The 144,179-nt window shown below is 26.7% G+C and overlaps 34 protein-coding genes and 1 non-coding gene across 35 annotated transcripts; 19 read left to right on the top strand and 16 right to left on the bottom strand.

Annotated features, from left to right (window-relative positions):
* Positions 1-38,495: 38,495 nt before the first annotated feature.
* VNE69_09200 (uncharacterized protein) lies at positions 38,496-40,666 on the bottom strand (the record flags this gene model as incomplete). The annotated part of the gene is made up of 3 exons (XM_065474721.1): positions 38,496-38,869; positions 38,922-39,688; positions 40,479-40,666. 3 exons carry the CDS (start codon positions 40,664-40,666, stop codon positions 38,496-38,498), a joined length of 1,329 nt encoding a protein of 442 aa, XP_065330793.1.
* A 2,146-nt stretch (positions 40,667-42,812) lies between these two features.
* On the bottom strand, positions 42,813-43,610 carry VNE69_09199 (uncharacterized protein; the record flags this gene model as incomplete). The annotated part of the gene is made up of 1 exon (XM_065474720.1): positions 42,813-43,610. One exon carries the CDS (start codon positions 43,608-43,610, stop codon positions 42,813-42,815), a length of 798 nt encoding a protein of 265 aa, XP_065330792.1.
* Positions 43,611-55,342: 11,732 nt separating this feature from the next.
* On the bottom strand, positions 55,343-57,377 carry VNE69_09198 (uncharacterized protein; the record flags this gene model as incomplete). The annotated part of the gene is made up of 3 exons (XM_065474719.1): positions 55,343-55,609; positions 55,654-56,997; positions 57,108-57,377. 3 exons carry the CDS (start codon positions 57,375-57,377, stop codon positions 55,343-55,345), a joined length of 1,881 nt encoding a protein of 626 aa, XP_065330791.1.
* Positions 57,378-60,420: 3,043 nt separating this feature from the next.
* VNE69_09197 (MULE domain-containing protein) lies at positions 60,421-61,815 on the top strand (the record flags this gene model as incomplete). The annotated part of the gene is made up of 1 exon (XM_065474718.1): positions 60,421-61,815. One exon carries the CDS (start codon positions 60,421-60,423, stop codon positions 61,813-61,815), a length of 1,395 nt encoding a protein of 464 aa, XP_065330790.1.
* A 5,369-nt stretch (positions 61,816-67,184) lies between these two features.
* VNE69_09196 (uncharacterized protein) lies at positions 67,185-68,318 on the bottom strand (the record flags this gene model as incomplete). The annotated part of the gene is made up of 1 exon (XM_065474717.1): positions 67,185-68,318. One exon carries the CDS (start codon positions 68,316-68,318, stop codon positions 67,185-67,187), a length of 1,134 nt encoding a protein of 377 aa, XP_065330789.1.
* A 2,169-nt stretch (positions 68,319-70,487) lies between these two features.
* On the top strand, positions 70,488-71,771 carry VNE69_09195 (putative E3 ubiquitin-protein ligase; the record flags this gene model as incomplete). Its single annotated transcript, XM_065474716.1, has 1 exon — positions 70,488-71,771. The coding sequence occupies one exon, from the start codon at positions 70,488-70,490 to the stop codon at positions 71,769-71,771; it is 1,284 nt and encodes a 427-aa protein (XP_065330788.1).
* Positions 71,772-72,005: 234 nt separating this feature from the next.
* VNE69_09194 (uncharacterized protein) lies at positions 72,006-73,890 on the bottom strand (the record flags this gene model as incomplete). Its single annotated transcript, XM_065474715.1, has 2 exons — positions 72,006-72,883; positions 72,942-73,890. The coding sequence occupies 2 exons, from the start codon at positions 73,888-73,890 to the stop codon at positions 72,006-72,008; spliced, it is 1,827 nt and encodes a 608-aa protein (XP_065330787.1).
* A 3,267-nt stretch (positions 73,891-77,157) lies between these two features.
* Positions 77,158-77,859, top strand: VNE69_09193 (microtubule-associated protein RP/EB family member/BIM1-like; the record flags this gene model as incomplete). Its single annotated transcript, XM_065474714.1, has 1 exon — positions 77,158-77,859. One exon carries the CDS (start codon positions 77,158-77,160, stop codon positions 77,857-77,859), a length of 702 nt encoding a protein of 233 aa, XP_065330786.1.
* Positions 77,860-78,139: 280 nt separating this feature from the next.
* VNE69_09192 (GDP-mannose transporter) lies at positions 78,140-79,649 on the bottom strand (the record flags this gene model as incomplete). Its single annotated transcript, XM_065474713.1, has 2 exons — positions 78,140-78,993; positions 79,499-79,649. The coding sequence occupies 2 exons, from the start codon at positions 79,647-79,649 to the stop codon at positions 78,140-78,142; spliced, it is 1,005 nt and encodes a 334-aa protein (XP_065330785.1).
* A 69-nt stretch (positions 79,650-79,718) lies between these two features.
* Positions 79,719-82,235, top strand: VNE69_09191 (M1 family aminopeptidase; the record flags this gene model as incomplete). Its single annotated transcript, XM_065474712.1, has 1 exon — positions 79,719-82,235. The coding sequence occupies one exon, from the start codon at positions 79,719-79,721 to the stop codon at positions 82,233-82,235; it is 2,517 nt and encodes an 838-aa protein (XP_065330784.1).
* A 683-nt stretch (positions 82,236-82,918) lies between these two features.
* On the top strand, positions 82,919-84,076 carry VNE69_09190 (TPR repeat protein; the record flags this gene model as incomplete). Its single annotated transcript, XM_065474711.1, has 1 exon — positions 82,919-84,076. The coding sequence occupies one exon, from the start codon at positions 82,919-82,921 to the stop codon at positions 84,074-84,076; it is 1,158 nt and encodes a 385-aa protein (XP_065330783.1).
* Positions 84,077-84,194: 118 nt separating this feature from the next.
* Positions 84,195-84,566, bottom strand: VNE69_09189 (uncharacterized protein; the record flags this gene model as incomplete). Its single annotated transcript, XM_065474710.1, has 1 exon — positions 84,195-84,566. The coding sequence occupies one exon, from the start codon at positions 84,564-84,566 to the stop codon at positions 84,195-84,197; it is 372 nt and encodes a 123-aa protein (XP_065330782.1).
* Positions 84,567-84,874: 308 nt separating this feature from the next.
* VNE69_09188 (uncharacterized protein) lies at positions 84,875-85,111 on the bottom strand (the record flags this gene model as incomplete). Its single annotated transcript, XM_065474709.1, has 1 exon — positions 84,875-85,111. The coding sequence occupies one exon, from the start codon at positions 85,109-85,111 to the stop codon at positions 84,875-84,877; it is 237 nt and encodes a 78-aa protein (XP_065330781.1).
* Positions 85,112-85,333: 222 nt separating this feature from the next.
* On the top strand, positions 85,334-86,257 carry VNE69_09187 (putative SP-containing protein; the record flags this gene model as incomplete). The annotated part of the gene is made up of 1 exon (XM_065474708.1): positions 85,334-86,257. The coding sequence occupies one exon, from the start codon at positions 85,334-85,336 to the stop codon at positions 86,255-86,257; it is 924 nt and encodes a 307-aa protein (XP_065330780.1).
* A 516-nt stretch (positions 86,258-86,773) lies between these two features.
* VNE69_09186 (ABC transporter) lies at positions 86,774-88,492 on the top strand (the record flags this gene model as incomplete). Its single annotated transcript, XM_065474707.1, has 1 exon — positions 86,774-88,492. One exon carries the CDS (start codon positions 86,774-86,776, stop codon positions 88,490-88,492), a length of 1,719 nt encoding a protein of 572 aa, XP_065330779.1.
* Positions 88,493-88,864: 372 nt separating this feature from the next.
* Positions 88,865-91,369, top strand: VNE69_09185 (lysophospholipase (NTE1); the record flags this gene model as incomplete). Its single annotated transcript, XM_065474706.1, has 1 exon — positions 88,865-91,369. One exon carries the CDS (start codon positions 88,865-88,867, stop codon positions 91,367-91,369), a length of 2,505 nt encoding a protein of 834 aa, XP_065330778.1.
* A 286-nt stretch (positions 91,370-91,655) lies between these two features.
* VNE69_09184 (double-strand-break repair RAD21-like protein) lies at positions 91,656-92,639 on the bottom strand (the record flags this gene model as incomplete). The annotated part of the gene is made up of 1 exon (XM_065474705.1): positions 91,656-92,639. The coding sequence occupies one exon, from the start codon at positions 92,637-92,639 to the stop codon at positions 91,656-91,658; it is 984 nt and encodes a 327-aa protein (XP_065330777.1).
* A 621-nt stretch (positions 92,640-93,260) lies between these two features.
* Positions 93,261-95,138, top strand: VNE69_09183 (armadillo repeat-containing protein; the record flags this gene model as incomplete). Its single annotated transcript, XM_065474704.1, has 1 exon — positions 93,261-95,138. One exon carries the CDS (start codon positions 93,261-93,263, stop codon positions 95,136-95,138), a length of 1,878 nt encoding a protein of 625 aa, XP_065330776.1.
* A 2,491-nt stretch (positions 95,139-97,629) lies between these two features.
* VNE69_09182 (uncharacterized protein) lies at positions 97,630-98,106 on the top strand (the record flags this gene model as incomplete). Its single annotated transcript, XM_065474703.1, has 1 exon — positions 97,630-98,106. The coding sequence occupies one exon, from the start codon at positions 97,630-97,632 to the stop codon at positions 98,104-98,106; it is 477 nt and encodes a 158-aa protein (XP_065330775.1).
* Positions 98,107-98,319: 213 nt separating this feature from the next.
* On the top strand, positions 98,320-98,961 carry VNE69_09181 (small coPII coat GTPase (SAR1); the record flags this gene model as incomplete). The annotated part of the gene is made up of 1 exon (XM_065474702.1): positions 98,320-98,961. One exon carries the CDS (start codon positions 98,320-98,322, stop codon positions 98,959-98,961), a length of 642 nt encoding a protein of 213 aa, XP_065330774.1.
* Positions 98,962-99,158: 197 nt separating this feature from the next.
* On the bottom strand, positions 99,159-99,404 carry VNE69_09180 (putative SP-containing protein; the record flags this gene model as incomplete). Its single annotated transcript, XM_065474701.1, has 1 exon — positions 99,159-99,404. One exon carries the CDS (start codon positions 99,402-99,404, stop codon positions 99,159-99,161), a length of 246 nt encoding a protein of 81 aa, XP_065330773.1.
* Positions 99,405-100,159: 755 nt separating this feature from the next.
* Positions 100,160-102,721, top strand: VNE69_09179 (kinesin-like protein KIF21B; the record flags this gene model as incomplete). The annotated part of the gene is made up of 1 exon (XM_065474700.1): positions 100,160-102,721. The coding sequence occupies one exon, from the start codon at positions 100,160-100,162 to the stop codon at positions 102,719-102,721; it is 2,562 nt and encodes an 853-aa protein (XP_065330772.1).
* Positions 102,722-102,918: 197 nt separating this feature from the next.
* Positions 102,919-103,269, top strand: VNE69_09178 (uncharacterized protein; the record flags this gene model as incomplete). The annotated part of the gene is made up of 1 exon (XM_065474699.1): positions 102,919-103,269. The coding sequence occupies one exon, from the start codon at positions 102,919-102,921 to the stop codon at positions 103,267-103,269; it is 351 nt and encodes a 116-aa protein (XP_065330771.1).
* Positions 103,270-104,396: 1,127 nt separating this feature from the next.
* VNE69_09177 (uncharacterized protein) lies at positions 104,397-104,711 on the top strand (the record flags this gene model as incomplete). The annotated part of the gene is made up of 1 exon (XM_065474698.1): positions 104,397-104,711. The coding sequence occupies one exon, from the start codon at positions 104,397-104,399 to the stop codon at positions 104,709-104,711; it is 315 nt and encodes a 104-aa protein (XP_065330770.1).
* A 290-nt stretch (positions 104,712-105,001) lies between these two features.
* On the bottom strand, positions 105,002-105,238 carry VNE69_09176 (uncharacterized protein; the record flags this gene model as incomplete). Its single annotated transcript, XM_065474697.1, has 1 exon — positions 105,002-105,238. One exon carries the CDS (start codon positions 105,236-105,238, stop codon positions 105,002-105,004), a length of 237 nt encoding a protein of 78 aa, XP_065330769.1.
* Positions 105,239-105,379: 141 nt separating this feature from the next.
* Positions 105,380-106,174, bottom strand: VNE69_09175 (mortality factor 4/mrg-like protein; the record flags this gene model as incomplete). The annotated part of the gene is made up of 1 exon (XM_065474696.1): positions 105,380-106,174. The coding sequence occupies one exon, from the start codon at positions 106,172-106,174 to the stop codon at positions 105,380-105,382; it is 795 nt and encodes a 264-aa protein (XP_065330768.1).
* A 1,052-nt stretch (positions 106,175-107,226) lies between these two features.
* VNE69_09174 (uncharacterized protein) lies at positions 107,227-107,698 on the top strand (the record flags this gene model as incomplete). Its single annotated transcript, XM_065474695.1, has 2 exons — positions 107,227-107,302; positions 107,349-107,698. 2 exons carry the CDS (start codon positions 107,227-107,229, stop codon positions 107,696-107,698), a joined length of 426 nt encoding a protein of 141 aa, XP_065330767.1.
* Positions 107,699-108,574: 876 nt separating this feature from the next.
* VNE69_09903 lies at positions 108,575-108,657 on the top strand. Its single transcript has one exon. It is a non-coding gene; the product is annotated as a tRNA-Leu (tRNA).
* A 143-nt stretch (positions 108,658-108,800) lies between these two features.
* Positions 108,801-109,418, top strand: VNE69_09173 (putative SP-containing protein; the record flags this gene model as incomplete). The annotated part of the gene is made up of 1 exon (XM_065474694.1): positions 108,801-109,418. One exon carries the CDS (start codon positions 108,801-108,803, stop codon positions 109,416-109,418), a length of 618 nt encoding a protein of 205 aa, XP_065330766.1.
* A 263-nt stretch (positions 109,419-109,681) lies between these two features.
* On the top strand, positions 109,682-110,203 carry VNE69_09172 (putative glucose-induced degradation protein 8; the record flags this gene model as incomplete). The annotated part of the gene is made up of 1 exon (XM_065474693.1): positions 109,682-110,203. One exon carries the CDS (start codon positions 109,682-109,684, stop codon positions 110,201-110,203), a length of 522 nt encoding a protein of 173 aa, XP_065330765.1.
* A 3,765-nt stretch (positions 110,204-113,968) lies between these two features.
* On the bottom strand, positions 113,969-114,640 carry VNE69_09171 (putative SP-containing protein; the record flags this gene model as incomplete). Its single annotated transcript, XM_065474692.1, has 1 exon — positions 113,969-114,640. One exon carries the CDS (start codon positions 114,638-114,640, stop codon positions 113,969-113,971), a length of 672 nt encoding a protein of 223 aa, XP_065330764.1.
* Positions 114,641-117,215: 2,575 nt separating this feature from the next.
* On the bottom strand, positions 117,216-117,908 carry VNE69_09170 (putative SP-containing protein; the record flags this gene model as incomplete). The annotated part of the gene is made up of 1 exon (XM_065474691.1): positions 117,216-117,908. The coding sequence occupies one exon, from the start codon at positions 117,906-117,908 to the stop codon at positions 117,216-117,218; it is 693 nt and encodes a 230-aa protein (XP_065330763.1).
* Positions 117,909-127,622: 9,714 nt separating this feature from the next.
* VNE69_09169 (uncharacterized protein) lies at positions 127,623-128,540 on the top strand (the record flags this gene model as incomplete). Its single annotated transcript, XM_065474690.1, has 1 exon — positions 127,623-128,540. The coding sequence occupies one exon, from the start codon at positions 127,623-127,625 to the stop codon at positions 128,538-128,540; it is 918 nt and encodes a 305-aa protein (XP_065330762.1).
* A 2,679-nt stretch (positions 128,541-131,219) lies between these two features.
* On the bottom strand, positions 131,220-132,110 carry VNE69_09168 (uncharacterized protein; the record flags this gene model as incomplete). The annotated part of the gene is made up of 1 exon (XM_065474689.1): positions 131,220-132,110. One exon carries the CDS (start codon positions 132,108-132,110, stop codon positions 131,220-131,222), a length of 891 nt encoding a protein of 296 aa, XP_065330761.1.
* A 9,157-nt stretch (positions 132,111-141,267) lies between these two features.
* On the bottom strand, positions 141,268-142,173 carry VNE69_09167 (uncharacterized protein; the record flags this gene model as incomplete). The annotated part of the gene is made up of 1 exon (XM_065474688.1): positions 141,268-142,173. One exon carries the CDS (start codon positions 142,171-142,173, stop codon positions 141,268-141,270), a length of 906 nt encoding a protein of 301 aa, XP_065330760.1.
* Positions 142,174-144,179: the final 2,006 nt, after the last annotated feature.

Below are 144,179 nucleotides of genomic sequence, written 5' to 3'. Positions count from 1 at the left end.
ATTTTAGATAAATTTATAATCTTATTTTTTGTATATAATATATCCTAATTTATTCTTCAAATATATTTTTATACTAAATTATATGTCTTAAATGATTAATATATAGTGTCAGGCATTTTTGTAATTTAATTACGCAATGATTGTGTTTTAATTTCTTGTTGAAATAATCTAATTTACTTGTTTTGAAAAATATGTTTTTATCTTGAAAAAAGAAATAAATATAGTTTAATTAACGTATTTGTCCAAAGCCGAATTAATATGTTTAACTTTACTTCAATTTTTTATTTTTATGTCGATTCTGCACATAATGCGTTTCATAATTATTTTATATACAGCAAATTATATACTTACGTACTCATATGAAAAGACAAAAAAATCTAAATTTCTTAAAATATTAATTATACAGATACATACGTTGGCAACCTCTAAAAAAATGTACTAAATTGTGCAAAAAAAATTTCGAAATAACAATTATAATATTTATTCAGATGTGTGAGGCTGCAGACCTGCACAAACGAGACTTGCTTATAATTAAACAATTTTTGTTGGTGCTGTCAAACATCTCAGAGTATTGTAAATAAACATTAGACATGTTTGACATTCACAAACTAAAAGTAAGACAAGTGCATGTCACATGAAGTACTACTAATTCAGTAGAACTTCGGTTTCATGTTTGTTTGTTTACATCTCAAAGAGTTTGACAGTTAATCTAAGTGACTATTTAAACGGAATTTACCCTTGACCTACAATTACGATGAGCAGCAAAACAAACAAATAATATAAATCATATGTAAGTTTGAACTCACCACTTCAACTTCGGATCAGGTTTCATGCCGGATATAAGATGTGTAGATACTCCATAAAGAAAAAAAAATTATTAATTTGTTCTATATTTATTTCTTGTTTTTATGTTTAATTCTGAGGTATTACCCGGGAGTTGGGCGTTCCTCAGATAGCATTCTATAATGCTTCTTCCGGGTATTAAAGTTTTATTATAATTAAAGTTGTATTATTAAATCTGCCTCCTTGGGCTTTATCTTACCTCTTCTGGGGATGCAGTGATTGATACTGCTGATTTCTAGACTCCTCTGTTCTTCTTGACATATTTTGGTGGGGGTAAAAATAAAAAGAAAATATTTATATAAAAATAAATTCTAGAAAATTCATTTGGAGGAAAATATAATAATGTGGTAAATAATACCACAAATTCATATTTAATATAAGAAAAAAATATAGTTTTTTTCAGAAAATAACATAATAAATACCATTGTTATAATATATATAAACAATCTTTACAAATATATACAACATAATTACTATTATTTTTCTAATTAAAATGAATTATAACGGGATATGCTAATGGTGTTTTACTTTCTAGTATATTCTGAATAGGTTCTGCGTTGGCGTCTCCTGTTTGTGGGCAGCTTCTCGACTCTTAGTCCTTTTCAAATCGGAACCTTCATATCTCTTCGGTAGTCTTTGGAATGATTTTGTTTGTCTTCTCTGTTAATCATCTTGATGTATGCTTCTACTTTCTTGAGCATTTGATAGTTAAACCTATTTTTTATTTTATATAACACAACAATATTAATATTATATTATATTTTAATTTAAATATATATGTATCTTCTTTATTATACTCTATAAACTATCTTATTTACTTTTTTATATATTATTTTTGTTTAATCATAATATATTTAAAATTTTTTCCTTAAATGAAGATAATTTCAGATCCCAAAATATATAAATTAAATATTACAAAAAGATTAGTTTTATTAAATATAATTGACAAGATTAATATGAACCTGGCATCGATAAAAAATATTAGAATTCTACAAGGCTTGATCTGATGATTTATCCTTCATTTAGTATTTATTGTAATATAATCCGTTGTTTTAATTATCTTTATCATTAAAAAAAAGCAAAATTCATTACGGACTACCAAATTACTACACACCTTCTTTTACATGGCCAACATTTTTTTCTGAATATATTTTTATTTGTACTAAATTCTAAATTTTACTGATATATATATATATATAAAATAATCATTCTTATTTATTTTTAAAAATTTATATCATATATACGTTTTTATGATATTTTTATTTATTAAACTCATTAAAATTATTTATTATAATAGAATGACAGTCTTTAATTAGGTATTAATATAATGTTCTAATTTTTTATAACTTTACATTTGAAATATTTTGTTTAACTGATCATCTTTAATCTATTAAACAGTTTATATTATAATTTGGTACCTATTTATTACTAATATATTATCTAAAGTTAAATGTAAACTAATAAAGACTTTCAAAGCTGATATTAAACTTTGTCTGTATCAGTGTCAATATATACTTTAATTGACAGATATGTAATTGCATTTAATTACCGTATGCACAAACTTTCAAATTTTATTATATGCTAAATTTCTTATATTATAAATTCGCTTTTCGATTGTTATAAAATTTTCGTACACGTATATGATCCTTCATTAGATATTATTTCTAGACATTCTCTTCTTTTCTCATAATATTACTCTCTTCTTGATTTTTATTTTTTTTCCATGCAAGATAAGAGAGAACCATTACATAGAATTTTGTTAGCAATGAATTTAACCTCATACGTTTAGTATAGGTAGTTTATTGATAAATACCGATTTGAATTCTCATACAAACTATAGAAAGTACATATTGTAAATTTTTTTCGTTTCAGAACATATGTTTTTATCTATCTTTATATTACATCGTCAAGATTCAATGCTTATAAGAAACTAAGATTTAAATAAATTCTAAATTGCAAAACCATGTACATAATTTACTAACACAAATAACACTTATCATTACACGAATCTTTTACGCGACTTCTAACATTACTATAATTCGATCCTGCTTTCTACAAACTTCTTTGACCACCAGTTATTCGAATTTTGGAAATTGGGGATATAGAATCGTATAAAAGAAATGAAGATGCTCCTATATAAAATTCTTTAGACGTTAATTCACCATTAACAAATTTCATTAAACACTGCATCGAGATTGTTTTTTTAAAAAACTGGCCTCTTTTTGAAAACACGGTCGATTTAAACATCAATTTTATTTCTAGTTGTAAGTGAAGTTGTTCATTAATAGTAAAGTTCTATTTTTGTATTTTTTGAAGCTCATTGTTACATAAAATTTTTTAATGATTTCAAAAATAAACTTCGTCGTGCGGGGAACAAAAAAGTTTTTTCAAAAAACCTGAAATTAGAAAGTCATTGTTTTAAAGGCTTGGTTACCATGTTTTTTTTATTAGTTTCGTTAATCTTCAAGATAAAGGACTGGATATCATTTTATATCTCATAAATATTTACAAAATGTTCTACATATTCATTGTCTACTACAAAAAATATAATTTTAAAATTTAATATTAAAAGCTACTTTATACAGAATTACTTATTATTTTTTATATAATATATCTCTAATTTATATAGAACATTAGTTTTTAGTTTATTAATACTCTATATGTAAACTTTCCTTATATTACACTCTTGATTATGTTTCTGTTCGAAAAAGTGTTTGTTATTTTGTTTTGAACATAATATTTTTTTATCCACTCTATATATATATTGCTATGCAAAATTTATATTCAAATTCATTAACTTAAAAATTTCTACATAGATAGTTTTATGCCTATAATGCAAGTTGTTTTTGATTTTTACGAGTGTGTTAGTTTTGCATCATTTTGATCCTTGTATTATATTTTTATTGTAGATCCGTTTTTGTCATTTACAAATAATAATTGAAAAATATAAATACTTCAAATTATTATATTTTAACATAATGTATTTTTAACTAAGAATTATTCTTATTTTTAATTTTACACAGATACCTTGAATTAAGCGTTTTTACTAATATTCTAACCTTAAAACAAGTTGATTATATTAATTCGACATGTATTATACGTATTAAGCGTATTTCATCTAGGTTTTATAAGGTAACTTCAATATTACTTAAGATCTAGACTTTATCTACAACTGATATTTATTAAAACAATACATCTCTATTATAGAAACAGTACAATATTCAAACTAACAATTCATAAAGATTATCAAATGTGTAACCTTATGTTTTGTTATACAATAGAAGATAGGTTAGAATTTACGGAACAAAAAAACAATGACAGTATTACTAATTTAGTAATGATACAATAGAACCTTGTCCTTTAAACGAGGAAATAAGCTATGATTCTTTTTTATAAATATTGGACTGTTTTTCAAAGAAATTGTTTCTTTTATTTTGTAAAAATTAATTTCTCGCCTTTAATATTATAAATGGCTTAACCATATTATCCAATTGTTTTTGTAAAAAACAACATTTCGATAATCTTTCACCTAGGGATTTGTTTTTCTGCCAAAAAAAAATTAGTGTACGGAATTTGCTTTTAGAGATTAGAAATAAGGGCGAAACAAGTTAATTGGTTTTTTCTGCATAATTTTTTGTCAAAATATTTTTAAAGTAACTTATAATGTGAATATAATGTCAATTTACTTTTTTTTTATAGAACATAAATAAAATATGTGCATTTTTTATAAAAATTAAATTTGCAACCAAATCAATCCCATAAAGGTTCAGTCAAAATTTATGTCTGCAATTATTAAATCCATTGTATAATATCTAATGTAAACGAATAAATTTGATTTAGCGTACAGTTTTATAACTATTTTTTGATCTGTAATCTTTTTATTTGTTTTCTTTTCTATTATATTTATCGTACTCTTCTCTATTTGAAATATAAATGATTTAGATATTCTAATTATTTGCAAACAGAAAGTATATCTATTAGGGGGTGTGATTCAAAAATATATCTATTCAATTGTTTTTTAGAAAGGTTATATTTAAATGAGCATTCATCCCATCTTATGAAAAATATTTTCATCACTGGAATATTCAAAAAATATAGTATCCCAAAATGAAATTTTTTCACTGTAAAGATTATATAATCTCACAATAAAATGTTGACGTAATTAAATCTAAACATATCAAATATTAAATTGCGGAATTATATTACTCTATTGTATATATGTTGTAAAAAAATGATTTATTTTTAATCAAAATCACAAATAATTATAATTTCGTTATTTCAACTGTTTTTTTTTTTATTTCTTAACTTTTGTTTATTTTATAATCATTTATAACTGAAAATTTCTCTTATTTTTTTTTATTGTAGATCAAAATTACTTTAATCCACCCTATAAAATATTAATAATTATATCTTTTACTGACATTATATTTATAGAATATATAAGATACGTAAATTCTATTTTTTAATTTGTCATTTATTTTTTTTAGGTTTTTAGCATTATCTTGACAAAGAGAACAAAAGTTTGATTGTTTACAATACTTACTTTTTATTGATTTGGTTCTTTACTATAATTTGTTTATTCTTTTTGCATACGAAATATTTTTTATTTATTAATTAATCGATATTGTTCATAACTGAGAAACAAATATATTTTCTTATTATATATCATTTAAAACGTTATCGTTAATTTTAGTAAGTCTGTAAGAATAAAATTTATTTGACTTGATTCTGGGGTATTCATTCTTTTATACATAGATACATCTGATTGTTGCAATAAATATGAATTTATTACCAAGATTTTTATTTCTTAGTATATTTATATTAAGCACTTGGCATCTTAATCATATCTACACATGTCTTAGTAAAAGCTTATAAATTTTGTTGAGATTTTGAATTTCTAGTATCATATAATTTTTATTTTATTTTATATATAGACCTTGAGGTTGATTACGCCCTAAAAAAGGAATATTGTTGTTTTCTTTTAAATTGTTCATTTCTGTGCTTTTCGATCCTTAATAATTAATCTTTCCTAGTCTTTCCCTAAAAGTGTCTTATTTAAATAAAATGCTAATGACTAATTGGAGATATTTAAAACACAGAAAACATTTGTTATTTAAATCTTTATATGTCTTTATTACATATATATACCTGCTCATTTTGCCATATAAAGTCAATCATTTCTTCAGTCTATCGATGTGCCAGTCAATAATAGCTAATCCTCAGGGCAGGCCACGTCTCAGTGTGCAAATAATTTATCACACATAGATTATTCAATTATGTAGTATTAATTGGAATCTGTTCGGAATAAATTTTTTTTTAATTATCTAAGTTCGGGTATATGATAAATTTTTCGAAAACAATGTTTTTAACAATGTTTGTTATATAAACGATTAAACTAATTAAAGTTGTTTCTCTATTATACATACTAACTTTACTTTGTTTGCAAGTGATAGATATAATTATAATTTTTCAATCGCAAAGAATATTAAGTCTACTTTTGAAGTTTTTACTTATAATACTGTTATTCTTAATTTTAATGATATTATTTTTGTCTTGTCGATATTATTATCTCTTCTTAATATATATACATATACAAATACGTCTCTTTATAATAATTAATTGGTTGTTTAAAATGTCAAAAATAATTACTTTTAAGCCTTCATGATATAGCTAAGTTCTTTTGTAATGAATTATTTTGGGGGATTAATTTCCTCAATTAATTATCATAATTTTCTTCTTCATCTTATTACATTTGTATATATATTGTCAAGTTTGGAAAATCTAAAATTTAAATCTCTTAAATTAGAAATTATTTCATTTTAGACTAATTATTTTTTCATGATTTTTTTTCTGTCTTATTGTATATATATATATATATATATGTATATATAATTTTCCTCATTTATAAAATGAAAATTTCAAAACTCTAAAATTATGACATTTTAGACATAAATTTTTTCATGATTTTTATCAGCTTCTTATTTTTTAAAAATGTGTATATATACTTGTCATCGATGAAAAAAGAAAATCAAAATTATGTCGTTTTAGATAATTTATTTTTTCATGATTTTATTCTTATTCTTGATGTTTGAATATATATACTTGTCATCCTTGAAAATTAAAAACTTGGAAGTTCAAAAAACAAAATTATGACTTTAGCCTTTATTTACTTTAAAATTTCGTATTCTTGGCAAGTAAGGGAAATCAGGAGTATTATACATGAACTCAAAAGAAATTGAGTTAACAATCCAATTGATATAGGGTGTTAAAATTCACTTAACTTCTACCAAATACTTGCGCTGCACTATCGCCGACATAACCATTGGGATTTGATTTGGTAAGAATATTTTTATATTGAAGCCTCTAAATGCGTCATTAAATCGATAAATATATTAAAATGAAGATTTTAAAACCTCTGTATAGATTTATCAGATTAATATAATGTCTATATAAAAATAAATCATCTAGATCCCAGATGGCTCTTTCTCTTACACAGAACACTAAAAGCAAACTTATTAAACTTCTTTGTAACTAATGAAATAATTGAACAGATCTCCATCTTATACTATATCTTGTTTGTATAAAAACAAACTTCATAAATTTCTACATCAAGAGTGCCATAATTGGCTTTTGATCCCTATAGAATATACAACCATGGATTTTGAAACACAGAAGGACAAATTATATGTAATAGAATTTAAAGTGTGAATATATTTAAGAAATTAATGTTCAATTCATTACAAGAGATACTTTTAATAATATTTGTTATGTCTATCAATTTTGAAATATTATATTTAGTGACATCTGAATGTCCGCGAGTAGATATCTTTATACTTAAAATAAATTTAAATTTTTTCTTACCGGGAATTGAACCTTGGACCTTCGAAATCCTAAATCAAGGTGCGACCATTCTGCCAAGCACGATTATTTTAATTTTTTGTTATCCTTTAAGAAAACCAATTATATTTTCAACTTCCTTTAATTTTTGATTTCTTTCTATGCATAAAGAAACATTTCATATTAGTCAGATTGAAAGATCATTAAGCGATTTAACCAAATAATAGAACAATTTACAATATTAGTTCTATGCTTTCTTATATAAAATAAAATTATATAAGATTTTCTTTGATCCGAATATACATTTCTAATATATATACATGTTATACTAAAAAATAATATACATTTTACACGGCAAAAACGAGTATATATCCTATATTATAGACAAAATACTTTCATAAGAGATCGCAAATTTTATGATTTACTGGCATCGTATTTCAATTTCTCTATTATATCTGGCAATTTTGTTATTCTAATTTTTCAAACCCTCTAAAGTAAATGTTTTTAAATAATTTTTGCAGCAAATCAAAACTGTCATTTGTAAGAATATGATTGATAAGTATTTGATCTACTACAACTATATATGACCTACATTCTTTTAATAATTTCAACTACAAAATAATAAAAACATATTTATGTGATTTAACTAATATTCTTTATTGAGATTTTGTTTTTCTTAAATACTGTGATGTACATTACTACAACACATGGACAGATGTCAAAAATATGTCAACCGTTTCGGATGGCATGTCAAGTTGGGTCACACAATCAAACGAAAATTGCATGGTCGTTACTACATTCGTAAGTACGCCAATGTTTGTGTTTAGTGTTGACAACATATAAAAGATTTATTGAGTAAATTTATCATTATGGTTAGATTAGCACAGCTTCCCAGATATCGCTCACGAGATTCGGCTTTTCATAGACTTTGGTTTCTGTGGAATTATCTATGTTTTTCAACTCCAAATTTTTAGCTTCATTCTCCTATACCGACATCGCTTGTTCAACATTCTTCAGATTTGCAATTGCGCTTACAGCTCTAGTTACTTCTTCTTCTGCATAATCTTCATCGTATCTTATTCTTCGTTCCAAAGAGATATACTCTGGAGTTTTCTTATCACATTAGACTGAATGTATGCTTCCAGAAATGTTTAGATTTCTGAAGAATGCAAATAAGATTTTAAAATATTAATATATATGTACACAATAATAATATGGTTTAGAAATAATGAATTCCTAAACTTTTAAAATTTTACAACTGTAACTATTATTTTGGAAAAAATATTTTATTTTGACATTACGATTGATTTTTAGTAAAAATTTAATTAAATTTTGAATTTCTTCAAAAAAAGCAAAGGAATTTAAAAAATTTAAAGGCCGTATTGTATTTCAAAAAATATTATCTGGTCATCTTTTTAATTGAGTTGTTACTCTGTAGACAAAGAAAAATTAATAATAAATTTCAAAACAAGATCATTGAATAAAGAGTAATTAACATTTTTGTTTAGTTTTTGATTGTATATTTTTTAATTAATTTATAAAGTAAAACTAGCGTATGCACACCCGTTCTAAGAACGGGTTGTTTGTGTTTGCATGGGTACATGTTTTAATTTTATCACATTATGTTTATTCTTTAAAAAAATGGCATAGTTTCTGTACGCTCAAGGCGCATTTTACCATCTTTTATCTTGTTTTTGTTAAAAAAATGGCATAGTTCTTGTACGCTCACGGCGCATTTCTTCATCTATTGCTCTTATGAGCCAATTAGTTCATGTAGAACTACATTTTTGACATTGCCCCTGTTTCCCCCCAACTTGACTCTCAAGTTTTCACTCTTCTTCACTCTTGACAAAGCTACGTATAATTGACCATGAGAAAATACATCCTCAGGCAAGTATACTCCTACTTTATCAAAAGACTGTCCCTGTGCTTTATGTATTGTCATCGCATATGACAATACCACAGGAAACTGTCTTCTTTTAAGTACAAACGGAAGAAGAGTGTCACTTGGCATCATGTCTATTTTTGGTATAACAGCAAGGGTGCCCCTTCCCCTTCCTGTTATTATTTCACCTAAGATGTAATTATCTTTAAGACCTTTTATCTTTAATCTGGTCCCATTTAATAATCCATTCTTAGGATCAATATTGCGTAACAACATCACTATTGCCCCTGTCTTCAATACTAACTTATGTGGAGGTAGTCCTGATGGCTGTTGCATGTTCAAGAACTCAAGAGGAAATCTCAGTTGTTCTTCGATATCCTCTGATTCTATAGCATCAGAACTCACATATACCCTCGAAGATCCATTAAGTAGGTTTATCACTTTGGCATTCAATTCATTTGCATGTTCATTTTTGCTCGTTAAGATAATCTTATCAAACAAAGAATCATCACCTGCTTCAATTTTGATTGTTCCAAAAATGTTATCGACTATGTTCCCTTCTTCAAGATATTCTTTGGGTATCTCCACACATCCTTTACTATCTCTAGTACGCCCCTCGCCTATATCTAACAACCACTTATTAAACTCCAATTGATTATAAGATCTCATATTCGTTTCAAGCTTTAGTACACAGACATGTACCAAAAGTCTTGAACTAATTAATGAGTTCTCGATGATATCATTTGGAGTACCCTTCATTACAATGGTTGATGTTTGTCTAAAATCACCACCCAATAATAAAGTCTTCCCTCCAAAGATATCATTATTATTACAGAGTCTTTTAAGCACCTCATCTATTACGTCCAATGCATGTTTTGACATCATCGAAACTTCATCTATCAGCAATAATGAGGCCTTTATTATTTTCTCTGCTTCAGGAGTATTTCTTTTTAATCTAGATACGCTGGTCTCTGTCAAAGGAACAGGAAGTTTCATACAGCTATGCATTGTTCTTCCATCCTTTAGCAGATCTGCAGCAATACCTGTGGTTGCCATTTGAATTGAAGATTTCCCATTCTTACTTAGATACTCAACCAGGACATTGTATAAATACGTCTTCCCCGATCCAGCTGGTCCATCTAAAAAGAATAAATTGCCCTTTTTATCAATATTATCTGTTATTTTATCAAAAGCATCCCTCTGTTTTGCATTTAGAGAGGAGATCATCTGATCTAGATCTTTTCCATTATCAGAGATAGTTTTTGCCTTCACGATATAGTTAATCGGCTCATCTAAACCCAGAGCATTTAGACTCCATCCATGAGCATTGACAATATCTTTTAATCTACTTAATATTTCGTCTCTACTATTCTGATCTAGATCTTCAGACATATCTTCAAGATACTTCTCAAAGAGCTCTTTGGTATTTTTTGGCTTATTAAAAGCACAAATATATCCAAACAATGCTCTTATTATTGATGGGGACTCGGTTGCCACTGCCTCATCTAAAGCCCTTTCCCATTCTTTATCATCTTGAAGAAGTCCTCTCTCTTCCACTGCTTCTGCAAAGGAACTGTAAACTACACCATTTACAGTTCTCAAATCCTCATATGATTTAGCCCCCTTTACATTGATCAATAGGACTCTGAGGCTAAATCTTTCCTTTTCTGTTGGTGATACAGAATATAATCTAGTAATTATCTTACTATACTTATTCTTTCTCCTTATCCATTCCCCTTTTTTATATGTATAGTGATAGGGTATCTCACTATACGAAAATTGATGTGCCCCTTCATCGACTTCATTTAATTTGAAGTAAGCTAAAAGAGGAGTCTGTCTAAGATCAGATAATCTAACAGCTTCCTCTTCTTTCCCTTCTTCGAAAGAGATCAAGTGTTCTTGTGGAAGATGCACAGGAAGTCTATGGATCTTATGAGATCTCCCATGCATCTTGTATTCCATTAATCTCCAGGTAGCCTCAGGTGCTGAAACATATCTGGAATTCACAAAATGATCAATTTCGTTGTTGTCAGTTATTCTCATTTCTGCACAATCAAATCCCTTGTAAATATACTTGAAAATATACTTAACTGACTTAATAGAAGTACAAACTTCTACATTGATATGACAGTTGTATTTTTCAAGCAAATAAGCATTATAGGGGACCACGTTAGCATTAGTAACAATGTTCCCCCTTACATTGTACTCGGTCCCTCTTATTCTTCGGTATTCAGGATATCCGTCATTATTTATCTTTGTTTCAAAGTTATATTCTTTGGGATATTCTTTCGTGCAGACACCATTTTCCATGCATGGACTTGTCAAGTAACTTAATCCACATGGTCCATGAATCATATGTTTTGTTACACAGTTGTGTAACATCTCATTGTCCATGGGTGATGGTATTTCTGCACTCACATACTTATCTATTCTTTCTTCATCCCGAATCTTATCCTTTAACATTATCAATATGTGAGCATGAGGAAGTCCACGTTTTTGGAACTCAATGGAATAGACATGAGCCACAACTTCCCCAAATACTCTTCCTGACAAAATCTCCTCCATCATGCTTTTTAATTTCAAGTTAAAGACCTTTGCTACCAAATCAGGCCTATCAACTGCAGTTTGTCCCCCAAATAGATTCTCCTTTATCTCCTTCCAATTTGGATTGCAAGTCATAGTAATAAAAAGATCGGGCTTGCCGAAATTTCTTACGATAGACATTGCATCGTGGTATCTTTCCCTCATATTTCTTGGAGATCCCTGGAAGCTTGATGGTAAAATTACAGGCTTAGCATTACTTTCTATTCCATTATTAATATAATCTACTAAGCCTTTGTAAAGATCTACCCTCAACTTCTTCTGATTTAACTTTATGAAGTTCAAGTTGTTTGCTTCTACTTGTAGATATGAATCTACAATCCATTGTTGAAACAACTTCCCTCCATAGAGTAAAGGATTGAACTTATCTTTTCTTATAGATATTTGTGCTACTTTATATTGTAGTAAAGATATCTTCTGTGATTCCCCATGATAAGACTCAATCCTTAAATTTGCGTTCCATCCAGCTTCGCCATGTGGATAGAACAAAGTATATGTCATTGGATCTAAATGTGAACTTAAAATATCCAAATGTAAATTATCAGAACTAAGACCCTTGCTATATACTTTAATGTCCCTTTCAAATGGTGGTTCTCCATTTGGATCAGTGAAAATCATTGCGATTTCACTTGTAGAGGGAGCATTATACCTTCTCTGATCTCTTTCTAAATTTTTATTAAAGACCATGGAAATGTCTTTAACTTCCTTTCCCAACTCCCTTTGCTCCTTAATTACTTCAGACATATTTTTATATGCATCGGAATATGGATTGGCAGATCTTATAAATCCATCTAATTTGCTCATGATATATATATTACAATTTCTATTAGATGGATTCGTCATTCTTTGGGCATTTGCCATATCACTATCTACTACATATAATTGAGCATACTTCTTTGGTGTATTAGAGTCCATATTATTTACATTATAAGTGTTATGATACACTTGTCCATGTATTTTGAATACATATGGACCATTAGACACAGTTTCTATTTGAGCACCAAGAGAAGCAAAAGAAAGAGCAGCATTGTAGGATCTAATATTGTCTCTGAAGTTTTTTGCATCTTTATTTTTTCCTATATATAAATTCTTAATGTCGTCTGGGAAGTCTCTTGTTCTTTGTAATTTAACTTTCCCAAAATGACAGCAGCTTTTGTATAATCCATTACTGCTTGCTTCTCCAGCAAAATGTAATGCACCACAAAAGCCACATTCTTCTTTGAGATCTCCACAATAATGTTCGGCATGGTTTCTAGTACTGATTCTGCAAGCTACATCTAGAATCTCCGTCAAAGCATCCATCTTAGTGTTATTAATTCTCATGATTGTTTCTTCTGTTTCTTGGGCCGTTTTGTTTTCGCTAGAGAAACTGAATATAGAATTCCTTTTTTTTGTTTCTCCAGCATTTGTTTTTTTATTTTTAGTGCTATTTACAGATGTCTTGGCTTCATAGAAAACAACATTGTTGTTTTCAGTATTACTACTTATCTCCTGAGAGATAGTGACGTTTGCTTTGGGTTGCTTACTACAATCATTTTTTGTTTGATTTTTCGTAAACATAATGGGGGTAAAGGAAAAAAAAAGTATTTATAGTTTTTGAAATCCATTTTGGGAAGAAGAAAACAAAAATGAGAATATAATTTTTATAGAAAGAATTGATATTAGTGTGAATCTTATTTAATTGAGTTTGTTAGTCAGTTGATAAATTTCTACTGTTTGTAAATCATCTTTCCAATGTTTGTTTCTTGTTTTGATTTTTGATTTTCCATTTCTGGTAAGAATTAAAAAGGAGCAAATGTGATTTTTAGAAGTTAAGTATATTATTGAACCAACATTGCAGTGGTAAATAAATCAGAAACAAATATAAATTCAATTGGGCTAATTTCACACATTAGCAACCATTTTTTTAATATTTATGTCACATTGTTTTTGTTTTCTTTTTCCAAAAGGAAGAAATTAAAAAGGAGAAAATCATATTTCTAAGCATTTCGAAAATGATTTATAAATCAAGTGTAAAGAATAGAAGTGGGTTAAAATTGTGTATAAAATACAATTTAAGTATTCAAAATCATTTTTAAATCAAAATTTGCAACTTTATTTTTTTACCATTTTTTATATTTTAGGGGTAAAAAATTAAATAAAATTCTTTTATATATATGATTTGTTTTATTTTTGCTATTAAATTCTTTAAATTCAGAATCTACGCTCTTTTCTATATTTTGTTTATTTTAAATTTCCCTCCTAAAATATTAAATAAAATTTTTTTGTTTATGGGCAATGAGAAATCAAAGATTGGATTGGTGCAATAAAGAGATAAGACAAGTTTGGAATGACAATGAAGTTTTAAAAATATATAGTATTATAAAAATAAGTATTATATAATTTATAATCCAGCCCAGTCAATTTTTTTTCTGCTAGTGTAATAAACTCGATATTTTATGTTTATATTCTTTTTTATCAGCTGAAGATGATGATACGAATTATATACTTCAGAAATTTGAGTACCGTTAGTTATACCAACTTCAATGGACAAGACCTTATAGCGCTTGCGCATCCCACGTGTCGCGAGAAGTTGAAAAGTTGGAATACAGATGTATACTCAAATTTCCGAAGTATTAAATTGTATCATAATCATTAGCTGATAAATAAGATCATGAGCATAAAATAAAAAAAAATTACATTAACAGTGAAAAAACACGGGCTGTTACAAGAATTGTAATGCAACTTTTTAGTTTAATTATATAGAAGCTCTTCCGCTACATTAGCTTTACCCAAATTTAGCTATATAATCTATTGATTGATAAACATAAGGATCACCGGTCATATATTTCTAGTCCGTAGAAAATAATGATTTTAATGATCGCATTTATACCTAATTATTGCCAATCAAACATAAGTATGATTATTACATAATCATTGAGAAGAATGTATGCGAAAACTTCTATAGATATAAGTTTACCATTATCTGAGCAAATGTATCAGGTATTAAAAGGGATATTAGAATTAAGATCAAAATTATGAATATTAGATTATTGGGGAAAGTTAGACGTAGAATAAACGTGCAATTTTAGACATTTCGAGTATTTAAATAAATTTACTTACTAATATTATTCATAGAACATCAGTCTGATGAATTGTGTGATATGTGTAAACAGGAGTATTTTGATGATTATTCTAGTTTTTTTATTTATGATTATAAGAATTCAAATAGATGATTTATGAAAACTTTCAGAATGCTTATAATTTTTTGTGTCCCTTCCATATACTGATTTAAACAAATGTGAAAATTCAAAAAGATATCATATTAAGTGTTATAACACTATATGATAAACAATGAATATTTTTAATTAGAAAGTATTTATTAATATCCCCAATTCTCAATTTGCTTTTAATTTAAAATAGATGTATAAGGATAAAATTTTAGAAATATCGAAAACAAAATTTTAGACAAAAAAGTATTTTATAAATATATATATATTTATTAGAAATTGTTATTAATGAGGTTTCTATATAAAAGATTGTGATGACCTGATTAAAAACATTCTCATCACATTGTTTGTTTACTTCTCTTAACAAATACTTCATGTTTAAGTAATAAGACGCTATACTCCGTTATAAGAATAATCTTTCTAAAACTTCTTGTTGTTTGTTTGTTTGTTTTAAACAAACATGTAAAACTATAAATAGCGGAAAAGCCCAAAAGGGCATGGTGAGCAAGAAGGATAAAGCAAACTCAATTAACAATAAATATAATAGTTTTGAAAATGTCTTTTATCTCATCGAGACATATCTCCGCCTACGATATGTCAAAGATATACAAAAAATATCAGTTCAAAATGTTGAGTCCTTTTTACTTTTTTTGATCTACTACTGATTTAACGAGTAAATATTATACGATTTAGTATAAAATATTTTCTCTAATAAAGATACTAACATAACAATCAGATATATATATATATTTCTTTTAATTGAAGGTGGTCTAATCATCTCTTGAACATATTTGCCAATATTATCATATATTAAAAGTAAGTTTTTCTAAAAATATACCATATTAAAAGTAATTTTGATCTCGTAAAATCATGAGATATCTTAAGATCAAGTTGTTATAACTAATTTTATAATATCCTATATTGGATCGTAAAATTCTATGTTATACTACCATATATATCGTTGGGATATTGTTATATTTCGACATAAAAAAATAAATGATCTTAATACGGGTATGCTTATTGTAATTTATATTTATAGTTTAACAAGGATAGGTTCCGCGTTAGCGTCTCCTGTTTGTGGGTTGCTTCTCGTCTCCATAGTCCTTTCCACATCTGCTTCGTATCCTCTCCTTCACTAGTCCAGAGAAATGCTTTGAGCGTGATCATCTGAATGTTATTTCGACATAACATAATTTTTATAAATATGAAAATTCTTATTCAAGCTTATTTTTTTAAAAATTTTCATTAAATTATGCAAAAAATTATACAATTATATAATATAATTACATGATTTTATAAGATCATTTTTATTTGAAATATGCAAATTTCTTTAATCTTATTTTCCATGCCCTCTTTTAGAAATTTTTCTAAATACTTTTTTTAGCCAATTTGTGAGAATATGATTGATCAGTATTTGATTGGCTACGATAATATCTACATTTTTGTATGAAAATTATAATTTATGATAATTTCAATGTTAAATTCATACATACGTACATATGAGATTTTGCTATAATTCTTAATTGAAATTGTGTTTATTTTCGATACATTTATATAATCGCTCACTCGTATTAGATGAATAAAATATAAAATCTACATAATATTTAAATTTCGTTCTATATTATATTAAAGTGTTGTATTTTTATACAGTATTGTTTTCCAATGGGGTATTGGTTGTTTTTTATCCACGATTATATTCTTTCTAATATACCTCGATGTATTCCAATAATAAGAATTCATCTTTAAATTCAAAAAATGTTTGTTACTGATTTATACACAAATTATATTCTGATTTGTTTAATTCAAAATCTATTTATTCTATGTGTTGATACTGGCAATAATTATATAATTGAATGTTTTATTACATAAAAATACTTATATAATATTTGTTACCATATAGAAAGTTCTATTATTTCAATACAATAAATTTCACTGCACTAATATTTATGTATATTGTTCTTGATTTTTAAGTTTTTTATTTTGTACTTTTATATATATATATATATATATATGCAGATAGATACCCTTTAAAAAAATTAAAATCATGTATATAATAAAGGTTTTAATTAATAAAAAAAACTTCACAATCTACTTACATATATACATATGTTATTTTCACTAGTTTTTATGAGATGTCAATTTCTCCTTTTTTCGTGTTCATTATCTCTCTCATGAACAAATATACATAGAGACTTTCCATTAGCCAAAAAAATTAGAAATATTGCTGATACTTAAAGACTTGTATATATATTTAGATGTAATTGTAATTAAAATAGAGATTGTTTCTGGGAGTTTTTAAAATATTTAATCATTATAATAAGATTTTTTACCAATTAGTATTCATTTTCAATTTTATTCTTATGTTAGAATTTTAAATCGTAAAACAACCACGTTTACACAAGAAACTTTTAGAATCATTCTGTTTATAAATCTATATAAGAAAGACATACTTTGATTCACTTAAAGAAAAAATAAAATATAATAAACTAATAAGTACGCATATATATACACAAAAAGTACTTGTATAACAATAATATGAATTTATATGTAATCTTAGATGTTCTTAATTTTTTTATATTTTTCAAGATCTGTCTTCTTATATAGATATACGGGAAGGAGATGAAAAAATGACAAATCTTGTAATGGCACAAAAACATAAAAAGTCACTTATATAGCAATAATGTGTATTTATATGCATTTTCAGAAGTTCTTAATTTTTTTATATTTTTCAAGATCTGTCTTCTTATATATATATACAAGAAGGAGATGGAAAATGGCAAATTTCATAAATGCTTTAAAAACAAAAAAAGATACAGAAAAAGTACATATATAACAATAAGGTGTATTTATTTGCTTTTTCAGCTGCTCTTAATTTTCTTCATATTTTTCAAGATTTGTCTTCTTATATATGTATACAAGAAAGAGATGGAAAAATGGCAAATTTCATAAAGCTTTAAAAACAAATAAAGAATGTTGAAAAGTACTTGTAAAACAATAATATGAATTTAGTTGTAGTCTTAGATGTTCTTAATTTTTTTATATTTTTCAAGATCTGTCTTCTTATATATATATACAAGAAGGAGATGGAAAATGGCAAATTTCATAAATGCTTTAAAAACAAAAAAAGATACAGAAAAAGTACTTATATAACAATAAGGTGTATTTATTTGCTTTTTCAGCTGTTCTTAATTTTCTTCATATTTTTCAAGATTTGTCTTCTTATATATGTATACAAGAAAGAGATGGAAAAATGGCAAATTTCATAAAGCTTTAAAAACAAATAAAGAATGTTGAAAAGTACTTGTAAAACAATAATATGAATTTATATGTAGTCTTAGATGTTCTTAATTTTTTCATATTTTGCAAGATTTGTCTTCTTATATATATATACAAGAAGGAGATGGAAAATGGCAAATTTCATAAATGCTTTAAAAACAAAAAAAGATACAGAAAAAGTACTTATATAACAATAAGGTGTATTTATTTGCTTTTTCAGCTGTTCTTAATTTTTTCATATTTTGCAAGATTTGTCTTCTTATATATATATACAAGAAGGAGATGGAAAATAGCAAATTTCATAAATGGCTCAAAAACTTAAAAAACACACAAAGTTTACTTATATACCAATAATATATATTTATATGTAGTCTTAGATGTTCTTAATTTTTTCATATTTTGCAAGATTTGTCTTCTTATATATATATACAAGAAGGAGATGGAAAATGGCAAATTTCATAAATGCTTTAAAACAAAAAAAGATACAAAAAAGTACTTATATAACAAATATATGAATTTATATGCATTTTCAGCTGTTCTTAATTTTTTCATATTTTGCAAGATTTGTCTTCTTATATATATATATATATATATATATACAAGAAAGAGATGGAAAAATAACAAATCTTTTAAATGGCTCAAAAACAAAAAAAGACACACAAAGTTCACTTATATACCAATAATATATATTTATATGTAGTCTTAGATGTTCTTAATTTTTTCATATTTTGCAAGATTTGTCTTCTTATATATATATACAAGAAGGAGATGGAAAATGGCAAATTTCATAAATGCTTTAAAACAAAAAAAGATACAAAAAAGTACTTATATGGCAATAATATGAATTTATAAGCATTTTCAGAAGTTCTTAATTTTTTCATATTTTGCAAGATTTGTCTTCTTATATACATATATACAAGAAGGAGATGAAAATGGCAAATTTCATAAATGCTTTAAAATCAAAAAAAGATACACAAATGTCACTTATATAACAATAATATAGATTTATATGAAGTCTTAGATATTTTTAATTTTACGACATTGTTCCTTCTTATATGTTTATAAAGTTATAGTGACTTATCTATAAAAATTATTTGAAATTATTTTTCTCTTAAAAATATCATCAAGAAAACCAATACTTCTTAATTTACATACATATACTATACATGTTAATTTTTTTTGTTTAGAAGTAAAGTTAATTTACTTCTTCTTTCAAGTTCATTATCCTTCTTATATATACATATATATATATCAATTGATTTTTTAAAAAGAGTATAAGTTCTGTTTTTCTTAGTACCCCAATGATTTTTATATATTAACCAATATTTCGATACAGTATGTTTCTGTTTGTTGTTAAAATACGTTATGTTAAAGCTTTTTTAATAATTTGGCTTCATAGTGTATATAGTATATTATTGTTTTATAAGTACAATTTAAAAGGTTGAATTTCTATATTTACACTATTAAAAATTATGGTTAATTCTTTGGCACAACTTCTTCATACATCGATCATCTAAAAACTTAAAGGGCTAACAAACCATAATTAATGATCTAAATATACAAAAATATAAATAAATAGAAAATACTTTGCATTGCTTTGTTTTGCGGACTTAAATTGTTTCTTAAGTTAAGAATTGGTCTTTTTCTAAATAAAAAATACCTAACATACCTACCTAACCTACAAGAAAAACGATTCTCAATAAAGTTTTTTTCAGTTAACACAAAAATTGACTTAATATACAAAATAAAATTCCATGTTTTTTGTTATTTATTATATTATCATATCACTTAGTTATAAAATATACTCATAATTGTTTGCTAAGTTAAATTCTTGTTTCGAATAAATTAATATAAATACTATTCAAACGTACGTTGTATTGAATTAATTATGATATTATGAATACAATGCAATATAATCTTTTATCACAGATTCTGTCGACTAGTTTACAACTATTTATTTAGGAAACGTAATTTAAAATCTAAATAATGTAATATTTGAGAATATATGCAATAGACTTAAGCCAAATTTTGGACTGTGTCATCTATACAGACCAGTGTTATACAAAAATTTTAAAATGTTCTGCAATACTATCCTTCGATAATAAAACTTATAATCGAATTAGTTTGGTAATTCGATACGGAAAGAAATTACTCTTTATGGGATAAATTTAAAAATTTGTTTAAACTCCCAGTAAACGATCGCAAAGAAAAGCATATATAACATTTGTAAAATATTTTATCTATTAATATATAAATGTAAGCTATATCTGAATCAAAAAATTTTATTTTGTAATTTAGATTTATGAGAAGGATAATTTATTATTACATTTTCTATAAATTTATTGTTAATTATTTCCTAGAACACATTTTTTTATTAAATATATTTTTTTTTAATTCCCATAACTTGTATCTATATAGTTATTTGTCTTTTAAATGATTTAATTAGAAAACTTAAGGAATTTCAATATAATAAAGTTAAATAATGAGATCTTCTACTTTTTGATTCTTGGTATATACACAGTAACATGAACTAGAAGGTAAGGTGTATTTAAATGTATAGTTGTAGTATATCTTTTGCTATTAAAAATTTATATGGATAACAAAAATAAATTATAAAATGTAGCATATGATATTAATTTTGCTTTTTATTTTAAATTTTGTTGGATCAATTAAATTATTAAATAAGAATCTTAAATTTGAAATGTTTATCTATAGCAGTCATTTACCTATCTCATCATTAAACTAATTCTCCAAATTCTAACTACGTAGGTTTTTGTATTTGTAATTAACTTCATCTTAAGGAAAAAAAATACATTATCAATTGTATGCTTATCACATACTAAAGTTATATTTAAAGCACTACTTTGTGGTCTATATTATTTTATCATTACATGAGCATAATATATTTATCTATCTTTAATATATTTATTAAATATATATTTCTTTATGTAAGGTTTATGTTCATTACACAATGTTCATTATGATTTAGTCCATTACACTATTTCGTAAAACAATTAAATTCAAAAATCTTATGTCTTATTAAAGTATTAAAACTTTTATTTTATAAATTTGAACTAATTCTTATTGTAAAAAAATCATAATAACAAGTTTTAGCAAACATTATTTAATTTAGTTTTTTATTATTATGATGTAATTTGTTGGATATATTATTTTATGGACCTATATCTGAGAACCGTAAAGCTGTGAATACGTATGTATAATTGATAGGATTTTGGAAAGCCTGAGGTGTGTCAATCATGATAGTACGTAAAAATGATTCGGTTTTATAAAAGGAATATAAATGTTGAATTTTGAATTTTTATATAACTGTAATAATAGTTTGTTGAATATATCACATTAACCTAAAAAAGGCAATATATAACTAATAATACTTATTAAATCTTTTAGTTTACACTTCTTTTATTTTTCGTGATAGCTAAAACAAATCAATAAATTTCTTTTTGTAAGTAACTAGTTTTTTTTTGTTTTGTGTTGTAATAAAATTTTTGAAAAAAGTTATGTTTTTGAATATTATATATTCTTCAGCTTTATATATAATTTATACCATTATATTGAATTTTTAAAATTTTTCTATTTTGAATCAAATAAATTTAATAAATATAAATAAGATCTTTGTGATCATATTTTAGTAACGAATTCATTTTTAAAAATATTAAATTTACAAACAAGGCGATAATTAAATACTTTGCTTCTAATTGCGAAATAGTTGAGTCTTAATGTGATATTGATAAAATATTAGTAGAATCAAAAAATAACATAATTTAGGGCCTAAGATTTATATTTTTAGAATTTTATTTAATGTAGGGTTTAGAACCCTTAATAAATAAATGGTTAACATGGCGAACACAAGGATGAACAGGGAAACAAGAGAGTCCCGTAGTCAAGAGGCTAGAACATTAGAGAAAGAGGCAATTAGGATAGATAAGGGACTAAAGTTAATATTGAAAGTTGAGAAAGTTGAGTGGAAAGATGTTATGGATTTGGCATCTGCGAACTTGCAGGATTATATTTTTGAAAATTTTTGTGACGGAAGGAGCAGTTGGGAGGAAATTTATAAAGGCTTACAAAAAGGAGCAGAATTTGAGAGAGAGTCAGAAGAAAGACAAGAAATGATTAAAGAGATTATGTATAAAGTGTTGAAAGAGTTTAGGGAAGAAAAAATCTTAGGATGTATAGGAAAAGAAGAGAAATCAGAGAAACTACAAAATGTTTTATATGTAAGAAAGAAGGGCATTACGCTAGAGAATGTCATGAAAGTGTAGCTGGTAGGGAAAAATATAAAATTAAAAAGGAACAAGTTTTACAGAAAGAACCAATTATCAACAATGAAGGGAAAAGATGTAAAACAGTAAATAAGTTAGAAAATTTAATTGAAAAGTATCTGGAAGTTTTTAAAGAATCAGAAGAAAAGATAAAATATCTCACAGGAGAGAAGTGTCCAATAAATACTAAGCAAGGTGAAAAGGTTGTGAAAATAGGGCAGAATGTGCCATACTACCTTAGGGTGAAATTTGAGGAGTACTTGAATAAGTTGGAAAATAGAGGGGTTATAAGACGTTCCAAAAGTGAGTGGAGGAGTCCAATAAGAGCACTTGAAAAACCAAATTGGGACGTAAGATTGGTAAGCAATTTGATGGCGTTAAACGATTTGGTTGACAAGGACCCGTACTCACTACCGTTAATTAAGGATATTATGAGAGCCACACAGGGGTCAAAAGTATTTACGGTTATCGACTTAAAAGAAGGGTTTTATCATATTGAGATTGAGGAGCACCATAAGCTCAAAACGGCATTTGAAGTGAATGGTCGAGTATACGAATGGAATAGTATGGTTATGTCGTTTAAGAATTCGCCTCATATAATGCAGAGAGTAATGAACAGAGTTTTAGATGAATTTAGAGGTAAAGGCGTGGAAGTATATATGGATGATATAGTTATTCATGGTAAAGACGTAAGAGTGCATGACGAGTTACTAGAGAGGGTAATTAAAAAGTTTAAAGAGTGTGGGTTGAGAATAAACCAAACAAAGATACAATACAAAAAAGATGAGGTGATGTTGCTGGGAGTAACAATTAATGGGGAGGTCATGGGACCGAATGAGATTAAAAAGCAGGAGACATTGGAATATAGAAAACCTGAGAATGTTAGAGAGTTAAGAAGATTTTTAGGACTAACTGGTTGGTTTAGAGACTTTATTCCCAACTATGCGTATAAAACAGTAAGGCTTACTGAGGCTTTAAAGAAAGATGTTAAGTGGAATTGGACGGAGGATATGGAAAGAGCTTTTGAGGATATGAAGCAAGGCTTGAGAGATATGAAAAAGTTGAAGATTCCGGACGGAAAGAAGTTATTTAGAGTAAGAACTGATGCGTGTGATACGGGGATCGGAGCAATTCTATTACAAGAAAATAAAGAGGGTGAGTGGATTCCGATACAATGGGCATCGAAAATGTTGACTCCTACCGAGCGAAGATATACGATAAGTGAGAAGGAGATGTTGGCGGTGTTTTTTGGAATAAAGAAGTTTGAAAGTGATTTGAGAGGAAGGAAATTTCATTTGATGACGGATCATAAAGCATTAGCAGAGATCAGAAATAAGCCATACTTCAATAATAACAGAATAAACAGATGGGTAGAACAGATACAAGAGTCTGACTTTACAATAGAGTATGTGAAAGGGGAGTTGATGACAGATGCAGATGCGTTAAGTAGGCAGTATGATCAGGTAGAAGTTTCGGATGAACAAAAAGAAAAGGACAACAAGAGAAAAGAAGTGATCGAAAAACAAATTTTGGGAAAAAAGCAACAACATATTAAAGAAAAGGACGGTAAACAGTATTGGGAATTTTCCACAGGTGAGGTGAAAGAGATATTGAGCCTAGATAGTAGAGAACATGAAATAACAAGAGTACATGAGGAGTTAAACCATAGAGGTGTCAAAGGCACTTAATAACAATAAACAAAGATGGTATTGGCCTGGTATGAAAGATCATATTAATAAGGTAATTAAGAATTGTGAAATATGTGGGATTAACAATAGGAAAAACACAGGAGGATGTGATTTCGTAGTAACTAAAAAGAAATTGGAGAAAGTGGCGTTGGATTTAATGGACATAGGTGGAGAGAATAGGTATGTGTTACTGGGTATTGATTACTTTACTAGAAGGTTGTGGGGTTCGAATTTGAGATGTAAAGAGAGTATTGAAGTTATAGAGGTATTACAAAAGTGGATAAGGGAAGATGGATTTCCAGAGGAATATGTGACAGACAACGGAAAAGAGTTTGTAAGTAATAGATTTAAAGAATGGTGTAGTATTAATGATATTAAACATAGGAAAGTGGGCTTAGAAGCTCATAGGAGTAATGGTAGAATCGAGAGATGCATCAGAACTATAAGAGAGACATTGATAAAGCAAAATGATGGGAATATTTCTGAAAAGATAGAAAGAGCAATCAAAGAATATAATAATACACTACATACAGCAATAAAATGTACGCCGATGGAAGCGTGGAGAGATCAAACTGCTGAAGTTATAATTAAAAATGATGAAAATGGAAAATATGCTGGTCGGTTCAAGAGAAGACACAGAGAGACATTTACAGTAGGCCAAGAGGTAAGAATCGCTAGGAGAGAAAATTTGAGTACACGTGCGAAAACAGACAAGGGAAGATTCACGGGTCGCGGAAGGATCGTAGCTATAAGTGAAAATGATTCATATATTGTGAGACTACTGGATGGTAAAATTGTTAAAAAGAGGCATTATGATTTGAAAGAGATAAGGAAGAGTTGTTTAGAAGATGGAGAGACTACCCGTCTGGAGGGGGGATGTAGGGTTTAGAACCCTTAATATATAAATGGTTAACATAATATATAAAAGGGGGTTTGTATTTTACATTTTAGTAGCTAATTCATTTTTTGGATAAAAAATATGCACAAGAAGGCGAATAAAGATTAATAGTGATAATAATTCAGAAATAGTTGTGTGTTAATGTGATATTTATAGAAAATTATTTAAACAAAAAAAATAACATAATTTAAGGCTTATTGTTAAAGATAAATGTATGTGAAGGGTTAATTTATAAAATATATATTCTAAACATCCCGCGCTGAATTTACAACTAAGTATTTTATATATTTGTACTTTTAGCTCGCTCACTACTTGGCTCTCATAATAATAGTGCAATTTTATCTTAACAGACCATGGGCTGCTTTATTCTTTTGCATCTTAATATCTTCTCTTGTTTTGGTCTTTACAGTTCTTTCTTTCCTGTTGAAATAAATTTCCTCGATAAGCATGAAAAAAAATTTTAACATGTCTTCTTAACATTAAAACCATGATTTTATCTATCTATTTCATTATTCAACTATAACACTGTTTTTTTTTTTTTTGATTTTCTTCTCTTTTTATATCTCTCTGGATTTCGAATACTGGTGGTTCAGCTATCTTCCCACGATAGCTTTAATATTAATGGTGATTACCACTACACTCAATATCGACAACTTTAATGTCAGATCTTACAAGATCAAAACTGTTTCAAATAGCAATCCATAGCTACTCTAAGTCTTCACATATGCAAGGCATCACCTTCTCTTCTGTTAGACGTCCAACACCCCAATCTGTCATATACTGCATTTTTTTTACGTCTCATGCCTCGGCGGAACTTACAACCTTTTCTTTTGTTTAAGTTTGGGTTCGATCATTTTTTTTATTGTCCACCATGTTAAAGATAATTGTAAGTTAAGGGTTAAATTTATTAAATATATATTCTCAACAAAAAAAATGATAAAATTTTTAATTTTAGCAGTTCAAAAAAAAATAGTAATATCTATAAGCGATGTTAGTTATCACTAGATCAATAAAAGTACAAATTTGTATTTTTAAATGATTTCATTTATCGTATTATTATTGTATAAGTTTATTTTTTAAATTCATTCTGCAGTCATAATGTCTTATCTTAAAAAACATTAAAATCATATATTTAAATGACAGATGTTCTGGACGAATAAGATTATCCTCTTGACATCTTTAGCATAATAATTCCGAAACAATGGGTTTGAATTAAATATGAATACATTTGAATTTACGAATATGTGCATTAATAAAAAGAAGACTTTAAAAACGCATTTTTATATAAAGCAAACATATAAAATCAAGAAATGTAATATAAAAATAAACATTATTTGTTCTATATTATTATTAGATATGTATAATATATTTTTCTATTAATTTTCAATTTCCATCTCATATGATTTTTAGATTTTCCTATAGTATTTGGGGCATTTACTTTATTATTTCTTTATGTTTTTAATTAAACTTTAAATGTGTACAAGAACAGCTATTTCTAGTTTACGCATGTTTTACCTATCATATATATGATGTAAAATTTTTCATCGTTGGTCTTGCTATTTTGGTTAAAAACAATATAAGTAATATTTTTTAACGTCAAAACAATTGTACTCATTTTGTTTTTACTTAATTAGTTTATTTTTCATAGATAAATCTTTTTATCGTATTTATATTGTTTACATAACTCATATATATTTTAAACAAAAAAATTCTGTGCACTTTGCAGACTTTTGATCAGAAAAAAGAAAATACATACGGACCAACAAACACGAAAATACAAAAAAAAAAAGGTTTCTCATAAAGATAAACTTTTTAAAGCCAATTTACAGAGGAAACAAAATTTCATTACAAAGTTCTAGTAAAATTATTATATACTATTACTATTATGATCGTTCATATTTGTTTTTTATAAAAAGTCTTTTTTGATAATCTTTATATACTTTTTTTTTCCGTAAATGAAGATAATATAAACCACAATTTTTAATATTTAAATGTCTTTCAGTTTATACTTTTCTTTTCATGTTGCTTTAAGATAAATACAAAAGTTTTAAATATTGTGAATTTGAAAAATATTAAACTGTCAATAATGGAGCTGGTAGTTTTTGAGCTTCAACGACAATTTTAAGACAAGTTTTAGTAACAAAAGAAATAATTTAATATATATTTTTTTTGTAATTATATTAATTTCTATTTTATTTTTTTAACAATTCCTTTTGTATATAATATTTCGATTTTTTTAAATTTACTTCTTCCCTTTTTTTATTCAAAAAAAATTAATTACTTCAATATAACTTGACGAATTCAAATATTTGAATGAATATATTGTAATCTTTAAACATCACAAATTACTTATTCGATAACAACATCTTTATCTATTCTTTGTCCATACAAGAACTTTTGAATGCTTTATTGTCTATGAGGATTTATTTTCATTATTAAAAATTTTTTAGATTCAAAAAATATATTTTCGTTTGAATATCATATTGTTTTATTACTAATAAATTTTTTCTCTGTTTATAAATTCTTTTTTATTTGTGTTATTAAATTAATTCAATCTTACACCACTCGTAAAGGTAATATAATCTAAATACATTAAATTAGGTAATACCTAACTTTTAAACATATTGTACCATAATTCGAATATTTAAATCATAATTATACAGCATAATTTTTAATATCTTTTATTAACTTTAATCAGAAAATTTGATTTTTATTCATGAATATTTATATTGATGTATTATATGACTTAATGAAGATATATTTGCCATATAATAAATTGATTTGCAAGATTTAAAGAATTTCTAGCTTCTAGTAATTTGTTTATCTGAATATGAATTTAAGTTAAATAAATTTACCATAGATATTTGAAACAATTTATCTTATGTTTTTTTATGTACTGTAGTATGTGTATAATTTATACGAGTCGACTCGTATGCATATTTTTTGTTGATTTAGTATCAAATAATATTAAATCTTTTATTCGGTTAATTTTTTAGCGTAATATCTATAACGACTATCTGATGTGTCCGAATTCTCTTTATCATTGTTGCTGAATATAAGTTATGTTTTACAATACTCGATATTATTTTATTGCATAGGCTTCTTTTAAAATTTAAAATAGTTCAGACTAATGTACTCAAGTTTACATTATGAATAGTCGATTCTAATAAGTATAAACCAATTCGTATTGTGAATGTGCTCTTATATGTTTTAAAGTTTATATTTCAAAAATCACTCTATATTTAGAACTTTATATGATACTGCATACTATATTATTCAAAAAAAACGGCTACTATCAACATTATACTTGGTCTTCTAATTGGTGCTTATATAGATTTATTATTATAGTTAATGTACTATACTTTTAAAATCAATTTTTAATATTTATTTAATAATGCGACATATTTATTATTTATTTTTAAATTTTATTGTTTTTATTTTCAATGATAAAATTAGTATTTTAATTTATTAATTTTTTAGGTTTTCTGTCTTTTTTATATTGACAATACATATTTTAAATATTTGATTATAATTTTACTTTGAAGTGTATAAAATGTTCATTGTTTAGGGTATAAGTCATATGAGCATTGTTATTCTATTACTTTGTGTTTATATATATATGAGATAATCATATTTTATCATATGAAATATATAATTGAAATGAAAAAGAATTAGTAGTACCTTAAGTTGAGAAAAAAATAAATAATAAGTTGTTCAGTAAAACATGTGTTTTAAATCTGAAAATTTATAATAAACACCATTTGTATGTAAAATATTTCTTGACTTAGAAATTCTAAATATTTGTTTTAAAAAAAATTAATATAACGAAAATTTTTTTTTATATGAAATGTAGTAATCTATTCATTGTGTTTCTAAAGTTTCAACTTTAAAATTTTATTTAATTTTTGATACATTTATTTCTTAAATAACGAAAGAAAGTAATTGAGAAGATTATTTTTATAAATTTTCCTAATTAAAATAAAAAAATAACAACTTATAGGTTTTTCTAGAAAAGTCCCAACGTATTTCAAATTAATTTGTAAGAAAGTTTTTTTTATACAAAGAAAATATGCATAATAAAATTAATTTGTGTATGCTAGTGTTGTTTATACTTCTAATTAAACAAGAATATGATTTGAGTTGGCGTCTTGTGCTTGTAGGAAGCATCCGCTCTATGGTCCTTTCAACATCAGCTTCGTCTCCTCAAATTAGTAATTTCAGAGATACGCATTCTTTCATCTTCTTTAGCTTGATCGTCTAGATATAAGCTTGTACTGTCTTAGGGATTCTAAGTCACTATACCGTCGCAGGAGATTATGTAGGGAATTATTTCTGTTTTAAAACCATACTAAGCACAGTTCGTTTGTAAAAACATCGTATTTCTATACTTATCGATTTAAAAGAGATATTAAATATATATATAAATTTTATTTTTAAAACAAGAAAATATAATTTAAGTATTTTTATAACCGCGATAATAAGAAAAATTATCTGATTTTTCCTTTTCTCGTTTTAAATTTTTTTCATACAGTTAAAAAGCTAATGTTGTTTGTTTAATTATGCGTTGCGTCAATATATCATGTTTAAGCTAATTTAGATAGATAAAATATATAGTGTAGTGAAAAACTCAAAAATATTCATGCAATATTTATAAAAAAATTTTACCTCAATATAATTATTATAAATGATGCACCAAATTTTCTAATATCATTAGAAATACAAAAATTTATAAAATCATTTGTACAAGCGTGGTAGGTGTAATTTTAAAGTAACTAAAAAAAGCCTTAAGCAAGTCTTAAGACAATACAACAAAGCTATTCTGATGTAATGACAAATCAAATATAGCAAATAAAACACGATTCATATATTGATATAATTTATTATAGCATTTTTTTAAATTCAATCAAAAACACAATAAAATCTTTGTTTTAATGATTTAATTATTATTATAAACGAGTTATGACATGGGCTGTTTTCGTTAGTGTCGAAATTAGAGTTAACAATCCATATAAAGTTAACAAAAACATAGTATATGAGGTTTAACTATGTATATGACGTTCTTATAAACACTTAATTTTTTTAACACAAAATATGTCCTTGACATAAAGTAACTCTAAAATCAATTTTTGCAATTACGGATTATATGAATTTATGATTTGATCTTTTTTTTAAAGTTCATTATTGTGTTATATTAAATTTACTTGTGCATTACAATGGCTTTTTTGGTAGATTTGTTATGACCTTTATTTAAGTATAATTTTTTCTGTTTTGATACAAATACTAGGTCTTTTCTGTAAAAAATAACCTGCAAATAGTAATAGAGTCATAAAAGATTATGTACAATTTTTTATTTTAAAAATTTTATAAAATATTTGCTATCTCTGATATTTAAATAATTTAGCCTACACAAATATATAAATAGCCGTCCAAACCTATACTTCTTAATTGTATCTATATACTGAATCAAATTTCACATAGAAACATAATAGTATCAAATTTGGAGAAATCCTTGTGCAATATTATAAATATAATTTCAAACAATCATTGTATTATAAACAAACTATTAAGTTAACATAATTTTAAAAATTTGATCTATATATTTTTATCATTCTAAGAGGAGTCTGACAAATTTTTTAAATTACGGCTTTTTAATAATAAACTGTAGCTACATAGTGTTTGTTTTGTTGTATTAAAGGCAATTTACATTATCATCAGATACTGTAACAACCAGTCCTTTCAATATGTACAGAGTTACAATTTATACAATTAAAAATTTTGTTTTCAAATTTGTTTAGAGCGATAAAATAGTCTATACAGATTAAATTATTAATCAACTCACGTGACAAGTCAATAATTTTTTCATATCTGCGTCTAATACATTATATATTTTATTAATATTGCAATAAAACACATGTATATTACTTTTTAAAGTTTTTTTTTTAATCTATACCCTTTATTTCTAGTTAAATATAAGAATAGAAATACAATGCTTTGTGAAAATTAAAAAGAAATATGTAAATTTATATGGTTTATAGTGTTCGATTTTATATAGCAGTTAAAATTTGATTATATAAAAAACTTTTATTTCCTTACAAAAAAAAATTTATTTTGACAGCACAATTGATATTTAGTAAATATTTAATTAAAATCATTTGCAGTAGTATATAATTAAAGTCCAAAGTGCTCGAAAAATTTCCATGATTTTAGAATGTTGATATGTAAGAAAATAAAACGTAATTTATATGCTAATATTCATATAATATTGTATAGGCATATAAAAATAAATAATTCAACATCTTTAAATGATTTGTATTTTATAAAATATTTTACAGCTGAAATTTTTTCGTTTTAAATATAAAAACGATTAGACATAATTATTTATTTCATATTTGTTTATTTCTATTTTCCTCCTCAAGCAAAAATATATTTTTCTAGTTTGAATTACCATAAATAATTATATATTGTTAGAATAAAATTTAAAAGTAATAGACAAGATGTTTTTTGATACTTTAACTACAAGATTATCAATTTGGTTAATAAATGGTTATTTTATATACGTTTTATACTGATGAAGGAATTTTTATGCATTCCATATCTATAATTATTATAATAGTCTTAAAATATTTTTTAAACAATTCAGGATTTTAACGAAAATTTCCATTTGTTTATTTTTGGCAATAAATAAGAGCCCTTATAATATCGTGAGATCACACATAGAAATAAGTAGGAAAAATAGATTAATAATAGGAAAGTATCTAATTAGTATTAAAATATTAAATAGGATTATATTTATATAATTTAAATATATAAAGACCTTTTGTTTGCTTGTATGTGTGTTTAATGATCAAGCAATTAAGTTTTTCTAATATTTCGAAAGATTTTAACGTAAGACTAAGAATTTTACGTAATCAATTAGATAAATTTATTAATGACCTATTAATTATAGAAATACTGAACTTACTCTGGTTAAGAATCTTGTATAGTTGTTTATAATAATATGCACAATTTTACAAATTTGTAATTTTATTAATCAAAAAATATATGGTAGAATATAAGAAAGAAATAATATATATTTCGGCATATTTGTAATGACTTTTAGCATTTTTAAGTAAGTGTTATGATATACAATATGAGCTTTTGAATTTTGCTTACGATTAAGTCCTGCTTAAATTAATCAATAGACAATTAATTATACACATAACAATATAAATTAGGGAATATATTTATAAAAGACTACTTATAGTGTAAAATATGTATTGGCATAAGAGTTGGTATTCATGATTGCTAAATTAAATTTTTATGATTAACAAAAGATATTTAAATATGTTACAATACTATTTTTTCGAGACATATAGATCATTTATTCTCAATATAGTAAATAATACTGTTAAAAGATTGTGCAAAATGAAATATAAGCGTTTCATACTTTTGTAAGTATTGACGATCATTAAGATGAATAATTTCCTCTATAATTCAGATGTGCTTTATTAAATTAGGCTATATCAGCATCTGTGTAAAAAAACTGGGGGGTCAAAATTTTTAAAAAATTGCCCCTTTTTTTAAAAAACGAAGGGAAGAGAAAACTTCAGAAAAAACAAAAAATGTAATTAAGATATAAAAATGCATGAAAATTAACTTTAAAATAAATAAAATATATTAAAAACATAATTTTAATAATGCTTTGAAGATGTCTTCGCTCTCATTTCTTTTAATCATATATAGAACTAAATATATTTCGGCTAGTTCATAAGTCCTACACCTATTAGATATAGAGGCCTTTAAAGACCTCCAATTCCCTTCTATTGTGTTTTTATGCACACCTGTCTCTCTGTCTCTAAAAGTTTGACTGTGATTCACAGTCCTATGGTCCGCATAATGATTTTTTAACGTTGCATACGCCCTCCACATATCCGAATGAATTACGGATTCAAAATTTACATGCTTTAACATGATTGGAAATAATGTATCCCTGTCTCTTTTCTTTATAATTACGAATACAATCTTCTTTGCTTCGGTTCGTTCCACTATACCGAAACACCAAAACCCCATAACTAATCTTCCCCTATGATGCTTATTTTTGCCAATTTTACTTTCATCTATTTCTACAATTATATCTTGGCCGCCTATGAGCTTCACCTTGTTCAAATACTTATCATAAATTTTTAATTTATATAATTTATCTAGGGTGTAACTTACATTTTGTACATTACATCCCAAAATCTTTGATATGAGAATTACTTTAATTCCTAATATCCACAAATTTACTATTTTTAACATCAGTAAATGTTCTAGTCTAGTGTTTTCAAACAAAGAATTTTTCCAAATTGAAAATCTGTGTTTGCAATTTGAAGACTTACACCTCAAGTAAGCAGATTCATTTGATACAATAGCTGTATCCCAACCACATTTAATACATTTTGATTTTTTTTTTTATTTGTTAAAGATATATAAAAATCTTCAATTTCCTCATTGCTCATCATTCCCTTCGTTTTTTAAAAAAAGGGGCAATTTTTTAAAAATTTTGACCCCCCAGTTTTTTTACACAGATGCTGATATTAGCCATTAAATTATTGAATTAGTTTAAAAAAACATTTGTTTTGTTAATACAAATGCAAAAATAATGAACAGATTAAAAAATTTATTTACAGTGAAATTATAAATATAAAAAAGTTCGTAAATTTTTATTTAAAATCGAACAAAGTGTAGTTCGCTATTGTAAGGTTTAATTTGGTAATTTTTAATATTGTATGATTGATGAAAAAATTTGTCTTATCTTAACTACTTGAACTCTATGATTATCTACTAATACTTCAAAATATATTAAAAGCGTATAGATTATCATCGTTAAATCTTTTATTCACTTTGTATTATCTGCTTGGAAGATGGTACTTGAAAAAGTATTTAGTGTATTGAATCCTCTTATTATATGTAATAGTATGGTCATCTCTGTTATTAAATTTTTTACAAAACACATAATGGTAAGCGCAATTTGTTAATTTTTTCTATTTAAGAATCGTTCTTATATATTAAAACTTCTAATATTTACATTTGCATTTTGCTTTTTAAAATCGTATAATTAAAATTTTAACTTATAATATCGTTACACATTATAAAAATAAAATTAAATGATTCTACAAACAATTTATACGCATGTTAGATATTAGATTTACAGCAAACTCAAGTGATTAACTGCTGTATTGGTCGTATAGATGTTCAATTAATTCATAAAATTAAGAAAGCAATTCATCTTTCCATATTATATAATTCTATAAATTTCTTTATGACTAATTATAATATACTCAGCTATATGTAATACGCTATTAATATTGATTAAAATTAAAAATTATATATCTGGAAATTACGAATGTACTAGAACCTAGGCTTTTAAAAATATTGTATGTACAAAAATTATTTAATTTGTAAAAAAGAAATTTTCGATTTCTAATTAATTTGACTTCGAAAAGTTTTGCACTAAAATTCATTAAGTGTTTCTATAATATAAGTGCACCACAACAAAAAAAAAATTTTAAATAAAAGTGAAGTCATATTCTGTTTAAGATACTTTTTTCTGATTAACTTTTTTTTATTAGCATTAATTAAAGATTTTATAAGCATCGATTAATAGCTATCATTTTTTATTACCATATTAATATATACCATTTTAAAATATAATATATTTTTTCTTTCTCTATTATTTAATCAAAGCAGTATGATCAAATTGTGTATAATATCATATTACTTATTACCTTTACAAAATGCATTCAAAATCTCTTCATCTGTTCCCGGATGGTTTCTAAAATTCTCTTATTGACCTTAAAACACTCTTTCCTGCTCAGTATCTGCCCATGTCCGATTGACAAATATAAATTTTTCGAAGTCGTTAAGGACTCTCATCTTTATATATGCTTGTGTCAAATCAGAATATGTGGTAATTAGCAATTTTATATAAAATTTAATAATACAAAAAAATTTTAAACTGATTGAATAATCATCCCTAAAAATTAAATTTTAAAAATCACTGAAGAATCATATTTCATTATTATTTTTTTATAAATATTTTAATTTCATTGTTTGATGGCTGCCCAACTGGAAAGCAGCAGGTCCAGATAAAGTCTATAATTTCTTTATAAAGAAAACGTCTAGCCTACATGAATCTCTTTACAAAGTAATTAAGAAAATATGCCTGGAGAGTTATACGGAAGAAGAATGGTTTTACAGAGGAATTACTTATCTGATACCTAAAGGGCAACCAGTGGAAGAATAAGACTTTAGACCCATTACATGTATGTCCAACTTGTACAAACTTACAACAAAATGTATTACATACTTACTCCAGGAACTAGTGGAATCAAACTCTCTATTAGCAGATAACCAGATGGGAGCAAAGAGGAAAGTGCAGGGAGCTAAAGAACAGGCAATGACAAATTACATGCTGAATAGAGAATAAAATTATAAAATTAAACCGGCCTGGATAGATGTTAAGAAGACGTATGACTCAGTAAGACATGACTATTTAATAAAATGCATTAAAGCTCTGGGACTACCAGAGTGGATATGTAAGACAATAGAAATAATGGCCAGCAAGTGGAATCTAGAAATATTTGAAGGAAATGAGAAGATCATGGAAAAGAAGGTCAGAAGAGGAATATTACAAGGAGATAGTTTGTCCCCGTTATTGTTTGAGCTGTGTATAGACCCGCTAAGTCGTAAATTGAATAGTATATACCCAAAGTTAAGCATCCCGTTGGGAGAACTAGCATTTGTAACTAACCATTTGTTGTTTATTGACGATTTAAAATTTCTTGTCAAAATGAGGAAGTATTGAAAGAGATGATAGATGAGACAAGAAAATTCTTTAATACTGTAGGTCTAGAAATCAACGTGGAAAATCGGCTACAAATAGTATAAAGTGTAAAGATGAAGGCAAGTTGCTAGAGGGGCATGAGGGGTATAAATATCTAGGCATTACGGAAATCCACGAAGGTAAGATAATGAAGGAAACAAAGGAAAAAATATGGAAGGCCATCAAAATAAGAATCGAAAAGTTATGTAAAACTAAGCCGAATGCGAAACATTTGTTTAAAGCAATCAATGAACATGGAATAAGCCTAATAAATTACTATATAGGAATAATAGATGCTGAACCAGAAGAATACAAGATCATAGACGACAACATCAGAAAATTATTGATTAAATATCACGTCCATCAACAACCTGCAACTAAAGAAAGATTATATCTCTCCAGAGCCGAACTTGGAAGAGGGCTCCAATGCGTAGAACATAAAAGTGAAAGAATGCTTTTACAACTAGCCAAAGAATTTGAAAGCACGAAAGAATCTGTTCTAAGACGCAAAGCGATTTTCCACTCTGAGAAAACTGGCTATACATATCTATCCACCATAGAAGGATATTAAAAGAAAAATATAAACTTAAGGAAAACGTAACAGCTAAAATATTAATAGAGGCTCAAACCGAATCTCTTTATAGCGATATAAAAATAAAAACAAACCATTCAAAGCTATTTAGACCAAAAGACGATTCACTTATTGATATAAAACAGGCTGCCACGTGGCTCACAAAAAGAAATTATAAGCCCGAGAGAGGAAGGCAATTTTTGTGCATTACAGGACCGAAATATTTTCTTAGAGAAGCAGAAAAAATGCCCACACTGCCATGAATATGCAAAGACAGTAAATAATATGGCTACCCAATGTGATCGTATGCTTTCACATGATTACATGAGACGGCACAATGAGGCACTGCGATGCATCCACCTGCAGTTGTGTAAGACGTATGGTCTATCCCATGCCAAAAGAATTAGAAATCATTCAGTCCAGGAATGTGTAGCTAATGAGTATGTTGAGATACGAGTCGACAGTAGGATACATTCAAGTATTTAAAAAAGTATAACAAGCCTGATATACTAATTGTAGACAAGTTGAGAAAAGAAGTGATCGTTGTAGAAGTTGGAATCACAAGTTTTAACGACCTCCATGCAGTAGAAACAGAAAAGAAACATAAATACGACTTGCTAGCAAATCATGTAGCTTCTCTCTACAAATACAAGCCGAAATTTATTCTTTATGTGATGACGTGGGATGGAATAGTAACTAATTTTCATAGTACGCATATCAAAGTGCTCAGATTAGAAATCAGAACGGAAGCATATATACAGTCAAGAAACATTAAAATGACTTTAGAAAGCCTAACTATGTCAGCCAGACATGGGCTTGATACAGATCAGGAAGGGGTTTTCGAGAGCCCAATGAGTAAATCTCAGAAGGGAGTCCTGGAACTGCCAGATGAGACTGTAAGCGTATCTTGTGAAAAGTAATTAATAAGCCGAATATATTACCCAAATAAATTATATATAGCTTTTAAATAGGACGGTCAAAATGACTATTTTCTAAAATTGTAATTATAAAGAAGGAAAAATTATTTTTTAGAGTAGTTATAATACCACAAAATATTATAAACGAATGATCGTCAGTGACTTAATCCAGATGACTACTTTTAGATAAATAATGTTCTAATAAATTATATATTATTTTTAGTTTTAAAGCCTCGGTGGACATATCTATAGGGAGTCTGGTACCCGGCTTTGTAGTCCTTCCTTGGTCTTGTGTTTCAAGGGAATTGATCGATGTTCTCTTTCATCATCCGGTGGTAGTCAGGCAACAAAGAAATAAATATTTAATTTTTGGAATAGACCGGTCGACCGGTCTATTTTCCAAAAAGGGGAAATTTATAAAAAAAAATAATTATTTGTGGTATTTGTAATACTACAGTTAGGTTTTTGCAAAACTCATAACTTTTTATTAAAAGATAGTAGAGTAAATTAATAATAAAAATCCCTTACGGTAAAATATAAAAAACATAAGGAACATATGTATTCTTATGCAGAGGTATTTTATTGCGTATTTAATTATGATCAAAATTTGTAATTTATAAATATAAGAATCAAGGTAAAATTTTTTAGTGTTTTTTCAATTCGACCATTATTTCATTAAATAATTTTAAGTTATTATTTACGATTCTAAAAACTTCACTTTCGTTCAACAAATTTTTTATATTTTGAAAAAATCTTTTTCTTTTTACTTTTTCAGATTCATCATCAAAAAACTCACTTTTTAGTAGGTTTATTATCGAGGTATATAACAATTCTTTGCAATACGTTCCCATATTTTCAGGTGTAAAATTTAATAGACTCAATATAAATTTATCTATAAATATATTTCTATATTCATTTATTATCTCTGTACTTATATTCATGCGCAATAGATCTGATTCACATTTATTAAAAGCATTAGTTATTTCAATTCTGCCTTTATTTTCAATTATCTTTTTTTCTGATTCATATCGATTCGTTTGTATGTATGTATCTTTCCATAATTTCTAAACGTAAATTATTCAACTTTTCTTCGATATTTGTTTTTGATATTATTTCTTTTAAAATTTGTATTTTTTGAAATTTCATTGTACTTTCAATATTTTTTTCTTTGATTCTTTTTCTTATATTTTCATTATTTTTTTTTATATTAAATTTATCTAACTTAATTTTAGTGATAACATCATCTTGGTTTATCTTTGTATATTTGTTCATATATTTATCAGGTATGTTAAAAGAGTATAATCCTGTAAATAACATCGCTATTTGACAGATATTTTCCAACACTATGTCCCGGGTTCTAAAATACACCTCTTTATGTGTATCTGAAATTAATCTAAAAGCTTCAATTAAATTAATATGTCTAGTTTTATCTTTTTCGGCCTCATTTTCGTTTTGTTCTGCCAAAATATAAATCCCAATTTCTTTTATTAATATAAAAAAAATATTTTTGACTAAGTCAGTTTCGTTTATATATGCTTCTAATTCCAAAAGCAAGCAAAGGGCGATTAAATACAAATAATCGTTGGAAATAGGCTTATTTAGATCTGCTGTTATCTTTTCTGATAGTTCTAATATGTTAGTTTCAACATATTCTTTATCTTTGATTAATTTATGTAATGTACAAATATCAATTGTTTTTTTACACAACAATAAATGACTAAAAATGATATTTATTGCTGATCCCGAACTAAGCAATATTCTTTGAACTAAAAAATCTAAATTTTCATTATTAAGTAATAACTTGTAAAAACACCAAATGCCATTATCAATATTCGTTCTAGTTAAGGCAGAGATGATAATTTAAATATTTCTGTAGCAATCTGTGCTTATGTAAACATTGTTCGATTCTTTGACGTTATACTGCTCTAAAAAGTAGTGAAATTCCTTGTCGTCAATTTTAAAAATTATTACTTCTGTTTCTATATTTAGTTCAAAACTATTTTCATCATCATTCAAAAAAATATAATTAAGTGTACAGAATATTTTTTTTTTTTTATATAATTAAAGATGATATCGTGGTGGTATAAATTGTAATATCAAATAGTTTTCTTGCAATTTGATATCTATAAAATTTTTGAATGTCAATTTCTGGTAAAACCAAGTGATAAAAATCATCAACACAAAATTCCATTACATGACAAATGTTTTCAATGTCAATTCTCAATACAATTTTATAACTCTGTGTAAAAAAATCTATATAATGAAAAATATTAGTCTTGAACTTTTCAAAATAACTTTCACTACTATCATTATAAATTTAAAAAAAAAATTTGTTTTTTCATTTCCTACACTACATATTTTTTTATAGTGTATCTTAAAAAAAGAGTTATTTGCCATTCTTTCGTTGTTTGCTTTTTTTAGTTCGTACACAAACTTTAACATAATAGGATGGTTTTCTTGAGAACATGTAGAGTTTAAAATACTTTTAATAATGCTCGGGCGCAATTAATATTTTTTCTATTTCTTCTTCCATTTTAATTATAATATCTTTTGTCGGTTTATTTTTTGTGTCAAGGACAAATTCGCCCAAATTTTAACCGTTAAATGTTTTAACCGTACAAGTTAACTTTCCAAACCATGCAGTCGATCTACAAAAGTCCGCCAAGATAGTTATATTGTTTTCTGGATTTAAAGGATTGTATGATATAAAATTACCTTTTTCTATATCTTTTATAAAACTTTCATATATTTTTTCGTATAGAGGATGGCTAGTTTGTGCCGACAAACACATAAGTAATACTATAGAGATTTTCATAATGGGCTAAAAAAATAAATATTTATACAATCATTTTACGTCATAAATTTGATCATACGAAAAAAATCAAAAAGTTTAAAGAGATTGCATATAAACTAAATGATTGAGTTCTTATTGTCTCCTTTTAGATTTGTTTATACTTAAATGTGGCATTTGTTGTTATTATAAACAATAAAGCAATCTATCCAAATAACATTTAAGGTAGGACGATTTTTACTTCCTCCCCTTACATAAATAACAATTATTATAAAATATTCTTTTTTTGTTAAATTCGAAATCAAAAAAAAAGAAGAAAATAAATAATTTGCAGTCCAATAATAGTTTAAATAGTTCTAATTTAATCATATTGTATGAAAAACATAATCATATGAACCATTCTATAGTTTTTTTTCTCAAAAAATGTTAATAATATACGTCTTAATATGTAAAACCAGTTTCTATTCACTTGTATTATTAAAATATTAGTCAAAGTTATAGATAATTCCTTATCATTTTGTATTGTTTTATCTTGGCTTTTTTTTTATATAAATTACATTTTTTATAAAGTATAAAATAATTGGGCTAATGTCGGCTTTAGCAAAAAAAAATTTCGATATAGGGTTTTTTTGCCCCTTTTTTCGAAAACGGAGGAAAGAATTTTTACAAGAAAAGAATTAGAAATATCCTATCAATTTATATTTTTTACATTATAACCTAACAAAAGTGCACAATATGTAATTTTTTTTATGATTTTACGTTTTAAAGGGTCTGTGTTCGTTCAAACATAATAAAAAATAACGAAATTTTGACTAGTTTATCATTTTTATATTTATTTGCGAAATATGTAGAATTCTTATATTACAAATGATTTATGTATATTCTCTTCTTTAATCGAATTAGCTATTTTACTTAACGTTATAAAAAGTTGAACAAAGATCTCCTATTATCATAAGAAAAAATTTAATCAGAACTTTTAAGAGTATATGATTGTTATAAATATTATTAAATTTTAATTTTGATGCATAAAATATATTTTTGGTTTTTTTTTTCTTAAAATCTTCTTTCCTCCGTTTTTTAAAAGGGCAAAACCCCCCCTAAATCGAAATTTTTCTGCTAAACTGTTATTAGCCTTTAATTGTATTATTTTTTAGTTTATTAATTTTTTATAGTTTTTGAAAAAAATTAATTTTCATTTTTGTATTATCGAAAACATTCATATGTTGTATATAACATCAAATAGTAAATTATAAAATATAAACATGTACAAGACTATTTTCATTGTAACTTTTTAATATTTCTTGTATAGCTTCGTTTCAATATTCTAATGTAGTTTTGGTAAATTTTTATTGAAAATATTTAAGGAATTTTCTACAAGATCTATTGAAATGTATAATGAAGAGAAGATTTGATCAAGTAAGTAACAGTATAAAAAGCTAAAATGAAGAATTAAATATTTGATAACGGTTTTTTATTGTTTTGTTTTAAATTTTTATTAAGGGTCTTTCTCCTCCTTATTTTAAGTTTTGATTTTTTTTAAAAGAGGTTATTTCCAAAAATTAATGTTTTCCATCTAGATGGATTTTGCATGGGGAACTCCTATATTTAACAATATGATCAAAGATTTTGTTACGTAAAAGATTTACGAAGAAAAGACCACGAAAGAAATTTTTGTATCTAAAAGAATATGAAAATTATTATTTAGATGCACCTTTGTTAAAATGATGAATTACTATAGAAAAACTAAATTTAAAATCCAAAAAATCTTGATTTTATGTTTATTTTGAACTCGATATATATATATATATATATATATATGAATCAAACAAATTAACATAGCTTAATCCTATATTAGCGATTACAATTAAAAAAATTAATATAGAAAATCCATTAAATGGGGCTGTATCTATAGAATTCTTTTTATTGACATTCGGCCAACTTAAATATGATGTTTGGATAATAATATCAGCCAAATATAAATTATATATCAAAAGTAGTGTTTTTTTCACTTATATATAATTTTCGAACATACATTGTATGAAATGAAAAATAATATTTTAGTCCTTTCTATATATTTGATCTATTAATTCATGGATTTTTATGCATTCATTTGTCCTCAAAGATACTCTATGTAATTTTCTTAATAATGAATTTATGATTGTGAGTACTTCTAAATGTTTTGTATATCCTCACATTTACTATGTTTCAATTCTTCTTCCACGTCTTGAAAAGTTTTTATTATTGGTATATAATTAAATAATAACAATACCTCTTTATTATAATTATTTGTTGAAATTTTGTTGTATGCTGAGTATATCTTATTACTGCCATATTTTCTCCTTAAATCGAAAATTGTCATAAATTCTTTAAATATACTTACAACTTGTGTAATTAAATTATAAGTTTCTTTCTTCAAACATAAATTTTCTATTTTTTCAAAAGTTTTGACGAATTCTTTTTTAGTTTGAAGTTTTATATATTGTGAAAAAATATAAATCTTTTTATAGCACTCTTTAAGGATTTCGTTTGATTCTTCGTCTAAATTTATAAAGTACTTAATTATTTTCATCCTATTTATTCTGAATTTAAACTCATTCATACTTTTTTGACAATTAGTCAAGAGTTTGGAGGAATTATAAAAAGGAAGTTTCTTGTTTTGATTTACGGAGTTATTTTCTAAAATAGCATTTTCAAGTTTATCCAAGGCCTTCTGCGTATCTAATTCTATTGAGTCAATTTCAATAAACTTATTAAAATCTTTATCATTGATATACATTTCCATTTCTTGTTTTAAGTTATAGGTTTCAATATCCTCAAATATATTTTTATTGATTACATTATAAATATCTTCTTCGTAACTCTCAGCTTTCCTAAAATTTTCAGTTATATCTCTTTGACAATTAAGAGTTTCTATACATCTATTAATATTTAATGAGGAACAAAAAATAATTATAAAAATTAAAAACATTAAGGGCAAATGAAATTGGGTGCACAGAAATAAACAAAAAGAAATTATTAAATTAAATGCATTCTCATGCATTTAATTTTTTTGTCATAATTAACATAAAAAATCAACATATTATTATTATTACAATTTAAAATAAAATGTTAATAAAACATAATATAAATTCTAAATATAAAAAGGTGTTCATATATAAAAAATGCTCATACATGTATAATTCTGATCAGAAAAAAACTTAATAGTCATCTTTTTAATTATTGAGTAAAACGTCGTATAAAACTATTACAAAAAAGTAGATTCGTTGTATTTGCAAAAAGTGTTTATTGTCTGGACATGGTATTATTTAACCTCTTTGTGATTTATATTCTTTAGCTAATTTATCATCTGCATAAAAAACATAAAAAGGAAGGAAATGCAAAAGAAATAAACTCTTTAAGAGTGTCTTTTTTAACTAGTGTAAATCAATAACAAAAAAGAAAGAACACGGGTATACAAAAATTATTTAAGACAATAAATAAGACCAAAATGAAGAAGTAGCCCTATTTGCTGAAACGACGTTAAATTAGAAAAACACTTGCTAGATTTAACAATTAAAAACAAATAATACACATTAAAATGGTTTTACATTAGTAGAATTAATGATAAAAATATAGCAATATAAAGCATCAATAAAACTTTTTAGAATTATTTTATTTACTTTAATCCATAATATTAAGATGTTTAGTTATATGTGTAAAGTTCAATTTTTTTGCGTTTTATTTTTTAAATTCTAAAAATGTAATGAAACGCTTTTTGTAAGATATTTTTTAAATTTAAATATGTCACATTCTAGAATTTAACATGTATTGCTAGTTTTTAATCTAAAAAACACTCGTTATCGCAATCATTTTTTTATTTTATATACATTCAAAAATTTTATACATCTAAATATTCATATATTAACTGTAGTATAAGCATTGAAATATTTTTAATTTCTTTTAGTTCTCTTTAACAATTTTCACAAAAATTTATTTAGTATTACCTATAATGATTTTGTAAATGCATAATAATATAGTTGTATCCTATTTTATAATACAAAATAATACATTTATAATGAAAAAAGGCATCTTCGTAGTCAGTTGTTGAAAGTTTGATTTTTAATGAATAGATAAAAGTATTATTCATAAAGAGAACTGAAAATTATTGCTTTTAAAAATATGTTGTATCTTTATTCATGTTATAGTTATGTTTTTACGAAAATATTATATTCATGAAACTTGTGTACGCTAAACTCAAAAAATTAATATCAAACTGGAACCGAAACTTATACAACAAAAAATGTTGAAAAATTTTACATCATCGCGTATAACTAATGCATGTATTGTAAAATATCGCTGCTAAACTCTAAGGTGTAATCTCTCGAGTTGCGCAACGGTCTGAGCCCGGACTTTTTTTCTCCTAAGGGACCCTTGGAGAGAATCGAAAAAATAATAATAATAAAACATTTTATTCCAAGAAAACTTTGATAATTTCAAATAAACATTCTCAACTCTTGATATTAAAATATATAGCGCATATATTCTCCAAATAAGATCTTCAAAAAAAATCTGTGATTGCATTTTTGTTAATTCTTTTCTGGTTATTGTATCACATTTAAGCTAAACCAGACTCCTTTTATTATATTTCTGGTCTCTCTGGCTTTGTGGATAAAACCGCCATCATGGACTACAACGCGATGATCTTCATTGATAGATTTTACTGCTGCGGGATGAGATTTATGCTCTTCCAATGTGCAAGTCGTTTCGTTTTTTATGTATTTTTAAAAGACTTAGTCATCGCCTGTATAGTACGGCTAGGTATTATCTCGGTTCTTAATTCGAACGTTCGCTCTTCTATTGTACCAATAAAACATGTACAATTTTGACTGTGTCATATCTTCCCGACAAAAATATGACAAATTTCCCTTTTACTATAGCAGCTTCATCGGTATGTGTCACTTCTTCAACCCCTCCTTTTTTTTTTGGTATTTGATGTTTTCCTTTCTCAGTGCTTCATATACTTTTTTTTTAGTCCTGAAAACACTGGAAGCTGACACACGTAATTTTTATTAAGTTTAGTGTAGACTGCTTTTTATTCGATGAATACAAAATATACCAATAATTGTGTTTAGGTATTCAGGGATTCGAAATGGAAGTTTTATCAAAAACTCCATATTAGCTCAACATCCACCCTTTCCCCTACACTTAAACCGTTGGCAGCCTATGTACGAATTATTCGGAGGGAATACTCTTATCCCAGGACAAATCGTACATTCTATGGCAATTTTTAGTAATTTCATCCACTAGCCAACATATTGCCTCATTGGGTCTTGGAAGATTTTTGACCTACTGTCAATCAGCCCTGGGCATATCATAAAAATAAATATTTTTGAAAAAATAGTCTAAAAAGAAAGAAGTTTATAGCTAAAAAATGTTAATCTGAATGAAATTCAAACAAAACTGCAAAATTTCGTATCTTGGGGATGTGGTTAGTAAGAGTCCATTTTCCCATTTTACGGTCTGTGTCAGGATTCAGTACGTGAAAAAAATAGGGAAAGTCCGGGCTCAGGCCGTTGCACAAAAAATAAGTGGAGGTAAATTTTTTCTCCTTCAATCTTTACTTAATACATATCACATATTTATACAAATTTTGATTTTTGTTTTTGTTCTTTTTTTTTAATATCGAAACCAAAAAATGAGGAAAAAAGTAAATTACATAGTTGAAGGTATGGTTACGTTAAGAAATATTTTAGTTAAGAATATATAAAACATAGTAATAAAGTAATTTAAAACTGTTTGTCATCTAGTGTTCAGTGAGATATTTAATAGTACAATATAAAAAATTTTTCAATTTAACACTCGATTTTGTAAGTTTGAAGTCTTCATCTACTTATTATTATCTTGTTTACTCAATATGAAATTAAACTTAGGTTCGATGTTACAAATTAGATGTATGAAGTGTGTATAATTTATCTATATAGAAATGTATTTAGTTTATTTTTTTTGGGAAACTCGGTTCCGGAATATCGTCGGAATTGTTTTTTTAGAATTTACTTAAATCTTTCACAAAGCAATATAATAACGTTCATTCAAATAAAAAAAAAGTGTATGAATTGAAATATAAAACATAAGGAAGTCATCTCATTGAAAGATATAGAATAAAGCGATATAATGTTGTTATTCGAATTAAATAAGATAACCAATTATTGGGGTTTCTTTATTACATCTCTCTGTTTTCATATTCCGACCAAAAATGGAAACTCAAAAAAAGGAGGTACGTACCATAAAACTTTTATATAAATTCGCTTTCAAAACAGGGAAGCATATGCTAGTTAGATATATAAAAAATTTACATAATCGACATGATTTTTTGTGTCATTATTATTCAATTTTGTTTGGTTAAATATAGCTTCATCTATTTTAAAAACTTATAATAGTTTATGTATTCTTATTTATCTTTCCTTATTAAAAAATTAATTATTTATTTAGAATATAAATATTGATTATATGTTCGAGGAGTAAGAAAATCTATTTTTTATCTTTTAAACGTGCATAAGTCTTTATAAAAAAAAAGATCATTAAATAATTATTTTTTATTCATAGATTGATTTTATATATTTGTATACTTATATTTTCTTTATTTATTTATTACTAACATTATAACTTACTTATACACATATTCATTGTGATATAATCGTATAAGGCACAATAGATATACATAATAAAGAATAAGAAGAAGAAGAAGTCATGTTCAAGTAAATAAAATATTTATATATTTAAATATAGAAAATGTGAAAAAACTAATTATTTAAAGTGATTGTGTTGTTTTTTTTGATTTATAATTTGTTTTTCTTCCGGTTCAAACGATTAGACTTTCATTAATAGTACTAAAATTTAAAACTCCGTCTAATATATGTTAGTATTGCGCGGAACTGTTCGATTTTCTTTTGTTAATAAAAAGATACCAAATAAAGATAGCAAAATTAAATTATACATTTCTGATCTCAATATAATAAACAAAATTCTACTAAGAACAATTTGTTTTAGATATATTTTTAATTATATAAAAAAAAATGCAAGAATGAGAAATCGCCTCACAATATTTAACAACCTGAAATCAATCAGATATAAAAATTATTTTTAAAATAAATAATGTATAGGGGATTGTTTAAATGTAAATTTTGAAAATTAATTTTTCTAGTTGCAAAAATACATACAGTTGGAGTTATTATAGTGTATAATATAATAAATTTCAAAACATCATATAAAATCATAATATGTTTGTTTTGTGCATATTTATACAGCTTACATGTTTAATTTTACGGTAAATCTATTCGAGGATTTATAAATTTCAGTTTTTTGTCCGAAAAAATTGAAGGATGTTTGTCCTGTCATAGTATAATATAAATTTTATAACAGCTTAAATGATGCAAAAAAAATTCAAATTTTTATATAAACAATATATTATTAGTACAAGATGCATTTTTCTATTGGGGAAAATTATAATTTTTAATTTTATGTTTTTTCATTCGGTAATAAAATTAGAATATAAATTTTGATATAAAATTAAATTAGTTATATTATTTAATTTTTTTGAAAAAATATAACTAGATCAAGTCAATGATGCAATTAACATAAATAAATAGACATCGTGCTTCAATGATTCCTTATTGTATTTATATAATTCCCGAGAAGATTGTGATTGTATATTTTATAATACAATCAGTTAGAAAGCTACCCAATTTTTTATTGTATAAATAAATTTATTAATATAATGTAATTTAATAGTTTCTTATTCTTATATACAACAATAATTAAATGAAATTGGCAAGTATATGGCCAAAAGAAATAAAAAAAATATTACAAATAATAAAGAATCTGCGAAATATTATGTAATAAAAATCGCTAGATGTAAATATTTTATTGTTTTTAGCTGAAAAAATCTTAGATTAATTTCTATGTTTATTAGTCATTAAATTTTTAAAAAAGCTTTATAAAAACTTGTAGCTTGTTATTTTCCATTCTTTGCAATTTAACGTCCTTCAAACATATTTTAATTAGCTTTATATCAATTTGTACAAAATAAAACAAACTAATAGTTTATATAAAAAAATAAAAAGTATCCAAATTTTTATCGTGTATAAATATGTACTCATGTAATTAGATAGAATTTAAATATTAGGGTATAATAGACCATCATTATTTCTCTACTGTCTTTCTTATCAACGTTACACAAAAGTAAAATACATTTATTTTTAATTTTCTTGATAGGAAACATTTATAATTTATATTTTTATTGTAATTTAATAACAAAAAAAAGAATTTTAAGATAATGAATTGTTCATGGATAAAAAGGAATAAAAAAAAGAATAAATTTATTAAAGAGATTTTTTATATTTAACTTTTGAATTAATTAGAATGGCACAAAAAGATTTTTTGATAAATAACTGGTTCGCAAAACTCTTGTTTGAGCAATTTAAAACTTATACAAGCATGTATAGCTTTAAAAACTAAAAACACATTAACTTATTTAGTAACTTAGAAAGACTTTTTAGTCATAAATGAGAAATTCTTAGGTATACAATTTGCTTTAAAGATTTTTTATTAGATATTTTTCTTTTATTACATTTATTTATTAAATTTAATTTTTTTACTATAAACAAAAAACAAAACAATAGCAAAGTACGGATATAAGAAATAAGCTTTCCAAAGATTTGCAATCCTATCTAAATTTTTTAGGAAAGGTTATAATCAAAACGAAGTACTATATCAGACCAATCTGGTGTTAAAAATTTATTTATAAGTATATTAGGCGGATTTAGACACTACATTTTGTTTATTGCCCCCAAATTTAAGTAACTATTGCATTGATAAATAATTTGCATAAATAGTACAATCCTAAACATGCAATTATACTAAGTATCTAAAATTTTATAAAAGACCACAAAATCGATTAAAAATATAAAAATTGCTAATCATGATCGTATAATTTGCGTTTTAAATAGATTAAATTTTAATCTAAGATAAATTAATTGCTTATATTTTTTTTGCATAAATTTATACATGAAAAAATTTTGATTTATTTATTCATATTTTTGTTTAACAAACTTTTTTCACGGAAAAGTTAACAATTTTCATAAGATTTCCGTTTAATTTTCGATCTTCAATTTAATTACTAATCTATGTGGCTTGTTGCAAAGCTATAATTGGACTTATTTTGGTATCATAGAATACAGGATTAGAATGCATTATTTAAAGAATAAGTATGGAAAAGCATTGTAATTATTTTTTTGGAAAAGGCGCTTTATTGAATAAATCAAAATTGTTTTATGTGTCTCAAAAATATTGTGAGCATTACATTTAAATAATTCGAGTTAGAAAATACCAAGTGGTAAGTTTATTAATTGCATTTAGGCATTAAAATTTTGTAAAGAATGTGGAAATAGTTGTAAAAAATTAGAATCAATTTATTGACTTACGAATACAATTTACAATAATTATATATAAATTTCTGAATAAAGTATACCGAATAAATAAATTTAGTGAGATAATAAATATGGTTTGATATTTATGTAGGAATATATATCAATGTCAATGTCAATGTCAAATATATAATCGAGTTGATATATTTGACATCTGTTCTTTTAAATAATTTTATAAAAATAAACCCATGTTTTGTTCCAACAATTTGGCGACAAGCGACAAAAATATTCTTCTCATCTTCAGAAATGAAGAGAAAGACGACCCACAACAGTTCATAGAGGACTTGATGGAAGTGGGCAGGTTGAATGAGTACAGCGAGGGTAAGCTGTTACTTACATTCAAGATGTCTCTTAGGGAAGAAGCAAAAGATTGGATAATGGCCCAACCAGTAGGGCTAGACTTGGGTGAACTAATAGATAGATTCAGGGAGAGATTTGTCAGTAATATGATTCTGAAGATTAGTTTGGAAAAGCTTGCAGCATTGAAGTATACAGGTGGATCTATTCTGAACTATCTCGACAGAATGGGTGCCATAGCGAGGAAAGGAAATGTACCAGAACAAGTCCTGGTAGCGTTTACATTGAATGGTCTGCCGAATAATCTAGCTAACATCGTGCTTATTAACAACAAAGAGGGCCTTACGTGGAAATACATCTATGATTCATTAAAGAATATTAAGGATACGAGAGAAACCGAGCGAAACCAGATAGCATCCTCATACGGTCAAGAAGTTAAAGTCGAAGCAATAAGAAACAAAGTTAATAGTAAAAAATCAAGCTATTCAAAAATTAGATGTTTGATCTGTAGCGAGCAAGGACATGTGGTCTCTCAATGTCGTTTTAACAGTTTAAGGAAAAGCTCTAAGGTGAAAAAACAAGTTAGAGAGGTTAGTATACCACAAGGGAATGATGAGATAGATGTGGAAGAAGAGGACTTGAATAAATTTATTTTTAATTATAGGTTATTAAATAGCAGAAGTAATCGATCCACTGTTAAGTTGGCTACACTTGAGAACAGTAAACGACCGTTTAAGGTATTATTAGATACAGGTGCAGAAGTTAATTTGATTAGGCCGGAACACCTTGAAGACAAAACAAGATTGACTAGAGATAATCTTCAATTACAGGCGGCTAACGGGTCACAGATAAGAATCATAGGGAAAACGATGCTGAAAATAAAAATAGAAGGATACATATTTGAAGACGAATTTATTGTAACACGGGACATCACCATGCCGTGCATAGTAGGATGGACATTATTGGACAAATATGAAGTTGACCTAAGATTTGGAAATGGAAAGGTCAACATGGAGTCGGGACAAATCCTTAAAGGAAATGCAATTGGATATCATAGGATTAACACGGGAGATAGTGAGCCAGTCATGGCTCAGCTATATAAATTAGGCGGAACGAAAGAAAAAGAGGCATCTAAAATAATAAAAGAATACCTTGAGCTGGGGGTGATACGGCCAAGTGAGAGTGCTTGGCGAAGTCCAGTGATTGTAGTACCAAAAAAAGATGGAGGATATAGATTGTGTATAGATTACAGGCGGCTTAATGATATTACGATTAAGGATGCATACCCCATGCCTAGAGTGGATGAGTTTATTGATGCACTAGAGGGTGCAAGTTATTTTACTAAGATGGATGCAGAATCGGGATATCACCAGATCAATATGGCTCCAAAGGATATTGAGAAGACTGCCTTTGCATGCAGAGAAGGACTTTTTGAATTTGTAAAGATGCCTTTCGGTCTAGTAAACGGGCCAGCCACATTTCAGAGAGCAATGAATAACATACTGAGAGAGTTTTTATACAAATTTGTGGTTGTTTATATGGATGATATCTTGGTCTATAGTAGAACGTTCGAGGAACATCAAGCGCATGTTAGGCTGGTTATGGAGAAGTTGGTAAATGCTGGAGTAAAGCTGAATGAGAAAAAGTGTGAATTTAATAAGAAAGAACTTAAAATCTTGGGGCATGTGATCTCGAAGGAAGGAGTTAGGATCGACACAGAAAGGATAAAGAGTATTGAGGAATTGCCGATTCCAAAAAACAAAAAGAAATTGCAATCATTGTTGGGGCTATATAATTACTGTTCGAAATTTATAAAAGACAGTCATAAGATAGTAAGCCCATTGTATAGGATCATTAAGTTGAAAAAGGAAGAGGAAATCAAATTTTGGAAAAGGGCATCAGAAAACAGGCAGTTTATCGAAGCCATAGAAGCGTTAAAGGCAGCTGTGAATAAAGCGACATTATTGACTATCCCAAATACGAGAGATAAATTCATTTTGACGACGGACGCGTCAAATGAAGGAAGTGGAGCCATGCTATCCCAGGTAATAGAAGGAGAGGAAAAAATGGTAGCATACTTTAGTTCTTTGCACACGAAAGCGGAAAAAAATTATTCTACAACAGAACAGGAGCTATTGGCTGTAGTCAAAGCATTTCAACACTTCAGAGAATATCTACTGTTGGGAAAGTTTACCTTAAGAACGGACCATCAGGCTTTAAAGTATCTTTTTAAGTCAAGGAATATTAAGGCAAGGTTAGCGAGATGGTCGCTCCTCCTTCAGGAATATGATTTTGAAATTGAGTATATTGCGGGACCCTCAAACTATGTAGACCATTTAAGTAGAGACTTCAAAATAGAGATGAGGAAAATTGAAACAGTAAGCACTGCTGAAGAAAGGAAAGTTATAAACAGGGAAAGGGGACTAGAACTGGTCAGATTTTACCACGATATGTTGGGCCATGGCTCAAAGAAAAATATGAAATATAACATGAGACGTAAATATGAATGGAAGGAAATTAACAAAGATATAGATCAGTTTGTAGAGAACTGCGAAATCTGCCAACAGGAAAGAGAACAAAAACAATTCAAAGATATTGTACCATTGGTGGCAAACAACATTGGTGAGATTTGGGAAATTGACATAGTAGGACCATTCAAGGAGAGTGAGGACGGGTACAGGTATCTACTGACAATGGTAGATCATTTCTCAAAAACGGGGGAGATTATCCCGATCCATACAAAAGACATGAACACAATAGTGTATTTAGTGGACAGATACATCATAAAGAAATATGGAATTCCGAAGGCAATTTTAACAGATAATGGACGAGAGTTTAAAAATCGAATCTGTGAGGATTATGCAAAAGATAAACAGTTTACTTGGAAATACGGATCACCATACAGTCCGACCACCACAGGATTAATAGAGAGATTTAACAGAACAATAGGAATTAAACTGAGGAAGATCACGGAATTTGGCAAGTTCGATTGGGCCAAATGTGCAAAAAAAGTAAATAAAGCCTATATGCAGTCCTATCACCGTGCCATAGGCTGTGCGCCCATAGAATTTCACCAAGGATTAGTTCTTAATCATATGGATCTGCAGGAGGGAATTAATATTAGAATGGATAGAACAGACTTTAGGACTAGAGCGAAGGAGAATTTAGAACGATACAGAGGGGAGTATGCAACACATGAGAAAACGGGTGCGCTCCAATTGGAAGAAATAAAGGTAGGTGACAGGGTATGGTACAGACTAATTTTGCCCCAAGGAGGGAAACTGGAACCAAAATGGCAAGATAAAGGAACGGTCTTGGATAAAAGGTTTAAATCGTATAGTGTTTTACTTGACGACGGAAGAACGATTACAGCGAATCGAAATCATGTAAAACTTTTAAAGGGGAAGTAGTGTAGGAATATATATCAATGTCAATGTCAATGTCAAATATATAATCAAGTTGATATATTTGACATCTGTTCTTTTAAATAATTTTATAAAAATAAACCCATGTTTTGTTCCAACAATTTATTTTAATTATTTGCTTAATTGATACTATTAGTTTAATTGGGATTTTTTTGTTTTATTATAGAAAACGAAAATATCAGAAGCCATTTTAATCACTACAAATCACAAATAAATAGAATGTATTCTTATTGAACATATTTGGTGCAATAATGTAAGAATATGTGCTAACCTGTAAAACCCCTTTTTGTTATTTATCAAATTATATACAATTATAATAATAATAAAAATTACTTCATATATATATATATATAGACTTTTATGTTAATAGCGAAAATGTCAAATTCAAAACGTATTGAATATTTAAAAAATAAGTTTTAAGAGTTAAAACTACAATAAGATTGTGATTTTTTCATGTAGATATTATTAATACGACTTATTGGTTATATATTATAAGATATTGTATATTTTTTACATTTAAATAATAAATCGCACGTGTCGTGACGTTTATTCTTACAGTTTAAATTAATATAACTTATGGAGTCAGAATAATTAGTTGTTAAAACCTAGTTTCCAAAATTATACCTTAAAATTTATAATATATGAAAGACTTTTAATAAACATTGCAAAAATACGTTTGACTTTGTATTATAATTTTGGTTACATTTATGTTTTGCCTCCATCTGATGTTTCCATTCACATAAAAAATTCTACATTATATTCATTTCTTCTGAATGTTTGCAAGGAGAAACTAAATCGAAGCTTGTGATCAATGCGAGTGAGTAACCATGAACAAAGAAGTAATGCGTGGGATATTTTTAAAATAGACTTTATATCTGGAATAGTTTTTATAAAATACTATGTTCAAATTCGTTCCAAACATGGAAGTCTGTTGTACCTTGTATAATATAATATTAGTCATTTGTAATTTTTTATGTAACAAACATTACATTTATTACAAATACCAAACTAAATATTTTAAAAATCTTTTGAAAAAGAAAATATATTTTTTTAAAATTTTAAGTAATAATCTAATTATTAAAACCATTTTCAGAACAACTGTTTATTTAAAGCGATTGTTGCGCAATCGCTAAGCAATACATAAAATAAGACATATATAACATCGAAAATATTTAAGACAATAAACAGGTTATTTTTTTGTGTATGAAAATGCCGCAATAATTGATTGAGATCTATAAGTCTCAATCTATGATCGTAAAAACTCGGAAATTAAATTTTTTTATGCATAGAAATATTCTTGTGTAAAATTTTGATTGTATGTTTTTATTTTTTATCATAATTTTCCAATATCTTGGTTAAATTTCTGTGAAATTTCACTCCTATATTGTAATCATTCAGAATTTCAGATAATTCATTTTCACACAGCAACATTCGAATTTTTTTAATTTTTTTTCCGCAAATTCTTTAAAAATTTTTTTGTTACTAATTTCATTGTCCAAAAGAGATTCAAGAGATATTTAAAAATCATTTTTTATAGTATTTCTTATATTTAAATTAATTAACTTGTTTAAATCTCGAGAGAAAATTTCAAGTTCGTCTTTTTTACATTCATAAAGCAATTCTGCATTAATTCCTGCCGATACATTGGATACATCTTCTGTCAAACATTTATTACTAAAGATCTTTTCAATTACATTTACTCCGTTTTGACGTAATCGTTTTTCAAACATTTTAGTTCTATTTTTATCATATAAATAATTAATTTTTTTATTTAAAGCATCATGCTTAATTTTACATAGTGCCGTAGATAATCTTTTTTCATAAAAACTATAAACAATATTTTCAATTCTTTTCTATAACGATATAGTGCTTCGTTAATACGTTGGTTTCTTGTGTTTTCTGATAATTTTTTTCTTAATATTTCATTATTATTTTCAACTAAAATATTATTTAAGCAAAAAAAATCAAAAACTCTATCTTTTTCAATATAAAAATGTACATATTCAAGTATACACAAATTTTGCTCATATCCTGTATATAATGATGTTATCGAAAAAATTTGCTTCCATATATTGTTCATGTATGCCTGAATATCTTTAAGATGAAATTTTACAGCGACGTGGAATATTTCAATTAAATCGATCTTTTTAGTGACATTATATTGATTATCACATGGTATAAACCCTGCTTTTTTCTTGATAAGAGCGGCGATATTGCTCAAAATTAATAATATTGGTTTATCACTAACATCATTTTCATTTATAAAACGTTCAACTTCCAATAATAAACAGATTTTTATCAGGAAAGTACTCGCTAAAAAACTACAATTGCATAAATTTGTTATTATTTTTTCTATAAGCAGATTTTTCGATGTTTCATCAAATTCTTCGTTTCTTAAAATTTTACTTAGATTAAATTCTTTATACAAATTATCAGACAACAATATTTGAAGTAAAATCAAATAAATTGCACTTCCTCTTTTATTTAAGATTTTTTTTAAGAAGAATTCTGCACGACCACCTGTTTCTAATAATCTAAAAAGCAATTCCACTTCGTTATGACATTCACCTAAAGTCTTTATATAATAGGTTTTTCTAAAAAACTCTTGAAATTCCAAAGATGTCGAATTTGTAAAAATGGCTTCATGTTGTAAAGAATATATATATTCCTTGTAATTTTGTGTAAAACGTATTTCGTCATTATCCATTTTAATTTTGAATATATTGTGATAAAATTCAATTTTATTTAACGTACAAACCGAAAAATAAGATATATTACGCTTAACGATTTTATCAACATATATAAATTTATACAATTCTTTAAGGTGAATACATATTTGGTGGTCAATTTCATTAATATGTTCTCTTATCATAATTGTATGTGGAATAAGATTTTCAGAACCAAGTTCTTTGATATTTAATTCAAAGAAATAATGAACCTTGTCTATATTTATACAAATACATATGTAGCGGGAATTGCTCCTTTTAATATAAGAAATTGGAGATTGTGGAAAACATAATCTACCCTGGACAATGCTAGTCTTAAATTTTAAATTTGTAAATACTTTGTACCAAAGGACATCATTTTCCATGATGTATTCATAAAATAGTTCATCCTTGAGTCTTAATTTTTTTTGTTTGATATTTTCGTTTTTTATATGTTCAATTAAGTTCTTAAAAATAGGACGAACTTGGAAAAATAACGGATTATAAATCAAAACGTTATAATCAGCCAATAATTTCTATGTTCCAATAAAATAATGTGTTTAAATTCTTTAACTACAGTTAAAATAGATTTGTTAGTGCAATTAATCTTTACATTTTTAGTTTCCTGTCTTCTTTGAAAACCTTTGATCTCTACAACAATATAAACATTAATATTATTTTGTCTGATATCAAAATCCATTAAAATTCTCAAATATCGTTTATCATAATCAATTGTAGTATAATCACCGCTTTCTATTTTTTTTATTAGTACCAAATTTATCTGATTAGAAACATATTGACCCGATTTTATAAATAAAATAGTAAAAGCAAATTTAACGACATCCATATGGGGTAACTCTCGCTTATTTGGATTTAATCAAAATCCTATAAAAAAATGGCAAATTTATGTATTATAGAATTTTTTTGCAATCAAAAATCATAATAATTTGTTAACACAAAAAAATATGAGCAAGGGGATCTAAAACAAAATAGGGTTGAAATTTGATGGCTAGATATAAAAAGTCTATAAAAAATTGAAATCAAATTTTAATAAACTAAATACTGAAAAAAGCATTATTTTCACTAATTTTCTAGTCATAATGACTTATTTTCTAAGATATTTATAACAATACACTTATAAACACAATCTAAGTAAACATTTGTAAAAATATAAAGGTGGTTTTGTTTAACTTGTTTGCAGTTTATAGCCAATAATAAAAATTTTCAGAAAATTTATATTTTCTTGACTGGTTGACATGTGTCAGATAAAACTGTTTGATATTTTTTTAAAAAAAAATATTTAAGAGAATACACAGGGTATGCCTGCAAATTATCTTTCAATATACCTTGTTTTGTAATGCTTCGAAAGGAAATTTATTTTTAATCGTCTTATTATATTATTTATAGATAGAATATCCAATGATAGACATGTATAATCAAAAAATACTCAATGTTATTACGATATTAGATTTTAATAATTTCAAATCTAATTTGTTGTATCATCTAGTCTATTTAAGATAAGACGCCATTTCGGTGATTATATTGCGATAGATATCAAGAAATAAAATATATGTATTTAAAAATCGTATGTAAATTAAATACTAACTGTAAGTTTTATTTAACATAGTTTTTTTTTCTAGTTTTTTCATATAGATATATCAATAATATGGAAGCAATACATAATGTTTTCACTCCACATGAAATAATAATCGTTGTTTATGACATTAGAACATATTCATAATAAATAATGGTACAAGATAATCCTTAATTATAGTTTCTAGCGTATCAAAAATTTACAAAAAAGATGATTTAGTTTTTATAAAATTCATTAGTAACTAATTTTTAAACACGGGGTTTTTTATAAGATTTTAAGACCAAAAAATTATTATGGACATTATAGTGAAACAAAAACATATTTTCAGTCATTAAACTAAATTTATCATACAAATTTTTTTAGTAAGGTCGGCAAATGACATGTTTAAAAAATATTTACCATAAAAATGTTTATTAGCACTAAAAATGATAAAAAAAGTTTCGCAAATATTTTCTAATATTAAATCAACTCATTTGAAAAATACATAGTTGGTTTTTTAATTGGCATTTTTGCGCACATCTATGATACTTGGTCCTCAAACAGATCCTTTTTGGATCATAAAATTTCAAATAATATTTCTATTCAGAATGTAGCTTAGTTTTTTTCAAACAATATTTCTATTTTACTGTTATGTCATGACCATATAGATTAGATAAACTATGTTTTAAATTTATTTTTATAACAAAAATTAGGAGGTGGGGTACCACAGTACCCCCCATTTGAGGGTGTTTACTTTATTTTTTCGAACCCCAAAAACTAAGTGCAAAAAAAAGGAGGAGCAAGAAGGAGACAAAAATTACTAAGCACTTCGACATTAAAAATAACAAATAAATATATATTTATGTACAGAATCATATTTTAATACAAGTTTTTACACTTATATAAATTAACAAGCATTTTTTACCCTTCTGATTTTTTAGAATTGCGGACCAACACGCCCCCTCTAAGGGTGTTCACTTTATTTTTTCGAACCCCAAAAACAAAGTGCAAAATAAAGGAGAAGCAATCAGGTGCACTCAAATTACTTGCATCTTTAAATATAAAAAACATTAAATAAATATACTCTTGTGTACGAAATTCAATTTAAAAAAGAATATATTCATAAAAGTATATTTTCTTAGTAACTTCTCAAATTTTAAATTAAATTTTTTGATTTAACAATCTTTATAGATCGTTGAATATTTATTTAAATTTTCTTAAATAAATAATATTATAATTTTAATTTTTGTTTTATCATAAAAGTAGATTTTTGAAGAAAATCTACTTTTATAATAAACCAAAAATTAAAAAAAAATTGAAAATATAAGAAGGACAAAAAAGACACAATACTTAAAATGATTATTAAAACTTGTATTAAAATATAATTCTGTACATAAATATATATTTATTTGTTATTTTTAATGTCGTAAGTGCTTAGTAATTTTTGTCTCCTTCCTGCTCCTCCTTTATTTTGCACTTCGTTTTTGGGGTTCGAAAAAATAAAGTAAACACCCTCAAATGGGGGTACTGTGGTATCTTTCACCCCAAAAATTATGACTTAATGACAATAATAAATACTTGAAATGTCTTTTTACAATATTACTATTTATTCTAGCTCGCACCAAGGTAATAAAAACATTAAATTGCTTGTTTTCAAATTTACTAGTTCTTTTTTATGCGTATATAATCGCAAAGTGGAAAAAATTGTTTCGTATAATGTGGTGATTTTTTTGGGCAGGGAATATATCTAGTTACCACCATAAGAAGTAAAAACTTAACTACACATACGTATAAACAAGTTTGAACATCATAAAATGTATAATATTTGAAGGATTATTTATGCCATTTTGATCTCTTGATATAAATTAGAAATAAAAGTATGAAGTACATTATCCATGAGTTACTTATATTTAACTTTAAAAATTTTAAAAAGTAGTTCATCAAAGCAGTGATAAAATACTTCAATATACGATTAAAAATTGTAGTTTTAGTTTTGATGATGGACTGGTGCTAAATTTTTTATATATCTTAACAATCGCTTTTTTATTAAATATACAATTATCAATCCCAATTGAAAATTTAATAGAAATGTTTTAGTTTTCAGGTATGGAAGATATTTGCATATTAAAATGACTACAATATAAAGGGAATTCAGCAGTATTTATGTCTTGGTTTTCGTTTATACGGGTACCCGTAAATTCGCCTACAGGCGAATTTACGGTTTTTCGCCAAAAGTTCAAAAATGGTTGTTTTTCGCCAAAAATTTTGCCCATAAAATTTTTCCTTTTTTTTCGCCGAAAATCTACCCTTAAAAAAATTGAACGACAACTTTGAAATTTTTAAAGGTCAACGTGGAGGGCAAAATCTTATCTATGAAGATCAGATATACACTTTAGACTACAATAAGGACGGCACTAGGCGATGGAGGTGCAGTAATAGGTCTTGTAGAGGTGCCATTATAATGAATGAACAAAACGAAATCGTTAAAAAAGTTATTCATTCACATGAACCAGTACCTGAGAAATGCATGTTTAAAAGAACTATTAAAAAAATAAAAGAACAAGTTGCTACAAGTAATGAAAACTCATTAGAAATAATAAAAAAACAACTCCCAGCATTGTCAACCAGCTTAGATATTACTAAAATGCCTTCCATAGAATATTTAAGAGATACAATCAAACGAACAAGAAATTCAAGACTCGGATTTATAACTGGTTGCATTATGGATATACCCGAAGTCCTGCAAGTAGATTCTAAAAAAAATCGTTTTCTTAGATTTGATAGTGGTATGCAGGATAATGATAGATTTATAATATTTTTTTCAGAATTCAAAAAAAGTATGATTGAAAAAATAGATACGTTCGTTGTCGATGGAACGTTTAAATCTTCTCCTCAAGGATTTTACCAAATTGTCGTCTTTCATGGACATATATTTGGCAAAAGTTTTCCATACATTTATATTTTACTCAAGGGAAAAAGTGAAAGGTCATATTCTAGAGCCTTCGATAAATGCAAGGAATTAGTTACTATGAATGTTAAGAACTTTGTGACTGATTTTGAGAGAGGATTGGTCAATGCATTACGAATATCTTTCCCTGGAGCAAACTGTAATGGATGCTTGTTTCATCTTGGGCAGGCAGCCTATAAAAGAGTCGGGGCAATGGGGGACATAGAAAAGTTTAAAAACGATTCTAACTATAATCTAGTATTCAAAAAGATTCTTAGATTAGCTTTTGTGCCAATACGAGATGTTCTGGTTTTTTATGAAGATATTAAGAAATTTATAAAAGATAATTCAATTACAACCACAGCTAACTTTCAGTTATACTTTGAAAATAATTATTTAGTTTCCCATGTAACTAGAGAAGATAATGGTGGGAGAGCTGTCGCCTATATAAATTTTTGGAATGTATTTGATAGGGTAAAAAATGAAATTCCTCGGACTTCTAACAATGCAGAAAGCTGGAATAGAACCATAAACAAGAGGATGGAGACAAGAAATCCAAATATCGCTCTTTTTATTTCAAGAATACTCGATTGTGAAGAAATGGATATATATAATCTAAAACGTTATAAAAAAGGATTATTTGAAGCTAAAAAAACCCAAAAAGCGGAGGAAAAAATTAGAATAATCGTTAAAAATTATAAACATTATTCTCGTGAAGAGTACATGAATGCTTTACTGCAACACGTGAATTTCAAATGCGAATAAGTTAATTCAATAAACCTATTTTTATTATAAATGCTTTTTTTATAACCAATAAATTTTAATTAAAATTATAATAAAGCTTTTCAAATCTTTTATTTCTTTCTTAATACCAATAAATTTTTTTTTGTATTTTTTTTGGCGAAAAAACGAGCAAATTTTAATTTTTGGCGAAAAACCGTAAATTCGCCTACAGGCGAATTTACGGTTACCGATGGAAGATATTTGCATATTAAAATGACTACAATATATAGGGAATTCAGCAGTATTTATGTCTTGGTTTTCGTTTATACAGCACCAACCTCCCATATTTATGCTATATGTAATTCCGTAATCATCATCATATATATAAAAGAATTTTATTTAATTTTTTACCCCTCTTTTTTGTGAATTTGAAATTTCCACACTGTATATTTTGGTCTTATTAACTTATTATAATATCAAATATAAACTCAAGGAAGGATGTTGACTATCATATGTGCGTGTACTGTATGTTAATACATTTCCATTTTAATTCTTTGTTTTGTAAAACTCAGTTCCAAAATATCGTCAGAATCGTTTTTTAGAATTTATTTAACCCTTCTAGAAAAATTTTAAAAACAAAATACAAAGAAGAAATTGAATGTAAGTGTCAAAAACTGAGCTGTAAGAGTTTTAAACATATTTCATTAAGATTAATAAGTGTTTTCAACTTCATTTTACTCTTTAAATGTTATTAAAAAGTTTTTTTCAAAATCATGTTTTCTCCTTTTTAAATTCAGTTATCCAAAAAATGGAAACTCAACAAAATTTAAGGATATAAGACATATTAGCAAACTAAACATTTAGATCCCGTTTTCAAAAACGGGAAAGCATACGCTAGTCATCATATATATAAAAGAATTTTATTTAATTTTTTACCCCCTCTTTTTTGTGGTCTTAAAAAATATAAACTTCTTATTATAACTTATTGCGCCATTGTAATATCAAATATAAACTCAATGAAGTATTTTGACTATCGTTGATGCGTATGTTGTATGTTAATACATTTTTATTTAGATTGTTATTTTCGGAAAGCTTGGTCCCAAAATATCGCCAGAATCGTTTTTTAGAATTTATTTAACCCTTCTAGAAAAATTGCAAAAACATATAACCAATGAAGATCTTACATGTAAGTGTCAAAAATTGAGCTTAGAAGTTCCCAAAATTATTTCAATGAGACTCATAAGTGTTTTGAACTCAACTTGATCATTTTATGTCACTAAAAAGTATTTTTGAAAAAGATGTCTTCATCCTGTCAAATTCAATCATCCCAAAATGGAAACATACCAAAATTCACCGAGGAGCGACATATTATAAAACTAAACATTTAGATCCCGTTTTCAAAACGGGAAAGCATACGCTAGTCATATATATAAAAGAATTTTATTTAATTTTTTACCCCTCTTTTTTGTGGTTTTGAAATTTCTAAACGATATGTTTTGGGCCTTTTATGTTAATATAATATCAAATTTAATTTTAACGTTTTTATTTAATAATTGTGAGTGCGTATATTATATATTAATGCATTTTAATTCATATAATTATTTTTGTTAAACTCAGTTCCAAAATATTGTCAGAATCATTTTTTAGAATTTATTTAACCCTTCTAGAAAAAAATCCCAAAAACATGTACCAAAAAGAATGTTGAATAAAAGTGTCAAAAAATGAGCTTAGAAGTTCACAAAATCATCTCATTATAATTAATAAATGTTTTAAGCTCAACTTTACTCCTTTTATGTCACTAAAAAGTATTTTTCAAAATCATGTTTTCTCCTTTTCAAATTCATTCATCCCAAAATGGAAACTTAACAAAATCAAAAGGGGAAATACATATTAAAAAACTAAACATTTAGATCCCGTTTTCAAAACGGGAAAGCATACGCTAGTCATCATATATATAAAAGAATTTTATTTAATTTTTTACCCCTCTTTTTTGTGATTTTGTAAAATCTAAACTTCTTATTATAGCTTATTGTGCCATTGTAATATCAAATATAAACTCATTGAAGGATTTTGACTTTCATAAGTGCGTGTACTGTATGTTAATGCATTTTCATTTTAATTCTTATTTTTAGAAAACTCAGTTCCAAAATATCGTCAGAATCGTTTTTTAGAATTTATTTAACCCTTCTAGAAAAAATTCACAAAAATATTAACCAAAGAAAAAGTTGAATATAAGTATCAAAACTTGAGCTTAGAAGTTCCCAAAATTATCTCATTATAATTATTAAATGTTTTTAGCTCAACTTTACTCCTTATATGTTACTAAAAAGTATTTTTTAAAATCATGTTTTCTCCTTTTCAAATTCATTCATAAAATGGAGACTCAACAAAATTTAAGGATATAAGACATATTATTAGCAAACTAAACATTTAGATCCCGTTTTCAAAAACGGGAAAGCATACGCTAGTCATCATATATATAAAAGAATTTTATTTAATTTTTTACCCCTCTTTTTTATGAATTTGTAAACTTTAAACTTCTTATTACAGCTTATTGTGTATTAAAAATATCAAATTTACATCTAATGTTTCGATATAAATATTGTAAGTGTGTATATTATGTGTAAATGCATTTTTATTTTGATTATTATTTTCGTAAAACTTAGTTCCAAAATATCGTCAGAATCGTTTTTTAGAATTTATTTAACCCTTCTAGAAAAAATTCACAAAAACATTAACCAAAAAATAAGTAAAATATAAGTGTCAAAAATTGAGCTTAGAAGTTTCCAAAATTATCTCATTATAATTATTAAATGTTTTTAGCTCAACTTTACTCCTTATATGTTACTAAAAAGTATTTTGTAAATTCATGTTTTTTCCTTTTCAAATTTATTTTTCCCAAAATGGAAACTCAAAAAATAAAGTAGAAATAAATGCTATGAACAATATATCAATCCCGTTTTCAAAACGGGAAAGCATACGCTAGTCATATATATAAAAGAATTTTATTTAATTTTTTACCCCTCTTTTTTGTGACTTTGAAATTTCTAAACTTCTTATTATAGCTTATTGTGTTATTATGATATCAAATATAAGCTCAAAGGAGGATTTTGGCTATCATATGTGCGTATACTGTATATTAATGCATTTTTATTCTATTTATTATTTTTGTAAAACTCAGTTCCAAAATATCGTCAGAATCGTTTTTTAGAATTTATTTAACCCTTCCACGGAAAATTGTAAAAACATCTGACAAATAAAGATTTTGAATATAAGTGTCAAAAAATGAGCTTAGAAGTTCCAAAATTATCTCATTGAGATTATAAAATGTTTTACAACAACATTACTTCTTATATGATACTAAACAGTATTTTTAAAAATCATTTTTTCTCCTTTTTAAATTCATTCAATCCAAAATCATATATATAAAAGAATTTTATTTAATTTTTTACCCCTCTTTTTTGTGGTTTTAAAATTTTATAACTATGTATTTTGATCTTATTAAGTTATAAAAATAGTGTTTTTAGATTTAATGTTTCAATTTGACAATTGTATATGCGTATACTATATGTTAATACTTTTTTGTTTTTTATAAATTTTTTGTAAAACTCAGTTCCAAAATATCGTCAGAATCGTTTTTTAGAATTTATTTAACCCTTCCACAAAAATTCATAAAACAATTAACCATTTCGGATTTCGAATGATAAGTGTCAAATTTTGACTAAAAAACATTTAGAATTTATAGCATTGAATTTTATATAATAATTTGAATCGAATTCTGTATTTAAGTCTGCCAATAATCTAATATTTACTGTTGTTAAGAATTATATTCTCTCCTTTTCTTATTCCAACCCAAAATGGTAAATCAAAAGAAAAATGCAATGCGCACACACATTAATCCCGTTTTCAAAACGGGAAAGCATACGCTAGTGGAAACTTAAAAAAATAAAAAGAAGGAATACATATTTAAAAACTAAACATTTAGATCCCGTTTTTAAAACGGGAAAGCATACGCTAGTCATCATCATATATATAAAAGAATTTTATTTAATTTTTTACCCCTCTTTTTTGTGATTTTGTAAAATCTAAACTTCTTATTATAGCTTATTGTGTTATTGTGATATCAAATATAGATTTATTGCTTTAATTTGATTATTCTAAGTGTGTATGTTATTAGTTAATACTTTTTAATTTTGATTATTATTTTTGTTAAACTCAGTTCCAAAATATCGTCAGAATCGTTTTTTAGAATTTATTTGACCCTTCCACGAAAAATTGTAAAAACATTCAACCAATAATGATTTTGATGATAAGTGTCAAAAATTGAGCTTAGAAGTTCCCGAAATTATTTCAATATGACTCAAAAGTGTTTTTAACTCAACTTTACTCCTAATATGTTACTAAAAAGTATTTTTGAAAAAGATGATTTCATCCTATCAAATTCAATCATCCCAAAATGTAAACTCAAAAAAATTCAAGGATCAAAGACATATTAAAAAACTAAACATTTCGATCCCGTTTTCAAAACGGGAAAGCATACGCTAGTCATATATATAAAAGAATTTTATTTAATTTTTAACCCTTCTTTTTTGTGGTTTTGAAATTTCTAAACGGTACATTTTGAGCCTTTTACGTTAATATAATATCAAATTTAATTTTAACGTTTTAATTTGATAATTGTGAGTGCGTATATTATATATTAATGCATTTTAATTCATATTATTCTTTTTATGTAAAACTCAGTTCTAAAATATCGTCAGAATCGTTTTTTAGAATTTATTTAACCCTTCTAGAAAAATTTTAAAAATAATTGCCAAATAAAGATTTTGAATATAAGTGTCAAAAATTGAGCTTAGAAGTCTCCAAAATTATTTCAATATGACTCATAAGTGTTTTTAAAAACTTTACTCCTTATATGTTACTTAAAAGTATTTTCGAAAAAGATGTCTTCATCCTGTCAAATTCAATCATCCCAAAATGGAAACTTAAAAAAATTAAAAGGGGAAATACATATTATAAAACTAAACATTTCGATGCCGTTTTCAAAACGGGAAAGCATACGCTAGTTATTTTTATAAAGCAATTTAATTATACATACCAAATTAAACAACATGTTTTAGAATAGTCTATAAAAAAATTTGCAGCATAAGGCATACATTAAAGTTGTATTGCTAAAAAATTTAATAAATATTAGTATAAAAATCATTTATAAACAGAAGTTTCCGAAAAAATATATATCGACTTATAAATGACAACATATTGTTATTCTGAAACTATATTTCCTGGAAACATTAAAGGCGCCTATAATAATAAGATTTTTTGAATCAAAAATTTTGAGACTAAAGTGCGTAAAAATTATATAATGTATAAAAACAATTTATCTATAAATAATGAAAAAAACTTTAAAGATTTTATTTTGATATAGTATCTAATAAAGTATTCATTTTTGTAAAACCTTTTATATAATATTTCCTTCTTCTATTAATAACAAAGAATTTTTTTCGTAATTGGTCGAAACATTTGACAAAATCTTCATCGATATTATCTATAGATTGAAGTTGGCTATTTAACAAGGATAACACAGTTATTAGTGACATTTTATCAAATAATTTTAGTATTTCAATCCAAAAATTATTTCTTTCCGTTATAAGATGAGTGTGCAAAGTATAAACCAAGCTTTTCTTCTCTCTTTCTTCCACACCAGCAGCAATAAATCTAAAAAATTCTCCAATAATTTTAAAGCTTTTTCCTATTCCATTTGGTAATTTATCTTCTTCTATTCTCTCAAATATTAAAGGGAAATATTTTTTATTGCACGCATTTAAATGAAAAAACATATTTTTTGTCAATATTCTGTTTTTCTCATATTTATCTTTGATCCTGTCACTAAATTTTGGAAAATTATAATTAGTATCAGAATCTAAATAATAAATTTTGTCCAATTTTTCTTTTTTTATTTTCAATTGCATATAACATTCTAAAAGTAATTTTCTTAAAAGTGGTTTTTTGGAGTTTTTGTGAATTGATTTGGCCCGAAGTAATGATATATTGGTTGAAGCTGAACAAGTATATTTATCTTCTTTATTAAATGCTTTAAAAAGATCTTTGTTGACTACTTCGTTATCTTTTCCAGATAAACATAAATTTAATTTTATTTTCGCAGTTTTTGAATCTTTTTTTAGTATTTTGTCTTTACCAAATATTTGTATCGTGGGCAAAATGTTGTCACTGTTATTTTTAAATACCTCAGGAGAAGACCGGAAAAATCTACATTCTTCGTTCACATTTCGCAAATTGTAATATGTTTTTCCATTCTTTATATCAAAGAAAATCTGTTGGTCATCATATTGCTGAAAACTTTCGCGTGTATCTTCTTTGCCATTTATATAGTGATACCGTAGTGATAGATGCGAATCAAAAAAATCTTCATTCACATTCTTACCATTTCCATGTAATTCATTATCTATTTCAATAAAATTTTCAACTTCGTCATTCTCGATAGCACAATATTTTGAACAGTAAGCTATAGAGAAGGTCAATATCATTTTATGGGCAGGTTTTAAAGAAATTTAAAAGTTTTTTTTTCATATTGATCAAGTTAACTAAGTTATCTATTATATTTTTACCAAGAAAATGAGCTCATAGAGCAAATAATTCATTTTATATCATATGCGAACATAAGCTTTTCTGTAAAATTAATTGGAACTAAAAAGATAATACTATTTTGTTGACATATACTCGACTTGTATTTATTAATGTACAATTATTTTTATAGATTCGATATGTTAATTTTTGATATATAATAAGAAAACATCAACACGTCATAATAAACAGGAAATAATCGTCATTGAGAATATTATCAAACCCTTCTCTGAGATTAATCATTTTTTATTTTTTTGCCCCTAACAATATTTCTTTAAAAAGAGGCTTAAAATGAAGACAGAAATTACTATCATTTTGTTTTAAAAAAATAATAAAATGCATATATTTATACACAATATCTGATCTTAGATCGGGGGTTTTATATAATATATTTTATCAACTTTTTTGACTTAATTTTATTAGGATTTTTCTTTTGAATGAAAAACATTTTTAGAATGTAAACCTGTAAAATTGTTTGTTGTGTGAACTTATTTCCCTTTGTAACGTATACTTTATTAATAACTTCACTTTTAAATAAGGAAAACATCATAAAAAACAATTTAACAGGTTTGATTTTTTTAATGTTTAAAGCGATCATAACATTATAAATTACATTTTAATCCCGAACATATGCATATAATATTTTTTATGCTTTTTAGTATGAGAAAAAAATTGTATTTTCTATCATCTCGTTTTTAGTACCTCGGTATTTAAGTCATAAAAACGACAACGCAAGGGTAATGAGTCTAATAATACTCTTCGGGCATCATATTTTATATTGGCATATTGTGTACACCTAAACTTTTGCGTTTTTTTATTTTTACTTACTTGATTTTAAAAGAACATTAATAATATGTAAATCATCGTTAATTCATAACATTGTCTGATTTTAATGTAGTTTATCTTGATTATGAAGAACTTTAACTATATATTCCTAACCTCATTGGATTTTTATGTATAAAAAATAGTATTGGATTTACAAAAATTTTATAATTACCTCACCTGTTTAAATTTGGTTTCAAATATTATCAATAAATATAAATGCATATTACTTTTTTCTATTCGTATATTGTGTATTAATGTAATACTTTTAACAATTTTAGTCAACCTCGTTGTTCTTTGGCCTTGTATAAAGATTATATACGCTTTTTAAAATTAGACAAAAGAAGAATAATTCTAAATATAAAAAGATCTGTTTGTTTTTTATATATTATTTTGTATATTCGATTTTTAGCCTAATGAGTTAATAATACACATTTAAGTCTGATCAAAATGAAAAAATCTAAAACTAATATGCCACATGTTATTTATGAGTTCTGGTTTTTGTAAGTGTTGAACTTACAATTTCATTGTAATAATATTACGCAATGATTATTAAAGCGTCAGTCTCACGCAGCATAAAATATAATGATACATTTAAATGAATTGAAAATAAACTTTTTATAATCAATTTACCAATAGTAGTTAAGTTCTCTATTCAAAAAAAATATAAAAATATCTCCGCTATATTCAAAATCAAAATCTTTAGAGATTCAAAACAATTAAGGAGTTAACAGAAAAAATCGCGTTCTACCAGAAATTTGTTGTTTTTGTAATAATTTTTCAAGAATATGTTTTTTGGAACACTTGTTAGCGAGTCAATATTTAAAATGTTTATATGGCGCATTTTATACATCAGTTTAATGTCAATAATAATTGAATCCTTTACCAAAGCAAACTTAAATTTTATTCCTGAAATAAGAGCATTATCATTTATATATATTTGAATCATGAGATTTTGATTTTATTATTGTGAAATTTCTTTAGGCTGGCTCATTATATTCTGACTCACCAAGAGTGCCAAAATAAACATAATGTTTAATATTTTTAACATTATAGAAACGAACTTTATTCAAAAAAAATTACATTAAAACCACATAAATGATCAATTTAATTTAAATAAACCTATTAAAAATTTGAAATGCGACTCTTTGTGTATAATCAAATCTTAAATTGTATATTTACAACAATGTTTACATCAGAAATTAATTTTTTTATTTAAATTAGATAAATACCTTGTTTTTTAGACTCCTATGAATTTATTTGATAAATTTCAATATACTATTTTCATTTATTTGTCAGTTATTGTCTGTACTAATAGTACTTTATATGATGCGAAAGATGCCAATTCGGTTTTAAAATATGAAAAATCTCGACAATTATCAAAACTCAGTTGCGAAAAAGAAATAAAGTCGTTTTATGAATCTATAAATAGAATGTTAATGGAAGAAAGAGCTACAGAACAAGTGAGTATGCATATAGACCGTAAGAATTTATTGTATTCCGCGATGGCTATGCTTTGGGTAATAGAAGTTTTGTTTGATCAAAATCATCAATTGATGGTAAATTATATAGGAGAACCTGGGATTGACGCTGGTGGTCTAACGAGAGATTTTTTTACATTAGTTATCCCAGAAATATTTAATAATGAAAATGAATTTTTTTATTCTCCAAGTGGTAATACATCTAAACTTATTCCAGCACAGAATAAAAATAATATGAATACTTTTAAAAGAAATTTAGCTTATGAAACTTTAGGTAAACTTATAGGCTTGATACTTAAGAAAAAGATCACTGCTGATGTTAGATTTGATCAAATTGTATGGAAAAAAATTTTAGAAATTCCATTAGAGATGGGAGATTATGGAAATGTAGATCCATTTTATTATAACAGTTTGATTCAATTAAAAAATGATACAATTTTACTTGAGTCTTTAGATCTTAGGTTTGAAAATGAAGAAGGAGAAGAATTAATAAAACATGGAAAAAAATTAAAAGTGCAGCAAAGTAATATTGAAGATTATATATTTGAGACATTGAAAAATAAATACGATAAAAAAATTTCTGAACAATGTGAATATATAAAAAAAGGATTGTATAAGATTGTTCCAAAAGAGAACGTAAAGAAAATGTCACCAGAAACACTTCAAAATTTAATTTATGGCGAACCCGAAATTGATGTGGAAGATTGGAAGAATAATACTATATACGATGGCAGATATGATCCAAAGTCTAAGGAAGTCAAATGGTTTTGGGAGGTAGTGGGAAATTATTCTCAAGAAAAAAGAAGTAAACTTTTATATTTTTGCACTGGTTCATGTAGACCGCCAATAGGAGGATTTAAATATCTTAAAAAAAAGGATGAAGTATATTTATTTCACATTTTAGATGTGGATTCTGACAATGATAAGCAAATTTCAAGTACAAATACTTGCTCCAATAATTTTAAACTTCCACGGTATTCAACTAAAGGGATTTTAGAAAAGAAATTGGATACTGCATTGGAGTTTTCTGATGGATCTTTTGAATTTAGCTAAATAAATTTATTAATAGTTTAAAACGAATAATTTACATGAACTTCTGGGATTTCCAGGTTTTATGAGCTATTCGTCATTCTTTTTTATATTATTAATTTTTTACCATGGAAAATATAACGCATAGTTAAATATTAATGTATTTAAAAAATCAAATGATGAGTTAAGTTGATAGTGATAAAATAAAAGGTCTGATATAAATGTAAAATTATTTGGCCTAAACAAAACCTATTTAACTCATAGCTTATTTTTTATATATATAATAAGCACACTATTTTCGTCATCCATGCTATTTATAACCTTATAATCTTTTGTATAAAAAAAATGCTTCATATCATATAACTTATACAAATAATAAGCTCCTGTAATCTGAGATGTTTGCTCAAAAATTTTGAGCCAAGCATATTTTAATGCATCATTATAATAAATATATTTTGCTAAAATTTCTTTATAAACTTCTGACAAACTAATCCTGTGTTTATATCTTCTCTTTTGCACTATATTTGATATTGATTTTAAATTGTAGCTCACATCATCTCCATTGTACATCTTTTCATTGATAAGAGTATCTCCTTCTAAAAACAAACAGATTTTTATCATATAAATAATGTCATCTTCAATATTAGACGTTATTTTAACAAGCCTATCTATAAATCCTATTTTTTTAATGTAACTTTTTTTTTCGTCTATATATTTTAATCTAGATATGTTTTTATTTCTTTCCAGTATTTTATTTAGTTTTTTTAGCGTATTTTTATGTATATCTAAAATTTCTAAACAGTTTATATTCATTATATTATTTTCTTTGATAAAATTTTTAATCATTTCCTTATTTTTTAGTTTTGATTTTTCTATAATTTTTAACATATCTTCTTTATTTTTATTAATTAGCCATTTTAAATTAAAATCGCTTTCAACGTGATTTGTTGTTACATATTTTAAATCACTTAAACTAATTAAGTTTAAATGAAAACATAAGTTTGCAAAAAATATATTTGTTCCTGTCCCGGAATCATTAAAAATTTTTTCTATAAATTGATGTAATATTCCTCTCCTATGTAACAATCTATAAAACAAATTTAAATGTGTTTTATCTATTTGTCTAAAATTGTTAGCTTTTTTTATTTTTTTTTAGTTCGTTAAAAACTTTATTATCAACGTAGTTCACCTCACTTTGTTTATCTTCCGTTTCAAAAGAGTATATAGTTTTATTAAATTTCGATTTAAATGTAATTGTATTGCTTTCTTCTATTACTTCTATGCCTAGTTCAACATATCTATCATTATCAAGATTATTTAAAATATTTTCGATTTCAGTATAATATTCATTTTTTTCAAAACGTCTACTATTACATATTTCAGTGAAATCATCAATATTGTGTAGTTTAATAGCATAACGGAAGACATCCTTATTGTAGTTATCATATTTAAATTGATCTTTAACTTTTTTTACGAAAAAATCATTGATATTGAGTCGATCAATATCTATATCAAAAATATGACAAATACTTTTTTTTATAATAAAAAATGAGTAATATATACTATTGTTTTTTCTATAGTATACAAAATCATCATTGTTCTTATTTATATCATACCCCTCAATGTAATTAATTTTAGCAATAAGTCTATGTAAAAGACAATATTTCTCAATAATAAGATCATATACAAATATGTTATTTTCTGTATTCCTCATCTGTCTAGATAAATTTTCCGATTTAATCCTTTCAATAATACTTTCAAAATCTTTATTCAGCATCATATCTTGTTCTTTGTAAACTAAAACTGTAGCGATTTCTGATGAACATTTAAATGAAAAAACAGACTCAATAATCGAATCAACAAGTGCTAAATGGAATTCTATATATGACACCTTATACAATGGATGATATTGACACGGAAATTCATTGTATCTTACCCACGTTTTTGAATCTTTATCGTAAACATTTAATACAATAAAATTATTTTCATATTCCATATAAATTATTTCGTGTGGTTTACTAGTATCATAAACAATGTAATCTTTATTGTCTACTTTGTTTTTTATTATGGATATCAATGCGTTTGGCTTTGTTTTGACTGAACATAAACTAATAGTCATAACAAAATTTATTATTATCTTCATTTGGGGCAAAATAAAAAATGTCATATATGCAAAATTGATTTAATCAATATAATGTTTTGTTTTTCATGTTCTTCAAAAGTTCTCGGAGGCCATTGATAAACATATTATATTTTTTATCTTGTACACATCATGTTATTGGAAGCATCTAATTATTATTATTGTTATGCGTCAAATAATCAATTTTAATTATCCATCATGTTGAATTTTTTTTCAGAATCTTTGCAAACTTTTATTTCACAAGACAGTTCTCATTTTTTATCATTAACATACTAAACGTCGAAATTTGGACATTGTGTAATTTGACATCAATTAAAACGTATAAAAGTTATGAGCAGTCCTTTTTAAGGAATGAATTCTAAAGTATTAGCATTCGGCAGCATTTTGGAAGAAATACGAAATTATGGAAGTAACATTTGGCTTTTCATAAACGTCACTAAATCTATAAAAAACAACTAAAAACATTTATTTTAACAAGGGTCTATTAACCAAAATTATCACTCTAATATAAATTTAATGAAACAATTTTATAATTCTTTTTTCGTTAGTTACATTTAAAATTCGTCAAAAACGCTTAATTCCAAATAAAAAAATCTAAGTTATTGCAATGATTGTTTCTTCATTAATTTTCGTGACATGATGATTCCATTGTCTAGATTAATGGCTACGTTTGACTATGACAAGTTGCATATGAAAGGTCTGGATTTAACAAATAATCGTTATATTTAATTTTAATGGTGCTATATATTCGTTAATGTGGATTTAATAATTTATTTAAATTGCACCAGAATGAATATATGAAAATTTTCTAAAAAAGCGTTTCTTCTTGTAAACTATTTATATATGTAGAATCTGGTTTAGAACTAGAACGAAAGTTCTATTTTGTTTATATAATTCTTAATTACCATAATTAAGGTGTTATGGTTAAATGAATATACTAAATATACGTTCCTTATGTACCCACAATTTAGTAATATTTGAATTGTAAAATAGTATATTGCAGGCGTTCTATATGTTGTTGAGATTTATAATATTGTTTTCGAACACTTTAATGTTTTTCTTATCACTGGTTTTAAAAATGATGATAAATTAGTTCAATATTTTGTGATACGACTATTAGAAGTGTTGAACTAAATATTATAAAATGCTACAATATATCTTTATATCATAAAATTCAATCATTAATTCATTTATGATATAGCCAAATTCACACTTCTTTAAAATTTCCTAAGTTAATATCGAGTAGTACATTAGTTTTGAGCATTTACTAGACCTCGAACCTTTATGGAATAGATAAATAGACTTGTTATTGACATACTGTGATAACTTATCTAAGTTAGTTTCATTCTTAGTGTTATTAAATAAATCGAGGATTTGGCTTACGGGGTTTTGGCTTTATATACCACACATAAAATTTTTAAAGACTATTTGATTTGTCTAAATATACATTTATATGTAATTAAAAAATAAAAAGTTTTAAATGACGAATTGATTCCAATACAAAAGCAGATTATAAATTTGTTTCGCTATCAGAACATTATTTATATGTTTAAAATGAGTATAATATATTTAATTCATATTTAAATCAAAATATTGCATTGGATTGTCACATTATGTAACAAAATGTCATAAGTTAGAAGAAAAAAGAATCTTTTGGATTTCAACATTCAACTACAACCTTAATCTTTAGTCGCGTATTCTAAAAAAAATGTATTCAAAATGTGAAATTTAATTTTTTGACAATAAAATAATACATAAGACAAACAGAATTAATAAGTTGTATATATACATTGAATAGGCCTGATTATTTGTTTATTGAAAAACTGTAATGATAGCAATAATTAAGGTAAAATTATATTGCCAAGACAATTTACAAAAAAATATTTAATTAATAGGGAAAGATATTTTAGCGATCGTAATAGACTAATATGCAAAACCGAGATGAAGATTATTCGTTATCCAAACTGACAAAATACCACAATCTGCAAATAAGACATGCTTATCTTTAGCACATGAGAATATATACAATTGGAAAATAAAGATGACAAGAAAAAACTTTTTATTAATGCTATTAACTGCACAAATAAGGTTATGAAGCAGAAATTTATAGAAATCGCAGATTGATTTGTCTCTGAGTACTTTTTTACGTAAAAGAAACATTATGTATATAAAAATTTTCGTTCTTATTTAATTTTGATACATTAAATATAATATACAAATATTTAAAGCTTTACATGTAATCGTGCTAAACGGTTACATAGTTTAACCAATTCTAGAAAAACTTACAGATTTTTTGGGAATAATAGACTTAAAAATGAATTATTTGTTTTATAAAAATACGTCTTTGTTGTTTCTTTATAATACAATTAAGTATTAAGGTTTTATCTTAATTTATTCATCTTGAAAAATTCGTGTAAAAAATAGTATTTTGCGAAATTGTAATAAGGAAATGTTTAATTAAAAAAAGTAATAACATTATCGACATACTTAAAACAATTTCATATTAGTTTTTACATATAATTTTAGAAATTATTTGTCAATTTAAATGGTACAACACAATTTTATTATTTCCAATTCGACCATAAACTAATAAACGAATAATATTGTTATTTAATTTTAAAGAGCGGCGCATCTTTGTCAATATTCTATTGAATTATAACAGTCCGATAAAATAAAATATAATTTTTGCAATATATGATTATAGGCATAAATTTACCTAATATTCGTCCCGTACTATTTTATCATATGAATGTATAAGAATTACATTTACATCTTTATACTTCTATTCTCGTGCTCTGCAAAAGTATATTTATATTCAAACTAAACACGCTTATTGTTTCTTTACTAAATATTACCAGTAAAATAGTGTTTACTTATTAAATCTCACAGCTTTTTAATAATTATGCCTTTTATATATTATGTATTAGAGTTTAAATTAAAAGTGTAAAAAAATAATATTCGAGATTTTCTTATGTTGATACGCATAAGCTTGCCATAGTATGTATTCAAATTCAAAAATCTTTAATAAAAGTATTTAATAAGACATTTCACTAATTATTAAATTATTCATGTGTTTATGAATATTGTTTATTATTATTCTTATACCAGCTTGTTATCCTACACAAACTTAGTCATGAAAATCTAACTAAAAATTTTTGGTAAGAAGATTATCAATGGTCTTTAATTTAAAAAAAGAGGATTTCTTCTACAAAAAAAGCGCAAATCTAATACTGTCACATAGACAATGTTTTCTTTTATTATTTTGCCCCAATGAAAACAAGTAGGCGTGAACTTGTTGAATGGCTTAGAGATTTAGGAATAAATATAAATAAAATAGAAGAAATAGGTCAAGGCACAGCAATATGCAAATTATTAAATCTTATTCATCCCAATGTATCTTTCAATTATGTCAAAAATCCCTCATCAAACTACGAATATCTTAAAAATCTCAAAGTTGCACAAAGCTTTTTCGCAGAAAACAAGATAGACGTCAGATTTCCCATTGAAAAACTAGTCCAATGTAAATTACAAGACAATATTGAATTTGCACAATGGTTATATAAATATTTTATAAAGAATTATAAACAAATCAAGAAAAATAACGAAGAGTCCATAATATTAAATAATGAAGAAAGTGTTCGGGAAAAAAATAGACAAGAAATTATAGAAAATATAAAAAAACATAATGAAGATCATAATGTGAAATTAGAAGATAAATATAATTTAGTTTTAGAAGAAAACAAGAGACTTATAAATGTTATTAGAAATCAAGAGTTGGAGTTGGCAACTTTAAAAAGTCAAAAGAGTCAAATTAAAAATGAAGAATTACAAAAATTGATGAGTGATTTGGAAAAAAACAGGGATTTTTATTTTTCTATTTTGGTTGATATTGAAAAATTTTTAATTGAATATTCGAATATTGAAAAGAATGTAAAAGAAGAAATTTTAAGTCTATTATACAGGAAAGAATAATGTTTAATATGATTTTGACTTCCAATAAAAACCGCGCATTTTATATCTTTCGAATAACTTTTTTTATAAATTTTTTTAATGCCTTTTAGCATTTATTTCTAATAAACATTATGTATTTCATTATAGTTCATCTTTTTTCGACTTATTTTTATCTGGTGCTTTATTAATGTCTTGTTATATTATCCGCCATTATAGCATTTATTTGTAAGTATCTCGTGTTTTTTTAAAATAATACATTTAGATATCTATAAAATTATATTATCTAATTATAAATTTTTTTTTATATTGAATTTTTTTTATTAGTTTGACTATAAGTGTACAACACTGTGCTTAATATTCCTATAGACAAGGAATATATTTTCCTTGTATTAATCGACTCTCCTACGAATATAAATCCTGTAAATCCTAATAATATTTTGTTCATAGCTCCTAGCATACTGTAGGTAGTAGACGACAGGCTTATTAACACTTGCGCAGTAGTAAGAGCAGTCAATAAGGCGCAAATACTCGAGAATATAATGAATAATACTACTTTAGAAGACAAATCTATAGAATTTAAAGACTCGAATGATAGAGATAATATTCCTATTAAAAAGATACTAAAAAAGTTTGGATAAAATATTGACTCCATGAGATCTCCTCTGTGATCAGTGAGAATATGACGAAGAGTTACAATATAAATTGTAGTACTAAGCACATTAATACTAATCCACAATAGACCATTTATATCTGTAGAAAAAATGTTGTAGTAAGAAGCCATAATCATAAGAATAAAAGACAATCCTTCGTAGAGATTTATCAATCTATTAAAGAAAACATTCTCGACTATGGCGACTATAAAAATGCTACTGTTTTTTATCAAAGTGTAAAATGAAATGTCAAGGTACTGCAAAGACTTGGAACCTGAGAAAATCATGACACACAAAAACGAAGAAGGAATGATCCACTTTCTGAGATTAGTAAAGCGAAGTTTGAAGACTTGTAATATGTTTAGTAAATATATCAAAAAACATATTATAAATGACTGACAAACTACTAAGAAAAAAGGAGTACTGAAATTCAAGACAGAGATGATATATTTGTTGAGTATCGTAGTGGCCAATGAAATTAACATGTAAGAAAGAGAAAGTAGACCTAAGTAAAGAGAAGATTTATTCATAAAAAACAAACAACAAAATATTAAATAATGAAACAAACATCAAGAACAAAAATAAAGAGAAGACAAATAGATTTAATAATATTTAAAAACTAGGTAGAACTATTTATAGGTTAGCATTTCTATAAAAGAAACAAGGTATTTTTATAAGGCGCATCCCTTGCGACAATGCTCATGCAAAAAGACTTACTTTTAAATTTATAGCGCGCAAAGATTTATTTTTTGATGGTTATAAATCCCATAAGAAGATAAAACTGAACATAAAGTTTATGTTTATACATATTTAAAAAATTTGCTATTGCAATTATAAAATCCATCATTAAAGGAGAACCAATGAGATTCGAGCCTTAAATCATTAGTAGTGTATTTTCACCAATAAAATTCAGACAACAAACAAACCATTTTAGGGCATTTGACAGTTTAAATAATTTTGTCTATTGTGAAACAAACAGTAAAAATTCAATACTCTTCAATTTCTTCTACAATTCTTTTTTATAACTTTAAAACATTCTTTTAATTCATCAATAGACTTTTTATCTACCACTTTATTTTCAACTGCCAATAAAATGTCTTTTAGTAGTACAACAGACTTTTTTAACTTACCAACAGATTCATCAAATTTCTGCTCATTCATTGGGGCTTAAAAATTTGTTGTTTCACAAATTTGTTTACAACTATAAAAATAAAAAATTTTGACCCTTGCATGAAAGAAGTTCTCGATTACAACGTAGCACCTGAACACTACAATCTGAAAATAGAAATTGAAAATGACCATTTTACTGGTGAAGAAGAAGTAAATCTCAAAGTTTTAAGAAAGACTAATAAGTTTAATTTTAATGAAGACTCTTTGGAATTAAAAGAAGTCAAATTATTTGTCAATGATGAAGAAAAACAAATTTCTTTTGTTTCTGAAAATACTTTTGTAAATCTGGAAATTCAAGATGGGGAAATTTGTTGTGAAGACAAAGTAATTTTATTTATAAAATTTAAAGGATATTATTCTGAAGATATGTGGGGATTTTATAAATCTAAATATAATGAAGATGATTTGTTTTCCACTGATTTTGAGCCTACAAATGCAAGAAGGGCGTTTCCATCTTGGGATCAACCCGATATGAAAGCTGCATTTACTATAAGTATTAAGCCTTTAGAAGGATTCGGGGCATTAAGTAATTCTAGTTTAAAGGAAATTAAGGATGGATATTATTGTTTTAATACTACGCCTAAAATGTCGACTTATATTGTAGCTTACATTTCAGGGAAACTTGAGGCCTTTGAGTGGCAGACGAAAAGAGGTGTTCCTATAAAAGTCTATTCTCATAAAGATGAAAAGGACTGGGGCGAATATCCTGCCAAAGTAGCGGCAGAATGTTTAGACTTCTTTGAGGAATATTTCAATATCGAATATCCTCTTCCTAAACTTGACTTAGTTACGATTCCCACTTTTGTAAGTGGAGCCATGGAAAATTGGGGCCTTGTTACATTCAGGAAGACTTCTTTACTTTTTGATAAAGAGACTAGTAGTCTCAGATCTAAAAAGAATATTGCTCTTACTGTTTGTCATGAATTAGCCCACATGTGGTTTGGTAATTTAGTGACTATGTCTTGGTGGAATGATCTCTGGCTTAATGAAGGATTTGCTACTTGGGCTTCTTATTTGGCAATGAATAATTTGTCAAAAGATCTTATTGATTGGGATGTATGGACTGAGTTTATTAATGACGACATTGAGTCGGGAATGAAACACGATTGTCTTAAATCTTCTCATCCTATAGCAGTGACTGTCAATAAACCATCTGACATTAATCAGATCTTTGATACTATTTCGTATTCCAAAGGTGCATCAATGATCAGAATGTTAGAAGGTTACATAGGAGAAGAAGCATTCAAAGAAGGAATAAGGAATTATTTAAACAAGTTTAAATATTCAAATGCTTCTACTGACGATTTATGGATGTCATTCCGGGAAGAACTAAATGTTCAAGTTATTATGAATGACTGGATTACAAGACAAGGCTTCCCAATTTTGAATATTAAAGATACATCAGAAAATTCTAATAATTCGGCATCTTCAGAGACTGAAGATGACCACACGAATTTCAATTTAAATATTGAACAGCAGAGATTTTTATTATCTGGTACGAATAATAGGGATTTATGGAAAATACCTCTAAAAATCAGGTGGTTTGGAGAACAAGAAAACACAGAGACGATTTTGATGATTGACAAAAATTTAACTTTACAAAAAAAGAGTAAAATTTATAAATTTAATGACGAAGCTTCAAGTTTCTACAGGGTAAGGTATCCTTTACAAAATTTAGCCGAATTATTAAAACTTGATATTTCGACAAGTAACAAGTTAAATCTAATTAATGACATTTTCGCTTTGATTTTTAGCAATAGAATGTTGGCTATTGATGGGATTGTTTTAAGTGAACTTTTTATTAGAGAAAGTAACCCGGAAATTTTAAGTTCGATTTTGACAAATTTATCAAAAATACGCAGTATTTTTTCAGATGAAACGAGGGTTGTAAATCATATAAATGAGGTCATTTGGGACATTACAGGAGAAAGAGCAAAAAATATTGATTTCTTAAATAAAAATCTAAAAACAGACGAGTCAGTCTCAAATAGTTTACTGCTCTGGTATGCATTTTCTACAAATAACAAAGATTTAAATCAAAAACTAAATGAAGGTTTTGATTTTTATAAACAAGGCAAATCTTTAAATCCCGAATATATCCGGTCAATTTTCTCGTCAGTCGCAGATGCCAAATTTGACGATTTATGGAAATTGGCCAAAGAATCGAAATTACCAGACGAAAAGACGATGGCTTTGTCTTCCTTGGCCCATATGAAAAAAGAAAATATGCTGAAGAAAATGTTATCTTTGTATACTGAGATTGAACCACATAACAGTATTTATTTTTTCCTTTATCTTTCTGGTAATTTAGTTCACCGTTCTCTAATTATTAATTATATTCTTGATAATTTTGACAATATAAGAAGTTTTATGAAAAATGACAGACTTTTCCAATATGTCATTGAAAATGTACTTGGAATTGTTTCTTGTCATAAACTGGGAGATAAAGTTATTGAGATTTTAACTAATAAAAAAAATGGGGATATTGTGATGGCTATTAATAAGACGATTGAGAAAATCAAACATAATCAAGAATTTAGGGAATATAACTCGGATTTAGTAACAGAAAAAGATTAAAAATGATTTTTCATAAAAATCTCAAGTATTATTTTTTTTTTCAGAAATATTTTGTAGTTTAAAATTTTATATAACATTGTATTAAACCTTTAAAAAATTTTGTATGTCAAGTTAAAAATCTCAACTTTTAATTTTGTATAAATTGTAATTGTAATATGTAAAATATTTTATATTTCATTAAATATTTTCAAGTGAAAAATTTTCCAAATCTTTATTATAATTTTATTAATACAATGTAAAAGATTTGCCAAATCTTTATTATAATTTTATTAATACAATGTAAAAGATTTGCCAAATCTTTTATTATAATTTTATTAATACAATGTAAAAGATTTGAATTTAAGTAACAAGTATTAATTGATGTTTGTCAATCTACTTGATAAAAAAAAAGGAAAAATCATTTTGATATTTAAAATCTCATCTGTATTCTGATCAAAAAATACATTTGCTTGATTTTAACAAATTAATAATTCCAAGCTAATTCGTCAACTTTGATTAACATCTCTCCTAAATAAAATTGGGTAAATTAGTTACCACAAAAAAAATTTTATAAATTCAATTTTATAAAATTTTTACAACTCTTCTCCAAATATTGATTTTTCTATTTCCCTTTCATAAAAAAGGAGTTCTTTTTTTCCTATTGGTTATTTCCACAATATAAACCGAAATCCCACTATGATGGCATGTATACTAATAGAATAATTAATGATAAATTATTCCAGAACAGATTCTATTCTTTAAAAGAAGATCCAAATCCCAAAGAAATTTTCAAATTAATAAAAGATTACTCACTCAGTATGGAAGCCAATAGCTTAGGCGAAATCAACACAGTCCAGTTTAGAAACCCACTTGACGTAGACAAAGAAGTTAGAAGTTTTGTAAAAGATTTAAATTCTTATTGTTTAGATTTTTTAATAAAAATGGCTTCTACTGTGTCAAATAAGAAGTTTTCGTCAGAAGCACAAACTTTTTTAGGTATGGTTTATGAAATAGGTCTGTTTGATATTCCTAGGAATATCAAATTTGCTTTTAATTATTACGTAGTTGCTGCTAAACAAAATAATAAATATGGGACTTATAGACTAGCGCAGGCGTATGAGAAAGAGATGGGGAAGAGTAATGGATATTCTAAGGCAATATATTTTTATAGATGTGCTGCTAAACTTGGATGTGTTTATGGGATGCATACGTATGGTTCAATTCTACTAAGTGGAGATTTGAATACGACTAAGGAATTCCAGACTGGGTTGTTTTACCTAAAGCTGGCTAGTCATAAGGCTGATCGGTCGTATCCTTTTCCTTTTTATGACTTAGGTCAGGTTTATGAGTCGGACTATAATAGTACTGAAATAGACCCGGACGACGAGTACGCTTTTAAAATGTACGAAAGGGGCGCCCGCCTTGGTTGCCCGAATTCACAGTATAGACTAGGCAAGGCCTTTGAACTGGGTCAGTTGTCTAAAAAGCCTTGTATGAGATTAGCTCTTGAATATTACAAAGATGCGTCAGACAATGGACACATGGATGCTCAATATTTATTGTCTAAGTTTTTTTTCACTGGTGTAGACCACACATTGTCTGCTAATTTTGACCAGTCGTTCAAATATGCGCTTTTGTGCGGAATACGCGGACATCCCGAAGGCGCGTTTACTGTGGCCGAGTTTTATGAAAAAGGCTATGGAAGACGACGGAATAATTTATTGAGTTTGTGGTGGTACACAATTTCTTTTAAGTTTGGGAATACAAACTCAGATGTTAAGATAAATAAGTTAAAGAGCACAGTGTATAAGAAGAATATCGGGCCAAGTCACCAACCAAAGAACTTCTGTTGTTTCTGTTAGACATTTAAAATATAAATTTTCATATTAAAAAGATTTATATTGAAAAAAAATTTTAATATTGGAAAAAAAAGTAATATTGAAAATCTGTGTATACAAATATATTTTATTTATATTAGCTTTATAAATATATGTCATATAATAAAATATAATCTTCTTCCTTATATTTCTTACTTACAAATACAAAGTTCACATTATATTTACTCGTCTTAAGCACCTCGTAGATTTCTTCTATTCGATCAGCCAACTCTGTAAAAAATTTATATTTTAAAAACAAATGAATTCGTCTGTAAACTTGTAATTTTAATAAATCCATGATTTCAGATATGACATATTCTAATGGATTATTAATCTCAATTTTCAAGACATCATGAATTATATTCTGGCCTTTGGCTTTTGTATAGACAAGTCTGAATTTGTCATCATCTACTTTTATAAAAGCAGTAGATTTCGTCTCTTCTCTTGAGTCGAATGGTAAATTTCTACTATTCATTTACAGGGTAAAAAACGAGCTAAAGGACTTTATAAAGATGAGCACTAAAAAACATTTGTGTAAAAAAATTAAATAAAAATGTCATAAACGTCTGACACAACAAAATTATAAAATTCATTGCTCTTAACATTTATTTTTAAAGGGTAAAAAAAAGATCAAAATATTTAAAAAAATTTACTAGCCGAATTTAGTGTATTTGTTTAAAATAAGTCCAATAATTAGGCAGATATATATTTAAGCAAATATTAACCAATAAATATATTTACCAAATTTTAACTTACTAAGCTAAATAATATATTAATATAAATTTAATGTTGTAATAAAATATCTTGTTGTGCTTCTGTCAATTTAAAAGGCTCATAAAGTGGTACATTCGGATCATGGAAATTTTCATGAGTAATTGGTCGTATCAACTCTCTTCTTATTTTTTTATCTAATTCCTTGGATCTCATAAACTCTTGTACTAAAGGATGTTGTGCTTCTTCTTCTTTCCTACTAATTAATCTGCCTAATATTAAAGACAACGAAATTATAAGAAATCTCATAATTTCTATACAGTGAAAGTACTTAATAATTTTGTGTTTCAAATTTCGAAACATCATAAATATTATGTCTATTAAAACTGTGACTTGTTTTTTTTACTATTAATATTATTTTTTATTCGTTTTTTAATTAAATTTTCATTTGTTAATAAATTTTAAAACTCGATTCGTAAAACATGAAACGTCAAAAACTTAAATATAAATTTTACTGATACACACATTGAAATGATCGATTTCTTATTTATAATATTCATATCCAAAAATATAGCTCAGACACATGCTTCTATAGAAGGTAGTCACATCGTCCATGAGTCTACAAATAATAATGGAAGTGGTCAAGGAAGTACGGCTGTAAATCATAATCTAGGTAATACTGGTATAAAAGCCATGGTAATTACTGAAGATGTTTTACACAAAGGTGATGGTAAAGCATATACTTCGATACCAGTCCTGTCTAACGCTTTACAAACTGGTACAGCTAAAAGTGTAGACCAACAAATAGTAGAACTACAAGTTAGTGCACTTGAATCTGAAAAAGAAAGTCTCGACGCTAGTCGAAGAGCAAGTCTACAAAAAACCAAATTAAAACAAGTTGAAGCAGAAGAAAAAAGAGCGAAAGCGAATCTTTTAAAGAAAAAGAAAGCGGAAATTGATGCTATACTACATTCTCCCAAAGAAGAACTAGTTAAACCTATAATGCCGATTATAGCAGTGACTCCTCATACATTTGGATTTGCTGTACATGACGAGTATGAATTGAAAAGGTTGAATGATTTGAGACAAGCTGCGCTTGTTGAAGGCGATATGCAGAAAAAGAATGCGCTTTTACATGAGAGACCGAATAATGAAAGTCCTATGGAAAGTTTAGTGGAAGATCCAGAATTAGTTAAAAAATTTTATGAAAATGCGCCAGTTAATAAAACTTCGGCTGTTGTCGATCCAAGTAAAGGGAGATTTAGTATAATTAATGATAATAAAAAAGCTTCATCTGCAGGTGGAGCGCATTCCGTATCCCATGGTCATGGTACAGGGTTAGTGTCAGGGTCTACTAGTTCGGGACATATACACGTGCCAATTTCTACTTCAGATGGAGAGCATTTGGGAGATTATCACAGTGGGGAGATTCCTAGGTATGAAGGATGGTTTTAATAGATGAAATTAATAAAGAACTTTTATTCCCTATAAAACTATAATATCTAATATATATATATATATTAATAATTTTAAAATTTAATATTTTACTGTCATATTAATAATTTATCTCTTATGTACTGTATGGATTTAACAACTTGAATTAGTATTATTCAATTTATAATATTAACTTTAAGATATAAAATAATATTTATTTAGATACATCAAATAACTTTCTAAAGTATTCTTGAAATTTTAGAGTAGATGTCAAAATTAAAAGGAGAATTATAAAAGGAGGGAAAACATAATTTACTAAAGATCGTTATTTTTTTCACAATTTACTAAAGATCGTTATTTTTTCACAATTGACTAAAAATCAATATTTTCCTCTCATTGTACTAAATCGTTGTTTAATTTTAAAAAAGCCTTTTATTATTTAAATTTAAAAAGCCGTTATTCATTTAAATTTTAAATTTCATATTATTTTTTAATTTTTTTTTATATAAAAAAAATATTTTCTAACCCCAAAAAGCCATGATACGGAAAAAGATAACTGAAGAAAGTTTCGTAAATGGAATTATCCTTAAATATTTTCTATACAATCCCATGTTCAGAATTTATATAATTCCAATTTTATTGGTAATTTATATGTCTGCTTCATGTCATAGTTACATTATTACTTCAGTAAACAATCTAGAAATATTTATAATGCAAGATATAAAATCTAATACTCCTGGTAGATTAATAAGTTTATACCTCTTATTTATTCTTACACATTATTTTTTGACTTTTCTTTCTGAATGTCTTTTCTCTGTTTATTTACAGTGCACTGTCGTAGAGAATTTTAAGATCCACACTTCTGAGTACATTGCGCTACACCACAATGACTACCACAGCCTTGGATCTGGGAAAATTCATACAATTATAGAAAGAAGAACTAAAGGAATAACAGATTTGATAGAATTAATAATAATGAATGGATATTGGAACTTTATATTTATTTACGCTACTTATTGTAGGATGTATGAGAAGATATCTTTGTCAGTAGTAGGGTTTAATATAATTATATTGATTTGTTATTTTATTTTTTGCGGAATTTCTTCTGTGATAATTAAAAGACGAAGAGAAGTCGCAAATGCAGACTGGAACGAGTGCTCTAATCGAATTTACGGGGTATTAAACAATTATGACGTCATCAAGTCTTATAATAATGACACCCTAGAAGTAGCTAAATTAAATGAGAAATGTAGTAGTCTAGAAGAATCTTATTTCAAATTTGATACATATTGTAATGTATCTACTTTTATACAGAAATTAATGACTCTATTGCCCAATAGTATAATAATTTATTTAGTACTAACAGGTAGAGGCTTTTCTGTCTTATCAGATTTCGGGAAGTTATCTTTGTACCACAAATTAGTTATGAGTTTAAAAAACAATATGGAAAGTTTTGGTAAAAATATTTTGAGATTTACTCAAACTTACACAGATGTAAAAGATAGTAGTTTAGTTGGTTTACATTTAGATAATAATAATGAAGAAAAAAAAATTTTAAAATTCAATCAACAGATTGAATTTAAAGATTTCTCATTATTTATTAAAGATAATTTATTAATTAAAAAATTAAATTTAATAATTAATAAAGGAGAAAAAGTAGCGATAGTCGGTAAAAATGGTAGTGGGAAGAGTTCCTTAGTAAAAACACTACTAAGATTTTATGATTACGAAGGAGAAGTTTTTATTGACGATATAAAAATGGATGAAATTTCTGTGACGTCACAGAGAGATTTGATTTCTTATATACCACAAAATCCTTATATAATAGAAGGAACAGTATTAGAAAATTTGAAATATTCTAATAAAAAAATTACTAATAGAGAAATTAAAGATTTATGTATTGAGTTTAATACACATGATATTTTCGCGAAATTACAAGATGGATATTTGACGAACGTGGGGGAAAGTGGTAAGTTCCTTTCCGGTGGACAAAAACAACAAGTTAGTTTTATGAGGGGAGTTATAAAAAATGCAGATATTTTTTTAATTGATGAACCGACAGCCAATCTTGATACTTTAGCGGAGAAAGAATTAATTAATAGAGTTTTTACTAAATTGACAGATAAGACAGTTTTATTAATAATTCATAATTTTGAATATTTAAAGAAATTTGATAAGATTATAGGGTTTAGTAAACAAGAAGTGAAGATTTATAAGAATTATGAAGAATTTATAATTGATTCAGATCTTTATTAAAAATTTATTTAAATTATATTTGTTGATATTTTTATATTTTTATTACCCCAATTTTTAAGATGAGTAAGGAAGTGGAGTAGAAGAATCTCATAAATAAAAATATTGATGAAAAAAATTATTTGTAAAATTTATATGTATAATATTCATAATTTTAAATATTTATAATGTTAAAGTTTATTCTTTATTTGTATTAAAAATTTATCATTTCCATCTAAATTAAAATTTTATAGATTCATTTCAAATTGTAAATCTTTAGTTATATAGAATTTTAATCAAATGTATTAATTTATTTAAAAATATGAACTTTATTGAGAAATGTCAAAAAAATTTGTTATTTATTTTTACTTTACATTTTGCATAATTTACCCCTTTATGCTCATATTCTATTTTCTAATATTCTTAATTTTAGGAATTATAATTTTGAAAAAATTAATAACAAAACGAAAAAAAATAATCTTAGAGAAAAAACCAGATAATCAAAAAGTAGAATTAATAGAAGAAATTCCTATTACAGAAAATATACCTTATTATAAATACACTAATAATCTAAAAATAGAAATTATAGATTTAAATAAAGGAGACATAATAAATCCAAATGACATGCTTTATATTGAAAAAGGATCTTTTAGTATTTTTCATAATAATCAGTTTGTTTGTAAAAAACAACAAACTGATCTATATTTTTATGCACTGAATTATTTTTCTATAAATTTGGAAAATTTGCATATCCAAGCAGACGAAAAATGCAAAATTTGGAAAGTTGATTTATCAAGCATAAACAAATATGTGATACTTACCAGCCTCAAGAAGAAGGTATTTGAAGTATTAAGTGAATATTTAGATTTCACTGATATTATCATCAACAAAGAAAAAGATTTTAACAAGAAGAAAAATCCAGATCATAAATTAAGATTACAAGATTTTATGACAAATGTTTTAAATTTAGAAATTCATCATAAAATTTTAAATCTTAAAAATCAAGAGATTTTTAAGAATAAATTCCAAGTAATGAAAAGTTTAATTTTTATAGAAGAAGGAAGTCTAATTATAAAAAATAATGAGAAAGAATACAAATTTGAAAAAGGAGATTTTTTTGGATATTTTAGTTTATTTTTTAATTGTTATAAAAATGTAACAATTATAAGTAATAATATAAGTATTTTGAGAATTTTAGATTATGAAGGAATTACACTTAGAAATTTCCAAGTGGATTTTTTAAGGAATTTTGGACCAATAATACATTATATAGATTTATGTACAGATTGGAGAATATTTAGAATTAATGATAAAATTAAAAAGAAGAATTTACTTTATGTAAATGAAGGAAGTATAAAAGATAAAGATGATTTTTTACAAGTATTAAGATTGAGTGATATAATATATATAAAAGAAGATTTAATTTCTCATATTTTGAGATTTGATGTTTCAGCATACAAAATCTTATTCAACAATAAGATTTTATCTCAACACACAAAGATAGTCAGTTTAATACCAAATAATAAATTTACAAATATAAATTTATTTAGTAGGAGATTGAAATCGTCAATAGAGAATTGTATTTTATTAGATAAGAAAGATTTCTTTCTTAGTTTTGATGTTTCAGATGAATTAAGAATTAGTGAATTTTTGAATAGATTGTCAAGGATTAATTCCTTGATTTTGATTAATATTGAAAATAAGTACAGTAGATTGGCGAAATTCCTACATGAGATTAGTGACATAATTTTAGTCGTAGGCTATGACTGTGAAGATGAACAAGAAAATGAAGAAAAGATTTACAAGGGACACAATATAGAAAATAATAAGGAGAATTATAAGTTTAATAATGTAGAATATGTTAGATTATATGAGAATATTAAGAATAGAAATAATATCTTAGAGAAATATAATAAGTGGCATCATGTGCTAAGTCCCAGTAAGACGATCCTTTTCTCTAGTAAGGATTATGAGAGACTAGGGAGATATTTAATGGACAAGAGAATAGGACTAGTTTTAAGTGGAGGAGGAGCCAGAGGGATAGCCCACATAGGAGTCATACAGGCACTGGAAGAAGAAGGAATCCCTATAGACATAATAGGCGGCAGTAGCATGGGCGCCCTTATAGGGGCACTGTACTGTAAAGAGTGCGACAATGGATTTGTATTTGTCAAGGCCAAGAAGTTCTGCTCTGCTGCGAATTCTTTATGGAAAATATTATTAGATCTGACTTTCCCACTTATTTCCCTTTTCAGGGGAGATGCCTTAAATAGGCAACTGAAGAAGATATTTAAGAATGACTTGATCCAGAATCTCTGGTTAGAATATTTCTGCATTACTACTAATTTATTCACTAATGAAGAAGAAGTCCATACTACTGGTCTAGCCTGGAAATATATCAGGGCGAGCATGGGCCTCTGTGGATATGTCCCGCCTGTAGTAGACCCAAAGGGCTTCCTTGTAGACGGAGGGTATCTTAATAATGTCCCTGCTGATATTATGATGAATATGAATGTCAGTAAGATTATAGCAGTAGATGTGGGCACAATAGAAGACAATGACTACGATGAGCACGACGAATCCTTTAATGGATTCGTCGGTCTAGTCCATAAATTCCTAGGAGTCAGGAAATATATTACTATGTCTGAGATACAATACAGATTATCTTTCCTGAGCTCAGAGAAGAAACTGAAAGCTCTAGAGAAGAATAATCAAGTATTTGTACTTAGGCCCGCTCTTGATAATATTCATACTATGGATTTTAAGAAGTTTGATGAGATAGTGGCGAGTGGATTCTCGTCGGCTAAGGAGATAATAAAGAAGTGGAAGGCTAATGGGATATTTGAAAAGCATTTTGACCAGAAGAAATTTAAGAATTTAAGGCGGAGGTATTCAGTCTAAAACAAATATCTCTAGAATAATATCTGGATTGACTTGTCCAAGACGAAGACTATAATAAGGGTAAAAACCACATATACATAAACTGACTTGCTTACAAAGTCATTCTAAAACACTATAAAAATCTATTCTAGATAATAATAGATCGATTTAGTCAAAGAAGTAATCAGCGCATAAAAAATGATGCCTGAATTTTCTAGATAATTCATTCTTTATTTGTAGATTTTAGATTATGTTTTTGTTTATCTTGTACAAGTAGATAATTGGCCAATTTTATATCACCCTTTTGTTAGTAGCTCACTCTGCTTATTAAAATATCCTCATTTTCTTGACTACATTCTACTAAGTCCTGACTCAGAAGATTCAGTAATTCATAAAACATCAGAGCCTTGGTCTTCCTTGTCCCGCTGACTACCTCTGAGAAATACTTCCCAGGCCGAAGTAAATCTAGTAATTGGACTTTATATTCCGAGGAATAACAAGACGCCTGCTTAATATTAAAATCCTCATCAAGAGAAATATTCGAGTCAAATTTACTAGAGAAATTCAGGAATCTACTGGAGAACATTTTCGACTCACTTAAGATCTGTGATGGATAATTCGAGCTTGACTTGTTCCTGTACACTTCCAAAGAATCTTTATATTCTTTCTTATTCATTAATCTGAAAACAGGATACTCTTTAATATTTATAAATTTATAAAGAGGCTTGTGCCTCTTTATATTCCTAGAATATTCTGAGGAATCTTCTATCTTCTCGTCTACTATTTTATTATTCCTGACTTTATACTCTGTTTTTATACAATTAAAATCAGAACTAAGATACAAATCTGTATTAATACAATTAGTATTCTTAATACAACTAATATTATTTTTTATACAATTAAAATCTTCCATCATATTATATTCTGTATCATTAATTATCTCACTACACAACCCGCCATCATAAATATCCCCATCGTCACTACTAACCGACAACTTAGGCTTAACAGTCTTCTTTAAAACACGAACTCTTAATAAATTTAAAAGATCGGTAACTTCATTCTCAAAATATGTAATCTTTAATATGTAAACCTTAGACACGCCTTTAAGAATAAACCCATACAATCTAAGAGCAAAAGACTGGTCTAATACAGTCACGAGAGTGTCTTTGATATTCAGTCTTATAATGTCCTTCTTACTAATACGTCTGGAGAAACCAGTAGTAGATAAATAATAAATGAGAGAAATGTCGGATTTAGTCTGCATTGATAAAAGATCTTTTGCATAAAACATTGGGAGTATTTAAGCTTTTTTGCATAAAATGTAAAATAGAGTTTGTTGTATTTTATAAACAAAATTTAATGAAAACCCTATATGTATAAAAAAGTCTGTATATGTTATATTCTAAGTATGTTGTTTTGAATAATAAGGTTATCTTAAATTTATTTTAAGTTGTATCAATTTGGATGTAACTAACTATAGGTATTCTCTTCTGTAGAAAATTGCTTTTTAAAAATAAATTAAATATTCAATAAAACCAATAATCATGAAATAATAAGTTTTAATTAATTAATCTACTAGAAAATGTAGCTTTATTTGTAATATTTAATATGTTTCATTTTGATTTAATATAAATTAACGACTAAACACAATATTTTATAAAAGTCATCTTTTGTTAATTTGAAACATAAATTTCATTTTCTCATATGAAATTTCATTTGTTAATTTCTCATATTAAATCATTTTCTCATATTATATATTTCTCATATATAATATTTCTCATATCTAATAATCTACAAACTCCGAACATTAAAAAACATTTTTTCATATAAAAGGTTTCTCATATCTAATAATCTACAAACCTGAAACATTAAAAAACATATAAAATCATTTTTTATTTTTTTCTTCATCTAAATGTTCAATTTTACAAATTCTCATATATCAAATGTAGACATCTACATCGGCCATATAAACATCAACACTGTAAAATGTCCAGACTTAATTAATTTCAGAAACAATCTTCCATATTCTCCAAAATCAAATCTAGATCTAGAATTACAAGACATACTATCAAAAAACAACAAATCAAACTTCATAAACTTATCTCCTCACGATATATCTGTCATTACTGACATTTACTACATTCTAAAAATCCCTAAAAATTTTTTAAATAGGTTAGAACTTTATATTTCTAATATAAAATATCCATACACATATTTGGACATAAAAATCATCAAAATATACAAAAAAATATGTACAAAATACAAATTACAAGAAAAATTTGATATTTATTCCTCAATATTAACTAATTCTCAACAAAATTGTCCATGTGTTATAGCAATCAAAAATGTTTTAAATTACAAATATTCAGATTTTAATACATACGAACTTACAAAATCTCTAGATTTTGTAAGTTACAAAGACAAATTTATTATTTTTAACATTTTACTTTTAAAAAATCCAGATTTACAAATTTTTAATGTAAATTGTATTTACGAAAAAAATTTTATAATTTTTTTAGCATTTTTTTTAAAAAATAATGATAAAGGTTTAAAATTTTTAAAATACAAACAATTAGATTTATTAAACCAGAACATGTTTTTAGATTACATTTTGACACTTAATAATGAAGAAAACAGGAAATATATAAATTTATCAAAAATTTTTAAAAATTTTAGTAATGATTTTATAGATATAAATTCGTTATTAGTTTTATTAAATGTAACTAGATCAGTATTTATGTTAAGAAGTGAAATTATAAAGTTTCCTATTATAGAAATATTATTAAATTTACTTGAAGAAGATAATATAAAATTTTTAAAAGAAGAAAATAGTAATATTGATTATAAAATTATTTATAAAGGGATAACAAGGTCGTATAAGAAAATTATATTGAATATTTTTACTAATTTATTACTAGAGTTTGGGAATTATAGGAAGATTTTTGTTGAATTAAAAGGGTTTGAGAAGGTAGAGAGATGTAGAGAGTATCCGTATGAGATATTAAGGTTATATAAGAATTATTTGTATGATAATACAGTAGAGAGTAAAATGAACTTTTTAGAATATGGAGATGAATGGTTTGAGAATATTTTTAATCACAATGAAACAAATATTACAGAAAATTATACTAATGGATTTATAAGTGACATAGAAGAAAGCACAAATAACAGTATAGATAATAATGCATTAAATCTGTCATCTAATAATAGTTTACTAAGTAATACTACATCAAATAACAATATATCTAATAATATAGATATCAATATAGATAATACCACATCAAATAATGTTACTACATCTAATAATAATAATAATATAGATAATAACACATTAGTTTGTAATGGTGCTAATTCATATTATGATAATCAAATGATGGAAGTTTTATTCAATTTAATTAGAAATCTAGTCTGTGACAAGATCCACATAAGCAATTACTTAATCAAAAAAATCTTCATCCACTTAATAAACACTACCAATAAGAAGATACTTATCCACATTTTATACTGTATGGTCAATATATCAGCAAATGATATAAAATTCAGAGACTTGTTGTTACAAGACAATGATGTTTTATTAAGACTTAAAGATTTATTTAATATTCATGATTTTAACCTGTCACTAGTGTGGATTTTGATTAATTTATCGTGGAAAGATGACGGGTATGAAGAAAGAATACGGATTATTAATAAATATGATTTTCAGGAGATATTAATGAAGATTGAGAGTACTAATGGGTTTTTAGTGGATAAAATACAGACAGCTTTAGAGAATTTAAAAGAACCCAATTAAAAAAAAAAAAAAAAAATTTATTTTTTGATACTTGTTACCGGCTGTGTTGCACACACCAATAATCAGACTAAAACTGAAAGATGAAACAAATCATAATGATCTGAAACATGATTGTTTCAGATCCGAAACTAAAACTATTTAAGAAATCTTAAATAGAATAAACATGCCAAATAAATATAGTTCTTCTTCTAATAAAAAGCCTTCTTCAATAACCAGCTCTCCTTCTGGTAACACTGGCGACAACTATTCGAAATCCAACGAATTGGGCCACCTACTAGAAAAATTAGGGATATCTACTAACACAATGGTGAAATTCAACGGTACCCAAGGCGAGAATGCATGGGTCTGGATTAATCAATTTAAATACCTCGAGGGAGAATGGAATGATATAAAACTGCTCAATTACATTAAGAGATACTTAGGGGAATCAGCTCTTCTATGGTATGAGGCTGTAATTGAAGACGAGGTGGAAGGATATATGGAATTCAAACAGAAATTTCTAACAAAATATGGGAAAGAAGAATTCCGGGAGGGAATTAATCCCATTAAAATGCTTTATAAGAGACTATACTCTGGACCTGTAAATATGAAAATTGAAAACTTTATATACGAACTAATGAAGCTTAACAAGAAAGCAGGAGTTAGCGTGTCTGAAATTACGGAGGAGTTGGCTAGATATTTCCCACCGTCACTTAAAGAAAAGGTGGAAGAGGCAACGTCATGGGACGTTGTACTAAAGATTTATGAGAGAAATCATAAATTTATTGAGAGTTCAAGGCAGAGACCTGAACAGAATAGGCCAAGGGAAGCAAGGACTTCGAGGCCAGATACTACACGGACGAAAGAGAGTCTGAGAAAGGTAGTATGCTATAAGTGCGGAGGTGAGCACTTGCTTAAGGACTGCAATAAACACGAGGAAATAGAGGTGTTTTTAATCGAGGCAGATCCGGTGTCAAGAGACACGAACGATACTACAGTCGAAGGAACCGTTAATGGCGATGTAGTAAGAATGCGCCTGGGATCAGGTGAATTTAACTCATTTGTTGATAAAACCTTAGTTAATAGAAAGAAACTAAGAAGGGCTAAAGGAGGCCAATGCATTCGAAACTATCCACAGAGTATAGACAAAAGAGTGTCAAAACAAGAAGATATGCGGATTAAAAAAAGAGCAAGTACAGAAACAGCTCAGACCTCACTTCAGTATCGAAATCTGAGATTAACCGAGATGAGTACATCGACCAGCAGGCATATTGTTTGCTTACAAAAGATTATACTCGGACACGATGGAAACAACCCAAACAATGCGCAAGTAAATAAAAGCGCGGGAAGAGACGACTATACGAGCACCAAGGACTCATTAAGTTCGATCGTAACGAAAATAGACGATGGTGTGCGCCTATGCAATGAAGAAACAAAAGCAAAAGAAACCATGATTGAAGAAGTATGTCAATCCCCCGTGATTAAAGAATGTTCTACATACTTAAGTGTAGCGAAATTGAACCACCAACTCGACCCGAGAAAACGATACTATTTAACTCTTCTGAGAAAAGAAATTTACGAGCACGAAGTGAAGAAACAAACATTTTTATTTGTGAATAAAAGCGCGGTGAGCGAGGAAGTAGCGATCGTGCAGATCGTGCTTACCGAAATAATGTCTAAAATAGATGAAGGTATGAGACCAATACTGACCTGGAAGTTACTATTTATGGTTCTGCACTGTGAGTTGAATAACATTAGAATAAAACTTAAAAGAATAATATTTAATATATTTAAGAAGCCGCGTAAAAAGTTCATAATGTCTTACTATACATTATCTAGAAATGAAATATCGGATAATCAGAGCAGAAACATGCTCAGTAAACATTCTTTGAGATACGAAGAGGTAAAACCAAGATTTCTTCTTGCTAATATGCATAAAATGGAAATCTTAGTCTCAACTAAATATAGGAACATGAAGAGACCTTTCAATAAAAAGTACAGAGGATCATTTCTTAATACAAAAAGAACATCTAGAAGAACCTTTGAAACCTTAAGTCTTATAAATGAAAAGTTCTACGATATATTGGAGGATATAACATCTTCCCTGGAAGTGAAGCCTTGTTCTAAGGAGGGGAGAGTGTTACCGGCTGTGTTGCACACACCAATAATCAGACTAAAACTGAAAGATGAAACAAATCATAATGATCTGAAACATGATTGTTTCAGATCCGAAACTAAAACTATTTAAGAAATCTTAAATAGAATAAACATGCCAAATAAATATAGTTCTTCTTCTAATAAAAAGCCTTCTTCAATAACCAGCTCTCCTTCTGGTAACAATACTATAATTGAAATGTCGTCTAGAAATTATATTAAAAATGTGGTCAAATTTTTTATATTAGTATAATACTATGTAATTTTACTAGCATAAGACTCTTTCAATTTCAATACTATGTAATTTGACATATTTACTTTGTAATTTTAGTTGTTTTTTTTACTACCCCTTTTTAATATGGACGCTGACATTCTCTACAAAATTAACCAGCTCCTCCTCGACCCCACAAGTTCCAAGATCCTCGATCTTTTTGACAAGGACGGGTACATCAGACTGAACATGGTCTACATTTCCCCCATTCACTTGCCTCTCTTCAGGAATCATTTACTAAAATACGGCTTAGTAGAAATGTATCTTACAAATCAGGGCCTTGGTTTTACTTTTAGAAATTTCCATCTTAATTTTTTCGGGTCTATTTACATTACACAAGGAAATAATAAGATCTGGTCTATTGAGATTATATTTGATCCTACTATAGATGATAATGTAGGAATACCAGTGATGAATGAGATAGAACATTATTTACAAGGATGTGATGCACTGTTTTTTATGACTTATTTTGTGGATATAGATAAAGAAATATTGAATAGAAGTTTAGCAGATAGTGTGGATTTTATGTATAAAAGGAATATAAACCGTAAGAAGCATTTCTAATAAAAAAAAAAGATATATTTTAAATATTATTTACTGTGTATTGATAATATGTTTTACTTGATATTAATTACTGTGTATTTGATAATACAATTATAAATAATATAAAAAGTATATATAATATAATAAGTATATATAATACAATAAGTACATATTACAATTATAATTATAATATATATGATATTGTGTTTTGTTTTTCTTTTTTGTTTTGCCCCAATGGACAAGGTCAAAGAATTCTATACAAAATTCTATGACAAATTATCAAAGACATACGACTTCATCTTTGGTAACTTCATAAGACAACTCTTCACTAAACCCGCCTCAATTGTCTTTTTAGGCATAGACAATGCAGGCAAGACTTCTCTAGTCAGAAAACTCAAACGGGGCACAAATGAGACATACATGCCTACTAGGCATGCAAGTAAGTCAGATATAGAAATCGGCAACTTAAAAGCCACTGTAGTGGATGTAGGAGGACATAAACAGGCCAGAGTAGTCTGGTCTAATTATTTCTACAATTGTGATGGGATTATATTCATAGTAGACACAAGTGACCCAGAAAGATTTAGTGAAGTAAATGTGGCTTATAAAGAAGTAAGGAAGTTTGAGAAGAAGGCGCCTATAGCAGTATTGATGAATAAAATAGACTTGTGTGGGAAGACTGAGGATGATGTAGAATGGTGTGAAGATATAAAAAAGAAGACAGGGATATTTGACCACCCTGGGAGTGAAGAAGAGCAGCCTGTAAATGTGGCGTGGGTTAGTATAGTGAAAGAGAGTAGTGAAGCACTGACGGGGCCCTTAGCCATGTCTTTTAAGTGGTTAGAGATGATGATAAATAAAAAGACTACTAATTAAAAAACGAGAACTTTTTAATATATAAAATGATTTATTATGTTATATAATAGTTTTTATATTATAATTTTATATAATATGTTTTTATATTATTAAAATTTAGTCTTTATAAGACACCTATATAATGATATAAACATAATTATATAAATATAATAAAAACTAATAATATAATAATATTCTTAATTATATATAATAAAGATTTAATTGACGGTATACCCCTCAAGGGATAAATGTCTTGCCATCCGTCTGTCTTCTTCATTAAGTTCCTCTGTATCATGTCCTGTATATTCTCCCGTACTGGTCTTTAGAAAAGGGTACTCAGGGTGAGTGACTGTCATCCCGTGACTTATCAAGTGTCTCGCCATTCTAATGTCCTCCTCCTTCAAGGCACTAAGGAAATCTTTAGAGAGAGAAAAAGCACTAAGAAAAAGAGCGAAGAGCATCATGACAAGAAAAATGAGAGGACAATAAAACACAAAACATGAAACGAGAGCAACAAATGATAATCATAAATGTTACATGTATTTTGTAAGTAAGATGTATCTAGATGTAACTGGTACTGTGAGATTCTTACTCACTGATACTCATTTTATATTAAGTTAGTCAATAAGAGTCCCCGCCGTGTTCATTACAACTTGACACCACTAGAATAAAATTCCATCTATACCTCAAATCGAGTCTAGTTTAGATCTATGTCCAGAAAGATCTACACACGGGATATATTTAGCCCCAGAAGAGAGGCATCTTGTCGTGAATCTTTAAAATTCCCTACAATCATCTGTATCACACACATGGCATCTTAAACTGCCTGGCTTTTTTATTGGCCACTGTGTTACAGAATCCTGCAGAGAATAAATCATTTTATTCTCCCACTTCTCTTCCCTTAAATAGGATTCCATACCATAGGCCTATAACTACCCAGCACCTTTAAGTATCTTCAAGTACTTTATATTTAATAAATCCCCCATATGATGCTTGCCTTTTCTACACTAGTCATGGCAGAGTTTTTTAATTTAATGATTATCGTGGACATTTTCATCATCTGAGTTGTTCTAACTACAACATAGAATATTATTATGTTTTTTGTGATTTGATCCATTGGGCTCTGTCTAAAACTTATCTACTCATATTCATTCCTTAATCGTCTAAACCTATTTATAATTAAATTCATCTTTACTCTTCATTTTTTTGCCCTTTATTTATGCAGAATAAAAATATAAATGTTGAAATCCGCATAAAACCAAGTCTCGAATCATCTCTAGAAGTAAATTCTAATTCTCTCCAAGTTGGTACTAAAAAGTATTTCTTCAATAAAGTCCACATTACTACTACTCAGAAGCAGATATTTGAAGGGAGTGTAGTGCCTTTACTTGAGAAATTTCTTAAAGGTGAAAATTGTACAATATTAGCATATGGACAAACTGGATCTGGTAAGACATACACCATGGGTATAGAAGATGACACTTTAAACAATCTAGACTTAATAGATTCATGTAGTAAAGGGATTGTTCCTAGATCTTTGGAATATTTATTTAATAAAGATTGTAAAATATCTTGTTCATTTATAGAAATTTATAATGAAGAAGTCATTGATTTACTTTCTTCTCATAAGATTCCTCTGTCTCTTAGAGAATCAAAAGGGGATGTTATAATAGCAGGAGTCACTGAGAAAGAAGTTTATAATTTAGAAGAAGTTACAAATCTTTTAAGACAAGGATGTCAAGAAAGAACAACAAAATCCACAAATATGAATTCTCAATCATCAAGATCTCATGCCATTTTTACATTAACGAATTTTAACTTTAATAAGAACTCATCAAATGAGATCTCTAATAGTAAGATCGTCGTTACTAATAATAAGAACTCACCAAATGTCGTTACTAATATGATTTCGTATAGTAAAATATCATTCGTAGATTTGGCGGGTTCAGAGAGACTTAAAAGGACTCTTTGTACAGGTGTAAGAGCCAAAGAATCAATTTCTATTAATTCTGGTCTCTTAGCCCTTGGTAATGTCATCTCAAGTTTATATTTAAAAAGATCTCATATTCCTTATAGAGACAGTAAACTTACTCGTATATTACAATCTTGTCTAAATACACATATCTTAATGATAGCTTGTATAAGTTCAATATCTAAAGATATAAATGAGACTAATAATACATTAAAATATGCTAGTAGAGCTTCTAGTATAGAAATGAATATTAAGAAGAATATAGAAGTAGATACAAGTAAATATGAAATAATTAAATTAAAGAAAGAGATACAGAGACTTAGTACTGAGAATCAGATATTAAGAGAGAGAATGAAGAAGATTAAGAGTGAAGATGTAGAAGAATTAATAAAAGAGAATAGAAGAATGAAGAATGAGATAGAGAGGAAGAAAGAAGAAGGAAAAAGTGAAGATATAGCGCAGATGATAATTAAGCACCCATTTGTACAGAACTTAATAAATGAGAATGAGAGACTCCAAAAAAATCAAGACAAGATAAAAAGGGACGGAGATAAGATAAATATGGACAAGATGAATGGGGACGGAGATAAGATGAATGGGGATAAGGTGAATGGGGATGGAGATACGACAAATGGGGATAAGGTGAATGACGAAAATAAGATTTATATTTATACAGACGAAAATAAAATAAATACAGACAAAAACACAGACTATAATAAAATAAATACAAACAAAGATATAAATACAGATATAAATACAATAGAAAATAAATTATCATGGAAAAGAATAAAACACGTCACTTTTGATATAAGTCCCCCAAAGAAGAAATCTTCCCTTTGGACCCCCAGGAAAGAGAGAGTCCTCATGGACACAGTTGTAAAAGACAAGATCCTCGGGTATATTCCCCACTCTATGATAATTTACAATGATCATCTTATCTTCTCCTCCTATGATAATCTCCTCAGAGTCCGGAGTCCCTCAGGGGAGATCTCCACCCTGTGCTCAGACGCGGGGATCAAGTGCCTCTGCAGTGACGAGTCCATTTTGTACTCCACGAGGATGATCCTCAAGACAGTGGATTTCAGGACTAAAGGCATGCCCCTGTACGCTTACAGGAATGAGATAAGTTGTATAATGAAGAGAGGCCACTTAATTTACACTGGACATGAAGATGGGAGTCTGAGTGTATTAGATATAAGGAATATGAGTATTAAGAGTGAGAAGATACACAGTGGGACAATATTCTGTATAGAAGAGCAGAATAATAAAATATATACATGTAGTAGGGATCACACCATCAAGATGATAGACACTACAAATAATAATCAATGTAAACAGAATTATAGTAGTAATAATAATAATCAATGTAATCAGAGTTATGTAAAGAGTAGTAATATTTATGGTAATACAAGTAGTACTAATAATACTAATACTTGTACTAATGTTAGTAGTGCTTATTTGTTAAATCCCCCACATTTTGATGTCGTACATAGTCTCATAAAATATAAAGGAGATCTCCTTAGTCTCAGTAGGGACTGCTCCCTAAAGAGATGGAGAGAAGGGGAAATAGTCAAGACTGTCCCTAATGCCCACTCCTCGTGGATAAAGTGCGGGGTCGCCCTCTCGGACTCATTCGTCACTGGCTCTAAAAATGGTACCCTGAGATACTGGGACTACTGTGAGGACAGTGTCTTCTGTGTGGGGTCATTTAAGACTGGGCCAGTGAACTGTATGGTGAGATATAAAGAGGGAGCGTATGTAGGAGCACAAAATAAAGAGATAACATATCTAATCAGTACATATAAGTAGTAATATGATGAAGATATGAGATATAATATATGAGATATGTAATATATAATATGTAATATAAGATATAATATATAAGTATAAATAAACAAATTTAATATATCAAATATAATATAATACAAATCTATTTTAATTTAATTTCCCCTTTTATTGCACTGTTCCCCCTTTAAAATGTTAAATACTTCCCAGTCCCCCCTGGTATGTGCGATCCCTGCTGTCTCATCGTGGGCTGGTCTCCCTCTACTAAATCTATCTCTCAGCCTACGGGCTTCCCTGATCTCCCAGACAAGATCCTCTGTCCCCACTGCTCAATGGTCACTAAGGCCAAATACAAGAAGGACGACTACAAATTCCAACTCTGCTTCATTCCCCTGTGTACATGCTGGAGTAGTGAGGCATATTTAGCATGTGATAATTGCTACATTAAAATCCCCATGATCAGAGGGGAGCCCTGTAGGGCATGTCATGTGTCAAGACCCTTTGACGGGGAATATTGTCCCAACTGCGGGACTAAAGTAGGAGGAGAAGCGAGGAGTCTAAATATAAAATAAACGGAATAAAATATATATTATATTATATTATATATATGATATATATGAAAAATTATATTTGAGTATTATAAATGCACTATTTATAAATGCACTGTAATAGCGTAAAAAACACGGAATATAACATATAAATCTAGCATGTATTTTAAAATATATAAATTTAATTTGAGACAAGGATTGAGAGGGAACTTGTCTTTTAATGATTTTTATACGGGCCCAAGGCGGAATAAAATCGAAATTTATAATATCGACTGTAATGATAAAACAGTCTGAAATATATTTGGATTTATAGAATTGAGTTAAAAAAAATATTTGAGACCCCATGGGCAGAACATGTAAAAACTATAAGACTTATATAGAGCAATATTAATTAGGCCCACATGGGGCATTATATTGAAAAATTACTATAAGACTTATATAGAGCAATATTTTAAAACTATAAGGACACACACGAAGCAATATTTTTAAAAATTTCTATAAGGCCCACATGGGGCAATATGTTGGCTATTGGAAGAACATACAAGATTACAGTAATTGATCAACTAGAATATTAATTGGTACATGTTTAAATTCCAAAGGAGGACAAAATCGGAAGTTTAAATTACTTAGGCATCTAAGTATAATTATTTCATGTACTTCAGCTATTAGTGTCTAATTGCATAATACTAAAGGAAGTGAAAATATTTAATATCATAGTAATAAACATGTCGTACTATAGAAACTGTACTAGTTTAGTATACACTATTTAAAGCTAAACCAAGGACTTAGAATCTTAAATACTTGATAGTACGATATTACTACTGTTACAAGATGTGTAAAAAAGGTGTAAGTCCTACATGATTCATTTAAAACTTAAGAACCTACTGCCTTATATTTTAATAGAAGGAGTCTGGTCACATCTTAAATGAAATATTACTTCTAGTATAGAATCAAAGAAAGGCATATTTCTGTAAATTCCAAAATATTTATTCAAATGAAAGGCGCACATATAGAAATCTTACAAATATGTATTTGAACTTTTTCTTTATAAAATCAGTACATATACGCCTCAAATTTAATTAAATTTGATATATCACCTTGATTAATTTTAAGGAGTACTCTATAAATAACACAAAATATCATTTTTACACATGTGTGATCCTTGTTGCTTATTTGTAGACTACAAATCTAAGAGTAGATTCGTACAGAGGCCTTTTGGTTATACTATTCTCCCTGATAAAATATTCTGCCCGTACTGCTCACAGGTCACCAGACCTGTGTACAGGAAAAATGAGTACATTTTCCGGGTGTGTTTTATACCTCTTATTCCTTGTATAAGGGGGTACCCTTATGTGGCCTGTCAAGGGTGTAAGAATAAGATAGGTAGGATTCAGAAAGAGTGTAGTGAATGTCATGTGTCTCGACCTTTTGAAGGGGACTACTGTATGATCTGTGGTACACCATGAAAATATAAATATTGAAAAAATATATCATATTAAATCTTTATTATACATTAAATCTTTACTAATTTAAATATTTCTAATTTAAATCTTTACTAATTAAATCTTTACTAATTTAAATCTTTTCTAATTTAAATCTTTTCTAATTTAAATCTTTCTAATTTAAATCTTTACTAATTCAAATCTTTACTAATTTAAATCATTCTAATTTAATCTTTCTAATTAATTTTATATGTGTTTTATAATACATATAAAATCTTAGAAACATATATAAAACTTTATTAAACATTGAATTGTTATGTTATTCTAGTACACTTATAATATTTCTCTTGTCTCCCACATCCTCTACAATATTTACTCCCATCTCTTGTCTTATCACACTTCTCACATATAAACCTCTTTATATCAATCTTATTCCTACACTCATAACATCCTAAAAACTCTCTACTAGTATAAAAGTTTATCTCCAATGTACAGATCTCCATATCATACGAGTCTACTATAAATATAGGCCGACTTAGTGCACTACACATTTCGCAATATATTAAGACAGGTAGTCTCAATAAAATACTTCTAATATAAACATATCTTCTGGTCTTTACAAGACCCAGGAAATTAAGAAAAGAAAACATGTTTCAAATAAATGGAAATGTTTATTATAAAATGTTTCAGATCTAAATATATTCTGTCTTGGTATAATAAATTTCTGAGTTTATTATTAAATAGTCTAAGAAATATAAGCAGAATGAGTAGACAGTGTTCTTGACATCTAGAGATGTCTCATGTTTAAGGAAATATTTCATAGTGAGGTAACAGACTTTAAGTCCTAAAATGAAACCTTCTTCGTCGATATTAGGATCAATATTCTGTCTAAAAGTGCTTTTATTAATATTATTTACCAAATTGCTATCTACATCTTTATTATATATATCTAGATTTTTATAGGGGACATTATCTTTACTATAGACAATATCTTTATTAGAGACATTATCTTTATTAAAAACATTATCTTTATTAGAGATATTTTTATTCGAGACATTATATTCCATCTCTCTTATAATATCATAAATCCCTTCTATACTCATATTTATCTCATCACCACTAAGGTGTATCTTATTATCAACCAAATGTCTACTAAACTTAACTATTATCTTACTCAAAGGATACTCCTTACTACTATACCTTAACCCCTTACTCTTCTGTACACTATCATACTGTATTATATCTTTAATAACAGTATTGTTTAATATTTCTGATTCTAAATTGTATTTACTAATCTTCTTAATATTCTCAGACGAGGAGACCAGTACATGGTCATGTAACTCGACCTCAGTGTAGTACTTGAAAGAAAGGATTTTGTAAATGAGTTTTTGTTTTGTATTTGTGTAGTCGAGAATACGGCCTTCTTGCCATTCTTCATTGTTTTTGAAAACAACGTATTGATTAACTTCAATTTTGGGAAGAACCATGGGGTAAAAAAAAGAGACGAATGTAGATTGCAAAACTATAAGTATGAGAGAACATACAGTAAATTTCTAGAGGGGAGATAATACATTTAAGTAAAAAAAGAGGCATGGGGTATGTATAGACTATAAGAAAAAGTATTTGTAGATTCTATTTGAAGACATCAAGTAAAATATCTGATTATCTGGTGGAATAATTCATATTCTGTAGAGCGAATGATATTTGAATTTCATATTGAGAATATGATTTAAATTTAATGGGCGAAGTTGAAAAACATTTTACATTTTTTAAGGTGAATGTAAAAAGTAATCTCTATTTTCTAAGGGGAGTGCATAAAAATATGCATATAATATAAGGCTGAATATAACCTCATCTATATTATATGCCAAGTCTGAATGTTGAACAAGAATTTTATAAATCGTAAGGAGAGATTGAATATCGTGTGATGGCAGTTAATTTATGCATTTTTATTGTGAGGGAGAAGAAAACAGTATAGAAAGGGAATTCGAGAGAAATCAAGTTGTGGCACAACTAATATAAGCTAATAGTACGTCTTACTGCAAATCAATCAATGTTCTAATGACTTCACAACAAGTAAAACTTGTTTTGCAGTTTTTTTCTCTAGCATTATGCAAAATATTTTTTTATTTTTGTGAAAAACAATTTGTTTGTTTGTTTATACAATTTTTTCATAAAGGTGAATGGCATCCGAATTCCATACTAACTCATGCATGAACTTAATCCAAAGTTTATATTTCAAAATTTTATACATACGATGACTAGGCTGCTTTGAGATTAAATTTTCATTGCAATAGATTCTATATTGCATAATAGGTTTATTGGAAATATGTCGTATTTTAATTAATGTAAATGTCATTTATATTGATTTTTTGATCAAATAAACATGTGGTTTTAAAAGACATATTTATGTAGTACAAATGTCATATGTAAATTAGTTGCAATAAATTTTTAAAAAACTAAGTGTATGCATATTTATTATTAATTTGTAAAATTTTTTTTTAATCATATATATATGAAAATTATTTTTATATCCCCAATGAACATAATATATTTTATAGCAACAATAATAAGCATAAACGTAGACCAACATTGTGAATCCCTACATGTTCTAAGTTCTAATCTCATAACTAAAATAAAAAAGATAGATAAAAAAATAAGACGATCAAAAAAAAAACATAGAACTTAAAAAGACAAAAAAAGATGAGGAACAACCAGGACCATCTAAACTTAAGAAAGAACCAGTAAACTTAAAGAATAAGACACCGGAAGATATTGGCATCACATTAGAAGACATAGATAATGCATTAGAAACAGAAGAATGTATTAGTTATAGCATACGCGAATTTAATAGAGAACTTGACTTATTTAAAAGTCAAAGTGACAGGCTTATAAATGATTTAGTACTTTTTAATAAGGAAACTATAGAATTTTTAGACTGTCTTAGAGATAATGAAGAAATAATAAGTGAGTTGATAAAAAATTTAAACGGGAATGAAAGCTCAATATAATAAAAAAAAATTTTATTACAAAATATTTTTTACTAATAATGACACTATATATAAAAAATATATAAACATATATATTTAATATGTAAAAAACTAAATAATAAATTTGATTTATTTATCTGATAAATATATCATGTGATGTATAAGATTTTATATGAATTAATAATAGAAATTTATTACAGGGAAATCAAAATGCAATATTAATCCATAAAGAAATCATTAAAAATAACTTAAACATCTCTGTCTTCATTACCTAAATATCTTTTAGGCTTTATGAATAAAGACCTTTGCGTACAATATCATACCAGAAAGAAGAAAAAAATGACCAGACGTATAGACATATTTAATAGATTAAGACACAAAACATCATATTATTGACTTATATATTCATGTACGTTCTTCTAATATTAAAAAATAAAATGCTTTTGAGTTGGGAATAAGCTGCACAAAATGCACAGTTATAAAAATCATAACTCTGAGACACCAAAAAGGACTATGTTGACTTTTGTATTACATGTTTATTTATACAAACAACAAGTCTCTTAATAAAGTGTACCAGATGAATAATAAATCTAGAAAATCACCAATATGATGCACTTTGTTACCATATAATCAATTTTCATTAAAATGCAAATCTTCAAATAAAAATAGAATTACTTTGTTTTCTGGTCTTTGTGGATTTATTGCTTTTGATATGGACTATTTTATCCTATAATAATTTTTCTAGAAAATGGCTATATATAACCGAAATACAATCCCCATATTGCAACATCTTTGAATCAAATTGACTATATAAGCAAATTTATTGATGTGTAAGTTCAAAAAGATTAATTCAACATTTATATAGCCCATCATATTCCAAATATACCTTACATACAAGGTAACGTGGCCGAGTGGTTAAGGCGGTGGACTTAAGATCCATTTATCAATTGATAGCGTGGGTTCGATCCCCACCGTTACCATTTTGTTCATTAAAAGTTTGACTTAATTTATTTTTACAAAATTAAATAATTTTATACACAAAATATTTATCATCTTTGTTTTATTTGATCATTTTTTTAATTTTAATTTTTCATTTAAATTAGTTATTATATTATACCCCAATATGAACAATAAAAACAAGTTATTAATATTTGTCTGCACATTCAGCATGTCACTGATGTTTTTTCTATACTGGCACTATTTTATGTCTACCAATACAATAACAATAACTGATCAACACATCAATAAACTCAATATTGACAGTGCAATTGATGCTTTACAATCACGGGGAAAAGGATACACCAGAGATCAATACAAAAGCATATTAATAGCACTTGGAATATATTCTAACGTGAGAAGTAAAATGATAGAAAACGAATTACCAATAAAAAAGATAATAATTGATAATTTTATGTTGTCGCTGAATAATTTTGTATTTTCAAGGAAGAATGGAATTGAAGAATGTCTTGAAAGTAAAGATGAATCATATAAGTTTGTTAAGGAATATTTAAATTTACTAATAACGCCTTCTGAGAGAATAAACCTTCCTAATGATTTCAAAGAATATACTTGGGAACCATTTGCACTATTAAAAAAGAAAGTCGAAGAAAAATATAAAGATGTTATAGAAACTATAAACAAAACTATGCTGGCGGTAACTATAAACGATATAAATAAAGACATGAGTGCTTGTGAAGTAGTGTGGGGAAGTTTATTTACATATTTATCAAAAGTAATTTAATAAACAATAATTAATAATAATTTGTAAATAATATTTTATAAAATGAATGTTAATAATTATTACTAGTATAAAAAATGTATTACTGTAAATCAATAATGTTTTAATATATCTTATCGAATATATTTACATTACAGATCATATTCTATAAAAAAACAAAACAAATATTTTTTTTTATAAATTACCTTAATTGATAAAATTAACAAAAATAATTTTTTTATAATTTTTTCATATATTTTTTTATCTTTCAACTGCCCTTCGCTCAAATGGAAAAACACAAAGAAATCAAACTAGTCTTAAAAAAGATCATCCAAGATCATCTTCATTTCTCTTGTTCAGAAACCACTTTTACTCTTCTTAACAACAAAGAAGATAAAGAGGTATTAAACGACATGTCAACAAGGCGGAACTTAATATTTTTTATAAAAAACAACGAGTCCCATAACGCCTTCCTATACATGAAAGATTTTCTGTCATGTGAAGACGAGCTATTTGTTAAATTGGCTAAGTTGTCGTTTATAGACTTCATATCTAATGACAAAGTACAAGAAGGAATTGAATTCGCCAAAAAGTATTTTACAAATCTGAGTGATAAACCTTTATTGTCACTTGTTGGATATGAAAAATCAAGTTGTGAAGAATTTAAAAAAATAAGTGAAAGTGTAAATAGAGAGGAAATTATGAGTAGAGTTAATTCTTATGTGTTTAAAAAGTATACTAGTAGAGGAGAATCATTGTTACATAGTACTATAGCGTATTATAATACTTTACAAAATAATAGTGAATAAAGTATATGTAAAAAAATTACATGAGCATTTTTGTAAAGTTATAATGTAATATACTTCAAAATATTATGAAAAATAATGGTTTTAAAAAAGACAAATGTGTTTAAATTATTTTTAAACTTCAACATCAAAAAAAATATAGCAATATTTGAGAGTTTTGAAATAAACAGTGTAAATTTTTTAGATTTTGTTGTCTTATAAAAATTTAAGGTAGAAAATACGTATATATAAAATTTAATCTAAATTTATAAATATTAAAAAAAATTTAAAAGATGAATTGATTATCTCGACAAATCTTTAATTTAAATAAATTTTTTAACTTTATTAAATGAGAATGCAAAGTTCTTGCTATTATAAAATTAATCTTTTTTCATTGATATATTACATCTTGTAATTGTACGCAACAACAATTTGAGTTCAGTTATTATTTCAAAACTATGCAATTTAGAATATTAGTGTACTTTGTTTTATCAAAATATTCAAACGAATACATCAAAAAGTAGTTGTTAAAAACTTCTAACCGTCTAATCTTCAAAGATGCAGTTAAATATCTAAATTTGACTTTGAAAAACATTTATATAGTCCAGAAAGATGGGCAACCAGCGTTTTAGTACGAAAGTAAAAACAGGTAAATAAAAAATAACATTTTTTTTGAATTAAAACATGCAAAAATTTTAAAAATCGACTTGATTAAATTTTACGTAAAAGTTCTCGGAAAGGCTTGATTTGTACAAATTACATGAAAGATATAAAAGTTAAAATTTGTTGGTTATGCAATATATTGTAAATTTTTTTTTATTTTCACTGAAAGATAAACATAATACAATAAAAATAGAATTGAAACGGTCGTTATTCCACTGATTGTATTAAAATATTAGTATAATTGTCTATTATAATCACTTTCAAAATTTTTTAACTCATTTATATTGTAGGATTTCTTAACTATATAACATACATAATAGGCATGGTGATAGTGCATAATATTTTTGTAAATGTAAAACAAAGACTTTATTTCTCTCATTATTTAAACATTATATGCTGCCAATGCCGACCAAAAAGAAAAATCGCAGAAACCAATCAGAAAATTTGATGACTAGTAGAACATAAAGGAATTTTAAGAATTACGGGGGCAAAGTGTATAATAAAGTGATTTTAATAAGAGATATTTGTAAAAATAAAAAGGACCATAAGAAAACATTTTTGTCATTAATATAGGCAATTTTAACATTATATATAAGAAATTAAGGCATCTTAGTTGTATTATTATAACATAGATACAAAATGTATTCTCTATAATATATTTAAAAAATAGGCATAATAAAGACTGAAATATCATATAGAATAATTAGAGACACACACCATAGTATATGAATTTTAAAAATCATTATACGGATAAAAAACAATATAATTAAGACTTTATGTACTGTATTGAATGTGGTAAATAGTAAAACAAGATAATAAAACATTAGACGCACACATCGCACAATTTTATTAAACATTGATGATATGATGTTTACATATTTTTTTAAATGTTTATTTTATTCTTAAATGAAAGTTAAAATTTACTGAGAATTTTAAGTTTTAGTATAGATACGATAAAGTATATAATCCCAATAACTTTATTAATGCAAATTACCTCTATAATTAATATTTAAATTTTTTTTTTATGAGATTAAAAATGAGAATAAAAATGGCACCATTTCGCAAAAATATCACGATTACATATAAAAAGAGCAGTTATCGAGAATTTAAAGAACAGTAACAATAAATAACGTTTAAAACAACACAAAAAATACCTCGAAAACAAGACGAAAACTCTTATCGAATTATAAATTTGGAAGTAGTATTTTTAATATCTAGACTATACATGAGAGTGTCAAATAACAAAAAGCTATTCGTAAAATTAAAATTTTTATATTTTTCATGTATTTAATACTTTTTAATTATTCTGTCTCAATTATTTATACGTGTTTATTTAAGTCTAAATTTTAGGCTTTATAAGTTATGAACAACTATCTTAATTGTTCTATAATTGTCAGTATTTACCTTTAACTTCCGATTATCGATTTATATGACATTAAAAATCGGGTTATATTGTTTCAAATTCTAGATTTGAATTAGTTCATTCACAGGATTATTGTATTTCTAGATGAAAGTAATTTTATAATGAAAATGGCATTGATATAATACAATGATTAATATAAATTTGTTAGTAGCATCAAACAATTGGTGGTTTCAACAAAAAAGTAAATGCCAAAATAGGAAAATTAATAAGCGATATTAATTCGATATATAGCCTTGATTTATTGATATTACATTAAAGAACAACATTACTTGTGGACTGATGGTTCTCCCTCAGTCCGAGAAGACGGTTTGTACTTAAAACATTTATTATTTCTATTCATCTTCATGCCTCTCTTGATGAATTTATTATATGTTTAAAGGCGTAAAAATATTACACATTTTTCCTCCATAAACATAATTGGCAAAAGAAGGAGAATACTTATAATAGTATTTTCTAGTCTCCGGGGTAATCTTAGGTCCACGTGAGATTTTTCACTTGACATTACTAATTGTATATTTGCTACAAGATAGAGTATATTAAAAAAAAATAATCGAAAGTTATTCTTGAGATCATTCTGAAGAATACGCAGGAAAAAGCGATTATTCCTTACGGAATAATGCGCAATTAGATTTACAGTATAAAATAAGAAAAATTATTATAATTTACGATTGTAAAGTAAAGTGGTTGAAGTATATTTTTTGCTTTATGTGTATTCAAGAATTTTAAATTTTTTTTGAAAGGGTTAAAGAACGATTAAGATACTAATATGCAATCAATATACAGTAAAACGTCTATACGTGAAAATTTTTAAAACATGTTTTGTTTGTTCAAAAATGAAAAAAAATAATAAGAATCTTTGAATAACTATTTATGTATAATAAATTTAACGTTAAGTCAATAATAATAAATCATCTTAGCGTAAAATATCACAAAGATATTATAAGACGATCCTTTCTAAGCTGATTGTCATGCCAACACAATAAAGTTGTCAACACCCCCACTCTAACTTTAATATTTTTCTTTTTATATTAGATGATGATATATGATCATAGGAATGTATTAAATACTTCAAAAATCCATAAAAAATTTTGATTGTTATCAATAAGTTTTTGAAAATATTTTAAAAAGCTTAATTAATAAATTGTTATTAATTATAAAAATGTCTCAAAAGTTTATTTAGAATCTAAAACTCCTGGAAATATTTTAAGTTAAATATTAGGAAAATACAAAGTTTACATAAGAGTCAAGCTGAACTGTCACGCTTTGTTTTATATTGAAACTTTGAATTTAAATAGGCAAAAGCTATTCGTCGTACAATAAAAACCAATAAATAAATTGTCATAATACCCTAAAAATAATTGAATTTGATAAGGATGAGATGAATTGGTTTACAAATAAAACTAGAGACGTTATGTGCATACCACGATGTTTTTTTAGATTAGTGAAACTGTATGAGAATGAAATATATGTATTTTTACAAATAATTTGCGTAGAAAACTTTACGAAATATATAAAATATATTGTAATAAATACATATTAGTGCGAAAGTATTTAAAATCAACATTATTAAAATAAGTGTTTAGAAGCAAAAAGCTAATAATAACAAAAAATTGAAAATGCATTTATAAAACAATATAAAATTTGATAAAATACTCTTTCAAACACAAACACATAATATTAAATAAAACTTTTACTTAAAGTATTTAACTTTCAAAATTAAAAAACTTTGCAGTATTTTTAACATTAAGTAAGCTTAAAAACGCAAATAAAACTCCCCAAACGTAATCATCGACTCCCACATCTCGTTCTTTTCCTTTACACACATGTTTTATTTTATATTCGTGAAGTCTTAATATAAAATCTTCGTCCCATTTTTTTTCTACAAATCTTTTCAATGATGCAAATGGTTCTTTATGATATTTCCACATTGAACCAACTAGTTTGTGAATATCGTCGTTTTGAAATAATAAATAAAATAATCGATTGATACATTCGAAACGAACATCTCTACTGCTACTAAAACATTCTTTTATTCCATTTTCTTTCAAAAAAATATCTTTGCCCAGCGAAGACAAAAAATTATCAACTACATTTTTATCCATACAGAAATTTGTGTTTGCCTCGTCATCACGTAGCCAGCTAGTTCTTACGTCAGAATATATTCTTAGCGCTATTAATGTAAGTTTATATTGCTCTTGAGTGTGTCCGGGAAATCTAGCTGCTAATTCTTTCACTGCATCGTCGATATTCAGTTTCCCAATATACTGGTCAGTTATGACAGCAACGCCGATCTTTTGAGAGCATGATAATAAAAGTATGATTGCCGCAGAACTTAATGTTAACAATCCTACAACAACAATAATTTTTCTACTCATTAAGGGGATGGTATAAAAAAACTATTCATTAATAAAATAAGTACTATTTATTTGGAACATCTAAAAACGATCCTATAAAAATTAAATTCTCAAAATCGATTACTATCGGTAATGCTTATTGGTTTTCATAAACGACTTAAACTGGAGGGCTTATAAATTCGTATTGCTTGGTTCTGCTTTTGAATTAAAAATATGCTCTAAATATGTTCTAATCAATACCTATTAATGACAAGAAATCATATAATAAAATAAGAGAGTTACAATTTATCAAAATAATAAACATTTTTTGTATTTTTTTAAAACATCAAATTAAAGAACAAAATAATTTAGGGGAAAACGTGATTAAATCAATCTTTTCATCAGATTCTAATTAAATCATAAATAAAATTTAGTGAAAAAATTTTTAAATTTTAAATTTAGAATATACACCTTTTTAGTGCATTATAATTCTATCGGTTCTTAATACAGACGTTTTAAAATCAATATACGTATTTTTTTATAATATTGAGAGACAGAAATTTGTGCACATTACCTTTAACAAATTTTAATCATCCTAAGTCGAAATTTTAATTACATCTGCAGCTTAGCACTATAACTATATTTGAATGAAAATAGCTTTTATTTTACCATAAAAAATTAACGATTGAATATTAATTTAATTCACATGATATAACAATTAGTATTTACACAAAAAATGGGTAAATGGCCGTTGGAACCCGCTTTGAAAATTCAAAAAAAGAGAATAAAACATAAATTTAATTAAAGGGACTCAACGATTTATTTTTAATATGAAAAAAGACAATTTATCCGGTGATTTTTTGAAATTTGGAAATCCTCGAGGAAGTGTAAAAGATGCCTATAGTGTTCGTCTTTGTTTATGTCTAGATCGAATATCTCTTTGAGAAATGAGCCAAAATCAAATAAATCATTCGGGATTGTGTCTCAGAATTGCTAGGGGTTGCAGCATTGATGGAATGATTCATAGTACTGGGCTCCATACCTTTGCTTGTCTAATGTGGCCTGTATGCTACTCATTGATTAGAGATCATAATAGAAACAGTTTATACATTATTTATAAGTACTTCAAGGAAATAGCAGTATTTTACTAGTTACAGAAACGAGCAAGGCGCATGCCGATTCAGCATCAAATGTTTCCAAAATAAACTTTTCTTTGTTTTCCATGTAAAAATACATTTCATCACTAAAAAGCCCATCTACCCAAATAAAAATTGTTTTTGCCACTTTTGCCATTTTTTGGAAGGGGGTCCTTCTAAATTTCAAAGCGGGTTCCAAACGGTCATGTACCAAAAACGACCCCAATAAAAAACATATACGTTCATTTAAAACCATTTTGCTTTGTTGAGCTTTATAATATCTAAAATTTAGATAAAATACATAAATCTAGTACAAAACAGCAAACTTAAGAATTCTTCCTATATTATAACGCATTTTAAAGTAGTTTTGACATAATACAAAAAAAATTTCGATATAAGAAATGGTACTATTGCCTATATTTACAATACAGATACGCTAAGGATTTTTTAGTTAGTTTTTGAGGTAGCTTGGGCCTTAAGTTATGAAAAATGGTCGACGAATGATAAATATCGTCTTTACATCAGAGCAATAATTGTATTAAAAATATAATTTAAAAGTTACAAAAAGGCTACAATATTTTCTTCACGTTTTATGTTCAGTTAAAAAGAGACAAATTATTTAGTTTACAATAAAGAATGTAAATACTGTAGTCGCTTGCACTATAAATTGTATATAAAAGGGTTGATTTGAGCTTTTTAAGTTTTGATAAACGCAGCAATCGTGTAGGTTTACAAATAATTTATTTTGCATAAAATATTTATGATAGGCGGATTACACTAGCCTTTATAATAGATAACTTATAAAAATATAATCAATTAAGCAAAAATTCCAAGATCAAAAGAACCTAACTTACGCGAATGTCCTACATATTCTGACCAAGTTTATTAAAAAAATAAATTTCGAGGTAAGATCGTTTGACGAACCATGTAAACAATGTTTTATTTTTTTATTTAAGACTCTGAAAAAAATAAATTTTACATGTGCGAATTATAGAAATAAATAGTATAATTCATACGTTATCATTTTATGTTGATTATGATAGCCTTTATTGTCCTTAATAAACTGTAATTTGATGTATTTATTAAAATTGGACTATTATTTGTATCTCTGATTAAATATAGAGGCTTTGAAGATATATAATAAGTTGTTTTTTGCGTATTAAAGTATAACATGTTGTCTCTTATGTTTTTAATTCACATTTATGTTACACTTTATAGGAATTGTTCGTGATTGAAAAATGAAAAGATCTAAAGTTTGTATAAATAAAAAATTTTATTTAAATCTTAGGAAAATATAATAGAAAACTATAAAGAATATCATTTATATTTAAAAAATTAAACCATTTTTCTACTGTTGGTGCTGATTGATCTAAGCAATCAAAAAGAAATTTTGTGTCAATTCATATTCTAGAGAAACTGAACAAGCCTACTTGACACTTAAATAGGCGTTAAATATATTCTTATTGTTTGTGCAGTAGATTTTACAAGTTCTGAAAGTATTTTAAAATAGCGAAGATACACCCCCAAACATGGTCCCCAATATTTACTGTTTTTTCTTCTCCTTTATATACAACCTTTATTGTACATTGATGCAGTAATTTTCTGATCTTTTCGTCCCAATTATTTTCCGCTTTACTTTTTAATGTAGCAAATAGTCCATTATAGAATTCATCATTGTATATATCAAACTTTTCTGTACCATCAATTGTAAATAACAACTGTAATAATGTTTCAATTAGTTTCAAATTCCAATTACGGCCACTATAAATTTCATTTATCCCATTTTCCTTAGAAAACATATATTCATGTAAAGAAGACATAAATTTGTCTAAAAAACTCATGTTTATTGAAAATAGTTCCACGTTTTCATGTGTATCAAACCAATTACTTCTTACATCAGAATATACACGCAGGGCCATCAATATATTTTCATTTTGTTTTTTAGAAAAATTCTGATATCGGTCTTCCAATACTATCAATGTTTCATTAATATTAAGCTTACCGATGTAATAGACATACTTAACTTTAGCATTAAGATTATCAATATTTTTATCAGTAAGATCTTCATAATTACCTTTACCAGTAAAAAAGAATAAATATAAGATTACTGGTAAACTCAGTAATATTAAACAGACCAAAATATTAATTTTTTTGCCCATAAATGAATGAGGCATTGATATTAAAATTTTTTATAATTAGGAGCTAAATTGTCATTGGTCAAACTCCTAACCATAGAAATATTTTATATAAAAAATAAATAAAACAAAACTCAAAATTTCCTAAAATATACTTTGTGTAAAAGTTTAATTAATTTTTTTTAGAAACATTAACCAAATTCGGGGTTATTACAAAATAAGCAAAAAGGAGAATTTTCAATTATCCACCCACCCTAGGCTTATACAAACAACACAATTTTTACCGTTTGTTCTGCTTTACACAAGTCAAAGAGAACGTAGAGAAGCCGTTAAATATCAATATGAAATCGTAAAATATAAATAGCGCTACCTGTGTATTTTTTACGATTTTTGTTATTTCAAATATTTACTTCAACCATCTAGTTAATCAAAACTTTTCTTTACCATACATTTTAATGCATTATATTAGAAATTTTGTTGAATTTCTATATAATGGATATATTTAAAAGTAAATTACGCTGACATTAATGTAAATATGTGGACAATAATTGTATTAATAGATGAGATTTTGATTCGAAAAAATGATCAATCATTGTTTGTATATTTGCCTTATTTTGACAAATAAATCTTTTATAGATCACAAATCGAATTATTATTTCTTCTTTGTCTTTAAAGACCAATGAATTATTAAAAAGTACAAATTAAAGTATATATTATATAAATGGGAATTTATAAACCACAAACATTATAATCTACGTATTATATTTATAAAATGTTAAGAATCTCAGTAAACAATAGATACATGAAAACAAATATCTCTTATGATATTATGACAAATTCAAAGCACCTATATTGTAAAAAAGATTATCTAGACGCCCTATTGTCAATTTTATTATGTTTCATGTTCAAGGTAAATCAAAGAGAACACTTTTGTCTTGTGTAGATTTTTATTTTCTTCTTCAGATTTTTTCCGCTTCGCTAACAACAATTTGAATAGAAAACAAATAATTTGATTTTTATATAAATAAGTGTGTTCAATTAAATCGATTATCTCACATATTCTTTGTGAATGTATGTATCGGGGCCAGTAATATATAAAAAACATAACTATAGAGATAAAAAGTATCTAAAAATTATAGTACTAAAGCTTTTTTTAAAAAAATGTTGTTTAGTATAGAACATTGGAGCCAAGAGACTTATATAACTGCTGTTCAAATATGGATTTATCATGCAATGGGAATTTATTTAATTTATTATTTATAATCAACATCCCTCCCCTTTTCGAATCAGCTCCTCGTCCACTAGTCTTTTTAATTGCAAGGCATGCCTTTTGTGAGACTTAGTACCAATTTTAATTAAATAAGAACTTCATTCCAAATTACTGGATAAATCCTTTTTTCCAATAGTGCGGCTTGCCCTTTGTCACGTTTTCGTTCTTTATTAAAACCGTATCCCCAACAGTAAAGACTTCTTCTTTTAGCATCTTATCTGTACCTTTAAATATTGTAATATATATTAAATTGTGTTATTTTAACCAATTCTTCATATTTTTTATCTAATGCTTTGGTTGGTGTGTATCCCAATCCTACGTGATAAGAGTTATTATATATTAAAATGGCTTCCTGCACTTTTGTTTTCAAAACTTGTCATCATCGTTTTTATTCACCATCTCTTGTAGAGTTCTATTAAACCTTTCCACTCTCCAGTTCAATTGATGATAAAATGGTGTCGTGTAATGTAACTTAATATTATTTGTATTTGCAACAGTTTTAACGCTGTTGGTTTAATTTTCTTTTGAGCTGTCCGGAAAAAGCGTTTTATCGGTATCGTTTTATTTATTTCCTATATAAATAGGCTACTTTTTGTCCGGACCAATTGTTAATACACCTTGCAAATCCCTTTCTGGTGTAAAAATCTAATCCTGGTATTATATAATTTTTGTTTATAGGGCCTATAATGTCTATTTCCACCTTTTCGCCCGGAGAATAAGCTGTTACGAATATAAATTTATTTTTTCAGATTATACATCTTTTATACAGTACAGCCATCTATCGCCTATAAAGTTATTGGGCTAATATCAGGCCAATTATATTCGTTTTTTAAGTTATAAAAAATTGGGTTTGCATCTCTATGTGGAATTTTTTTTATGCTTTTCGAATATTATTTTAATTTTTTCTTGTTTTGATAAGGGTTCATTTTTCGTCACTTCGTTAACGCTATTTTCTGTTTCTTCAAAGCTCCTACTGAAGGCGTCTACGTGTGACATTTCTTCACCTTTTCTATAAATCTACTAAATGGAAATTACTAAGTCGATCAAGCTATCTGTAAATTCTCAAAGATTTAATTTCTCCCTTATTATGTGTTTCCAAGGCCTTATGATCTGTAATGGTCTTAAATTCCTTTCATATAAATAGTATTTATAATGTTCCATTCCTCATAGCATAGCTAAGCATTCTTTTTCACTTATTGAATAATTTATTTCTGTCGATTTAGACTTCTTAAAGCATATGCGATCGGAACCTTGTCCCTCGTCAGGCCGAGACAATATGGCACCTAAGCCTTTGTTGAAGCGTCTTTTTTCAAGATAAATTCAAGGTTATAATTCGGCTGGTGGAGTTCTATTCGTTTACTAAAATTTTTTTTTAACTTTTGACAGCTGTCAGGGGGTTTTCTGCCCATATGTATTTTACTTTTTGCTTTAAGATTGTATAGAGGCCCACATAACATTGCGCAGTTTCAAATCAAATTTCTTTTGTAATTTATCATTCCTAAAAATTCTTGAAGTTTTTTCTTGTTTTCTGGATTTTGAAATTTATTTATTGCTTCTATTCTCGATTTTCGGCCGATATTTATTTTTTTTTATTGTTGTATCCTAAAAATTTTATTCGATTGGCTTTTAAAATAGTTTTCTTTTCGTTAATATTAAGATTTTTGTCCTTTAATATTTTCATTATTCTGCATAAGTTTCTATCGTGTTCTTCACTTGTTTCTTCATAAATTAAGATGTCGTCTACGTAAACTATGCACGCCTTTCCTATTTCATCTTATAGAACATGATCTATGTATCGCTTTAATATGGCAGGAGCATGCTTAAATCCCATCGGCATTACTTTCCATTCATACAAGAAATGCTTTAATCAAAAAGCAGTTTTATGTTGGTCCTTTTTCGCTAGCGGAATGTTAAAGAAACCATCTTTTAAATCCAAAATCGTGAAGAATTCTTTGTCTCTCGAATTGCTACTAAATGTTCAATTTTTGGTAGGCTATATCTGTCTAATTCTACCAATTTGTTTAGTGCAACCAAATTAAGTGTTACTCTTATACTATTATCTGGTTTTACTACTGGTCGAATGTTATTTAGCCATGTAGATTTAAATAGCTTATATAAATCATTTTTATCAAATTTCTTATCAAGACTTCCATTCAGGATTCAAACTTCTCGGGAAAGCTATATACTTTCTCTACAACCATAGCATCTTTTTGAGTATTTATTTCACATTCATACTGATCTTTTGAAGTTATCATTATTTCAATTCCTTCTTTTGCAATCAAATTTTTTTCTTTACATACTTTTAATAAAAAAAAAAACTTTAACAAAATTTTAAATTCTTGTAAAAAAAACTTACATAAGACATGATACTTAACCTCAAAGGTTTTCTCAAGACAAGTTTTGAACTTTAATTGGCATGGTTTTTTTCTTCTTAAACTTTTTTTTAATCTAACTGTGTTAGAAATGAAATTGTTGATAGATCCTGTATCAAAAACTTTCATAATTTTTTTGTTCTCAATGTATACAAAATTTTCTTCTTAATAATCTCTTCTAATTCTTTTAAGACTTCATTTATTTGAAGCAGCTTTTTGTTATTGTATTTAGGCTTTGATCCCTTATTTCCAACCTCCTTAGGACCATTACGAACAACTTTCTTATTGCTTTTTTCATTTTTCCCATAACAATTCTTATCTTATCGTTCAATTCTTATCTTATCGTTCAATTCTTTGTCAATTTTTTCCATTATAAAAACTTGCTTAGGTTCGTTATCATTTAAAAAACAACAGCTCGTTATGTAAGCCTTCAAATGCAGAAATTCTCTTCTTTTTTCTAGCGTAATAATTTTTAAAGTTTCTTTAGAGTCCATTTTTACTACTTTCGATTTCTTCTTTACTTTTTCGATGAATTCCTTTGCGTTCTGATCCTTTTTCTGGAAAAGGCGTTATATATATACTACTTCAATTCTTTCTTCCCTAAATTCGTTCAATGGTGCTTCTTTTCACTTGTCATATGCTAGAAAGGAACTTATTGTCAGTTCCATAAATTTAGAGTGCCATTCAATTATACCGTAACTGGCTTTTCTCAGAAAATATTCAATTCTATCCAACGACTCCAATTTTTTGAACCATCTAAATATTTAGTACCTCAAAAGTTCTTGTGTTAGATTTTTTATGTTAATACTGGGTTGTTCACAATTCTCCACTATGATGTTCAAATATAAATTTATCATTATGTATGAATTTATTTTTTAATCAACAATAACAAACCCAAATTTGCTGGAAGAACGTAATTTACGAGATAATACATAAATACAATAAAATAATATGTTTTATTGGTTTTGCTATTAATAATCTTCGACAATCGTCGTACAGCATTATATAAAAATACTAATTTGTTGATAAATGTTGTATAAACCAATAAAATTTATATACAGAGAAGGGTTATGATGCATAATATAAATAAAATAGGCACATTAGGTTTGATTAAAACAAAATGAAAAAATCTTTAAGGAATATGTTTATTGTATTGCATATTTCCTTTTAAAATATTTATAGAAAAAGTACTCTCTAAAAATGACACCACATATAAATGTCGTAATATATATATGCCACAAGTTGCCTGTGCCTCCGTGTTCGGCAGAAATGTGTTTGAAAATTTCAAATAGAGTTAGATATGATACACACATAATTTTTGCTATAAGATGTGTTGGGTCTTCCTGATGATATATTGTGTAAAATAATCTAGAAATTGATTTTTAGACATTGTGTGCTTTAGTCACAGGAGATATTGCGTATAAATGAGGAAAAATAATAGGTATCATATAAAGTAGTTCAATGCTTCTCTTCTTTACTTAAACTATCGTATGACTTGTAAAAACGCTGGGTGCTATTAAATTTGGGATTTATAGAGCCAAATTATGGAACTTGAAGAAGTATAGGATAGTATTATCGTAACCCGTATGGCAACGATTTACAACAAGTTGGCGAGACCTGGGGAATTGATCGTCGCAGCTCATTAAATCCAGAATTAAAAATGTTCAAGATGCATTGATAATAGGGTCTTTCCCTTTCGATAAGATGCCTCATTTTCTCAGGCTAACCTACTGTACCCGAAAATCATATCTGTTATTGGTCTCAGGAAGCGAAATAAGTATAAATTTTGGGCGATTTATCTGAAGCCAAATCAAAATTAATAAGCCGATGTTTGATTCCGCGTATATAATGAAAGAATTTTTAGTGAGTAAGAATCTCAAGCGACAGCCGAATGGAAAACATGGCAAAATACTTTTATGATGTCCTCGCGACGAACTGGGCCTAATATATGGGGTTTAAAACAGAAATAATTCCCTACGTAATCATTTGGGACGGTATAGTGACTAAGTTTCACAAATCTTATACCACAAGACTTAAAATCCCTAATAAGGTAGATTCGTACATCCAGATGATCACGCTAAAGAAGACGCTAGAGAGCATTTCTCTGGACTACCGAAGGAGAGGAGACGAAGCCGATGTGGAAAGGACTATGGAGACGAGAAGCCACCTACAAGCAGGAGACAACAACGCGGAACCTATTTTGTTAAACTAAACATATAAATTACAATAAGCATGCCCCAATTAAATTTTTTTATTTTTGAATATATATTATTTCTTTATTTTTTAATTATTATAAAATATATGAACATTATATACGTAAATTATATGCGTGATTGACAAAGGCTAAATTTAAACGATGTTTTACATTTTTTAACTTATATTTCCGCTTAAACCTTGGCATTAAAGGTTAATAGAGAATCTGCATTAGATGCCTCATTTATCTTATACTCGAACGTGTTATATATAGTTTTTGACTGTATATTGTCACATGTCTTGATCATTATCAATAAAGAAGCAACCACTAGAATTATTATTTTTAACCTCAATAAAAGCCACTTTTACAACTACTCAGGCTGCATCTTTAATTCTTTTAAATATCAGAATTTACAATCTCGATAAAATTATCTCTTATATAAAAAAACAATATATTGTTATTAATTTATATAATAAAATTTTAACATAAAATGAATCGAACATAACAGTGACAATTTGTTACAATATTCAATACAATTTGACTCGAAATGTCATAATACAGATAAACAAAAGGATATCAGGAAATTTTGCATTTAATCGTCGCATATAGCATTATACGATATATTAAGTCTAAGATCGAGAGTTTCGCCCAGAAACAAAGACCAATATTACAATAAAATGCTCAGCTAATAACAACTGTTAAGACATATATATATACTCTTGCCATTGAATCGACTTTGTGAGAGAAAGTTATTTAGAGATTTATTTCGACAAGAAATTATGGATTCAAAGAAAAACGGATTTATCAGAAAATAGTTATTATTCATTTACACTTCTAAGTGCTCAGATTAGAACCCAGAAAGGAAGCATATATACAGTCAAGAGTCCTTAAATTGACTTTAGAAAGCCTAACTATGTCAGCCAGACATGGGCTTGATACAGATCAGGAAGGGGTTTTCGAGAGCCCAATGAGTGAATCTCTGAAGGAAGTCCTGGAACTGCCAGATGAGACTGTAAGCGTATCTTGTGAAAAGTAATTAATAAGCCGAATATTATACCCAAATAAATTATATATTTTCATTTACACTTCTTGATATTTGTTAAACTCATTCTTAATACCCGTCGAAATTTACCATTTTTGCAAAAATAAAGAGAATAAAACCTGTAGAACACAAATTTATTAATAATTGTTTGTGTCAAGTGACAGATCTCCAGTGGTCCTAAGATTACCCTGGAGACTAGAGAATACTATTCTATAAGTATTCTCCTCCTTTACCAAACTATGTTTATGGAGGGAAAATGTACAATATTTTCCCGCCTATAAATATAAAAGAAAATCATACCCTTGGGGTATGAAGATGAAGAACAATAAAAATTATAGTTTAAAACATTCTTCTCGGACTGATGGGAAACCATCAGTCCACATTGGTGGTAACGGTGAAGAGGATTTGAACGATCACTTTAATAGTCTCATCACGCACATGAAAAAAATATGTCTGAGCAATAGGTGGACAGAATTTAACGGCGAAACTTTAAAACAAGCCGAAGATTTTTTAACTCAGTTCCGCGAAATTGAGGATGTGTATACGCAAGATAAAACGCTAGATATTGCCAAATCTAAACTTAAAGGCAAGGCGTTAACATGGTTCAAAGCGTTCGAGGGTGATGAAATTACAGACTATGATTCATTCAAAACCCAGTTTAAAAAAAAGTATTTAAAAGAGAAACTAACAGAAGATATAGCAGATAGGTTCATGCATCTATATGTGGAAGGTCCAAAGGAAAGCGACATTTTAAGTTACGCTTATGACCTCAAAAGATATGCAAAAGGAAACCCTGAATATTTTGCCAGATCAAAGATTTCTATAGGAAGGAACTCCCCTGATAAGTTGAAGGAGCCTATTGAAGAAACGAAAGATTGGTTGGAATTGCTGGAATTAGTTGAGAACAAACAAACTCTTATAAATTATCATTTAAACAAAAAGAAAACATTTAGTAGAAAACCATCTTATGAAGCTATCTCACGAGAAAAAAAAGATAATAAAATTTGTGGAGAAAAGGCAGAACAAGTAAATTCTGCCATGCTTTTAAGGATAGGAGAAATGAAATCGACTACTAAACTACAAGATATCCGCCCGAGGATAAATCTATATTCGGGAACGATAAAATTTTCCGCTCTTATTGATACCGGATCTCAAGTGAATCTCATTAGTAAAACAATGATTCAAAAACTGAAATTAAAACCAACAAAAGAAACTCTTACGGTTGAAGGAATAGGGGGCCAGGTCAAATCAGGAGGAAAAATACAAGTCTTTATAAAGAGGCCCAAGATCAAGAAAAATGAAATGATCGAGGCTTACGTAATAGATAAATTACCGGAAGACTTTATAATTGGCATAGTAGATGCCAAGAAACTAAATCTGCTCAAAAGGTTTGATAAAATAGATGGCGCTATAACAACGAAATCTGTCTGCACAACGGGAAAAATATCCGAAACACATCTAACAGACATTGTAAAAGAAAATTACTTTCAAGAAGGAAAAGAAAAAAGTTATAAACTTGCCATAGTACATTCGAAGGCTTTCCATATTAAAGACCAAAACTTAAGCTTTAGTAGTAGCAATGTTATAGATGAGCTAAAGGATTGTCCGGAATTTAAGTGCATCCAACATAGGAGACCATTAGGTCAAAGGGAAGCGATAAGAGTCAAGCCCAAAGTGCTTTTGAGTAAAACTGGAGAGGAAGAAACTGTATCGACCTTTACTCTCCCGGTCGTTCCAATCAAAGCATCTTTCAGTGACATGGTAATTTGTAATGACAAGGGAAAACTTAACAGAAGTAAAAAAAAAGAGTTTTACCCACATCCTTTAATACAAAAATTACATGATCCACCCGTATTTACAAACTTTGAATTGGAGTTAAAATACCTACATCTAAATACCTGGGGGAAAGGCAGAGAACATATACCTCACAAAAAAAGGAGGAAAAAAATTTACAGGGGCAGTATGCTGCCGGAGTTTATAAATAGACAATTTAGATCTATTAAAATGATAAATGGATGGCGGAAAGACTCCGACGAAAAAGAAATACTTCGTTATACATCTATCGCTTACTCGCGGAAGAAACCAAGAAATGAAAAGGAAAAAGTTAAAGACAATGTGAAATTAAGTGTTCATAGAGTTCGGGACGTAGTACGAAAGCGAAAACCACCGATAAGCATTCAGAAGAAAGGAATTGACAAAATGAAAAAGTCATATACTATCCCTACGGTTGGAATAGAGGGAGTCTATAAAGTATATAGCCTAAATAATGACGCATCCGCTATTAACTGGAAGTACTTGAAGACGCGTCAACAAATGGTAACCTAGGAGCCTCTAAAGAAGGGGGGAGTGTCAAGTGACAGATCTCCAGTGGTCCTAAGATTACCCTGGAGACTAGAGAATACTATTCTATAAGTATTCTCCTCCTTTACCAAACTATGTTTATGGAGGGAAAATGTACAATATTTTCCCGCCTATAAATATAAAAGAAAATCATACCCTTGGGGTATGAAGATGAAGAACAATAAAAATTATAGTTTAAAACATTCTTCTATGACTGATGGGAAACCATCAGTCCACAGTTTGTATACCAAAAACATGTCAAACATTTCATTTGTTTTTTGCCGAAAATCTTTATATTGGGAAATTATTATGATCAGCGTAGGTTTGCCGGAAGACAAAAGTGTCTAAAGAATCAAGAGCTACTAAAAACGTCAAGCCAGAAAAGATCAAAAAATATATTCTAAAGCGTATTTGTATAAGTTCCATTTGTAATGTATTGTAAACAAGTGCTAGGCAATTTTAAGTTGAGATAAAACAATTATGCAAAATTATTACAATTGAATGCTACAATTCGCTTTTTTCCAACCCCTGTAAAATGATAAAAATAAAACTTGAGAATGTTTCAACTTCAAATATTCAGGAATTATATTTAGAAGCTTGTTATTATAATTACATTATATTCTATAAATCTAATGAAAGATTAATTATAGATATATATGATCAGAATTATAATGTAAAATTTGACAATGAAGAACATCAAATAGAGTTTTATAAGTTAATAGATTTTATCAAAAGTCAGAAATTTGACCCCTTTAGTATTCCAATTTGCAATTGTTTTAAAAGTATATTTTGCATTAACTGTTTGTTTGTTAAAACAAACAAACTTAAAATCAAAAAGGATATAATAAGTTTTTCGCATAAAATTACAGAATTGAAAAATCCTAAAAAATACTTAGGATTGTTTTCTAATATTTTTACGTACGACTTACCATTAATAAATAATGTCCCAAATTTAACTCTACCAGATATACTAAAAAGTGGTCTAGATATACATGAAGCTCTTAAATTATATCCTTATTTCTACAGATATTTATTGTATGACCACAGTCACACAATAACTAAACTTGATATCAAAGATTTTTTTAATGCTTATATGTCTTCTGCAAATACAGAGTTGTATTTGTTGAATGAAGGGATACTTAATGTACTGGTCAAAAGTGACCAAGAATTTATAAATTTATTTTTTACTTATGTTGGAGAGTTTATTGTAAAAATGAAGACAACTCCTAATTTAATTAGATTGTTGATAGGATTATTTCATATTTCTAGATTTCGAACTATTGAGATTATTGTGTCATATAATATATTTAATAGTTTCTATATAACGGATGATATAAGTGGATTATATTATTATAAATTGATAAATATGATTGATAAATTTATAATTGAAAGATATAACTTGAATACTAAAAGTTTACAAGAATTTAAAAATGGATTCTATCATTTTGCTTAAAGGATCGATCAAGGACGGCCTCTAGGAAAGCTAAGAAATGATTAATAATAAAAAAACTTGTAAATTAAAGATTAAAAAAGAACCCCAGTAAAAGTTTAAAGAGCTACTTTAACTATTTATTTTTTAAATACAAACTTAGCTCTAAATTTTTTTTTGCTTTTTATTACGCTTCTATTTATAAATAAATTTTATTGATTTTTTATACGTATATTTTTGTTAATAGTAAAAATTATTGTTTAATGTAATTTCATGCGACTTTTATAAGGCACCACAATTCTATGTTTATTTTTTTCCCATTTTAAGCGATTAAAAATTATTTATACATAAAGATCTTAGAAAAAAGACAAAACGAGACCAATAAAAACCAAAACGATAAATTATTATAATTCTTAAATAATTTATATACGGATTGGTTTTCTAATAATGCATCTACACATTTAAATTATTTTTTCTATTTTAATGATTTATTTAATAAAAATTTTGCAAAATTTCGTATGGTGTAAAGTATTTGAAATATATTTTTCGATTATATAAAAACAAATATGGTCTTTTATATGTCATGTGATACATTAACTGTTTTATTGAAACAGATAAACTTTTTAAAAATATAAGAATTAATGTACTATCTTTTCGTTCGAAAACATTACAAAAATGTACACTCAAAAGTTTATTATTTCTACATATACTTATATCAGCAATGTAAAATACTGAGCGAAAATATTTTAATTATTATCCGATTTGTTTTCTAAAAATTTTTATTATCCAAAATGTTTTTTTGCAAAGATTCGTTTTATTATTAAAAAATAACTTAACAATGGCGAATATAAATTGTAAATTGTTATTCAATCGTGAATAATAATTATTACTTATTTCTTAACTATGTAAATAATCGCGGACAAAAGATGTATATATAATGCTAATATTTTAAGGCAAAAAGAGTTGATATTATAAAAATTAAAACGAAAAATTTACATTTTCTCTTTCTACATGATTTATTCAAAAGCTCAAATGGTTTATAGACCACGATTAATTACGATGGGCGTTATTAAAAACTATGTCATTATCTAAGGTTGATTGACAATTGCTTTTTTCTCAAAATTTAACATTAGAGGAGTTATGTATGTTCAAATACACTTCAATTTGAGAACATATATATGTATAAGATATTTCAAGAAGGTTTTAGAAAAAACACCCCATATATTATACGATAGCATGGAGGGGTTTCACTACAATAAACCTTAAATTCAATTTATAGAGACAAATAAGATACTGAATTACATTTGATGAATTTCTAACAAAAACGGCCTAAAAAGGAAGCTGATAATATTAACTGTGAAAAAACGGAAGGATGTTTAATTCAAGCACAGAAAGCCATAAGCGACACGAAAACGAAAAGAAGAGTACTTTTTAATATATTTTTATTGTATTGGAATATATAATTTAATTCATGCAAAGTTTATTTTTTGACTAATGTAATTCGGTTAAGCATAAACTAGCGTTATTTTCACAGAATACATTAACTTTCTCCATGGGCAAGCTAGAATTTTTTTTACCATTCTCTTTTGGGTTCTCGATTGCCCTTTCTGACCAGTATCAAGCCCATAACATCATGGCCCAATTAGACTTTCCGAATCATTTTAAGTACTCATTTCGGTAAATATGCTTTAATTGGAAGCAAGAATTATAACCCAGGTGTGCTTACAATTAAAACTAGTCACAAACGTCCCAAATATTCATCATGAAGTGTTTTGTGACTTAAAGAGTTAGCAGAAAGCATGAAAAATTTCAGCAAGCATATTTGTTTTTCTATTTTTTTACCGCACAAAGATTTTTTAAAAAATGTATTGTCTCTTTAGAATAATTAAGGTTGTTCAATTCATTTATATTTAGTATACATGTATATTATACTTTATGATATCCGGGGTCAGACACGTTTTTCAACCTGTTCGTTTATTGACATGCTTGTCAGTGTAATTTTCAATTCTTTAAACATAAAATAGCGAACGCTTAACAAAACTTTAGTTGATTATTGTCCGGCTTCCCACAGTCGGTCTTATATAATCATGTTTAGAATAAGATCACAACGAGTGGACATTATCTGGAGTATATACTGGTTTATAGCGGCGTGATCATTTTATCTGTTTATTTTAAAATTTTTTTTGATCGTGTGGTAAAAGACCTCTTTCTCTCTATAAAAAAGAGTTATTTTTGTTTATTTTTTGATGTTATTATATTTTCACATTTAAAAATACTTAAACATTTAACAAATTTTTATGTATTACATAACATGAAAATTTTTTCTATTATCAATACTATTATTCGGAAAATCTACGCTACCCATCATAAATTTTCAAACAGAAGAATTATGACATTCGGAGACAATTGAGATATTTGACATTTTTTAGTGTACAAACAATTATGATTTGAATATGTATTTTACAGATACGCCATAACATTTCATCTTTCCATTTTCCTTAAAAATAGAGCACTTTAAAAATACTCGCAAACGTGTAATTAAGCAAATTGCTACAAGGAAGTATTATAAAAATGAACAATTTACTAATAAAACGTAACGTATAAAACCCATAAATTTTTGTTTGGCGACTAACCTTACAATAATTACAAATAAATCATATTATATGCAAATGATTTAATATTTAAGATATTAATAAAAATTTATTATTTCTGGTTCTCAAGCAAATTAAGTTTCTCTTCGGTTTTTTCTAAATATTCGCGAGCATATTTTATTAATCTAGTTATTTTTTCGGCCATATCTCTTAATGTTATAATCGTATCATCATCCTTGTCGCCATTTTTTTCGAATTGTTCTATTATCAGCTCATAAACTTCTATAAACATTCCGCCTAAATCGAAATGATCAAATAAATATGGCAATCTTTCGCTTATCAAATTACCATAAAATATTTTTTCGTAATAACGGGTTTTATATCTTATATTTTTACGATTTAATTTTTTATAATATTCCATAGCTCTTTCTATTGAATTTATTGTAAATATAACTAATTGTTTATTTTCGTCTTCCATTGATGATTTTCTTATCTTATCTTTACACCTCGGCAAATAATCTTGCAATATACTCATAAAAACAAGCGACCATTCACAGCAAAATTTGTCTTTTTTTCTATAACTATTCCGTTGTTCTTCGCTTAGTTCAATTTCTATAGGATGACTTTTAGTTACTAAATTTTCATCTTCCCACTCGCGCAAAAGCTCATAAAACCTTATTAAACGATGACCATAAGTATCGAACTTTCGATTTTGAACATTCAACTCATGATTATATTGCTTAATTTTATTAACATATCTTCTTAGCGACTTCATGTTCTTTCTTGGGTTTTCTTCAGGAGATATTTTACTTGATATCTCCGTTTTAATTTTATAAGGAGAATACCTTTTCTTAAAAGAATTACTAATGACTTTATGCTGTTCATTGTTTTTTTCATGTAGATTTTCAAGTTCATCTTTTGTCTGACTCCCCCACAATCTCAGTATTTCATTTTCACTGTTTCCTAAACTAGTACCAAAAACTAATAAAAAATATTGCAACATAAAAGGGGTAAAATTTTTTTCTTTAACAACAAAAAACTGAAAAATAATTTTGTAGTTTTATATACGAATTTAAAAAATAAAGACATAAATATAGATATTTGGAATTTCCGATGTGAGGCATGACAAATACTAATAGTTCGTCAAAAAAGAATATTGCATACAATAAGAATACTATACGATCTTGTATTTCAAAAAGAACATAATCGTTAGTATTAAATAAGATTCAAAAAAGACATTTACAAAAATTAAGAAGAATATAAATAAAAAATCCTACATCAAAAAATCAAAATAAATATATTTATAGAAAAATATAATGGCAAAACTATAAAATTTTCTGATATTATTAAATAAATTTTTTATTTTAAAATAAACAAAAACGTTAAGAAATAGCAAATTACCACATAATACGTAAATAATTAAATCATAAAATATATACAACATTTAAAGTTCGAGAATGTATGAGATTTGAATTAAATGTGTTATAAATTTATATTCTTTAATTTAAAATATGTAAAATACAAAAACATATTTTGCTACTTCTTCAAAATTTCTAGCGACCAAATTACTCTCTATTTTTACGCAAATATAATAGTCATAAAAAAATCAAATTTTAAAAATGTCTAAACTTTTTTTACAAAGCTCATTGCACGTAAAAAAAATAAGTAAAAATTTCTAATAACAAAATAGATCATAATAAAAATATCATTTATATCTTCAAGTCATGTGTTTATTTTTGGTGTTTAATATAAAAATTTAGGGTAATTTCCTTAATACCTTTATCTTATGTGTCCATTTTTTAGTTTATCTTTGATTTCTAATGTCGAAGCGGCTGGGTTTGGAAGAAGAACAATAAACTAAAAAGGTTAAACAAAACAGCATAACGTCCAAAAATGAATATATTATAATAATTTTTTTTCTCAAAATAAAATATGTAGGAAATATATAATACTTAAATAAAAAATCTTTTAAAAGTGAAAACATGCTTAGTTTACAATAAAGGCATATAAGACATATGAATGAATTTTACTTCTTAATATATCTTTAAAAGCCAATGAATTAAAAAAAGCAAAAATTAATTTTTATTTCATTGAAAAAAAATATAATAGAAACTACCGCAAACTATGCAATAAAGATGAAATTATATCATACAATTTTAACTTTATACTACATAAGAACGTGAAATTACATAGATGTTATTATGTATTCGAACATCTACTAGACACCAACATAGTAAAAAAGAAAATCAAAATAAATTTAAATTAAACACTTTTCTGTAAATTGATAAAAATAAATCTATATGAAAGTATTTTTTGCGTACTAGTAAATTGTTTTTTAACATTTTGATTTAAAAATTAGTATTTAGTATAAATAGGGGAGTAAAAGAAAATTGAACAATTATATATTTCTATTGTACTTATTATTTTTGAATCATAGGCATTTGATTTTTTCTTCGGGGTTCTCTAAATACTAAATAGCATGTGTTATTGATTAAGTCAATTTTTAGACATCTTACATCAATGTTCTAATTATACATCATTGTTGTCGTCAATGTTTTAGACTTTTCTATTATCAAGTCATAAATTTTATTAAATCCTAAGCTAAATCGGAATGATCAATTAAATATAGCAACCTTTCACTTATTAAATTACCGTCGAATATTTGCCTTTAAGATGGAAGTATGATAATTTTTTAGGATAATATTTATCAAAATATTCCATAGCTCGTTCTATTATATTTATTAGAAATTTTATTTGTTGGTTATATCAGTATTCCAATGATGATTTTTCCATATCTTCTTTACTCTTTCGTAAACAAACTTGTAATATAATTCTAAAATCAGAATATCAATTTTTACAAAATTTCTCCCTTTTCAAGTGTCCAATGTGCTGTTATTTGTTGAGGTCGATTTCTAAAGTGTTCGCCTCCACTATATATCTTTCTTCATCCCATTGTGAAAAAGTACCCCAAACCGTTCAATACGGCGATTATAAGAACCAAAATTTTCAGTCATGACATATGAATCTCATTATATTGTTTCATTTTAAAAAATAGTTCCTTAATAACTTAAAATTTTTTCTCTCTGTTTGTTCGGAAGATGTAATATTTGATGTCTTTATTCCTATGTTATAAGAAAAATATCTTGTATTTGCCAATTTTGTTTTGACCTTAGTTTTCTTGTTGTTTTAAAAACAATAATAATCAATTTCAAAGTTTGTTCGATCTCCCAATTCAATCTGCAATTTTATTCATTAATCTCTAGACTAGCTATTTATCTAATAATAAATATAGGTACACGAAAGGGTAAAAAAGATTCTTGTATTCAAAAACTAGAGTCTTCATCTTGTAAATTTTTTTATGATCTATCACACTTTCCAAAGATTTACATTTCGTCTATATATTTCCTTTATTTAAGACCTCATGATACGACAAATATAAATGGTTAAACAAGAAGAAAATAAATAATCTTTTTAAAACATAAAATTACGGAATATCGGCAAATGAGAAAATTTTTTTTTTAAAAAATAGTTATGGCACACAATAGGAACTAAATTTCCGAGATTTTAAAAATAAATACAAAAAATAAGGAAATTCATTTTTAGAAACATTCCACTTGATAGATAATATTAAATGTTTTTATTAATTGCATCGTGTCGAGCTCTTTTGTTGTGGTGATATCAAAGAAAGAGTTACAAGTAAGAATCGTGTATGTGTGAAAATATACAAAGAAATATGTTTTTAATAATATATACGAGTTTAAAGCATCAATTTTGAGAAATAAAAATTTTAATTTGTTTGATATAGCATAGATAATTGAATTTATTGCTAAGATATAAAAAAGAAAAAACGATCGAAGAGATAAAAATTTATTTAGATTACAGAATTAAAAAAAAAGCGAAAAAATAGAAAGCAAGTTTAAATTATGCAGAACACTGATCAAATAAATATAAGAAGCTAGAAAGAGGAAGTAGAAAACGAGAATTTAAAAGTATTAATATGTTTTTTGGCTAAAGTGCGCTATAGGAATATTTTTTGAACTAGGGTTTTTTTGTTTTTTTTTTGCCCCTTTTTTTGAAAAATGGAGGAAGGAAGATGGAGAGGAAGAAAATAAATTAACAAGTAGAATAAAAGTTTTAATAAAGCAGCAAAGACTGAAGTAGAAGAATTTCGCTGAAGCATATACCTAAACAGATATAGTTTTGCACTATTGGCTGATCTGTTTCTATTAGGTATAGAATTTTTTAGAGAACGCCAATTACCTTCTATGGTATTGGTATGGACTCCCGTGATTGGGTCTCTAAAGTGTAATGTATGGTTAACCATATGGTGTTGGCTAAATAAAGTACCTAAAGAATTATAGGCTCTCCACATATCACTATGTATGATACTTTTTGTGCTTACATATTTTAATAAAAGTGCTGTTAGAGTTTCTTTATCCCTTTTTTTATATGTACTAGTATTATTTTACGTTCCAACGTACGTTCGGTCATTCCAAAACACCAAAATCCTTTCACTAGCTTGCCTCGGTGGTTTTTATTTTTTCCTATCTTCGTCTCATCAATTTCTACTATTATGTCCTCTCCTCCAATAATGGTCATTGATGACAAATACTTATCGTAAATGTTCATTTCTTTTAGTTTTTTTAATACTGTAGATATAGTTTTTTTCGAACAATGTAAAATTTGACAAATATACATACTGGGATACCCAAGAATCCACAGATTAAGTATTTGTAATGTTAGTAAATGACTAAGTTTAGAATTACTAAAGAAAGTGTCATTCCAAATAGAAATTGTCTTTCGACATCCCTTTCAAGTACAAGTTAATAAATACTCCTTCTTACTTACTTTACGTATTTTACCTCCACATTGATTACAAATATTTATTGTTTTTTCTCTTATCAGTTCATTATATATAAATTCTAATTCTTCTCTTGTTTTGATTCCTTCCTCCATTTTTCAAAAAAAGGGGCAAAAAAAAACAAAAAAACCCTAGTTCAAAAAATATTCCTATAGTGCACTTTAGCCTGTTTTTTTAACGTGGTAGGACATACGTAAATAACTATAATTTAAGACAAAGAACAAAATCAAGTTTTTTGCAATATTAAAATGTAGGAATCAAATTTATAAATTGGTAATAGCATAGTATATCCTTATAATGAAATTTTTAAATGCACACACTTACTACTGTGTGAAAAATATAAAGTGCAGCCTAACAAAAGAGACCAATAAACCAATTAATACGACAGATATTTGCAAACAAAGACGTGGAAATAAGAACCGACATGACTGTAAACAGACATAAGGATATAATATGATATGCGGAAATTGTCGTGCATATAAAAAAACAAAATGATCAGAATAATAGAAAAAGGTGTCACGTCACAGGAAAATCTACAGCCGCTAAAAAACGATAAGTTAAGTTAGGATGTTGCCCTGCGAACAACTGACCCTAATTTATGGTTAAAACAGAAATAATTATCTACGTAATCAATTGAACGTTTTAGTGACTAAATTTCACAAATCAAATATTAGAGACTTGGAATCTCTAGGAAGGTTAAGCGTACATCCAGTGGGTTACGTTATGACACCCGCCAAGAAAGCAATTATTTGGACTACTATATGAGAGTAAACGAAGCCGATATGAAAAAGACCATGGAGAATAGAATCTACTTACAAGCTGGAGCGCTAACGCGTAAAATACCGAAGTACACTAGAAATATAAATCACATTAAGCATACCTTATTATATTTATATATTTTTTTAAGACATCCTTCCTGCACCTCTTAAAATATCTTAAAAATTGTGGCTTATTTCCACGGATATCAAGTTTAAATATGGCGGAGCCATTAAAATAAAAAAGAACGTTTTTTGCAAACAACCCGAGGAGATATGTAAAGTAACTTTAAAATATATATGGGTAAATATAGAAATTTCGCACAGTAAAAACTATTTATCTAACTACTACTATTAATGAGGGAAATACGACTCTCTATATAAGAAGACACGAGAAAAATTGTTTATTTTTGGATTACTTTTTATTAATCACAAATTTTTGTAGAGCAAAATCCATTAAAATTTATTTTTCTTGGCAGATTAAACTTTTTTGCTACCGGGTATATCTTATCCGTTTGTTATTAGGCTCTAGTTCCTTCCTCGGCATATTTTTTATTGTTTGTCTATTGCTATCGCTTACAGATTAACAAACAATAGCATTTAGAAAGAACTTTCCAAATAAGGAAGCCAAATAATATTCTTCTCTATAAAACAATCTTTTATTGGCTCTCTCGCAGGCAACAATTTCTCTATTACCATTGTTAATAGAAGTAGTTATAGCAAAAAAAAAATTTCACTTAAATTAATATTCCAAGCAAAGAAATAACAATATCCTGTCATTTTATAAATAAAATTAAAGCTGAAAGCTAAACTATTTAATTATTAATGGAGGAGGTTGTATTATAAATTTACAAGGCAAGATAGAAATTAGAAAATTTTAATGTTGTAAAAATATATTATATTCAGACCGACGAGGAGCTAGCAAGTAAAATCGTATCAAGTGCATATTATAAGCATCATTAAAAAATTTTAATTTTTATATTATACTATACAACCAAAAATAAGAGAGATAATGCGTCAGGCCATTAGCTAACTTCTCTTGAGAAGTGACAATTAAAAAAAAATTGATGTATCGGTTTATATTATAGGGAAAATTCGTACTTAAGTCTGAAATTCACTTAACAATTTAATATGTTTTAAATTTTAATTTTTTTTCTTGTAAATTTTTTCTTATTTTAACATTCGAACTTTATTGATTCATTTTTTTTGAATAACATCACATTTAAGATCTAGACATACACCTCTTATTACTAAACATTACTCCGGCATTTTTTATAAATTTTCAACAAGAACATTAATGCAGCTTTTCTTCTATATTATCGGCTGTCTTAGGCAGTAATTATGTTCAAAATAGAGTATGAAATTAACTTTTTATACAATTGAAATTTAGGATACATAACCGTTTGGAACCCGCTTTGAAAACTTTAAAAAAGGAAAAAATAAAAAAAATTATAAAAAAAGAGACTTAACAATTTGTTTTGAATAATATAAAAGTCGATTATTCTATTGCTTTTTTGGTATTTGATAAGACCATAGAAACTGTAAAATTTACTAATAGTGGTCGTCCTGGTTTATTCCATGTCTAGACCGAATATCTCTCTTTGATAGAGACCAAAATCCTTCAATTTGTTGAGTAAGTGTCTCGGCATCGTTAGGATTTACGAAATTGATAGAGTGATTCACAGTCCCTTGCTCCATCCCTGTGATTTTCTAATGCGGCACCATATGCTCTTCATTGATCAGTGATCACAATAAAACCAGGCATTAAATTATCTTGTATTACCTCGAGAAGAAAAACAGTATTTCTACTAGCTACAGGGACGAGAAAGGCCTTTTTAGAACCTCCTTCCACTCCTCCTACATACCACTGGCCTATGGTATGATTACCACGATTTTAGTTGGACGGAATAATAAACTCTCGTCGATCTCCACTACTTTAAAGATGTCGAACACATCACGACCTCCTTACCTTTGACTATTATTGGTCACTTCCTCGATTATGCTATATCTGCAGAGCAAACCATATATACTTGCGGGTTTTCTGTCTAGATCAAGATCATTTAATATATCGAGGAAGGAAACTTTTTTGATGTACTTATGTATCATTCTTATAATTTTATAAAAACTTAAAATGGTATTTTCAAAAATAAAATCCTTTCTCACAGATTTAGAAGCCATATAAGGTTTTGTACAATTCCAAACATATTTGTCTAAAAGTTTTTTTCTTCTAATCAATGTCATTGGCCTTTCAGAGTTGCATACAGTACAAAAAAAAGTTGTTTTTTATTAATGAACTGCGTGCCAGAAAGATACACGCTGTCTCAGCATCATTAAATGTTTCCAAAATAAAAATTTCATTAATTTCTATGTTCAAAAACATCATCACTAAAAAGCTCATCTCCTTCAACAAAATTTGTTTTGTCAATCGTGCCAAATTTTGAAGTGGGGGGTCCTTAAATTTTCAAATCGATTTTCAAACGGTCATGTACAAAATTTAGTTTTAAGTCGATTTTTAAAGAGATATTATGTTAATTCTTATTCCATAATTCGTACGTTTATTACATTACCGACAAATTTAATTCTAAAACCAATAGTTCTTTGGAATTAGTATTTAACAAATTACTTTTGATTTAGCATTTTATTAGTTGTAGGGGCTCTACATTACCTCTTTTGTGCTGTGTTATTGCTTGATTTTTTTTGTGCTTCAATAATCGTTATTCGTGCTCTCTAGCCAGAAGAAGCCTTTACTGATAGTATTCTTTTATGCTGTATGTGACTATTTTTTAGTGAAAAAATAATAAGAGTAGGTCTATAAGTTTTCTGTTATTTTTAAACTTACCAAACTAAATATAAAGTTAATAACTTAGTTACTATATACACTGTATCTGTACCGAGCAATGTACTATAATTTTTTAGTTAATATTATTTTTTTTGTTACAAATGTATATTTTACTAAGTTTGTTGCTATAACCTTTTTAATAGTCATTATATTACCTCTAGTGTATTTTAAAATGTTTTTGATGTAGTATAAAGTAGTTTTAGTTGAATCATAGGGGCAAAATGTTTTTAAAGACAATTTAAAAAAATAAATAATGACTCAAATTTTTTTTGATAAATTACAACTTAATTTGTATAATTGCAACCTATGATTATGCTTTTCGAAAAAATTTACCCTCATACGATCTGAGCCTAAAGTCAGAACAAATAAAAACAGTGAAGGCCTTTTGTCAAAAGATTACACAAAGAAAATCGTAAATTGTGGCTAGCTAAAAAAGAACACATACAACTAAAATGCCAATGGAAAATATTTTAGAACTTTGATTAAAATATAATATGCAAATTTTTAATTACAATAGCTCATTCACAGTATAAAAATTATTTTTATCGCTATTACTTATAAGTCAAAACTTTATATAGAACTATATATGAGGTTTTAAGTAAAATTTATTTTTTTACACGAAAAATATTTTTTAAAATTTCAAGTGTTGTAGCAGCATTATGGAACACCAAATATTTTTTTGTGAAAATTTGATATTTATAAATGCGAATCAGTTAGTAGTATCATCGTCCAAAAAAAAAGTATATTTATCAAGTAGACGAAAACATTATATTATAATATACACTTTTATTAGAAAGAAAAATCTAGAGCTTATAAAAGCAAGAAATTTTTGTCTATATTGCGATTTCTAGACAGTTTCTTTTTTTAAAAAAACATTTAAATTTTATTTATTCGTAATATTAACACTAATTACACAACGAAAGACAAATTTACTTTGTAAATTTTTTAAAAAGATTAGTATGAATTAACCACTTACAGTTTGGAGTAGAAAAATATCAAAAAATGATATAGATTAATTAATAATTCTAAATAAAATAATTCGATTGACAGTTGTTCAGTAAAAAAATTTCATTTTATTCAAGGCCAAAAAACTCAAGAACCCCCTAATGAATTATAGAACCCTCTATTGAGATTTTACACAATAATAGTAATATTTTTTCTAAATAAGTTCATTAAATAAGTATTTCTTCTTTAAATTATATCTTAAATGAATTTTGTATTTACAATCTATAACAAATATGCTAATATATAATAATCATGTCATAGGATAGTATTTTTGCTAACTGCACCATAAATTATATCAATACTACCGGACTTACGAAACCTTAATATTTAAAATTTATCTATAAGTAAGCATTTGATATTCAAAAGATGTCTTTTATGCAATAACCATGATCTTGTAAAAATAAGTCAAAGTATGAAACAAATAGAAATAATATGTTAAGATTACAAGAATAGTGAATATAAACGACATGTGAGCGAACCTAGCATAGCCCTATTTAAAAGGGGGAATCTATATAAAGTATGTGATTGGAAATTTTTCATTTGATTAAATTGTAAAAAATTCTTTTTGATTGGATTTTTTATTTTGTAATTAAAGAAAACAAGTTTCTTTGCAATAACATGAAAAGAACTACAAGACAATTATAAATTTTTTATATACAATGAATATTCATATTTTATTGCATGATTTTATCTATAAAAATTAATAAATTACTTTATTAATTTTTGTTCTCAAACAAATTAGTTTTTTTCTGGTATTCTCTAGATACGTAGCGACATGTTTTATTAAGAATGTTATTTTTTTTGGCATCATGTATAATGTTGTAATCATGTTATCATCATTCTCGTCTATTTTTTTGAACTGTTTTATTATCAGTTCATACATGTTTATAAATCTACCACCCAAATCGAAATGATTAAACAAATATGGGAATCTTTCACTTAGCAAGGTACCATAAAATATCATTTCTTTATGATGATATTTGTATGTTATGTTTTTGGGATTTAATTTTTCATAATATCTCATAGCTCGTTCTATTGAATTCATAGATGCTATTATTAATTGTTTATAGTCTTCTCCCATTGAAGATTGCGCTATTTCTATTTTACTCTTTGGCAAATAATTTTGTAAAATAAGTCGATAATTACATAACCAGTTTATGCAATAGTAGTAGTTTTTTTTAAAAACATCGTATTGTTCTTCGGTTAGCTTGATTTCAATTTGATCAAATTTCGTTGCCAATTTCTCATTTTCCCACTCGTGCAAAAGTTCATCAAAACGTAGTAAACGAATACTATATGGATCAATATTTTCTGCTGCTACATTTAACATCGAATTAAGTTGTCGTAGATTAAATACATAATTTTTTAGCAATTGAAGTTTATTCTTTTGCGTTTTCTTTATAGATTTTTTACTTTTTGCATCTGTTATTCTTTCATATGGAAAGAATCCTTTCTTAAAAGATTCAGCTTTTGTTTTATAATGTTCGTTATTTTTTTCATGTAGACTATCAAGTTTGTCTTTTGTCGGACTCCTTTTTATTCTCAGTAAATTATTTTCACTGTTTTCTAGACTAGTACTAAAAACCAATAAAAAATATTGAAACATAAAGGGGTAATTTTTTTCTTAAGCACTAAAAAACCGAAAATATTATTTAATAAATAGTTTTTTAAAAAAGAAAAAATATGCCTTTTATGTTATGTTCTTTGAGTTTATCTTGCAAGGAAGACAAATATTAATAGTTAATCAAACATAAAAAATTAATGCATTAAATAATTGTTTTTATGTAGCATCGTTATTTGTTATAGAAGAACTTTATGGTTAATAAGAAATAAGACACAAAAAACTTTTTGAAAAAATTGAAAGGTTAGATGTAAATACTAATGTTCACATCAATAAACAACGGAAATATATTCAAAAAAATCTATATATCAACAATATAAATTTTTTTTAATATATTTAAATTATATACTAAAAATATAAAATGAATACTACGACAAAAGGAAATGACAAAAATAACTAACATAAGATTCTAAATGTTATAAACATAAGAGATATATATAGTTCATATAATTTGCAAGAATAATAAAAACATTTGAATCTAAAGTTTATTAAATTCAAAATTTAACTAAACAATGCTTATCCTAAATAAAAAATTCATAGAAATTTTTTAAATTTTTTTCTACATGAATTCAATGCTCAATTGCAAAACTTTTTAGGATAACTAACCTTTTTATAGTACAATGGAGCATGCCTCCCCTTTAAAAAACGGAATTGACTTGACTTGATTTGTTTTTGTTTTGTCTTGAAAGCTATTTATAAGAAAGAATTAAAAAAGAATGACTATGATCTTTAACAAAAAGATACTCTATTTTTATGCAAAAATAAAACGCAAAATTTATATCTAATAATTATATATGATCCAATAAGGAAATCCCGAATGCTTTAAAATGATATGTTTAAGTATTTTTAGATGTTAAATGTTTTTGAAAAATGTTTGATAAATGGTAAAAAAAATTTAAACCCCGATTTTGACATTTTTTAGATACTTAGTTTTACGTTTAAAAAGTAAAAAAAATGGCCACCTAATCATTGTAGTCAAATTTAGTAATCAAATTCACTTACTATTGGATTGAAAAGAAACATCAAAATATACAGTTTTGATAAATTAAATCCATTAAAAGGATGGGGAAAATTATAAATAAAATTCCTTAATTTACAGTAGAAGTAGATTTTGTGTAATCATCGGAAATAAAAAATTATCGAAATATGACTTTGTATATTTAAGATTAAGATATTGTCGCTTTTTTTAAAAACATAACGAAATTAGGCTAAAGAGAACTTTGGGTCCTAATTTTTGAACCACGGTTTTTTTATTTTTTTCCCCCCTTTTAAAAAAAATGCTGAGGAAGTAATAAAAATTAAAATTATAAATTTAATAATGCCACAAATACAGAATTATAAAGAATTACTTTGAAGCATATACCTAAACAATTAAGGTTTTGCACTCTCCACTGATCTATTTCTATTTGGAATAGAAGCTTTGAGGGAATCGCTATTATCTTCTATGGTATTGGTATGTACTCTTGTAATTGAGTAACTTAATGCAATGAATGATTGACCATATGGTGTTGTCCAAATATGGTTTTCAAAGAACGGTAGGATCTCCACATACACTATATATAATGCTATTTCTACTTACATATTTTAATAAAAGATCAGAAAGAGTTTTTATCCTTTTTTTCAATATGAACTATTATAATTCTACGTTCTTGTGTCCGTTCTACCATGCCAAACCACCGTAATCCTTTCACTAATTTGCTTCTATTGTATTTATTTTTACCAATCTTTGCCTAGTCAATTTCTACTATTACATTTTTACCGCATAATGTTCAGAGAATTCAAATACTTTTTGTAGATGTCCATTTCGTTTAATTTTTCTAATAATAAAGTTTTAGATTTTTTACATCCTAAAATTTGACAAATATACTTACTGGGATACTCTTGAATCCACAGATACAGTAATAATAACGAGATATGTAATGAAGTTTAATTTTGCAAAAGAAAGTATCATGCCAAATAGAAATAGCTCTTTTACAACCTTGCCAAGTACA

The sequence above is a fragment of the Vairimorpha necatrix genome, chromosome 9, assembly GCF_036630325.1.
Source record: "Vairimorpha necatrix chromosome 9, complete sequence".
Classification (NCBI taxonomy): Eukaryota; Fungi; Microsporidia; family Nosematidae; genus Vairimorpha; species Vairimorpha necatrix.
The sequence above is the reverse complement of the archived record's forward strand: the minus strand, read 5'-3'. Positions and strand labels throughout refer to the sequence as shown.